The following is a 141,634-nucleotide window of genomic DNA, read 5'->3' on the forward strand; positions in this document are numbered from 1 at the left end:
TCACCAGACAAAAACCTCCAGTGCACAGCACTCTGGAAACATTTCGGGGCTTTCGCGTGTTTATTTCAGCACGTAAAGCGCACCGGTCAAACACGTCGGCCGGGCGCGCGGCGCCTCCGCCCTCTTGTGGCCTTGCGGCGTCAGAGCAAGAGGCTCCTTCTCGCTGCCCTTCCGCTGTGTTGCAGGGCCCCGAGAGGGAACCCGGAGCGCGCACTTTGTGGGGGGCGGGGGACCGCGTTCGCGCTCTGCCCCCGGTCTCTTGCGCGAGTACTAAATCTCACGGACAGGGGGGCCTCGTCATTGATTGTTACAGGTGAGACGGGGATTAGGAGGAGACCCCGACTGATGGGAAAAGGGGAGCACTAACACCAGAGGGACACCCCCGGCGTCTCTTTTTGAGAGACGCCCTGGGGTTTCCTAATGGCCAAGGAGGGTCGGGACCTCGGTTTGACGCCTCCCCCGAAGGACGGCGCCTGTTTGTGCAGCAGAGTGTCGCCATCAGGAGGCTGGGGCGTAAGAGAGCCACACAGCCCGCAGGGTGAGCGCTCCCTACTGGTCCCAGTCACACCTCTTGCAGGAGCAGCAGCAACCGGAGCTTTTCCGGGGTGGAATCTCCCATCCGGGTGCCGGCCAGGCTCACACCTGCTGGGCTGCCCCGGGGGTGAGCCCAGTCGAGAGTCGCAGGGCCAGATCTAGTCACCGGGGAGAAACGATACAAGTGAAGGATTGCTCGGCTCTCGGCACTTGAAAAGACCGACAAATGTCTCGTTCCCGCCGGAGCTGAATGTACCCGCATGTGTGGTGTCGTCTTCTTCCCCCGCCCCGCTGTGTTTGCTGTATTGTCTCTGAAGCCGGCCCCCCCGAGACGAGACGGGCTGTTCCTGTGCCCCAATTAACACTTTACAGGTGCCATTCCCCGGCATTGTGGCCATTGTCGGTGCTCACACGCGATAAGATAAGGCGGAGGAGAGCGGGGCATGCCCAGCGGCAGACATTCAAGGAGGGGGCAGTGCGAGGTGAGGTGAGGTGCGACACGCCGGAGCCCCGACGCAGCTAATGCGGAGCACTTGTTGGACTGGCATCGAAAGGACGTGTGCGCACGGAGCGAGCCTTCCCTGCGGCGGAGCGCGGGAACTTTCTCCCCCCCTCCCGCTGCAGGAGTTGTGTGCACTGCAGCGGTGCCGAGAGAAAAGCACAGAAGGCAGCAGGCTCTGGAGAGCAGGTAAGAGACGGAGCCTTGTGGGCAGGCGAGCAGGCCCGTTTTTTGGAAATTGCTGAAAAGGTTTGTTCGGTGTGTGGCAGGCGCACGTCGCGAGCTTGCGTGGCGATCTGCCGGTCTGGAGTTATGCAAATGAGGCCGAATTGCATCCCGGGACATGCTGCGAATGCGCAACGGCGACTGCAGATGTGTAGGAAACGGCGCGCTCGTTTTCTCGTTTTGCCCACACTTTTGAGTGTTAGTGTGGCGTGTGAGTGTGTGAAAGAGTGGGCCCAGCTGGAGGCGGTGGCGTGCGGGGCGAGGAGGTGGCCTAGGCTGCGCGATTTGTGCTGTGGGTGCGGGCCGCTTGCAGGGGCATGTTTAACTCATACTTACCTGGCAGGGGAAATACCTTGATCAAGAAGGAGGTTCACCCAGGGCGAGGCTCGGCCATTGCACTCCGGCTGTGTTGACCCCTGCGAATTCCCCAAATGTGGGAATCTCGACTGCATAATTTCTAGAAGTGGGGGACTGCGTTCGCGCTCTCCCCTGATGTGCTTGGTCCAAAATCAGATACGGGAGGGTTAGGACACCACGAGCTGCGTGGCTGCGGAAGGATCCCGGTTCGACAGGAGTGGACGCCGCTGCTGGTTCTCGCTGGCTTTTAGTTAGGGGTCCGGAGAAGCATCTCAAGCTAGTTCCACTACTCCTTCCGGACGTTCATTCCCTTTTCAAAGTCAGTCGTTTTGCTGTAGTCTGCGTTCTTTAGGCTGATTATCGAGGTTAGCCTTTATTTGGTCATGGGGGGCCTCGGTACTGTATGCTGAGTCTAAAGACAGTTTCACCCGTTTTCTGATTGCTCGGTTCTGTACCAGTGCAGACATGTCAAACAGTGAATGGCTGTACCTCTATTGTATCCGTGCTCAATGAATGAAATCGGTAACAAATGAATATATGTCTAGTTATACGAAAAACGAGTGGTTTATCGACTCATCTTCATTTGCAGATTTAGAGGCAGCTTCGATATTCGTTTTACAGACGGGTTTTTTTTTTTGAATATGGGTCACACACATGCCACAGCAACAAAACATCTCTAGAGATGAGGCTATAGATCACCTTTCCATCCTGCAGGTTTTCCTCCCAAAGCCTACGGCACCAACGGCGACCCCTGCTGGCCGGGAGAGCAACCTGGTCGGGAGAGCAACCTGAGCACACCTGGTATTCCCAGGCGGTCTCCCATCCAAGTACTAACCAGGCCCGACTCTGCTTAGCTTCCAAGATCAGACGAGATCGGGCATGTTCAGAGTGGTGTGGCCGTAAGCGAAAGCCCTGGCGCCTGACTCGCTACTTGAAGCTGTGTGTGGCGGGGGCTCCGTGCCCCCCGAGCGGGACTGAAGGATCGTTCGTGTGCAACTCTTTGGAAAGGAGCTGCTTTCCAAATCGCATTGCGTGCCTGGATGTTGGCGAATGCGCTCCCTTGTGTTGGCTCGTCCCGCACTGGAGGAGGACAAAGAATCTGCACGGAGGAGCACCAGGCAAGTCTTCAGTGCACAGCACTCTGGAAACATTTCGGGGCTGTCGCGTGTTTATTTCAGCACGTAAAGCGCACCGGTCCAACACTTCGGCCGGGCGCGCGGCGCCTCCGCCCTCTTGCTGCCCCTGCAGCTGCTTCACTTTTCCCTTTAGTTGCCATCGATTTTTTTGTAGTGCTATACATATACGATTGAGGTATCTTAGAGTTCTCCTTCGAAGACCCAGCACTCTCTTTTCTTTTCCCAGTGTTACTCATATCGGACTTTTTAAACCTAAAAAAAAATGGTTTTTTTTTTCTTTCAATTATAACTGAAGTTTAAACAACTAGTGTTAAGTCCTTATTTTTCTGTAGTCAAAAAAAGCAAAAATTAACATTCAGGTCATGAAAAACTCAAAAAAACTCCCCAACCACTAAACTTTACCTCCCACCTGAGCGCCATCTTGAACGCCCCTACCACCAGAGAATGCTCACGATTTCGGAAGCTGTCTCCGGGACGTGCTGATTCCACACATCCTGAATAAATCATGATATTGTTAGTTGCTGTAGCTAGACGTTCAAATGAGTTTCATGGCCAGATGGACTGTTTCCTCCAGCGGTATAATATTGCAGTGAGACAGCACGATGCCTGCAAGACTATGTCACGCTAAACGCCACAGATTGTGTTTGTCCGTTCGTGTCAGTCGTCCCGCAGCCACGGGAAGTGGGACACAAACATGCTGCAATGCTTTCAAGACGTTAGGATTTGTTTGTGCAACATCCAAGAGGAGTACTTGTGGCTTGAATGTGAACTGTACGTGCCCGCCCCCTTTCCTCTGTAGTGCATGAGTTCCTCCCGGCATGCCCTTCGTCATTGTTCTGTCATCTTGTATTTAAAGGGTTGTATTTCTGCTGCTGAAAATAAGCAACGGTTTTCTCACAACGCCCTTTGTTCCCAACGGAGCCCTTGTCTGTCATGAAATTCTTCAAAACCTCAAGCTAGAAGAAGAAGAAGACGACAAATATGAAGCGTTATAGCAACGACATGCCATGACACGATCGATAACGATTTCCATAGGATCCCCGCGGTTGCCTGGCAACCGTCAGCTTTGCGCAGTGGCAGTATCGTAGCCTGTGAGGGTTAGCCGAGGCGTGATTATTGCTAGTTGAAAACTTTTCCCAATACCCCGCTTCCGCCGGTTTGCAATACAATCGGCGAAAGCAATTTTTGACAGTCTCGTCAGAGACTGAGCAAGGTGTTTAAAGACAGATTTGGTCACGGTGATATCATGGTAGAAAGAAACGAACTTGTTACGTGTCAACAGAAACGCTCTTTCAGCTTTATGCAGAGAACAGCGTCTGTCGAGATTACTTTTGTGTCAGCGCGAAACGCCGTGTGCTTGTCAGTATGATTTCATATTGCTCGTAGCGGCGCCTGGCTTTTGTCTGTCAAACGTTAGGTTGCGCTTCTTCATGCTGCATCGTCGGCATGAGTGGAGCATTTTAAACGTCTGTACTTACTGCGCCCCATAAGAAATCGTTTGTCCCCATTCAAAAGAGATTGTGCGATGTCCTGCAGCGTTCGCAAAGCAAACCTTTGACAGTTTGAAAAGAGGAATTTATTCTGCTTCCTGTGCGTGCAGTAGTTACAAAGTTGAACGTCTTTACACGATCTGCTGCAGTTTTCAGTGGGTGGGCTTTGTCAAATGGCTTGGAAAAACGCACTGTGTTTCTGCTCGGGAAACATCATGAGCAGTGTCCTGCATGTTTTCTGTGTATAGCTGTCTTTTAACGCATACAGAATTCATTCGAAATCATTGATTTCTCCAATTAACAAGGGTCTCTTTTTGAACCTGCCAGAAGCATTCTTACAATGTAACAGATTTACTCCGGGGAAGGGCAGCATGACATTGAGAGTAGCTAAAGCTTTCAGCACCTTTATCTGACTGCATGTATGCAGACTCTGCTCAGAATCCCCTGTAAGATTCTCCTTCAATTCCGTTTTGCAGTGCTTTAGCTCTTTCAAAAGGCTTCGCTTTGCTAGTCACAATCCAAGGCTCATGACAGCATTTGAAAACATTCGTAACTGCGTTGGCCGGGAATCGAACCTGGGTTAACTGCTTTGAAGGCAGCTATGCGCAACACTGGCTCGCTCCAGAATAAATCTCACGTCGAGGGCATATTTTTTTCCATTTTACCGTGAGTCGGGCTCAGCTGCACAGAGGAGAGAGCAGAGCAATGAGGTCACGGGGACAGGGGAGTCACACGCTGGCGGTTTGAATACGCGGAAGATCACTGAGGGATCCACAGTATATGGACCCTCCGTGCGCCATCAGTCCGCACTCCGGACTCTGAATCCTGCCATCCGAGTTAAGATCTCGGCGGAACCTGAGGCGCAGTTCCTTCTTAAAACGTAATCTGGTGAGCATTTCTAGAATCGTACTTGTATAGATGCAGCCTTTAATGTGTTGCTAGGTTAAAATTGATGACTTCTTGTATTTCAGTAGGCAACTGCCCTCTTGATTTCGGATTTAATTTCTTTATTACAGGGGCGCTTTTATGAAGACAGAGTCATGTTCAGGTACTTTGCTTGATGGAGGAAGCTCATTTCGGACTCTGTGATCTGCTGACCTGGAAAGGTCTGCTATACTACTACAAGAGAGAAGTAGAGTCTGGAAGAAGGGACAATTTTATGATGCTTTGGAAGATAATGTTTTTTTTTTCTTATACTGAAAATGAAAGGTAGTTGTTTCTATATGGACTCAGTCTTTGGAATTTGTATATATATATTTCAGTGATCCCTCAGCCATTCCTTCTGTATTGTAATTCAATTTCTCTTTTAAAATTCCTTCCCCACTTCTAGGACCTGCAGTTGCTGAACTCCACAATGGCTTCTATTGGAAAGTCTGTGACTGAGACCAAGTGTTCACTTTTTTATGAAACCATTATTTATTTAGGAGCAATGAGCAATTCTTATATAAATGCAATAAAATCATTATGCTCAAACTATGAGAGAGAAAATTAAGGATAATTTAAGAAATCAGTCTTAGCTTGTTTCTATACACAGATGGTATTATTTATTTTCAAAGGAAACCCGCGAGGATTCCCCTGGTGTGCAAGATGTGCCTGAATACTCTTGATCAGCTTCCTGCTCACTTGAAGAGGGCGTGTATGAAGCACGCCACGGCAGAAAACATCAGGATGGCCTCTCAACAGGCGAGGGAGGACATGATGAATCACCTGAAGAACGGGGTCATCGTGGATTACCACAGAATAGAGATCGTGTCTGGTGAGGCAAACAGGATAGTGGTTGTAAGACTGCTAGAGTCCTTGGGCCTTTTTGTACATGGGAAGCCTGAAGACACATTGGCAAGGTGAGATATTTTTAATCTGTAAGGCTTCTGTAGTTTCTTTTTGAAATCATTGTTACAACATATTATGTAAAAGCATGTTGAAAAGAATCTACCTGCATTCCAGCGGCCCTGAGCAAGAGGCCGCAGTCCAGGAGGAAGAGATGCCAGAGGCTGCTCTAGAAACTGAAACTGAAGCGGATAAGGAAGGGGAAGATGTGAGCTCTGAAGAACTCTATCAGCAGTAAGACTTTTTATTTTTCAGATGTATCTATTTTTTACTAAAATTCTAATTTGTCTTATAGGTATAAAATGTTTAAACCGGTGTTTTATATCCTTACAGGCCCTGAGTAGTTAAAAAGTATCAGCAGGCCGGAAGAGAGTGGCCCAAGCTGGACTCTATAGAAAGCACTCCCTGGATGCTCCTCTCCTGATTGGATTCAAACAGTACCTTACCAAGGATCTGGGAGTGGCAAATTATTCTCAGGAGGTATTTATTTTTTAAAGGCATTTAAAATTAAGCAATGGTATCTTCATTGTAAATGTTTTTATTTCTTAGCTTAAAATTCACCCATGTGAAATGATGTCAGCCATAAACATCATGACTCTATATTTCCTACCTGAATCTATTCTACTTAAATTATTACATTATACACAATTTGAGTTCATTTTAAAAAGTAAAAGGTAATGAAAGGAATGCATTTTCATAAGAAAGATAATACCGATATGCATGTGATAATCTTCCTTATATCATGTAGTGCATCATTTGGACACTTTGTGGGCTTCAAATACAAAGAAAATCATGTTCTATGGTACAAGATAAATACAAAACTTAAGCTTTTATTTTAATTAGATTTCTTTATAAAGCATAAGCAATCATTTATTACATCGCTTCTTGAATTAAATCTTTTGACAAGAGGTAAGACTTCTGTTACATTTAAACCCATGTTTAGCTGTGTTTTTTAGATTTAACTGAACCAATTTCTGTGTGTGATAATGTCCTTGAATTCTGACAACATCACACTAAATTACATGATATAAAACAGCTAATGTTTCTAGAGATAAAGTTTCTGAGATGCTTCTAATTACTTTTTATTACCAGGGACAGTTTAATTCACCTTGTACAGTACTGTAAGACCAAGATGCTTTTTTTAAAAGTTATTTAACATTTTATAGAACTTTGTCTACTATGGCAACATGATGTGCTTGGTGAAACTTGGAAAAATACTGCTTGGCCACTTATCTTAAGGTAAAGATAGGATAAAAGTTTATCTTTTGCACCTACCTGACCCCCAGGGAAGGCCAATGCTTTCTAAGTTGATGGTTCCCTACAGTAGACTGTACTTTAATTTCAAAGGTAATGTATATTGACCCAAATCAGTTTTGGAATCCAATCTACTGACGAGATGGAGCACATCCTTTTTTCAGGATTTTAGCATCATACGTTTGGTATATTTAGTCCCTAATGCTGAAAGAAATGATCATAGAACATTTGGACACTTTGTGGGCTTGAAATACAAAGCAAATCATGTTCTATGGTACAAGATAAATACAAAACTTAAGCTTTTATTTTAATTAGATTTGTTTATAAAGCATAAGCAATCATTTATTACATTAATATATGTGAAAATAACATTTTAGCATCATACGTTTAGTATATTTAGTCCCTAATGCTGAAAGAAATGATCATAGAACATGACATCTAACCTTACCTGCGGTGTTTTTAATCCCTATTGCTCAATGCACAGTGAAAGCATTCCATACATGTGTCTGACAATGAGGAATGGGCCCCTGAGACAGTCATTTGCCTGTTTCACAAATGATCGTATTTTACTAGAGGTTCTGTTTGGGATTCAGATGTGCATTCGGACAGCAATCCCTTTCAAGAAATGATACGTTCTGGATGAGGTCAAAGGTGCTGGAACACTGTATCTAGGATGTGTTTGCAGAGACTGTGTGTCTCCTGCTTCAACGCAGTGATAAACAGATGTGCTCCTTTAATTTATTGGTACATGCCCAGGGCAGTAAGCAGTCTGAGGATTTATTTCCAGATGGCATAGAGCAGTGAAGCAGTGAAGTAGTGCAAAACACTGGATCATTATATTATTAGAATCTATTCTACTTAAATTATTACATTATACTCAATTTGAGTTCATTTTAAAAAGTAAAAGGTAATGAAAGGAATGCATTTTCATAAGAAAGATAATACCGATATGCATGTGATAATCTTCCTTATATCATGTAGTGCGTCATTTGGACACTTTGTGGGCTTGAAATACAAAGAAAATCATGTTCTATGGTACAAGATAAATACAAAACTTAAGCTTTTATTTTAATTAGATTTGTTTATAAAGCATAAGCAATCATTTATTACATTAATATATGTGAAAATAACATTTTAGCATCATATGTTTAGTATATTTAGTCCCTAATGCCGAAAGAAATGATCATTTGTTTAACATGCACGGGTCTGTCTCAAAGGATGCAGTACTCCTGAAGGGCCTCAAACCCTACATTTCGGATGCCTAGCTGTATCCCTCACATGTGGCACCTCAGAATGACTTCTAACCTTACCTGTGGTGTATTCAGTCCCTATTGCTCAATGCACGGTGTACATACTGCATACATGTGTCTTGAGAATGAGGAATGGGCCCCTGAGACAGTCATTTGCCTGTTTCATAAACAGGGACCTGGACCTAGACCTGGCCCGTACAGGGCTCAAACCCGCGACCTTGGCGTTATTAGCACCACGCTCTAACCAACTGAGCTAACCGGCCTCATGACAGTGCTCCTCTCTGTGCTGCAAAAAATCAAACTCAGGGAATTTCTTTTGTCCTCCTTTGAATAGAAAGCCGTGTAATCAGTGTACGGGCTTTCTCGTGCAGTTTCATGGTTCTTGTAACCCAAATCCTACACTGGCCTGAAGTGCCCCCCCATTTCACAGCATTTTTCAGCTGATTTAAAATGTACCTAAAGGAGAAGCATTATTGAAGACCATCAATTACCAAGAGCTTTTGTCAAAGGTTTTGGTGGTCATTTTGAATGACCACAGAGCGCTGTGACCTCGGTTTTATCCAAAAAGACAGCGCCCTTTTACAACACAGCATCTCCGTCACTATACTGGGGCATTGGGACCCGCACAGACCTCAGGGTGAGCGCCCCCCCGCCGGCACCATTAACACCGCTTCCAGCTGGAAGCTTTGTTTTTCCCTGTAGCTCACCCTCATCCGGATTCTGACCTGGCTCACACCTGCTTAGCTTCAGTGGGTTTTCAGTTGCGAGTTGCAAAAGTTGGGATGCAAGTGATGGAGCCGTTCGCTGCAAAAGCCACTGGCCAGGAATCGAAACCAAGCCTCCTGCGTGGCAGGCGAGAGTTCTAACAATGAACCACCAATGCTCAATGCCTGTACCTTCAAAAAAGACGCTTTTTTGGTGCTGTGTGCAAAAAGCGTCGACATCTACTTCCAGCTGCAAAATGCCATCCGCGGACGCTGTGAATTTATTTATTTAGACACCGCTCAGAATCCCCTGTAAGATTCTCCTTCAATTCCGTTTTGCAGTGCTTTAGCTCTTTCAAAAGGCTTCGCTTTGCTAGTCACAATCCAAGGCTTGTGACAGCATTTGAAAACACTTGCCACTGCGTTGGCCAGGAATCAAATCCGGGTCAACTGCTTGGAAGGTTGCTATGCTCACCACTATACCACCAACACATGCCCGGGGGAGCCCTCCAGGACACCACCAGAGAATGCTCACGATTTCAGAAGCTGTCTCCGGGACGTGCTGATTCCACACATCCTGAATAAATCATGTTATTGTTAGTTGCTGTAGCTAGACGTTCAAATGAGTTTCATGGCCAGATGGACTGTTTCCTCAAGTGGTATAGTATTGCAGTAAGACAGCACGATGCCTGCAAGACTATGTCACGCTAAACGCCACAGATTGTGTTTGTCCGTTCGTGTCAGTCGTCCTGCAGCCACGGGAAGTGGGACACAAACATGCTGCAATGCTTTCAAGACATTAGGATTTGTTTGTGCAACATCCGAGAAGAGTACTTGTGGCTTGAATGTGACTGAGCAAGGTGTTTAAAGACAGAGACTGAAAACTGTTAAAGGATGAGTCAAAGTAACGTCTAATCGGATTAGTTTCCTTAGAGCTGGTTCAGAGTTTGCTCAAGAGTTTACCTTTCACAGATGCGCAAAGAAGAATGTTGGGGGTGCACGCTTCAAGGCGCCTTACAGCTGTAGGGAGTGATTTCAGACGATTCGTGGCGTGTGCTCATTCCCATATACCGTACGCCCCGGGGTGCAGTGCTAGGATGACGTACAATACCGCTTGGGCACGTAACGGCGTTATATGCAAGTGCGGGACGTGAGGGTTTTGCGTTTGTTCGTTTTGTTTTGCTCTGCTTTGCTTTGTTTTGCTTTCCATCGCGTTGGTAAGAGCGTAAATAAAAAGGCGATTCCTGTGTCGACCACTAATGTAAGAGCTATTTCAAGTGCGCCGTGGTGCGGCTTTTCAAATGCTTAACAGGATGATTTTGCATGCACGCGTGCTTTCATGCAGTCGTGTGTGCAACCATGTCTGCTTACGTGCAAACGGGCGTGGTTTCATGTATGCAAAAAACTTTCCTGGGCTCTTCTGAAGCACATAAAATTATTTGGAGATATACATTTGTCTTATTTTCCTCTTAGGCTCTAGAATTGATAACTTTTTTTTCATTTTTGGCATTTTTCATCATTTTCCAGAAAGTGGTTGCAAGCCCAATATCATGCGAAGAAACTTCAGGATTCGGGGATCAGTCAATGGATTTTCTTCAAAGTTGGATTTTTGCACTCTGTGGACCAAGAGATGTTGTTCTATAATGTTTTTTTTTTTTTTCAAATTTAAAAATATCATTTTTTCATGGAGCTTTGAATGGGATGGATTCACCCTCCTTTAGCCAGGACAGAGCTCCAGGAGCCTGGGTAGGATTCTAGCTTTCTCCCCTTGCAGGCACCTGGCACAGAAGACAATATTTTTTTCCTTAAAATCTTTTTTTTTGTGTTCCTTGTTGTTCCAAACTTAATTTTAATCACTTTTAATTAGAGATTTTATTAAAAATAGTGCAATAAATGACTAATTTCACAAAAATTAATGTAATATAAAACGGATGTTTTCAACTTTATTGTAGTGTTTTAGAAACTAATATGTCTTCAAAAATGGTTGTTTTTCACTCCTATGAATGAAAACTGTTGTTATATGATGTTTTTTTTTTCAAATTTTAAATGATCATTTTTTCATGGAGCTTTGAAGGGGATGGATTCACCCTCCTTTAGCCAGGACAGAGCTCCAGGAGCCTGGGTAGGATTCTAGCTTTCTCCCCTTGCAGGCACCTGGCACAGAAGACATCATTTTTTTCCTTAAAATCTTTTTTTTTGTGTTCCTTGTTGCTCCAAACTTAATTCTATTCACTTTTAATTAGAGATTATATTAAAAATAGTGCAATAAATGACTAATTTCACTAAAAATACTAAAAGTAATATAAAACTGATGTTTTTAACTTTATTGTAGTGTTTTAGAAACTAAAATGTCTTCAAAAATGGTTATTTTTCACTCCTAGGAATGAAAGCTGATGAATGAATGAATGAATGATGATGAATGCATCGCTTGCGTCAGGCGTCGTACATGATCAATTTAAGGTAGTGGTTCTTAGACCGCTCCTTAAGAAGTCAAATTTGGATCCACAAGTTCTTAACAACTACAGGCCTGTCTCAAAGGTCCCATTTCAATCTAAAAGTCTTGAAAGAATAGTTGTTGCCCAACATCAAATGGATTCAAATAATATACTTGAGAAATTTCAGTCTGGTTTCTGAAACTGCATTAACAAGAGTCGTAAATTATATTCTCTTAGCTACTGATGCGGGGAATGCAACAGTGCTAGGTTGCAACAGTGCTAGGAATGCAAACTTTAGGTTGCGCTTCTTCATGCTGCATCATTGGCATGAGTGGAGCTTTTTAAACGTCTGTACTTACTGCGCCCCATAAGAAATCGTTTGTCCCTGTTCAAAAGAGATTGTGCGATGTCCTGCAGCGTTCGCAAAGCAAACCTTTGACAGTTTGAATAGAGGAATTTATTCTGCTTCCTGTGCGTGCAGTAGTTACAAACTTGAACGTCTTTACACGATCTCCTGCAGTTTTCAGTGGGCAGGCTTGGTCAGATGGCTTGGAAAAACGCACTGTGTTTCGGCTCGGGAAACATCATGAGCAGTGTCCTGCATGTTTTCTGTGTATAGCTGTCTTTTAACGCATACAGAATTCATTCGAAATCATTGATTTCTCCAATTAACAAGGATCCCTTAAATGATGAGTCAAAGTAACATCTAATCGGATTAGTTTCCTTAGAGCTGGTTCAGAGTTTGCTCAAGAGTTTACCTTTCACAGATGAGCAAAGAAGAATGTTGGGGGTGCACGCTTCAAGGCACCTTACAGCTGTAGGGAGTGATTCGAGACGATTCGTGGCGTGTGCTCGTTCCCATATACCATACGCACCGGCGTGCAGTGCTAGGATGACGTACAATACCGCTTGGGCACGTAACGGCGTTATATGCAAGTGCGGGACGTGAGGGTTTTCGTTTGTTCGTTTTGTTTTGCTCTGCTTTGCTTTGTTTTGCTTTCCATCGCGTTGGTAAGAGCGTAAATAAAAAGGCGATTCCTGCGTCTACCACTAATGTAAGAGCTATTTCAAGTGCGACGTGGTGCGGCTTTTCAAATGCTTGTGGGCATTTCTCTGTTGTTGATTCTTTTTTTGTGTGTAACAAAGTGGCATTTTCATGTCCGGACGGGGAGACTTTATCATTCCGACATGAAGCCACCCTTAAGTCCTCTGAGGCGTGTCTGTCTGCAAGGCTTGTATTTTGGAAATGTTTTTTTGAAACGGAGAACGACTTTGAAATAGGCTTCCGCCGGCGCCTCGCGATCCAGGTAAGATTGTAGCAAGAACGCAGCGGCTGTGGGGCTTGCTGTAGTCGTGGCCGAGTGGTTAAGGCGATGGACTAGAAATCCATTGGGGTCTCCCCGCGCAGGTTCGAATCCTGCCGACTACGTTGTCCGCCTCCAGTTGGTGTGTTCCGGCGCAAGCAAAGAAGCGCGCCTCTTTGTTGTTCCTGGTGGTTTTAAAACGCCCAATCGCTTGTACCCGCTGCCTTGAAATAAATTCTTCAGCATCCGCGAATGGCATTTTGCAGCTGGAAGCATATGTCGACGCTTTTTGCACAGAGCACCAAAAAAGCGTCTTTTTTGAAGGCCCAGACACTGAGCATTGGTGTTTCAGTGGTAGAATTCTTGCCTGCCACGCGGGAGGCTTGGGTTTGATTCCCGGCCAATGCAGTGGCTTTTGCAGCGAGCGGCTCCATCACTTGCATCCCCTTGCAACTCGCAACTGAAAACCCACTGAAGCTAAGCAGGTGTGAGCCAGGTCAGTACCCGGATGAGGGTAAGCTACAGGGAAAAACAAAGCTTCCAGCTGGAAGCGGTGTTAATGGTGCCGGCGGGGGGGCGCTCACCCTGAGGTCTGTGCGGGTCCCAATGTCCCAGCATAGTGACGGAGACGCTGTGTTGTAAAAGGGCGCTGTCTTTCGGATGAGATGTAAAACCGAGGTCATAGTGCTCTGTGGTCATTAAAAATGACCACCAAAAGCTCTTGGTAATTGATGGTCTTCAATAATGCTTCTCCTTTAGGTACATTTTAAATCAGCTGAAAAATGCTGTGAAATGGGGGGACACTTCAGGCCAGTGTAGGATTTGGGTTACAAGAACCATGAAACTGCACGAGAAAGCCCGTACACTGAATTACACGGCTTTCTATTCAAAGGAGGGCAAAAGAAATTCCCTGAGTTCGATTTTTTGCAGCACAGAGAGGACCACCGTTGTGAGGCCAGTTAGCTCAGTTGGTTAGAGCGTGGTGCTAATAACGCCAAGGTCATGGGTTCAATCCCCGTACGGGCTATGTTCTTTTCTCCTCTCTTACCAAAGCTGTTAGGTTCCTTTCTGTGGTGAGATGGGTTGTCATGCAATGCTGCCACATAGTGCCGACAGACAAGAGTGTTGCGGGAGAAGAGAAAAGTGTTTGAAGATTTAAGAGTGTCTTAGGTGGAGTCAAAATCAAGTGTCACAAATGCAAGTGGGAGGATTTCCAATGTTTAATATGGTAAAAATAAGCAGAAGTTATCTGCCGGTCATGGCACAGTCTGCCATGCTTTTGTCAGATACTGTAAAGTGGTGTCGAACTGGAGCCTCACCATTTGCATATGTGAGGCTCCAGTTATACATCGAGTGTCACATTAAATGACAAAAATGAAGAGAGTTAAAGCAGCTGGAGAGGTTTTCTTACAACTTTTGAGCTGACACAGTTTTGGAAAATGTTTCCTTCACGCTGCACTGTACAACATAGGCAGCCAAGAGTCTCCAAAACAAAACAGAATTGACAGATAGGAGAAAATTCCCACTCGTCCTGAAGTTCCCAAAATCCAGCACTGAGCGTAAACAAAGTGTCGAAGTAGCGTGGGAATGCTAACCCTAACCCTAGCTGGAGTTTGAGCAATCCAGCACTGAGCGTAAAAAGATGAGTCAAAGTAACGTCTAATCGGATTAGTTTCCTTAGAGCTGGTTCAGAGTTTGCTCAAGAGTTTACCCAGTGGGCATTGATTCGTCGAATATACGTATATTCACGGCGAAAATACGGCTATACGTATATATACGTCGCCTCGACGTATAATCAACGTCGAATTGCAACCGTAAAATCGACGACATTAATAAACGCATATATAACGTCGAAAACACATCTAACACAGTGCCTGAGGCTTTTTACTGTATGTATCGTGTGTGCCGCAACTAGGAGTATACGGCACTCTGCACAGTGTACGAAGTAAATTATTTTCGCAGTAATTAATTTACACGTGTATAATAAATATAGTAAATATAATAAATTAATTACTGCGAAAATAATTTTCTTCGTAAATCCTGCAATCCAGATGATTGGGGTATTGGTGCATGGCTACAGTCTGTGCTAGGAACATGGAGAGGGTCTCTGGTTCAATACATATTTGTGGGTCTGGTATTATTCGTTATGATCATATCGTTAATATCCTGTTTGAAAAACATGTGGACTAAAGCTGCTGCTTCTGTGCTAATTGTACGCCCTGAAGGGATCATGAAGGTCAAAAAATGATTTCATGGGAAAGGTTCTCTTATCTAGTGGCAGAACCTGATGGGTAGAACAATATAGCTTTAAGGGGGGTTACCCTTGGGAGTGATTCCCCTAGATGCAAATGATTATTGTGGTTTGTTTGTTCATAATAAGATGTTTTGCAGGAACGGAACAAAGAGAAATTTTACAACTTCAGCTAGAATTGTTCTACAAAACGTCACAGCTGAGGCAGGGGAACAATGTGTAGATTTTTCTAAGAGTTATTACCCAGTTGTTGACCAATCTGTTGACCAATGTTGACCAAAAAAGCCTAGGATTATGCTGGGCTCCAGCCCACAGGGATTTACCTGTGCTGTAAGAACTAATGAGTGAATAAGGAGACTGGATTCTGGTGAAAGACTTCAGGAAAAAGAAATGGTGTTCACTCAGGTGGAGGGGGCTGTACCAGGTGCTGCTGACCACTGCCACTGCTGTGAAGGTCACAGAAATGGTGCCCTGGATTCATGCTTCCCACTGTAAAAAGGTCACAAACGAACTGAACAAAGCGCAGGAGTGATGTCTCCACAAGGACAGATGGGGATAACCTGCTTGGGACTGATGTGCACAGCCTTTTTCCTTTTTATGTAGAAGCCTGTCACCACCCCAAAAGAGGAAGAATCTAAACACGAAGCCTCTTTGTATACAAACTGGCTGAATGAAACTGATAATGAGGGGGATATGAGTAATTTGTGGTATAAATTTATAAATCATACTGTAAAGTTAAAGAAATTTAATGCATCTTGTTATATATGTGCTTTAATGCCTCATTCTACAGCCTCACCCATGCGACTTTTTATGAAATGTACTCTTTTATTAATATCATGTTAGAAGGCTTAGACGCTATCAAACAAGAATTAAGGGGAGTTAGATTAATGGCACTTCAGAACAGGTTCGTGCTGGACCTTCAAAATGCAGCATCTGGAGGAGTCTATGCTTTAGTAGGAGACTCCTGTTGTACATATATTCCAGCTAATGACTATGATTACGGAAATCTTACACTCGCTATTCAGCATTTAAAAGAACTAAAAGACAAGGTGAATAAAGAGAGAGGCATAAAAGATACACCGGCTTTTCTCTCCTGGTTAGAATCACTGTTTGGGCCAGGGGGAATGTTTTTCTTTTAAGTTACTAACACCGATTATAGGGGCTGTGATACTTGTCTTCCTGTTTTTATGTTGCTGTATGACATGTATTATTCCAATGCTTCGAAATATGGAAATATGGTACCTAGGGGGATAAACTGTTCATCCTTCCAGTCTGGAGAATTGGCAGCTGTCTGACGTCAGTAAGTGATCCTTAAAAAATTAATAGTTCCATGACAGTGTGCATCACCAGAAAATCAATTTCAATGCATTAAAACTCTTGTTATCCTTCTGATCATTGAAGTGTCATTGCCCCAGCACTGTATACTCTTACTTTTGACGCCTGTCTGAAGTTGGATCCATTTCTAAGAATGGTGACTCACATATCCTCATGCTCAACTTTGGCTCAACCACACAAACTATGAAGTTAATCATCTGCTTTTGCTCCAAGATTTATGTTACTAGGCTCTCTCCTGGGGATCCTCGTGTTCAAACTTTGCCCTTATTGTGGATGATCCATGACAGAATTCAGGGAATTCAGAATTCTGATACCTCAGCTCAGATTCTGACTGGGCAGACTGTCATTGCCTGGTGTGAATGTGTGCATATCTGTTTTTGTGCATGTTCTGTGGCCTGTTGTACAGTACATCACAAATGAAAGGGAAATGGAAAACTAAAATAAGACTCAAGTGTTTTATCTTTCATTAACAGTGTTTCATTAGTATCTGTGCTAGATCCTGTCATCCACTGCTTACCACGACAGGCTCTAGCACAGGATAGCAGCTAATACATTTAACAATCTCACTGCACAATGTTGTATATTCAAGGGCTGATCTTCTGTACTTTTTCTTTCACTTTTCATTTCCTAGAAACTCAGTCCTGCCAGGAATAATCTGAGAACAAAATCAATCTGAGTGAAAATCTAAGCAGAGGAAGATTGTTTTACAGAGTTAACAAGGTCTAATTCAAGGTCATCAGCACTAACAACATTCTCTCTGGAGACAGGCGATAAGAAAATTGAAAGTGTGTATTGTTACATAACAGCAGAGACTATGAGTTATGCTATCATGAGAGTGGTGATGGATTTTTTTCATTGCTTAGTTTTGCAGGTTCTGTACATTTGAACATTCAAAGTGACTAAAGTAAAGGAGTTTTCCCTTTTTACCACATAATTCCCAAAGATCAACACTAATAGAAAGCCTAATTCCAGCCAAGATTCAATTACTGTCTCTCAGGCATCCCAGCAGTGGATTTCATGACTTCAGACAGCCATCTTTATCAGTGGAGAACTCAATGCTCTGAGGTTTACTGGCAGAGTCTCACACTGGGTAATATGTTGGTAAATAATGTCCTATGGAATTCTACTATTGATAAATTCTACTATGGAACTGCGATGTGTCCTGAAAAAATCTTCTATGATAGTGGTACAGTCCATCACACCCCACCTACAGCCTTTAAAAGAGAAAAAAATATTCTGATATTATGGTGGAAAAAGAGCCCTGGAATCTTTGTAGAAGGACCAAAGACGGAAAGAACGGGCAGTGTAACCATGGCGAAGAGAAGGGAAATATTGGAGAGAGCTTTTTTCATACACTTTTTATCATTGTTTTTCCAGCCCAACAATGATCAACAAATATGGGCAGGCGTCCTGTGCCAAATCCAATCTACCTTTCTTCCAAGCATACAGGAATGTCAGTGAATTAAATATTGACATATGAAAATACCCAAAAATATGCAATCACACATATGCAGTTTGAGCAAACATAAGACAATACCCAAGTACCACAAACTACCAGGCATCATTAGCAGTTCAGGTGGGGAGCTGTGTCAGCATGCGTAGGCTGCAAAGGAACAAGTAATAGGTCTATTCCATGCTTAAAAGAGAAGAAAGAAAACACAACATTTCAGCCGTGGAGCCCTCACACCTGAAGAAGGCTCCACGGCCGAAACGTTGTGTTTTCTTTCTTCTCTTTTCATCTAGTGTCATTAGCCAGTTCCTGTCAAAATAAAATAGAAATGGATAACATTCTAGAGAGAGTTTGAAATACCAAGGTACAATTTAAACCATATTTCTTCCACTACAACCACAATATTTTGGAGAGATCGCTGAGCCTAACTGTTCTGGCATGCCCGTTAGCCTCCGTCCTGCTTCAGCAATGAATGCAACGGGGCACATTCTGAGGGAGATGCGGTCAATCAGGTTGCAGGAAAACCACGCTATGCTTTTTTTTGAGATCCTGAAAAGGACAGAGGGGCCATGTATATGTGTGCAGCTGGATATGTAATTGCAGGTGGCGTAGCAAATTCTGCTGAAGCCCCACTGCCTGGTGTGGACGGTAGCTGTGCATGTTGCAGCAGAATTGTGCATGTGAGATCAAGGGGGCATGTCATGTGTTTGAGCACTTCACTCCCTTCCGGAAGCACGTGATTCCCTGAGTCCAAAAAATTTGTAAGTTCTTTGGATGACCTGTGGACCGATCTTTCACGATGAAGAATTCCTTAAGAAGAATAGATCTCGGCCCACCATCCCAATGCCTCCATCTCAAAACAGCAACCTCCCACTGCCCTTAGTCTGCAAGGCAGTCCTTTCAAGTGCGATGATGACGCCGGGACCTTCGTTGCCTATTGTACGAGCTGAACTTTTGTGCTCATCAATTCAACGCTCTTTCCATCAACTCATCTTGTCTTTTGACGCTTCGTGTTTTGTGCTCCTTTGACTATCGGCATATCGGGTGACTGCAAACACTGAAGTTCTTGCTTACGGAGTGTGGAATAGTGTTTTCAAGTGATCGCTGTTCTGTCATGTTGACGCCGAGTGAATCTTTCTTTGGCAACATGGGCAGGCTGACAGCAGCGCGAGCGAAAGTAATGGCAAATTTCTTGACTTATTTCTGAATGTGAATGTTCTTTAGAAAAGGGATGCGGCGTTGCTTCTCCCCCGTGTAAAGGTCACGCATTCCAGACGTGGTTATGAGCGAACAGTTGCCGCAAGTGTTTGAAAAGAGCAAGAGAGGAAGCAGCCCTGCCCCGTGTGAGGATCAAACTCAGGACCTTCAGATGATGAGACTGACGCGCTACCAACTACGCCAACGAGGCCAGCTGCAGTACACAGCCGGAAAGTTTGCCTCATGGATTTCAGTCGCCCGTTCCCTAATCTTTAGACGCCCTCTGCTGGATGTTGCATTTGCCTTTTGATCTCACCGATACTTTTTTGGTCTGTTTCTGTTGCGAGTCTGTTTTTCAGATCTCACCTAGCACAAGTCTCTCTGGCTGAAGTGGCCTCTCTGCTTCAGCATCGTGCCCTCACTCAGCCATTAAAAACGTCACTCGGACTTCTGACATGCTGACATGAAATGTCAAGAGAGAGTGGCGGAGACGCTTAAGGCAGAGAGAAGATGAAGAGGGGGCGTGGCTGCGAAATGATTGACAGCTGCATGACGCTCTCCATGCAAGGCGTGACCACAGGCTAAAGGACACCTTTCGGCACATCAAGCTCTAAGCACACACCTGGAGGACGTGGGAAATGATCCCGCTACCTCTCGCATGCAAAGCGAGCGCTGTACCATGCAAGCTAACCCCCCTCGCTGGGGCTCATGCCTCGGTGTCGCCTAGTGCCGCTTGTTCCCCTCTTACCGGGTGCAGTTCACTGCCCTTCGTCTGCAAGGCAGTCGTGTAATTGCGGCTTTCTTGACTTATTGATGAAGGTCTGACTGGACGAGCGAATGACGCCTCTCCCCCGTCCTCAAGCTCGCTGACAGAATAAAATGGAAAGTGCTGCCGTGGCTCATTGGTTTAGGGGTATGATTCTCACTTAGGGTGTGGGAGGTCCTGGGTTCAACTTGCGAATGAGCCCTTGTGTGTTCTTTTTGTCCTCGTCCACAAGACTGGGAACTGATATCCACATCACCTTGCAGCATCTGCTTATGGCAAACGATGGAATGTGACTAATGACTGAACGAGCCTGGTGAATACTCATCACGTGGCACAATGAGAGCGTGCAGTCAGCTGTCCAAGGCAGCAACCTCATTGCTCGTTCAAAAGAACACGTACTGAAAACTCATCACCACTATGTCGTAAATGAGCACCGCGATCGCTTGTTGTCATGCGTCCTTACTTGGGAAATGCAGAAGCAAAAACTGCCCTCTCTCAGTCACCGAAACGTGTGCGGCTCGCCTTGCACTCTCTGCGCCTCGCATATTTATGGAGCTGTCTGCTCTTCTTTCTGTTGAAGTACGCAAGTTACGTGGCGTACTGCAGACTATGATGTGCTCAATGACAGCTTTCAAGATTTGAAAACTATGAGCTTGATGGCTCAAGTCGAACGAATGTGGTTGTTACGCAATTGATGATCAAACGCACGTATTCTAACGATTCGTGAGAGTATGTTCTAAAGGTCCCTGGCTCGATCCCGGGTTTCGGCATTTTGTTTCATCGCGCCCTTTGTTCCTATCTCCAGCGCCCTCTGCCTAAAGTGACGCGTCCCTTTCTCAGCCCGAAACGCAAGCGAGACACCAGCAGCAGTCCCTACAGGTTTCCGTAGTGTAGCGGCTATCACGTTCGCCTAACACGCGAAAGGTCCCCGGTTCGAGACTGGGTGCAAACAGCCTCTTCTTGCACGCTCCTGCACTTCACAGAGGTCTTGAACCACCAGTCATTTGTTCCCAATGTATTTCCGGTGCCTTCATGCACTCTTGTACCAAACGCACGTTTTTTCTGTACCTGGAGCCGATCATTTGCAATTGGGCTATCCCTACAGACCAAGACGAGCTCTGTCGGCTCAAAAGCAGCGCAACACCTGCGAGAACAACAGAAAGATTAGTACCCAGCGGGGGCCTCTTAGTGAGCCCAAGATCTAATCAAGAATCGACTCCAGAAACAGGGCTTGGCGCATTGTTCCATACTCCGACCACTCTTGGTGTAAACAGGTCCCTCCTGGTCTCTGCATGAAATGCACTTTCCTGCGTTTGCTTTGGTGTAACTGGCTTCCCATGCATGGGCGAATGTGAAGAAGATCCTTAGTAAGTCATTGAAGAAACCCGAGAAGAGGTCGGAGTGGCCTCTGTCGTTCATCAACGATCCAGTCAGGCAGTACTCCTCTGTAAAGCGCTGTTCGTTCACATCGATTGGCTTTTTTTTGCCTTCATTCATGCAAGTAGTAAAAGCAGACGCCCCTATTCTGCCGTGACCCGGATTTGAACCAGGGTTGTTGTGGCCACAACGCAAAGTACTGACCACTATACGATCACGGCGAGTTACCGATACACACGTGGCAGGGCGGAAAAGGCTGTGCTCTCTTCGTGTGACATGATTCGGGAAAGTCCTGACGTTGCATTTCAACTGAGCCCCAGTATACATCGACCCTTCGGCACTCTGAGTGACAACTCTCTTGCGTGTTTTCTCATATTTATGTAGTTTGCTTGCATGATGCCCGGAACAGCAGGGTTGTGCACTCCCATATGGTCTAGCGGTTAGGATTCCTGGTTTTCACCCAGGCGGCCCGGGTTCGACTCCCGGTATGGGAACGTGTCAATTTTGCCTCCTGCTTTCCAAAAGATCAGCACTGTGTACGAAGGAGCCACATTAAAACTACTCAACGTGCAAAACGTGCGAGAAGAGGGGGCGCTTGTTTCCAGCCGAAACTTCTCGCGTGTGAGACGAGCTGACCATCGCTGCAGGAGGTGGGAGGGTCACTCTGGTAGACAGGGCTGACCTTCGGCAATAGGATTTATACTCTCCAAGATGATATTTGCACTTTCTGGAGAGGCGATTTTCTCCACTTCAGTAGCCCGATTTCGTCGATTGCGTGGAGAGGGCTGTAGAATGTGGCGCCGTCTTTCCTGCTCCGTCCATGACAGGCGTGCTGGTCTCTGGAGAGAGAGCACGGTCCATCAGCGCACCCCAATAAAGGCACTGGAAGCAGCTGAATCGCATTGGCGAAGCTCAGCGCTGGGCCGCTGGGCACATCTGACCACAGTTTCCGTAGTGTAGTGGTTATCACGTTCGCCTCACACGCGAAAGGTCCCCGGATCGAAACCGGGCGGAAACAGACCAGACTTCTTCTGTCGCCACGCACAAAAGGGGATTGGGGATTCACCTAGCGCTGTGATCGAACAGACCCACTCACCTCTTAGTGTGGCGGGATCTGCACAGTGCATGTCGCAGCGCATCCTGCTTTCACTTCAATGCGCGTCCTGATGTACCCCGGTCTCCCGCGTGACAGGTGGGGACAGGTGACAGGTCCACGTGACAGGTCCTATACTAACGAGGAAGACATCACTCTCTCCGACCCCCGGCATCGTGTCCCGACCCACCGTGCTGGAAGCCGACTCGTGCTGTGATTCCTTTACGGAGCAGAAATGACAACCGAGGAGCCGAGAGATCATTTCAGCATTTCGCGTCTGAACGGAAAACACAAACGACCAACTCGGAATGATTTGCCTTTGACGCTTATCAAAGCGTTCTTTGTGCATCGAACAGACCCACTCACCTCTTAGTGTGGCGGGATCTGCACAGTGCATGTCGCAGCGCTCCCTGCTTTCACTTCAATGTGTTTCCTGATGTCGAGTCTTGTGCCGTGCGGAGGCTCTGAAAGCGAGAGCAATGAAAAGGTGCACGACGCTGTGTTAGAAAACAGAGAAGTGAAAGGCAGTCCTTTCTCTAAGGAGGTAAAAGAAAAGCTACTCCCCGTCGGGGAATCGAACCCCGGTCTCCCGCGTGACAGGCGGGGATACTTGCCACTATACTAACGAGGAAGACATCACACGCTCCGACCCCCGGCATCGTGTCCCGACCCAGCGTGCTGGAAGGCGACGCGTGCTGTGATTCCTTTACGGAGCAGAAATGACAACCGAGGAGCCGAGAGATCATTTCAGCATTTCGCGTCTGAACGGAAAACACAAACGACCAACTCGGAATGACTTGCCTTTGACGCTTATATACCTCTTAGTGTGGCGGGATCTGCACAGTGCATGTCGCAGCGCTCCCTGCTTTCACTTCAATGTGCTTCCTGATGTCGAGTCGTGTGCCGTGCGGAGGCTCTGAAAGCGAGAGCAATGAAAAGGTGCACGACACTGTGAAATAAACATTAATAAACGCATATATAACGTCGAAAACACATCTAACACTAGGAGTATACAGCACTCTGCACAGTGTACGAAGTAAATTATTTTCGCAGTAATTAATTATATTTACTATATTTATTATACACGTGTAAATTAATTACTGCGAAAATAATTTACTTCGTACACTGTGCAGAGTGCCGTATACTCCTAGTGTTAGATGTGTTTTCGACGTTATATATGCATTTATTAATGTCGTCGATTTTACGGTTGCAATTCGACGTTGATTATACGTCGAGGCGACGTATATATACGTATAGCCGTATTTTCGCCGTGAATATACGTATATTCGACGAATCAATGCCCACAGCTTGGCATACAAGGGTTTTGCGGAGGGGTCTTGCCACCTGCCTGAAAAAAAAACAGTAAAATGTTTGAGTGCCTATAGAGTTTCTATTTTTATTTTCTTGAGAAAAGTTGATACCATTTCCTGGAAACCCCGTCCCCCATCAGTGCGCGGTGCCCGGGGAAAAATCTGTAGGGGGGCGTCTGAAATTCTGAGCGGGGGTGATATTTCGGTTGAAACGGAGCTGTACGGTGCAGCTACCCAAATGAAATCTCGCAGCTATGCCATTAATTAGTGCTTTATGATAGAAGATATCGACTAGCAATCTGGTATTTGCGATGAAGTTCAGTTTCACATTTTTCGTCACTCTCACTGGAGAGTATTGCCTGGAGCGAAAAGTACCATAAGCGTTCATTTTTGCAGCTACATGGACGTTCTGAATCGTTAAGAAAAAATGTTGTAAAACCAACAGAAAGCACAGACTGCTATAACTAGTCCTAGTTATATAACGATTTTAAGTATAATGATAAACTACTGCAAGGAATCGGTCCACCTGAGCAAACAGGATCGTAATGTTGACACTCAATAACGACACTGATATGTGCAGTTCCTGGACGGATAGCCCTCCTGCCCATCAAACAGACTGAGTGACTGTTCCTGTCATTTAGTGTTGTCTGACCATTGACAAAGTACAACTATTTTTTTAGGGCGCAAATTAAGTTAGGTAAATCTTTTTGCCCAAAACTGAAGGGGCAACATTCCCCCCTCCCCCCGTGATGCCAGGCCTGTCCCCATCCTATTCCATAATGTCATTATATATAATACCATACAACAGTGACCGATCCTTACTAACTACATGCGTTAAAATTGCACATCAGCTCATAGCAGGGGGCACATAGCCGCGATGTATTATCAATGTTATATTTCAACCATAATATCGACAACATTAATAAACGCATACGTTGAGAAAATATCGAACCCAGCATATTTTCCGGTTATATACCACAATGCATTGCTAGTATTCGTTGGTCACAATTTTGGACACATTTTTCAAACGTAGAAGTATATCCGCAAATATCTCAGCAATCCTCTTTTGACGAGTAAGTATGAACAATAATAATACTATCTGAATACATACAGATCTTTCTTAATATTATTTTGATTAAAATAGTACGTGAATAAGCAAAAAATGGCACATAAAATAGTGTGAATGGGGAAGATGACACAAAATCGTTTTGCCGTTTCTCTATTCTTATTCTATGTTGTACTTTCAAACTTTGGGTACTCTTTAATTAGGACAGACTTTATTGCTCAACTGCTATGATGCAAGCCAAATTTCATACATTTATTTCAGTTTTGAGCTTAGTAAACCGTTCACTTTTTAGATTATACTAAAGAAGATATTAATCATCATTTATTTGGGAAGTAATATTATATCATTTTCTCCTAGCTGCGGTGCTGAAGTCCCACCCTACATCAACAGAAAAAGAAATAAAGGAGCATGCAATGTGTTACTTGAAGAATGCATATGAAAGACAGGGGGCCAGGAGATCTGGACACTGAAAATAATAGGTTTTTGGTTCTAACTGTTAGGACAATTAGACAGGGTTTGCAAATAGTGGAAAAAAATCATCTTAACTTCCATTGTAATATTTTTTTTTCTTGGAAATATAGAAGTTGTACATTTTAAAATGTATATTTGAATCAAAATGTGGTTTTGAGTTAGTGTGTTAATGTAATTAGTTTTGTGTTTGTCATTACTATACTGTATATTGCCATGTTACCAGAATTTGTAGCTGAAGTTTAAGACTAGTTGTGTTTTTTTATGATTATTGCCCATATGTTGATTGTTGATTGATTGTATACAATGTATAATTTGAAATACATATGTTTCAGGTGTGAATGTGTATTTTCAGAATACATTTCTAAATCTAATCATTGGCTTGGTTTACTTGTTTCTACACCTATAAAATCTATCTTTGATGTATAATAGACCTCTACCCATATACGTATAATAGACCTCTGAAGTTATACGTATAATAGACCTCTAACCATATACGTATAATAGACCTCTAAAGTTATACGTATAATAGACCTCTAACCATATACGTATAATAGACCTCTAAAGTTATCCGGAACTCCAACCATATATGTATAATAGTCCTCTAAATTTATCCGTATAATAGAACTCCAACCATTTATGTATAATGAACGTCTAAACATAGACGTATAATTGACGTATAACTTTAGACGTATATTAGAATTTCATTCTAGACGAATTGTAGACCACATTTAGACGTATAAGGTATGCGTTTAATAGACTTATATTATACGTCTTTTGCCCACTGGGTGGGCTCCAGATGCACATGGAAGCAATCAAGTGTTTCATCCGAGCTGTTTCAAAGACTGCCCAAGAGCTTTCCTTTCACAGAGGCGCAACGATTAATGATGGGGGTGCACCCTTCAATGCGCCTTACGACTCTAGGGAGTGATTGAGACGATTCGTAGCGTGTGCTCATTTCTCTCTATTCCCCGTGTTGCAGTGGTAGGATGACGTAAATTACTGCTTCGACACGTAACGGCATTATAATCACGTGCAGGAGCTGAGGGCTTTAGTTTTGTTTCGTTTTCCATGACGTTCGTAAGCGCGCAAATCAAAGGCAAGTCCTGCGTCTAACACGAACGTAAATGCTTTTGAAAGTGCAGTGTGGTGCAGCTTGTAAAATCCTTGTCCACATTTGTGGTTTGTTGATGTTTGTTCTGTCTGCCAAAGTTGCATTTTGACATCCGGACGGGGGGACTTTATCATTTGAACGTGAAGCCAGCCTTAAACCCTCTGAGGTGTGTCTGTCTGCCGGCACGTATCTTGTGAAAGGTATTTTTTTTTAACGGAGAGCAACTTTAAAAAGGTATCCGCAGCCACCTCGCAGTCCGTGTTTGATTATAGGAGGAATGCGGCGGCGGCGAGCTCGCATTTGTCGTGCTCGAGTGTTTAAGGCGATGGGATCGAAATGCGTTGGGGACTCCCCGCGCAGGTTCGAAACCTGCCGACTCCGGCGTCTGCCGCATGTCGCCTTGTGCCTGCGCGGCAGAGGCGAAGTGCCGCTTCTCCTTTCCTGGTACTATAACAACGCGAAATCGCTTGGACCTGCTGCCATGGACATCAATTCTTCAGATAACCACACACTTTGCCTTCGCACCTCTGGTGCTCTGCTTATGCCTTTGAAAACCTAATGAATAAAGCTGAAAGAACCGACACGATATGTAGGTGCTGGTAAAGCACGCAGTAAAGAACTGTTAACAGCAAGGGTTTCAGTGGGTTAACTGAGGAGAAGGCGTGATCGCTAATTGTTGACTTTTTATTTGGTGTTAGAAACACTCTTACTGTGCATGACGTGCAACAAATGTAGCCACAGAAATTGCATCACGCTTTCATGTATGCTATTGCAAACACCAACGTTGCCTAGATAGAAAACCGAAATAGCCGTGGGTTTGCTTGCTGGTCTGAAGGATCTCTCTTCGAATCTCTATCATTTGTCAATGGAAGTAAAAGGCGCTGCAATCTGATACGTTCAGAATCAAACCCGCAGCTGTTGTTCGACTTTATTTCTTGACTAATTACAACTGAGTGTCGCATGAGCAGTTACATAAACTTGTCTGGTATATTTGAACACAAATGCCGTTCTTCAATTAAAACTAACAGTACATTGTCAGGGACATTCAGTTCTATACAAACAAGAGACAGACAAGAGAATATTTCTACCGTTCATGTGGACTACGTGTTGACTTACTGATCGGAATAATTGAAAGGTTCGGGCTCATAGCCGATGCAGTGCGTGCTAATTAGAACAGCAACGCTGAGCTCTCAGCACCGTACTGAGCCCAGGTGTTTTTCTAAAGCTGTCAGGTGCAGTTCATTTACATGAAGGAAATCTCTTACTGGGTACGATTACAATGCAGTAAGTAGCACAGACTACTTAGGGAGCAGCCCGATGTGTTTAAAAATGACCCGAGCCAGGTAAGAGTCAAACCTACAATCTCCTGATTCGTAATCAGACGCCTTATCCATTGCGCCACTGGACCTGGTGTAACACTGCAGGACTGTAACCCAGTGAGCTCAGCCCTGCAACTAGTAAAATATTACCCCCGGTCCATTCTTTTCCAAAAGTGAGAAACACCTGTTTTCTACATGTTGTCTGTTTTAAAACCATATCTCTTTAAACCAAACCAAAGAGTTTGTCTTTTGCACTGCTATTCTGATTCATTTCGATTTCAAAGAAAAAAAAAACATTACCTTCCAAAGCATCATAAAATTGTCCCTTCTTCCAGACTCTACTTCTCTCTTGTAGTAGTACAGCAGACCTTTCCAGGTGAGCAGATCACAGAGTCCGAAATGAGCTTCCTCAATCAAGCAAAGTACCTGAACATGACTCTGTCATCATAAAAGCGCCCCTGTAATAAAGAAATTAAATCCGAAATCAAGAGGGCAGTTGCCTACTGAAATACAAGAAGTCATCAATTTTAACCTAGCAACACATTAAAGGCTGCATCTATACAAGTACGATTCTAGAAATGCTCACCAGATTACGTTTTAAGAAGGAACTGTGCCTCAGGTTCCGCCGAGATCTTAACTCGGATGGCAGGATTCAGAGTCCGGAGTGCGGACTGATGGCGCACGGAGGGTCCATATACTGTGGATCCCTCAGTGATCTTCCGCGTATTCAAACCACCAGCGTGTGACTCCCCTGTCCCCGTGACCTCATTGCTCTGCTCTCTCCTCTGTGCAGCCGAGCCCGACTCACGGTAAAGTGAAAAAAAATATGCCCTCAACGTGAGATTTAGTCTGGAGCGAGGATAGATGTTACCTTTTTATCATTGAACAGGATGTATGTGATGTGGCGACTAGGTTCAATTTTGTATCCTCTTTAAAAGATTAAGGACTGGGGTGAGCGTGATTTACCAGCTAAGAACCCGACGTGCGCACCGTTTAAGCTGCATAGACTCGGTCGTTTAACTCTTCTCCATTAGTAGGGTTAAGGTTAAAGAAAAAAACATTGCTGACTTCTTTTTTTTTTGCCAGCCGCTAGCGCTGATTAGCAAGGTTTGTATTTCATGTTTTGCAAGTTGCATCCATTTTAAGAAAAACAAGTCGCGTTAAAGACAGGAAATGAATACTTGCATTTAATTAAGTCTAGCCGTAGGCGGTTGTCCATAATGACCAGTACTGTTCAAGAAGACAGAACAAAGAAGGCACCGCTGGGATTCGAACCCAGGATCTCCTGTTTACTAGACAGGCGCTTTAACCAACTAAGCCACAGTGCCCCGGGAGTGTTGTCCTTTTGCAGCCACTTGGACACACCTTTAGAAAAACATTTTGTTAGGCATTCTGCCTCAGCCTAAACACCTATAGCTTGCAAAGCGCATGCTATTAGACAGGCACCTCTGCAAGACCTTAAGAGTCTCTTAAACTAGTGATAGTAAGGTGTTCCCAATGGGTGATGTTCGGCTTTCAAATCATCTCTCCGTGGAAGCACCGAGATGCAGCTGTTTAAGGCTTAGAAGCAGCTGACTGTTTCACTACCTAGCTGATCACTGTCAGTCAGGGAGCTTAGAGGTGAAAAGCCTGTCTGAGAGACAATTCGCCGTCGATCAGTTCAATATGTTCCGTACCAGCTCGGCGCACCCGAGATCATCTTGGTAGCCGTGTAGCTCAGATGAGTGAGAGCTTGTGTGTATTTACCACCGTGATTGGATGCCGGCCCTTCTCAGGTCACAGTAAACCTTCTGCTCAAAAAAAGTGAGGTAAAACCTCACTCTGCACAGTAAAACCTAAAAAAGTGAGGTTTTATTTAATCTCTGACCAAGGGAAACGTTTCATTTTTTCAAAGAAATGTTTGTTAAAAAATAAAGTCATAGTTCCATGGGATTCAATCATAGACCGTGTGACATGGAAGTCAGGAACCTAACCCACTAAAGCACTACAGAAACATTATCGACAGACAATGTACAGCGTGTACTATTCTTGTGTTGCGGTACATGAATATAATTATATCGTTATTAATTTCTAATTTATAACTTTATTAACTTTATAAATTAACTTTATAAATTTATTAACGTTATTAATTAATTTCACGACGCACAGACAGAGCGTGGGGAGCCGCCGCCTGCAAACACAGCTCCAGGCAGGACTCCGCTCTGCAGGAGCCGCAGAGCAGAGGAGATGGGGGCAGCTTAGCTCCTGTGCAGAGACCTGAGCTGCTGTTGCTGTCGCTGTCTTTTCTGCACTCGGGGTAGGAGTGAATGTTGAGTTGCCCTTAGAAATGAAGCAGAGCACTTCAACGGCACGGGTGTGTGTGTGTGCGCCCTGGTGATTCTGGGAGACAGATCGAACCTGGGCTAAAAGAGAGGAGGCTTAGCCCTCTTCCATTTACTAGTTCAAAGTTGTACAACCCATTTGTATCTGCTAGGCGGCGCAGTCGTCGTGCACAAAGAACGCTTTGAAAAGCGTCAAAGGCAAGTCATTCTGAGTTGGTTGTTTGTGTTTTCCGTTCAGACGCGAAATGCTGAAATGATCTCTCGGCTCCTCGGTTGTCATTTCTGCTCCGTAAAGGAATCACAGCACGCGTCGGCTTCCAGCACGGTGGGTCGGGACACGATGCCGGGGGGTCGGAGAGAGCGATGTCTTCCTCATTAGTATAGGACCTGTCACCTGTCCCCACCTGTCACGCGGGAGACAGGGGTACATCAGGACGCGCATTGAAGTGAAAGCAGGATGCGCTGCGACATGCACTGTGCAGATCCCGCCACACTAAGAGGTGAGTGGGTCTGTTCGATAACAGCGCTAGGCGAATCCCCAATCCCCTTTTGTGCGTGGCGACAAAAGAAGTCTGAAGTCCGTTTCCACCCGGGGACCTTTCGCGTGTGAGGCGAACGTGATAACCACTACACTACGGAAACAGTGGTCAGATGTGCCCAGCGGCCCAGTGCTGAGCTTCGCCAATGCGATTCAGCGGCTTCCAGTGCCTTTATTGGTGTGCGCTGATGGACCGTGCTCTCTCTCCAGAGTCCAGCACGCCTGTCATGGACGGAGCAGGAAAGGCGGCGCCACATTCTACAGCCCTCTCCACGCAATCGACGAAATCGGGCTACTGAAGTGGAGAAAATCGCCTCTCCAGAAAGTGCAAATATCATCTTGGAGAGTATAAATCCTATTGCCAAAGGTCAGCCCTGTCTACCAGAGTAACCCTCCCACCTCCTGCAGCGATGGTCAGCTCGTCTCACACGCGAGAAGTTTCGGCTGGAAACAAGCGCCCCCTCTTCTCGCACGTTTTGCACGTTCGAGTAGTTTTAATGCGGCTCCTTCGTACACGGTGCTGATCTTTTGGAAAGCAGGAGGCAAAATTAACACGTTCTCATACCGGGAGTCGAACCCGGGCCGCCTGGGTGAAAGCCAGGAATCCTAACCGCTAGACCATATGGGAGCACGCAACCCTGCTGTTCCGGGCATCATGCAAGCAAACCACAGAAATATTAGAAAACACGCAAGAGAGTTGTCACTCAGAGTGTCGAAGGGTCGATGTATACTGGGGCTCAGTTGAAATGCAACGTCAGGACTTTTCCGAATTATGTCACACGAAGAGAGCACAGCCTTTTCCGCCCTGCCACGTGTGTATCGGTAACTCGCCGTGATCGTATAGTGGTCAGTACTTTGCGTTGTGGCCGCAACAACCCCAGTTCGAATCCGGGTCACGGCAGAATAGGGGCGTCTGCTTTTACTACTTGCACGAATGAAGGCAAAAAAAAGCCAATCGATGTGAACGAACGGCGCTTTACAGAGGAGTACTGCCTGACTGGATCGTTGATGAACGACAGAGGCCACTCTGACCTCTTCTCGGGTTTCTTCAATTACTTACTAAGGATCTTCTTCACATTCGCCCATGCAGGGGAAGCCAGTTACACCAAAGCAAACGTAGGAAAGTGCAATTCAAGCAGAGACCAGGAGGGACTTGTTTACACCGAGAGTGGTCGGAGAATGGAACAATGCGCCCAGCCCTGTTGGTGGAGCCGATTCTTGATGAGATCTTGGGCTCACTAAGAAGCCCCCGCTGGATGCTAATCTTTCTGCTGTTCTTGCAGGTCCTGCGCTGCTTTTGAGCCGACAAGGCTCGTCCTGGTCTGTCGGCACAACCCACTTGCAAATGATCGGCTCCGTGTACAGACGGAACGTGCGTTTGGTACAAGACTGCATGAAGGCACCGGAAATACATTGGGAACAAATGACCGGTCGCTCAATACCTCTGTGAAGTACAGGAGCATGCAGAACGAGGCTGTTTCCGCCCGGTCTCGAACCGGGGACCTTTCGCGTGTTAGGCGAACGTGATAGCCGCTACACTACGGAAACCTGCAGGGACAGTTGCTGGTGTCTCGCTTGCGTTTCCGGCTGAGAAAGGGAAGCGTCACTTTAGGCAGGGGGCGCTGGAGAGAGGAACAAAGGGCGCGATGAAACAAAATACCGAAACCCTGGATTTTTAGATCTTCAGTCTAACGCTCTCCCAACTGAGCTATTTCGGCGGTGGACAGAGCGCACAGCCACCTGCTCCAGCCTTCCTGTGTTGCGGCATGAGCGCACCAAGAGGAGCGGGAGAGTGTTGCAGGAACGTCACTCAGAAGGAAAGCCACCCAGCTGCGCCCTCTGAGCTCTGTCCAGCGCATCTTCCTCGCATGGACTCCTGCCTGCGACGGGCAGGAAACAATTAGCAAGAACAGAACAACACCCCATGGGTGTCTCATGACCACACCTTAGGTTGTGACACGTGCAGGTGTGAGGGGTTGCCGGGCTACTTTGGAGCAGAGCTTGGGCGGAGGGGGGGCGGGAAAGCAGACAAAGAGGTGACACCTCAAGGTCTGCACGATCACAGCTCTCCGCCGCCCCAGGCTTCCGCTCGATAAGCTGCTGGACACACCCGCCCCTCCTCACACAGACCGTGGAAAAGCCCCCGAGTGGGAGGGCTCTCTCTTCCTCCCAGGAGCTCTTGGACACGACGCACAGACAGGGTGCGGGGAGCTGCCGCCTGCAAACACGGCTCCAGGCAGGACTCCGCTCCGCAGGAGCCGCAGAGCAGAGCAGAGGAGATGGGGGCAGCTTAGCTCCTGTGCAGAGACCTGAGCTGCTGCTGCTGCAGACGCTGTCTTTTCTGCACTCGGGGTAGGAGTGAATGTTGAGTTGCCCTTAGAAATGAAGCAGAGCACTTCAACGGCACAGGTGTGTGTGTGTGCGTGCGCCCTGGTGATTCTGGGAGACAGATCGAACCTGGGCTAAAAGAGAGGAGGCTTAGCCCTCTTCCATTTGCTACTTCAAAGTTGTACAACCCATTTGTATCTGCTAGGCGGCGCAGTCGTCGTGCACAAAGAACGCTTTGAAAAGCGTCCAAAGCAAGTCATTCCGAGTTGGTCGTTTGTGTTTTCCACTAATGTAAGAGCTATTTCAAGTGCGACGTGGTGCGGCTTTTCAAATGCTTGTGGGCATTTCTCTGTTGTTGATTCTTTTTTTGTCTGTAACAAAGTGGCATTTTCATGTCCGGACGGGGAGACTTTATCATTCCGACATGAAGCCACCCTTAAGTCCTCTGAGGCGTGTCTGTCTGCAAGGCTTGTATTTTGGAAATGTTTTTTTGAAACGGAAAACGACTTTGAAATAGGCTTCCGCCGGCGTCTCGCGATCCAGGTAAGATTGTAGCAAGAACGCAGCGGCTGTGGGGCTTGCTGTAGTCGTGGCCGAGTGGTTAAGGCGATGGCCTAGAAATCCATTGGGGTCTCCCCGCGCAGGTTCGAATCCTGCCGACTACGTTATCTGCCTCCAGTCGGTGTGTTTCGGCGCAAGCAAAGAAGTGCGCCTCTTTGCTGTTCCTGGTGGTTTTAAAACGCCCAATCGCTTGTACCCGCTGCCTTGGAAATAAGTTCTTCAGCATCCGCGAATGGCATTTTGCAGCTGGAAGCAGATGTCGATGCACTTTGCACAGAGCACCAAAAAAGCGTCTTTTTTGAAGGCCCAGGCACTGAGCATTGGTGGTTCAGTGGTAGCATTCTCGCCTGCCATGCGGGAGGCTCGGGTTCGATTCCCGGCCAATGCAGTGGCTTTTGCAGCGAGCGGCTCCATCACTTGCATCCCCTTGCAACTCGCAACTGAAAACCCACTGAAGCTAAGCAGGTGTGAGCCAGGTCAGTACCCGAATAAGGGTGAGCTACAGGGAAAAACAAAGCTTCCAGCTGGAAGCGGTGTTAATGGTGCCGGCGGGGGGGCGCTCACCCTGAGGTCTGTGCGGGTCCCAATGCCCCAGTATAGTGACGGAGTTGCTGTGTTGTAAAAGGGCGCTGTCTTTTGGATGAGATGTAAAACCGAGGTCACAGCGTTCTGTGGTCATTCAAAATGACCACCAAAACCTTTGACAAAAGCTCTTGGTAATTGATGGTCTTCAATAATGCTTCTCCTTTAGGTACATTTTAAATCAGCTGAAAAATGCTGTGAAATGGGGGGGCACTTCAGGCCAGTGTAGGATTTGGGTTACAAGAACCATGAAACTGCACGAGAAAGCCCGTACACTGAATTACACGGCTTTCTATTCAAAGGAGGACAAAAGAAATTCCCTGAGTTTGATTTTTTGCAGCACAGAGAGGAGCACTGTCGTGAGGCTGGTTAGCTCAGTTGGTTAGAGTGTGGTGCTAATAACGCCAAGGTCGCGGGTTCGAGCCCCGTACGGGCCAGGTCCTTTTCTCCTCTCTTACCAAAGCTGTTAGGTTCCTTTCCGTGGTGAGAGGGGTTGTCATGCAACGCTGCCACATAGTGCCGACAGACAAGAGTGTTGCGTGAGAAGAGAAAAGTGTTTGAAGATTTAAGAGTGTCTTAGGTGGAGCCAAAATCAAGTGTCACAAATGCAAGTGGTTGGATTTCCAATGTTTAATATGGTAAATCCTTAAGTTTCTTGGCGGTATCCTTTACAGTCCTCTGTTCGGTCGACAAGGGACTGAAGGGGGCAGCTTTCCTCACACATACAGTGCAATGTACTGTAGTGTTCCCCTTCATTGAATTCGCAGTTCTGCATCAGACCTCTAACTCGTTTCCTTAGCTTGGATTTAAGCCACGAAGCAGGCTTCTACTGTATAAGGAATCACAAACTATTTGAGAGGCCACCATCCCAGGGGGAACTGACAAAGTCTATCCCTAAACACCTAGCGCGGTCTCTCGAGAGACTGTCAAAAATCGCTTTCTCCGTTTGCGTTGCAAGTAAGTGAAAACGCGGTCTCAACCCAGAGCCACTTGGCAGCAGCGACACGTAAATACCGTTACTGTTACTGCTCGATACCGACGTTAGCCTACTATACCATGTTCAGCCACCGCTAGAAAATGCACGGCTCTAGAACCGGAGCAAACGACAGGAGGGCCAACGCCGAACGGGCACACGTGTCAGACATGGAGCGCGACGAGAATGGGATTCGAACCCATGCGTGCAGAGCACAATGGATTAGCAGTCCATCGCCTTAACCACTCGGCCACCTCGTCGAGGGATCTGCGCTGTCCGGACATGGGTTGGCGCGCTCCAGATGATCTTTTTCTTTTTTTTCCCCCGTACTCGAGGGTCATTTTCCTGTTCCACATGCGATTTCAACATTTTCCTTGGGAGATGTCAAGCCAGCAAGCCACTGCTGTGGTTCAGTGGCCAGTGTGGAGTTCAGTGGCCCTGTTGTACACAGAAAGCACATTGAGCTCCTTGGACATGAAAAGTTCCAGATAAAAGCCATTTGTCACCCTTTCTCTTGGTGTTGATGTTGCTATTATATGTAAAGGTGGCAACTTGCTCAGCGAGCAGGCGGAGCACACACCGAATGCAGATGTGTCTGAGTGGTGTGTCCAAGTGGCTGTCAAAGGACAGCTCTCCTGGGGCGCCGTGGCTTAGTTGCTTAAGGTGCCTGTCTAGTACACAGGAGACCCTGGCTCCGAATCCCAGCGGTGCCTTTTTTGTTCTGTCTTCTCGAACAGAACTGGTCATTATGGACAACCGCCTACGGCTAGACTTAATTAAATGCAAGCATTCATTTCCTGTCTTGAACAACTTGTTTTTCTTATAATGGATGCAACTTGCAAAACATGAAATACAAACCTTGCTAATCAGCACTCGTGGCTGGCAAAAAAAAAAAGAAGTCAGCAATGTTTTTTTCTTTAACCTTAACCCTTCTAATGGAGAAGAGTTAAACGACCGAGTCTATGCAGCTTAAACGGTGCGCACGTCGGGTTCTTAGCTGAAAGGGTGGTAAATCACGCTCACCCCAGTCCTTAATCTTTTAAAGAGGATACAAAATTGAACCTAGTCGCCACATCACATACATCCTGTTCAACGATAAAAAGGTAACGTCTATCCTCACTCCAGAGTCAATCTCACGTTGAGGGCATATTTTTTTCCACTTTACCATGAGTCGGGCTCGGCTGCACAGAGGCGAGAGCAGAGCAATGAGGTCACGGGGACAGGGGAGTCACACGCTGGCTGTTTGAACACGCGGAAGATCACTGAGGGATCCACAGTATGTGGACCCTCCGTGCGCCATCAGTCCGCACTCCGGACTCTGAATCCTGCCATCCGAGTTAAGATCTCGGCGGAACCTGAGGCGCAGTTCCTTCTTAAAACGTAATCTGGTGAGCATTTCTAGAATCGTACTTGTATAGATGCAGCCTTTAATGTGTTGCTAGGTTAAAATTGATGACTTCTTGAACTTCAGTAGGCAACTGCCCTCTTGATTTCGGATTTAATTTCTTTATTACAGGGGCACTTTTATGAAGACAGAGTCATGTTCAGGTACTTTGCTTGATGGAGGAAGCTCATTTCGGACTCTGTGACCTGCTCACCTGGAAAGGTCTGCTGTACTACTACAAGAGAGAAGTAGAGTCTGGAAGAAGGGACAATTTTATGATGCTTTGGAAGATAATGTTTTTTTTTTCTTTGAAATCGAAATGAATCAGAATATCAGTGCAAAAGACAGACTCTTGGTTTGGTTTAAAGAGATATGGTTTTAAAACAGACAAAATGTAGAAAACAGGTGTTTCTCACTTTTGGAAAAGAATGGACCGGGGATAATATTTTACTAGTTGCAGTGCTGATCTCACTGGGTTACAGTCCTGCAGTGTCACACCGGGGCCAGTGGCGCAATGGATAACGCGTCTGACTACGGATCAGGAGATTGCAGGTTCGACTCCTGCCTGGCTCGGGTCGTTTTTAAACGCATCGGGCTACTCCCTAATTAGTCTGTGCTACTTACTGCATTGTAATCGTACCCAGTAAGAGATTTCCTTCATGTAAATGAACTGCACCTGACAGCTTTAGAAAAACACCTGGCCTCAGTACGGTGCTGAGAGCTCAGCGTTGCTGTTCTAATTAGCACGCACTGCATCGGCTATGAGCCTGAACTTTTCAATTATTCCGATCAGTAAGTCAACACGTAGTCCACATGAACGGTAGAAATATTCTCTTGTCTGTCTCTTGTTTGTATAGAACTGAATGTCCCTGACAATGTACTGTTAGTTTTAATTGAAGAACGGCATTTGTGTTCAAATATACCAGACAAGTTTATGTAACTGCTCATGCGACACTCAGATGTAATTAGTCAAGAAATAAAGTCGAACAACAGCTGCGGGTTTGATTCTGAATGTATGAGATTGCAGTGCCTTTTACTTCCATTGACAAATGATAGAGATTCGAAGAGAGATCCTTCAGACCAGCAAGCAAACCCACGGCTATTTCGGTTTTCTATCTAGGCAACGTTGGTGTCTGCAATAGCATACGTTGGTGCCGTAGGCTTTGGGAGGAAAACCTGCAGGATGGAAAGGTGATCTATAGCCTCATCTCTAGAGATGTTTTGTTGCTGTGGCATGTGTGTGACCCATATTAAAAAAAAAATATCGAAGCTGCCTCTAAATCTGCAAATGAAGATGAGTCGATATACCACTTGTTTTTCGTATAACTAGACATATATTCATTTGTTACTGATTTCATTCATTGAGCACGGGTACAATAGAGGTACAGCAATTCACTGTTTGACATGTCTGGTACAGAACCTACAGAACCTAGCAATTAAAAAAAGGGGTGAAACTGTCTTTAGACTCAGCATACAGTACCGAGGCCACCCATGACCAAATAAAGGCTAACCTCGATAATCAGCCTAAAGAACGCAGACTACAGCAAAACGACTGACTTTGAAAAGGGAATGAACGTCCGGAAGGAGTAGTGGAACTAGCTTGAGATGCTTCTCCGGACCCCTAACTAAAAGCCACCGAGAACCAGCAGCGGCGTCGACTCCTTTCGAACCGGGATCCTTCCGCAGCCACGCAGTTCGTGGTGTCCTAACCCTCCCGTATCTGATTTTGGACCATGCACATCAGGGGAGAGCACGAACGCAGTCCCCCACTACCAGAAATTATGCAGTCGAGATTCCCACATTTGGGGAATTCGCAGGGGTCAGCACAGCCGGAGTGCAACGGCCGAGCCTCGCCCTGGGTGAACCGATTCGATTTCGATTTTTAAGAACTTTATTTTCTTTTCACAAAAAAATACAGGACATCACAAATCAGAAAGCTTTACATTAATATACATACTTAAAACAGTATATATGATCACATCTCATTACATTTTGACACGGTAACAGTTACATAGCAACAATTTTCTTTTTTTCTGGTGCAAATCACATTCTTTACTTAAACATGATAATGTTTTTCACAGTTTCTTGAGATATTGACCTATGCTCTCTATTTCCCACAGATTTTCTGCTTCCTCCCTCCCTTCTCTCCACAGATCTCTGAGGTAATAGTTCTCTCGGGTGATGAACAGGGCCAGGCTACCTGCTGCCTTGACTGGGACCTCGATGCCTTTGAACAGCCCCATGTTCCTCACTCTCCACAGGGCGTCTTTCCCACTGTTCACCACGGCCCAGATCCTGTCAAACACGTCGGGAGGAAGTTTGACAGGAGAGATGCCGTATATGACGAAAGCAGCGGTCAGGGTAAATTGGGGCAAGAGAGCCTGCAACCAATCTTCAAACTGTGCCCAGAAGGCCTTAGCAAAAAAACAGGACCACAGGAGATGGGTCACAGTCTCCTCCTCGCCGCAGCCCACCCTAACGCAGCGAGGGCTGGGGGTGAGGCCCCTACGGTACAAGAAAGTTCGTACCGGTAAGCACTGGTGGAAGACACTCCAGGCTAAATCTCTGTTAATGTTGCACAGAAATTTAGAGGATGTGTGTCTCCACACCTTCCTTGTTTGGGCTGATGTTAAAATGCTCACAGGGGTCTGCCTATTGTTCTGGGGTGCAACGAAATCTTCCAGTTTTTGGACGCTGACATCTCGGAGGGGAATATGGCCAATTGGGTGAGATCTTAGAAAACTTTTAACTGTCCCATAAATTGCAGGGCATGTGTCAGAGAGTGGGACGTCCAGCTTGGGTCTGACACCCCACACTCTGAACTCCTCCCTACCTACCCAGAGCCTGGAAAAATAAGTCCAGGTACGCGCTGCAGGTGCTGTTGCAAAGCCTCTCAGCACAGAGGCCAGGAAAATGCACAGCAGCTTCGTAGCAATATCTGGGACAGACTTCCCCCCTGAGGGTAGCGGCCTGTACATTATTTCCCTTCTGAGTCTTTCCTGCTTCCCACCCCATAGAAATTGAAACATCAATCTCCTCAGCACCGCTGCAACACGGTGTGGGATTGGGAAGGTAGAAGCCAGAAAATTCAAGACAGGCAAGAGCTCGGCTTTGATGACCAGCACCTTCCCTGTCATGGTGAGGTCTCGGTCCTTCCATTGCATCAGTTTTTTGTTTAAGATTGGCAATTTGTTCTGCCAATTTACTGTTCCCATCTCTTCTCCAAAATACACCCCCAGGACCTTAATTCTCTTCTCTTGCAGCCTGAGATCATGTCCTTCTTTTGGCTCCCTCCAGTTCTGATAAAAAATCTCACTCTTAGATTTGTTAATTTTTGCGGATGAAGCCAAAGAGAAACGATCACAGCACTGCAGAGCTCTGCTAATTGAGGCATTGTCAGAGAGGAGCAGGGTGACGTCATCCATGTATAGAGATGTCTTTACCTCTCCTCCCCCACTTCCAGGCACTGGTATCCGATTAATGGCCTGATCCTGGCGCAAGGCACAGGCTAAGGGCTCCATAGCCAAAACGAATAACAAGGGGGATAATGGGCAGGCCTGCCTCACCTCTGAACAGACTTCAAAGGGGCGTGATCTATTGCCATTAACCATTACTCTGCTGTTGCTACCTGTGTACAGCAGGTTAATCCACTTTCTCATGATGGGGCCAAAATTCATGTGCTCAAGTACCGATGTTAAGTACTGCCGGTTTAGGCGGTCAAAGGCCTTTTCTAGGTCTACACCTAAAATGCACAGAGGGAGGGAGCGATCCTCTGAGTACAGACAAACATCCCTCAACAAGGCCAGGTTGTCGCTCATCAGGCGTCCTGCTATCCCACAAGTCTGTTCTTTCCCTACCAGTGAGGCCACTACATTTTGTAGGCGCAGGATCTTAGTGTCCACGCCTAAGAGGCTGAGGGGTCTCCAGTTCTTTATGTCATTCTTTGCTCCTTTCTTAAACAAGAGAGAGATAGTGCCTTCTCTTAAGGAGTCAGGCAGCAATTCTGTCTTATAGCTTTCCTCGAATAGGAGCAGTAGCGGATCCTGAAGCAGATCCCAAAAGGTGCAATAAAATTCTTTAGGGAGCCCGTCAGCACCCGGAGTTTTCCCCTTCTGTAAGCTCTCCATAGCCTGTCTCAGCTCTTCTACTGTCAAATCCCTCTCAAGTACTTCCCTATCTTCTTCACTCAAAACGTTTTCTAGCTTTGAGGTAAAAAAATGAATTTCTTCATCCTTTACCTCTGTAGAGCTGTACAGTCTTGAGTAGAAGGCCTCGGTGCAGGAGAGGATAGCACTCGGCTCTGTTCTCTCTCGTCCCTCCTCATCAACTACACTTTCCATGACAGACTTGGAGCCTACCACTTTCCTGAAAAAGAAGCGAGTACACTTCTCATTTTCTTCCAAGAACTGCACTCTGCTTCTTAACAGCACTCCTCGACTACTTTCTTCGGCTATGCTCCGGATGTCCTTTTTTAAAAGGGTGATATCCTCGAGCACATCGAAGCCACTGTGCAGCATCGTGTAGAGACGCTGCAGCTGCCTCTGTTTCCTGGCTAGCACTCCTCTCCGTCTGGCAGCAGCCTTCCTTCCCTCAGCCATGAAAAAGGCCTTTGTCCTCACCTTCACCTCCTCCCACCACTCTCCTACTGACCCGTACAGACACTGCAAGGACAGCCACTGTGATAGTTTCTCCTTGTAGCGGGATACAACCCCCTCGTTCTCTAGCAGCTTTGTGTTGAGTTTCCAGAGGCCTGGGCCAAAGACAGTCCCGCCCTGGAGTTCCACTCTACACCCTAAAGCCTGATGATCTGAGAAGAAGACAGGCTGAAGAGTGACCCCAACAACTTTCACTCTCTCTGAGACAAAGCAATAGTCAATTCTGGAGCTGCTATTCCTCCCTGACCATGTATATCCTGCTGTTGTGGGATATATACATCTATATGTGTCTGAGAGTTTAAAGTCTTGAACTAAGTTTTGCAGGGCCAGTGAGCTGGAATCCAATTTTATCGGAGAGCTAGACTGCCTGTCTGTGTGCTCTAAGATACAATTAAAATCCCCTCCCACTATCACGTCTGTGCTACTTAACAATAGGGGAGAGAGTGCCTTGAGTAGCTCCACCCTTCCTCCCACATCAGTAGGACAATACACATTGATTAGCCGCAGGTTAACGGTCCCCCATTCCACATCCACACACAGCAACCTGCCATCTATGACCCTCTGAATACTTTTCAATTTGAAAGCCCATCCTTTGAAAAGAATGGCCACGCCAGAGGCTCTGTTGTTATTGTCCCCTGACCAAACAGAAGGCCCTTTATCCCACCTATCTTCAAAGCTTTTATACCTCTCTTGATAGGCTAAAGCACACTCCTGCAACATCAACACATCTCCCTCTCTCTGCTGGAGGTAATCAAAGACAGACTGGCATTTCACTCTGTCATTGATACCTCTGGTGTTAAGAGAAATTATGTTTAGAGCCATATTACATAAGAAAGTGGAACCAGTCTTTACAAAACACATTTCTCTTCGGTCTCACCTGTTACCTTCTTCTTTTTCTTTTTCTTCTTACCAATTTCCTGCCAGCCATCCTCTGAATGAGCCTTCATCAGGGTGGCAGCAGTAAAAGCGTTCACGGAGTCCATTTCAAGGAAGGGGGTAGAGGGAGGGGTGGAGGGGTTCCAGCTGTCCCCATCGCCATGCTCTCCTTCCTCCTCGCTCGGGGAGAAAACAGAGTCATTTTTGCACTCCGGCTGTGCTGACCCCTGTGAATTCCCCAAATGTGGGAATCTCGACTGCATAATTTCTGGTAGTGGGGGACTGGGTTCGCGCTCTCCCCTGATGTGCTTGGTCCAAAATCAGATACGGGAGGGTTAGGACACCACGAGCTGCGTGGCTGCGGAAGGATCCCGGTTCGACAGGAGTGGACGCCGCTGCTGGTTCTCGCTGGCTTTTAGTTAGGGGTCCGGAGAAGCATCTCAAGCTAGTTCCACTACTCCTTCCGGACGTTCATTCCCTTTTCAAAGTCAGTCGTTTTGCTGTAGTCTGCGTTCTTTAGGCTGATTATCGAGGTTAGCCTTTATTTGGTCATGGGGGGCCTCGGTACTGTATGCTGAGTCTAAAGACAGTTTCACCCGTTTTCTGATTGCTGGGTTCTGTACCAGTGCAGACATGTCAAACAGTGAATGGCTGTACCTCTATTGTATCCATGCTCAATGAATGAAATTGGTAACAAATGAATATATGTCTAGTTATACGAAAAACGAGTGGTTTATCGACTCATCTTCATTTGCAGATTTAGAGGCAGCTTCGATATTCGTTTTACAGACGGGTTTTTTTTTTTGAATATGGGTCACACACATGCCACAGCAACAAAACATCTCTAGAGATGAGGCTATAGATCACCTTTCCATCCTGCAGGTTTTCCTCCCAAAGCCTACGGCACCAACGGCGACCCCTGCTGGCCGGGAGAGCAAAAGCTTACAGCACCTGGTATTCCCAGGCAGTCTCCCATCCAAGTACTAACCAGGCCCGACGCTGCTTAGCTTCCGAGATCAGACGAGATCGGGCATGTTCAGGGTGGTGTGGCCGTAAGCGAAACCCCTGGCGCCTGACTCGCTACTTGAAGCTGTGTGTGGCGGGGGTTCCGTGCCCCCCGAGCGGGACTGAAGGATCGTTCGTGTGCAACTCTTTGGAAAGGAGCTGCTTTCCAAATCGCATTGCGTGCCTGGATGTTGGCGAATGCGCTCCCTTGTGTTGGCTCGTCCTGCACTGGAGGAGGACAAACAATCTGCACGGAGGAGCACCAGGCAAGTCTTCAGTGCACAGCACTCTGGAAACATTTCGGGGCTGTCGCGTGTTTATTTCAGCACGTAAAGCGCACCGGTCCAACACGTCGGCCGGGCGCACGGCGCCTCCGCCCTCTTGCTGCCCCTGCAGCTGCTTCACTTTTCCCTTTAGTTGCCATCGATTTTTTTGTAGTGCTATACATATACGATTGAGGTATCTTAGAGTTCTCCTTCGAAGACCCAGCACTCTCTTTTCTTTTCCCAGTGTTACTCATATCGGACTTTTTAAACCTAAAAAAAAATCGTTTTTTTTTCTTTCAATTATAACTGAAGTTTAAACAACTAGTGTTAAGTCCTTATTTTTCTGTAGTCAAAAAAAGCAAAAATTAACATTCAGGTCATGAAAAACTCAAAAAAACTCCCCAACCACTAAACTTTACCTCCCACCTGAGCGCCATCTTGAACGCCCCTACCACCAGAGAATGCTCACGATTTCGGAAGCTGTCTCCGGGACGTGCTGATTCCACACATCCTGAATAAATCATGATATTGTTAGTTGTTGTAGCTAGACGTTCAAATGAGTTTCATGGCCAGATGGACTGTTTCCTCCAGCGGTATAATATTGCAGTGAGACAGCACGATGCCTGCAAGACTATGTCACGCTAAACGCCACAGATTGTGTTTGTCCGTTCGTGTCAGTCGTCCCGCAGCCACGGGAAGTGGGACACAAACATGCTGCAATGCTTTCAGGACGTTAGGATTTGTTTGTGCAACATCCGAGAAGAGTTCTTGTGGCTTGAATGTGAACTGTACGTGCCCGCCCCCTTTCCTCTGTAGTGCATGAGTTCCTCCCGGCATGCCCTTCGTCATTGTTCTGTCATCTTGTATTTAAAGGGTTGTATTTCTGCTGCTGAAAATAAGCAACGGTTTTCTCACAACGCCCTTTGTTCCCAACGGAGCCCTTGTCTGTCATGAAATTCTTCAAAATCTCAAGCTAGAAGAAGAAGAAGACGACAAATATGAAGCGTTATAGCAACGACATGCCATGAGACGATCGATAACGATTTCCATAGGATCCCCGCGGTTGCCTGGCAACCGTCAGCTTTGCGCAGTGGCAGTATCGTAGCCTGTGAGGTTTAGCCGAGGCGCGATTATTGCTAGTTAAAAACTTTTCCCAATACCCCGCTTCCGCCGGTTTGCAATACAATCGGCGAAAGCAATTTTTGACAGTCTCGTCAGAGACTGAGCAAGGTGTTTAAAGACAGATTTGGTCACGGTGATATCATGGTAGAAAGAAACGAGCTTGTTACGTGTCAACAGAAACGCTCTTTAGCTCTTTCAGCTTTATGCAGAGAACAGCGTCTGTCGAGATTACTTTTGAGTCAGCGCGAAACGCCGTGTGCTGTCAGTATGATTTCATATTGCTCGTAGCGGCGTCTGGCTTTTGTCTGTCAAACGTTAGGTTGCGCTTCTTCATGCTGCATCGTCGGCATGAGTGGAGCATTTTAAACGTCTGTACTTACTGCGCCCCATAAGAAATCGTTTGTCCCCATTCAAAAGAGATTGTGCGATGTCTTGCAGCGTTCGCAAAGCAAACCTTTGACAGTTTGAAAAGAGGAATTTATTCTGCTTCCTGTGCGTGCAGTAGTTACAAAGTTGAACGTCTTTACACGATCTGCTGCAGTTTTCAGTGGGTGGGCTTTGTCAAATGGCTTGGAAAAACGCACTGTGTTTCGGCTCGGGAAACATCATGAGCAGTGTCCTGCATGTTTTCTGTGTATAGCTGTCTTTTAACGCATACAGAATTCATTCGAAATCATTGATTTCTCCAATTAACAAGGGTCCCTTTTTGAACCTGCCAGAAGCATTCTTTCAATGTAACAGATTTACTCCGGGGAAGGGCAGCATGACATTGAGAGTAGCTCAAGCTTTCAGCACCTTTATCTGACTGCATGTATGCAGACACTGCTCAGAATCCCCTGTAAGATTCTCCTTCAATTCCGTTTTGCAGTGCTTTAGCTCTTTCAAAAGGCTTCGCTTTGCTAGTCACAATCCAAGGCTCATGACAGCATTTGAAAACATTCGCAACTGCGTTGGCCGGGAATTGAACCTGGGTTAACTGCTTTGAAGGCAGCTATGCGCAACACTGGCTCGCTCCAGAATAAATCTCACGTCGAGGGCATATTTTTTTCCATTTTACCGTGAGTCGGGCTCAGCTGCACAGAGGAGAGAGCAGAGCAAAGAGGTCACGGGGACAGGGGAGTCACACGCTAACGGTTTGAATACGCGGAAGATCACTGAGGGATCCACAGTATATGGACCCTCCGTGCGCCATCAGTCCGCACTCCGGACTCTGAATCCTGCCATCCGAGTTAAGATCTCGGCGGAACCTGAGGCGCAGTTCCTTCTTAAAACGTAATCTGGTGAGCATTTCTAGAATCGTACTTGTATAGATGCAGCCTTTAATGTGTTGCTAGGTTAAAATTGATGACTTCTTGTATTTCAGTAGGCAACTGCCCTCTTGATTTCGGATTTAATTTCTTTATTACAGGGGCACTTTTATGAAGACAGAGTCATGTTCAGGTACTTTGCTTGATGGAGGAAGCTCATTTCGGACTCTGTGATCTGCTCACCTGGAAAGGTCTGCTATACTACTACAAGAGAGAAGTAGAGTCTGGAAGAAGGGACAATTTTATGATGCTTTGGAAGATAATGTTTTTTTTTTCTTATACTGAAAATGAAAGGTAGTTGTTTCTATATGGACTCAGTCTTTGGAATTTGTATATATATATTTCAGTGATCCCTCAGCCATTCCTTCTGTATTGTAATTCAATTTCTCTTTTAAAATTCCTTCCCCACTTCTAGGACCTGCAGTTGCTGAACTCCACAATGGCTTCTATTGGAAAGTCTGTGACTGAGACCAAGTGTTCACTTTTTTATGAAACCATTATTTATTTAGGAGCAATGAGCAATTCTTATATAAATGCAATAAAATCATTATGCTCAAACTATGAGAGAGAAAATTAAGGATAATTTAAGAAATCAGTCTTAGCTTGTTTCTATACACAGATGGTATTATTTATTTTCAAAGGAAACCCGCGAGGATTCCCCTGGTGTGCAAGATGTGCCTGAATACTCTTGATCAGCTTCCTGCTCACTTGAAGAGGGTGTGTATGAAGCACGCCACGGCAGAAAACATCAGGATGGCCTCTCAACAGGCGAGGGAGGACATGATGAATCACCTGAAGAACGGGGTCATCGTGGATTACCACAGAATAGAGATCGTGTCTGGTGAGGCAAACAGGATAGTGGTTGTAAGACTGCTAGAGTCCTTGGGCCTTTTTGTACATGGGAAGCCTGAAGACACATTGGCAAGGTGAGATATTTTTAATCTGTAAGGCTTCTGTAGTTTCTTTTTGAAATCATTGTTACAACATATTATGTAAAAGCATGTTGAAAAGAATCTACCTGCATTCCAGCGGCCCTGAGCAAGAGGCCGCAGTCCAGGAGGAAGAGATGCCAGAGGCTGCTCTAGAAACTGAAACAGAAGCGGATAAGGAAGGGGAAGATGTGAGCTCTGAAGAACTCTATCAGCAGTAAGACTTTTTATTTTTCAGATGTATCTATTTTTTACTAAAATTCTAATTTGTCTTATAGGTATAAAATGTTTAAACCGGTGTTTTATATCCTTACAGGCCCTGAGTAGTTAAAAAGTATCAGCAGGCCGGAAGAGAGTGGCCCAAGCTGGACTCTATAGAAAGCACTCCCTGGATGCTCCTCTCCTGATTGGATTCAAACAGTACCTTACCAAGGATCTGGGAGTGGCAAATTATTCTCAGGAGGTATTTATTTTTTAAAGGCATTTAAAATTAAGCAATGGTATCTTCATTGTAAATGTTTTTATTTCTTAGCTTAAAATTCACCCATGTGAAATGATGTCAGCCATAAACATCATGACTCTATATTTCCTACCTGAATCTATTCTACTTAAATTATTACATTATACACAATTTGAGTTCATTTTAAAAAGTAAAAGGTAATGAAAGGAATGCATTTTCATAAGAAAGATAATACCGATATGCATGTGATAATCTTCCTTATATCATGTAGTGCATCATTTGGACACTTTGTGGGCTTCAAATACAAAGAAAATCATGTTCTATGGTACAAGATAAATACAAAACTTAAGCTTTTATTTTAATTAGATTTCTTTATAAAGCATAAGCAATCATTTATTACATCGCTTCTTGAATTAAATCTTTTGACAAGAGGTAAGACTTCTGTTACATTTAAACCCATGTTTAGCTGTGTTTTTTAGATTTAACTGAACCAATTTCTGTGTGTGATAATGTCCTTGAATTCTGACAACATCACACTAAATTACATGATATAAAACAGCTAATGTTTCTAGAGATAAAGTTTCTGAGATGCTTCTAATTACTTTTTCTTACCAGGGACAGTTTAATTCACCTTGTACAGTACTGTAAGACCAAGATACTTTTTTTAAAAGTTATTTAACATTTTATAGAACTTTGTCTACTATGGCAACATGATGTGCTTGGTGAAACTTGGAAAAATACTGCTTGGCCACTTATCTTAAGATAAAGATAGGATAAAGGTTTATCTTTTGCACCTACCTGACCCCCAGGGAAGGCCAATGCTTTCTAAGTTGATGGTTCCCTACAGTAGACTGTACTTTAATTTCAAAGGTAATGTATATTGACCCAAATCAGTTTTGGAATCCAATCTACTGACGAGATGGAGCACATCCTTTTTTCAGGATTTTAGCATCATACGTTTGGTATATTTAGTCCCTAATGCTGAAAGAAATGATCATAGAACATTTGGACACTTTGTGGGCTTGAAATACAAAGCAAATCATGTTCTATGGTACAAGATAAATACAAAACTTAAGCTTTTATTTTAATTAGATTTGTTTATAAAGCATAAGCAATCATTTATTACATTAATATATGTAAAAATAACATTTTAGCATCATACGTTTAGTATATTTAGTCCCTAATGCTGAAAGAAATGAGCATAGAACATGACATCTAACCTTACCTGCGGTGTTTTTAATCCCTATTGCTCAATGCACGGTGAAAGCATTCCATACATGTGTCTGACAATGAGGAATGGGCCCCTGAGACAGTCATTTGCCTGTTTCACAAATGATCGTATTTTACTAGAGATTCTGTTTGGGATTCAGATGTGCATTCGGACAGCAATCCCTTTCAAGAAATGATATGTTCTGGATGAGGTCAAAGGTGCTGGAACACTGTATCTAGGATGTGTTTGCAGAGACTGTGTGTCTCCTGCTTCAACGCAGTGATAAACAGATGTGCTCCTTTAATTTATTGGTACATGCCCAGGGCAGTAAGCAGTCTGAGGATTTATTTCCAGATGGCATAGAGCAGTGAAGCAGTGAAGTAGTGCAAAACACTGGATCATTATATTATTAGAATCTATTCTACTTAAATTATTACATTATACTCAATTTGAGTTCATTTTAAAAAGTAAAAGGTAATGAAAGGAATGCATTTTCATAAGAAAGATAATACCGATATGCATGTGATAATCTTCCTTATATCATGTAGTGCGTCATTTGGACACTTTGTGGGCTTGAAATACAAAGAAAATCATGTTCTATGGTACAAGATAAATACAAAACTTAAGCTTTTATTTTAATTAGATTTGTTTCTAAAGCATAAGCAATCATTTATTACATTAATATATGTGAAAATAACATTTTAGCATCATATGTTTAGTATATTTAGTCCCTAATGCCGAAAGAAATGATCATTTGTTTAACATGCACGGGTCTGTCTCAAAGGATGCAGTACTCCTGAAGGGTCTCAAACCCTACATTTCGGATGCCTAGCTGTATCCCTCACATGTGGCACCTCAGAATGACTTCTAACCTTACCTGTGGTGTATTCAGTCCCTATTGCTCAATGCACGGTGTACATACTGCATACATGTGTCTTGAGAATGAGGAATGGGCCCCTGAGACAGTCATTTGCCTGTTTCACAAACAGGGACCTGGATCTAGACCTGGCCCGTACAGGGCTCAAACCCGCGACCTTGGCGTTATTAGCACCACGCTCTAACCAACTGAGCTAACCAGCCTCACGACAGTGCTCCTCTCTGTGCTGCAAAAAATCAAACTCAGGGAATTTCTTTTGTCCTCCTTTGAATAGAAAGCCGTGTAATCAGTGTACGGGCTTTCTCGTGCAGTTTCATGGTTCTTGTAACCCAAATCCTACACTGGCCTGAAGTGCCCCCCCATTTCACAGCATTTTTCAGCTGATTTAAAATGTACCTAAAGGAGAAGCATTATTGAAGACCATCAATTACCAAGAGCTTTTGTCAAAGGTTTTGGTGGTCATTTTGAATGACCACAGAGCGCTGTGACCTCGGTTTTACATCTCATCCAAAAGACAGCGCCCTTTTACAACACAGCATCTCCGTCACTATACTGGGGCATTGGGACCCGCACAGACCTCAGGGTGAGCGCCCCCCCGCCGGCACCATTAACACCGCTTCCAGCTGGAAGCTTTGTTTTTCCCTGTAGCTCATCCTCATCCAGGTACTGACCTGGCTCACACCTGCTTAGCTTCAGTGGGTTTTCAGTTGCGAGTTGCAAGGGGATGCAAGTGATGGAGCCGCTCGCTGCAAAAGCCACTGCATTGGCCGGGAATCGAACCCGAGCCTCCCGCGTAGCAGGCGAGAATTCTACCACTGAACCACCAATGCTCAGTGCCTGGGCCTTCAAAAAAGATGCTTTTTTGGTGCTCTGTGCAAAACGCGTCGACATCTGCTTCCAGCTGCAAAATGCCATTTGCGGACGCTGAAGAACTTATTTCTAAGGCAGCGGGTACAAGCGATTGGGCGTTTTAAAACCACCAGGAACAGCAAAGAGGCGCGCTTCTTTGCTTGTGCCGAAACACACCAACTGAAAGCGGACAACGTAGTCGGCAGGATTGGAACCTGTGCGGGGAAACCCCAATGGATTTCTAGTCCATTGCCTTAACCACTCAGCCACGACTACAGCAAGCCCCACTGCCGCTGCGTTCTTGCTACAATCTTACCTGGATCGCGAGGCGCCGGCGGAAGCCTATTTCAAAGTCGTTCTCCGTTTCAAAAAAACATTTCCAAAATACAAGCCTTGCAGACAGACACGCCTCAGAGGACTTAAGGGTGGCTTCATGTCGGAATGATAAAGTCTCCCCGTCCGGACATGAAAATGCCACTTTGTTACACACAAAAAAAGAATCAACAACAGAGAAATGCCCACAAGCATTTGAAAAGCCGCACCACGTCGCACTTGAAATAGCTCTTACATTAGTGGTAGACGCAGGAATCGCCTTTTTATTTACGCACTTACCAACGCGATGGAAAGCAAAACAAAGCAAAGCAGAGCAAAACAAAACGAACAAACGAAAACCTTGGGTATAACGCCGTTACGTGCCCAAGCGGTATTGTACATCATCTTAGCACTGCACCCCGGGGCGTACGGTATATGGGAACGAGCACACGCCACGAATCGTCTCGAATCACTCCCTACAGCTGTAAGGCGCCTTGAAGCGTGCACCCCCAACATTCTTCTTTGCGCATGTGTGAAAGGTAAACTGTTGAACAGACTCTGAACCAGCTCTAAGGAAACTAATCCGATTAGACGTTACTTTGACTCATCTTTTTACGCTCAGTGCTGGATTGCTCAAACTCCAGCTAGGGTTAGGGTTAGCATTCCCACGCTACTTAGACACTTTGTTTACGCTCAGTGCTGGATTTTGGGAACTTCAGGATGAGTGGGAATTTTCTCCTATCTGTCAATTCTGTTTTGTTTTGGAGACTCTTGGCTGCCTATGTTGTACAGTGCAGCGTGAAGGAAACATTTTCCAAAACTGTGTCAGCTCAAAAGTTGTAAGAAAACCTCTCCAGCTGCTTTAACTCTCTTCATTTTTGTCATTTAATGTGACACTCGATGTATAACTGGAGCCTCACATATGCAAATGGTGAGGCTCCAGTTCGACACCCAGTTCGACACCACTTTACAGTATATGACAAAAGCATGGCAGACTGTGCCGGACCGGCAGATAACTTCCGCTTATTTTTACCATATTAAACATTGGAAATCCTCCCACTTGTATTTGTGACACTTGATTTTGGCTCCACCTAAGACACTCTTAAATCTTCAAACACTTTTCTCTTCTCCCGCAACACTCTTGTCTGTCGGCACTATGTGGCAGCGTTGCATGACAACCCCTCTCACCACGGAAAGGAACCTAACAGCTTTGGTAAGAGAGGAGAAAAGGACCTGGCCAGTATGGGGCTCGAACCCATGACCTTGGCGTTATTAGCACCACGCTCGAACCAACTGAGCTAACCGGCCTCACAACAGTGCTCCTCTCTGTGCTGCAAAAAATCGAACTCAGGGAATTTCTTTTGTCCTCCTTTGAATAGAAAGCCGTGTAATTCAGTGTTTGGGCTTTCTCGTGCAGTTTCATGGTTCTTGTAACCCAAATCCTACACTGGCCTGAAGTGCCCCCCCATTTCACAGCATTTTTCAGCTGATTTAAAATGTACCTAAAGGAGAAGCATTATTGAAGACCATCAATTACCAAGAGCTTTTGTCAAAGGTTTTGGTGGTCATTTTGAATGACCACAGAGCGCTGTGACCTCGGTTTTACATCTCATCCAAAAGACAGCGCCCTTTTACAACACAGCATCTCCGTCACTATACTGGGGCATTGGGACCCGCACAGACCTCAGGGTGAGCGCCCCACCGCCGGCACCATTAACACCGCTTCCAGCTGGAAGCTTTGTTTTTCCCTGTAGCTCACCCTCATCCGGGTACTGACCTGGCTCACACCTGCTTAGCTTCAGTGGGTTTTTTGAGTTGCGAGTTGCAAGGGGATGCAAGTGACGGAGCCGCTCGCTGAAAAAGCCACTGCATTGGCCGGGAATCGAACCCAAGCCTCCCGTGTGGCAGGCGAGAATTCTACCACTGAACCACCAATGCTCAGTGCCTGGGCCTTCAAAAAAGACGCTTTTTTGGTGCTCTGTGCAAAACGCGTCGACATCTGCTTCCAGCTGCAAAATGCCATTTGCGGACGCTGAAGAACTTATTTCCAAGGCAGCGGGTACAAGCGATTGGGCGTTTTAAAACCACCAGGAACAGCAAAGAGGCGCGCTTCTTTGCTTGCGCCGAAACACACCGACTGGAGGCGGATAACGTAGTCGGCAGGATTCGAACCTGCGCGGGGAGACCCCAATGGATTTCTAGTCCATCGCCTTAACCACTCGGCCACGACTACAGCAAGCCCCACTGCCGCTGCATTCTTGCTACAATCTTACCTGGATCGCGAGGCGCCGGCGGAAGCCTATTTCAAAGTCGTTCTCCGTTTCAAACAAACATTTCCAAAATACAAGCCTTGCAGACAGACACGCCTCAGAGGACTTAAGGGTGGCTTCATGTCGGAATGATAAAGTCTCCCCGTCCGGACATGAAAATGCCACTTTGTTACACACAAAAAAAGAATCAACAACAGAGAAATGCCCACAAGCATTTGAAAAGCCGCACCACGTCGCACTTGAAATAGCTCTTACATTAGTGGTAGACGCAGGAATCGCCTTTTTATTTACGCTCTTACCAACGCGATGGAAAGCAAAACAAAGCAAAGCAGAGCAAAACAAAACGAACAAACGAAAACCTTGCGTATAACGCCGTTACGTGCCCAAGCGGTATTGTACATCATCCTAGCACTGCACCCCGGGGCATACGGTATATGGGAACGAGCACACGCCACGAATCGTCTCAAATCACTCCCTACAGCTGTAAGGCGCCTTGAAGCGTGCACCCCCAACATTCTTCTTTGCGCATGTGTGAAAGGTAAACTCTTGAGCAGACTCTGAACCAGCTCTAAGGAAACTAATCCGATTAGACGTTACTTTGACTCATCTTTTTACGCTCAGTGCTGGATTGCTCAAACTCCAGCTAGGGTTAGGGTTAGCATTCCCACGCTACTTAGACACTTTGTTTACGCTCAGTGCTGGATTTTGGGAACTTCAGGATGAGTGGGAATTTTCTCCTATCTGTCAATTCTGTTTTGTTTTGGAGACTCTTGGCTGCCTATGTTGTACAGTGCAGCGTGAAGGAAACATTTTCCAAAACTGTGTCAGCTCAAAAGTTGTAAGAAAACCTCTCCAGCTGCTTTAACTCTCTTCATTTTTGTCATTTAATGTGACACTCGATGTATAACTGGAGCCTCACATATGCAAATGGTGAGGCTCCAGTTCGACACCCAGTTCGACACCACTTTACAGTATATGACAAAAGCATGGCAGACTGTGCCGGACCGGCAGATAACTTCCGCTTATTTTTACCATATTAAACATTGGAAATCCTCCCACTTGTATTTGTGACACTTGATTTTGGCTCCACCTAAGACACTCTTAAATCTTCAAACACTTTTCTCTTCTCCCGCAACACTCTTGTCTGTCGGCACTATGTGGCAGCGTTGCATGACAACCCCTCTCACCACGGAAAGGAACCTAACAGCTTTGGTAAGAGAGGAGAAAAGGACCTGGCCAGTACGGGGCTCGAACCCGTGACCTTGGCGTTATTAGCACCACGCTCGAACCAACTGAGCTAACCGGCCTCACAACAGTGCTCCTCTCTGTGCTGCAAAAAATCGAACTCAGGGAATTTCTTTTGTCCTCCTTTGAATAGAAAGCCGTGTAATTCAGTGTACGGGCTTTCTCGTGCAGTTTCATGGTTCTTGTAACCCAAATCCTACACTGGCCTGAAGTGCCCCCCCATTTCACAGCATTTTTCAGCTGATTTAAAATGTACCTAAAGGAGAAGCATTATTGAAGACCATCAATTACCAAGAGCTTTTGTCAAAGGTTTTGGTGGTCATTTTGAATGACCACAGAGCGCTGTGACCTCGGTTTTACATCTCATCCAAAAGACAGCGCCCTTTTACAACACAGCATCTCCGTCACTATACTGGGGCATTGGGACCCGCACAGACCTCAGGGTGAGCGCCCCACCGCCGGCACCATTAACACCGCTTCCAGCTGGAAGCTTTGTTTTTCCCTGTAGCTCACCCTCATCCGGGTACTGACCTGGCTCACACCTGCTTAGCTTCAGTGGGTTTTTTGAGTTGCGAGTTGCAAGGGGATGCAAGTGATGGAGCCGCTCGCTGCAAAAGCCACTGAATTGGCCGGGAATCGAACCCGAGCCTCCCGCGTGGCAGGCGAGAATTCTACCACTGAACCACCAATGCTCAGTGCCAGGGCCTTCAAAAAAGACGCTTTTTTGGTGCTCTGTGCAAAACGCGTCGACATCTGCTTCCAGCTGCAAAATGCCATTCGCGGACGCTGAAGAACTTATTTCCAAGGCAGCGGGTACAAGCGATTGGGCGTTTTAAAACCACCAGGAACAGCAAAGAGGCGCGCTTCTTTGCTTGCGCCGAAACACACCGACTGGAGGCGGATAACGTAGTCGGCAGGATTCGAACCTGCGCGGGGAGACCCCAATGGATTTCTAGTCCATCGCCTTAACCACTCGGCCACGACTACAACAAGCCCCACTGCCGCTGCGTTCTTGCTACAATCTTACCTGGATCGCGAGGCGCCGGCGGAAGCCTATTTCAAAGTCGTTCTCCGTTTCAAAAAAACATTTCCAAAATACAAGCCTTGCAGACAGACACGCCTCAGAGGACTTAAGGGTGGCTTCATGTCGGAATGATAAAGTCTCCCCGTCCGGACATGAAAATGCCACTTTGTTACACACAAAAAAAGAATCAACAACAGAGAAATGCCCACAAGCATTTGAAAAGCCGCACCACGTCGCACTTGAAATAGCTCAAACATTAGTGGTAGACGCAGGAATCGCCTTTTTATTTACGCTCTTACCAACGCGATGGAAAGCAAAACAAAGCAAAGCAGAGCAAAACAAAACGAACAAACGAAAACCCTCACGTCCCGCACTTGCGTATAACGCCGTTACTTGCCCAAGCGGTATTATACGTCATCCTAGCACTGCACCCCGGGGTGTACAGTATATGGGAACGAGCACACGCCACGAATCGTCTCGAATCACTCCCCACAGCTGTAAGGCGCCTTGAAGCGTGCACCCCCAACATTCTTCTTTGCGCGTCTGTGAAAGGTAAACTCTTGAGCAAACTCTAAACCAGCTCTAAGGAAACTAATCCGATTAGACGTTACTTTGACTCATCCTTTAAGGGACCTTTGTTAATTGGAGAAATCAATGATTTCGAATGAATTCTGTATGCGTTAAAAGACAGCTATACACAGAAAACATGCAGGACACTGCTCATGATGTTTCCCGAGCCGAAACACAGTGCGTTTTTCCAAGCCATCTGACAAAGCCCGCCCACTGAAAACTGCAGCAGATCGTGTAAAGACGTTCAACTTTGTAACTACTGCACGCACAGGAAGCAGAATAAATTCCTCTTTTCAAACTGTCAAAGGTTTGCTTTGCGAACGCTGCAGGACATCGCACAATCTCTTTTGAACGGGGACAAACGATTTCTTATGAGGCGCACTAAGTACAGACGTTTAAAAAGCTCCACTCATGCCGACCATGCAGCATGAAGAAGCGCAACCTAACGTTTGCATTCCTAGCACTGTTGCAACCTAGCACTGTTGCATTCCACGCATCAGTAGCTAAGAGAATATCATTTAAGGCTCTTGTTAATGCTGTTTCAGAAACCAGACTGAAATTTCTCAAGTATATTATTTGAATCCAGATACGATTGACGTTGGGCAACAACTATTCTCTCAAAACTTTTAGATTGAAATGGGACCTTTGAGACAGGCCTGTAGTTGTTAAGAACTTGTGGATCCAAATTTGACTTCTTAAGGAGCGGTCTAACAACCGCTACCTTAAATTGATCAGGTACAACGCCTGACGCAAGCGATGCATTCATCATACTAATTATAGGTCCTGCCAGTCCTTCGAGGGAATCTTTGACTAGCTGAGTGGGTATGGGATCTAGCGAACAGGTGGTTGACTTTGTCTTACGTCTGTGTCCATGAGTCCACCATAAGAAGAAATCTGAACAGAAATCTGAGTGGTGATCATGCGAGGTCACCACGGAGGAAACCACTGCTCTCCCCCCAAAAAAAACCACCACTGCCCCTCTCAAGTTTGCTAAAGACCACATGGATGTTCCACAGCAACTCCTGGAACAATGTTCTGTGGACAGACGTGACAAAAGTTGAACTTGTTGGTAAATGTGCACAGCGTTATGTTTGGAGATAACAAAACACTGCATACCAACTCCAAAACCTCATCCCACCTGGGAAGCATGGCGGAGGCTGTACGGCTTGCAATCATCGAGGGACCGATGAATTCCAAGATGTATCAGGAAATTCTACAGCAGAATGTCAGGGTGTCTGCCTGTGATCTAAAACTCGAAAGACGCTGGGTCATGCAGCATGACAAAAACAAAGGAGTACATCAACAACAGAGTGGCTGAAACAGAAGAAATTCCATATTTTGGGATGGCCAAGTAAGAGTCCTGACCCCAATCCCATTGAAGTGCTGTGGCGTGATCTGAAGCAGGCCGTTCAGCGCAAGACATCCCAAAAATATACATGAACTGAAACAGTTTTGCATAGAGGAATAGGCCAAAATACTTCCTAACCGCTGCTCAGGTCTGACCAGCCGCTACAGAAAGTGGGGATTGAGGTTTTTGTCATAAAGGAGGTTCCACTAGCTCCTTAATATAAGGGTTCACATACTTTTTCCATCAATGACCTTGATTGTTTAAACCATTTGGTCAATAAAGAAACAGCAATGTCAAATGTTGGGCGTGTGTTGTTTGTGAAATCAGACTCTCTTTATTAATTATTATGACTTAGATAAAGATAAGATCACATGTTAGGAGCCATTCATGCAGAAATCCACATCATTCCGAAGGGCTGTTTACAAAAGTTTTTCTCCCAACTGTATGTGAGAGAAAAGCAGAGACGCTCACTGAGTAAGGTGGGGTTGTAGCTTTGCAAATCACAAGGACATTTGTACGCTCAAAATGGGACAGGAGCACCCCAGATGGGACTCAAACCCACAATCGCTGTTTTAGGAGGCCAGTGTCTTAGCCATTAGGCCACTGGGGCACACTGGGGAGGGTCAATCACGCTGATGAGAGACAGTTTTTTTTTCCTTTGCTTTTTCAAAGGGATCCCCAAAATTAGGGAAGTTAGGCAGCAGAAGGTTTACTGTGACCTGAGAAGGACCGGCATCCAATCACGGTGGTACACACACACACGCTCTCACTCATCTGAGCTACACGGCTACCAAGATGATCTCAGGTGCGCCGAGCTGGTACGGAACATATTGAACTGATCGACGACGAATTGTCTCTCAGACAGGCTTTTCACCTCTGAGCTCCCTGACTGACAGTGATCAGCTAGGTAGTGAAACAGTCAGCTGCTTCTAAGCCTTAAACAGCTGCATCTCGGCGCTTCCACGGAGAGATGATTTGAAAGCCGAACATCGCCTATTGGGAACACCTTTCTATCACTAGTTTAAGAGACTCTTAAGGTCTTGCAGAGGTGCCTGTCTAATAGCATGTGCTTTGCAAGCTATAGGTGTTTAGGCTGAGGCAGAATGCCTGTTAACAAAATGTTTTTCTAAAGGGGCCTCGCACTCTTTTCCAAGCAATGGTCACCATCCCCACCGAGTGTCACAATGTAGTCATGTCCTAGGACATCACCTGTTAGTCTCCATTTGTCTGCCACCAACACTTTAGGTTACGGAGTCACAACCGCACCCCGGAGACCAGAGGAGCCATTGGCGTTCTGGCGGCGCAGATTGGGCTGAAGGTGGGACGCTTGAATCTCGCTGTTGGAGGCCGTCTGAAACTGACCCAAGCCTTTCCCTTGAATTAAATGTAAATAAGAAATGAACCCCAGATGCACATGGAATCAATCACGTGTTTCCTTTGAGCCGTTTCAGAGACTGCTCCAGAGTTTACCTTGCACAGATGCGCAAAGATTAATGATGGGGGTGCACGCTTCCAGGCGTCTTACAACTGTAGGGACTGTTTAGAGACAATTCGTAGATTGTTCTCATTTCCCTCTATTCCCCGTGTTGCAGTGGTAGGATGACGTAAATTCCTGCTTCGACACGTAACGGCATTATAATCAAGTGCAGGAGCTGAGGGCTTTAGTTTTGTTTCGTTTTCCATGGCGTTCGTAAGCGCGCAAATCAAAGGCAATTCCTGCGTCTAACACGAATGTAAATGCTTTGGAAAGTGCAGTGTGGTGCAGCTTGTAAAATCCTTTTCCACATTTGTGGTTTGTTGATGTTTTTTCTGTCTGCCAAAGTTGCATTTTGACATCCGGACTGGGGGACTTCATCATTTGAACGTGAAGCCAGCCTTAAACCCTCTGAGGCATGTCTGTCTGCCGGCACGAATCTTGTGAAAGGTATTTTTTTTTTTAACGGAGAGCGACTTTAAAAAGGTTTCCGCAGCGACTTCGCACTCCGTGTTAGATTATAGGAGGAATGCGGCGGCAGCGAGCTCGCTTTTGTCATGGCCGAGTGGTTAAGGCGATGGACTCGAAATGCGTTGGGGCTTCCCCGCGCAGGTTCGGAACTTGCCGACTCCGGCGTCTGCCGCACGTCGCCTTGTGCCTGCGCGGCAAAGGCGAAGTGCCGCTTCTCCTTTCCCGGTACTATAAAAATGCTAAATCGCTTGGACCCGCTGCCATGGAAAGCAGTTCTTCAGATTACCACACATTCTGCGTTCGCACCTCTGGTGCTCTACTTATGCCTTTGAAAACCTAATGAATAAAGCTGAAAGAACCGACACGATATGTAGGTGCTCGTAAAGCACGCATTAAAGATCTGTTAACAGCAAGGGTTTCAGTGGGTTAACTGAGGAGAAGGCGTGATCGCTAATTGTTGACTTTTTATTTGGTGTTAGAAACACTCTTACTGTGCATGATGTGCAACAAATGTAGCCACAGAAATTGCATCACGCTTTCATGTATGCTATTGCAAACACCAACGTTGCCTAGATAGAAAACCGAAATAGCCGTGGGTTTGCTTGTTGGTCTGAAGGATCTCTCTTCGAATCTCTATCATTTGTCAATGGAAGTAAAAGGCGCTGCAATCTCATACGTTCAGAATCAAACCCGCAGCTGTTGTTCGACTTTATTTCTTGACTAATTACAACTGAGTGTCGCATGAGCAGTTACGTAAACTTGTCTGGTATATTTGAACACAAATGCCGTTCTTCAATTAAAACTAACAGTACATTGTCAGGGACATTCAGTTCTATACAAACAAGAGACAGACAAGAGAATATTTCTACCTTTCATGTGGACTACGTGTTGACTTACTGATCGGAATAATTGAAAAGTTCGGGTTCATAGCCGATGCAGTGCGTGCTAATTAGAACAACAGCAACGCTGAGCTCTCAGCACCGTACTGAGCCCAGGTGTTTTTCTAAAGCTGTCAGGTGCAGTTCATTTACATGAAGGAAATCTCTTACTGGGTACGATTACAATACAGTAAGTAGCACAGGCTACTTAGGGAGTAGCCTGATGCGTTTAAAAACGACCCGAGCCAGGCAGAAGTCGAACCTACAATCTCCTGATCCGTAGTCAGACGTGTTATCCATTGCACCACTGACCCTGGTGCAACACTACAGGACTGCAACCCGGTGAGCTCAGCACTGCAACTAGTAAAATACCCCCGGTCCATTCTTTTCCAAAAGTGAGAAACACCTGTTTTCTACATTTTGTCTGTTTTAAAACCATATCTCTTTAAACCAAACCAAGAGTTTGTCTTTTGCTCTGATATTCTGATTCATTTCGATTTCAAAGAAAAAAAAAACTACCTTCCAAAGCATCATAAAATTGTCCCTTCTTCCAGACTCTACTTCTCTCTTGTAGTAGTACAGCAGACCTTTCCAGGTGAGCAGATCACAGAGTCCGAAATGAGCTTCCTCCATCAAGCAAAGTACCTGAACATGACTCTGTCATCATAAAAGCGCCCCTGTAATAAAGAAATTCAATCTGAAATCAAGAGGGCAGTTGCCTACTGAAATACAAGAAGTCATCAATTTTAACCTAGCAACACATTAAAGGCTGCATCTATACAAGTACGATTCTAGAAATGCTCACCAGATTACGTTTTAAGAAGGAACTGCGCTTCAGGTTCTGCCGAGATCTTAACTCGGATGGCAGGATTCAGAGTCCGGAGTGCGGACTGATTGCGCACGGAGGGTCCATATACTGTGGATCCCTCAGTGATCTTCCGCGTATTCAAACCGCCAGCGTGTGACTCCCCTGTCCCCGTGACCTCATTGCTCTGCTCTCTCCTCTGTGCAGCCGAGCCCGATTCACGGTAAAGTGAAAAAAAAATATGCCCTCAACGTGAGATTTACTCTGGAGCGAGGATAGATGTTACCTTTTTATCATTGAACAGGATGTATGTGATGTGGCGACTAGGTTCAATTTTGTATCCTCTTTAAAAGATTAAGGACTGGGGTGAGCGTGATTTACCACCCTTTCAGCTAAGAACCCGAAGTGCGCACCGTTTAAGCTGCATAGACTCGGTCGTTTAACTCTTCTCCATTAGCAGGGTTAAGGTTAAAGAAAAAAAACATTGCTGACTTCTTTTTTTTTTGCCAGCTGCTAGCGCTGATTAGCAAGGTTTGTATTTCATGTTTTGCAAGTTGCATCCATTTTAAGAAAAACAAGTCGTGTTAAAGACAGGAAATGAATACTTGCATTTAATTAAGTCTAGCCATAGGCAGTTATCCACTGGGATTCAGACCCAGGGTCTCCTGTTTACTAGACAGGCACTTTAACCAACTAAGCCACAGCGCCCCGGGAGTGCTGTCCTTTTGCAGCCACTTGGACACACCACTCAGACACATCTGCATTCGGTGTGTGCTCCGCCTGCTCGCTGAGCAAGTTGCCACCTTTACATACAATAGCAACATCGACACCAAGAGAAAGGATGACAAATGGCTTTTATCTGGAACTTTTCATGTCCAAGGAGCTCAATGTGCTTTCTGTGTACAACAGGGCCACTGAACTCCACGCTGGCCACTGAACCACAGCAGTGGCTTGCTGGCTTGACATCTCCCAAGGAAAATGTTGAAATCGCATGTGGAACAGGAAAATGACCCTCGAGTACGAGGGAAAAAAAAGAAAAAGATCATCTGGAGCGCGCCAACCCAGTTGGGACAGCCCAGTTTTGTTGATGAGGTGGCCGAGTGGTTAAGGCGATGGATTGCTAGTCCATTGTGCTTTGCACGCATGGGTTCAAATCCCATCCTTGTTGGTTTCCATGTCTGTTTCCATTCTGTTTTTGATCCCTATTGCTCAATGCACAGTGAAAGCATTGCATACATGTGTCTGACAATGAGAAATGGGCCCCTGAGACAGTCATTTGCCTGTTTCACAAATGATCGTATTTTACTAGAGATTCTGTTTGGGATTCAGATGTGCATTCGGACAGCAATCCCTTTCAAGAAATGATACGTTCTGGATGAGGTCAAAGGTGCATCATTTGGACACTTTGTGGGCTTGAAATACAAAGAAAATCATGTTCTATGGTACAAGATAAATACAAAACTTAAGCTTTTATTATAATTAGATTTGTTTATAAAGCATAAGCAATCATTTATTACATTAATATATGTAAAAATAACATTTTAGCATCATACGTTTAGTATATTTAGTCCCTAATGCTGAAAGAAATGATCATAGAACATGACTTCTAACCTTACCTGCTGTGTTTTTGATCCCTATTGCTCAATGCACAGTGAAAGCATTGCATACATGTGTCTGACAATGAGAAATGGGCCCCTGAGACAGTCATTTGCCTGTTTCACAAATGATCGTATTTTACTAGAGATTCTGTTTGGGATTCAGATGTGCATTCGGACAGCAATCCCTTTCAAGAAATGATACGTTCTGGATGAGGTCAAAGGTGCTGGAACACTGTATTTAGGATGTGTTTGCAGTTATTCTGTGTTTCTAGCTTCAACCCAGTGATATATATATATATGCTCACTGATTTTTTGGTACATGCCCAGGGCAATAATCATTATGAGGATTTATTTCCATATGTGCTAGAGGTAGTGTTGTGAAATTCTTCAACACACTGGATCGCAGGTTTAAACCTGCACTCTTACTCCTTAAATACCAACAAATGCAGATATGTGGCAATCATATTGTAGCGGACACTCATTTGCCTGTTTCACAAATGATCATATTTTACTAGAGATTCTGTTTGGGATACGGATGTGCATTCTGACAACAATCTCTTTCAAAAAATGATTTTACCTTATCGCAGCTTTGCCCCTCTTGCCTCTTTGGAAAATATCTCCATCTTGTGGTCGTTGTTGGTAATGTTTAGACAATATCTCCATCTTGTGGTCGTTGTTGGTAATGTCTAGACAATATCTCCATCATGTGGTCGTTGTTGGTAATGTCTTCTTATGCCCTTTTTTATTTCAATTCTTTATTAGTTGATTCTAGAATCTCTACAATAGAGCTGAAAATATCAGTTTTGTAGCAGACAATATGACATTAGTTATAGTCCAAATAAGACTTTATTACCCTGTTTGTAACATAACAAATTAAAATTGATTAAAACTAAGTTTGGAACACCAGGGAACATAAAAAATGATTTTTAGGAAAACCATGAGGTTCTCTGTGTCCGATGCCTGCAAGGGGAGAAAGCTAGAATCCTTTGCTTTTTCAAAATTTGAAAATAAACATCATATAACAACAGCTTTCATTCCTAGGAGTGAAAAATAACCATTTTTGAAGACATATTAGTTTCTAAAACACTACAATAAAGTTAAAAACATCCGTTTTATATTACTTTTAGTATTTTTAGTGAAATTAGTCATTTATTGCACTATTTTTAATATAATCTCTAATTAAAAGTGAATAGAATTAAGTTTGGAGCAACAAGGAACACAAAAAAAAAAGATTTTAAGGAAAAAAATGATGTCTTCTGTGCCAGGTGCCTGCAAGGGGAGAAAGCTAGAATCCTACCCAGGCTCCTGGAGTTCTGTCCTGGCTAAAGGAGGGTGAATCCATCCCCTTCAAAGCTCCATGAAAAAATGATCATTTAAAATTTGAAAAAAAAAACATCATATAACAACAGTTTTCATTCATAGGAGTGAAAAACAACCATTTTTGAAGACATATTAGTTTCTAAAACACTACAATAAAGTTGAAAACATCCGTTTTATATTACATTAATTTTTGTGAAATTAGTCATTTATTGCACTATTTTTAATAAAATCTCTAATTAAAAGTGATTAAAATTAAGTTTGGAACAACAAGGAACACACAAAAAAAAGATTTTAAGGAAAAAAATATTGTCTTCTGTGCCACGTGCCTGCAAGGGGAGAAAGCTAGAATCCTACCCAGGCTCCTGGAGCTCTGTCCTGGCTAAAGGAGGGTGAATCCATCCCATTCAAAGCTCCATGAAAAAATGATATTTTTAAATTTGAAAAAAAAAAAACATTATAGAACAACATCTCTTGGTCCACAGAGTGCAAAAATCCAACTTTGAAGAAAATCCATTGACTGATCCCCGAATCCTGAAGTTTCTTCGCATGATATCGGGCTTGCAACCACTTTCTGGAAAATTTTCAGCTCCATTGTAGAGATACTAGAATCAACTAATAGAGAATTAAAATAAAAAAGGGCATAAGAAGACATTACCAACAACGACCACAAGATGGAGATATTGTCTAGACATTACCAACAACGACCACAAGATGGAGATATTTTCCAAAGAGGCAAGAAGGGCAAAGCTGCGATAAGGTAAAATCATTTTTTGAAAGAGATTGTTGTCAGAATGCACATCCGTATCCCAAACAGAATCTCTAGTAAAATATGATCATTTGTGAAACAGGCAAATGAGTGTCCGCTACAATATGATTGCTACATATCTGCATTTGTTGGTATTTAAGGAGTAAGAGTGCAGGGGGTTTAAACCTGCGATCCAGTGTGTTGAAGAATTTCACAACACTACCTCTAGCACATATGGAAATAAATCCTCATAATGATTATTGCCCTGGGCATGTACCAAAAAATCAGTGAGCATATACATATATCGCTGTGTTGAAGCTAGAGACACAGAATAAGTGCAAACACATCCTAAATACAGTGTTCCTGCACCTTGACCTCATCCAGAATGTATCGTTTTTTGAAAGCGATTGCTGTCAGAATGCACAACTGAATCCCAAACAGAATCTCTAGTCAAATATGATCATTTGTGAAACAGGCAAATGAGTCTCTCAGGTGCCCATTGCTCATTTTCAGACACATTTATGCAATACTTTCACCATGCGTTGAGCAATAGGGATTAAAGATACCAGAGGTAAGGTTTAAAAGTGATTCTGAGGTGCAACACATCAGCGAAACAGCTAGGCATCTGAAATGCGGGGTTTGAGAGCCCTTCAGGGAACACCGTACCCTAAAGGTACCAGAAGTCCACTAGTATAAGCATTAAGTCACTGTCAGCCCTGTTGCAATGTAATTGCTACATATCTTCATTTCTTTGGTTTTTAAGGAGTAAGAGTGCAGGGGGTCTAAATCTGCGATCCAGTGTGTTGAAGTATTTCACAACACTACCTGTAGCCCGTCTGGAAATAAATCCTCATTCTGATTATTGACCTGGGCATGTACCAATAAATCACTGAGTATATATATATATCACTGTGTTGAAGCTAGAGACCTGTATGTAATAATATGATGCTAAAATGTTATTTTCACATGTAAGAAAACCGGCTCAGGGACGCCAAATATGTAATGTTGCCATAGCAAAATTAAATGTAGGGGGTCTCTGAAGGCACCAGTTCTGTAGGGTTTGGGCATTTACTGAGACAATTATTAATTGTAGCAGTAAATCACAAAGTTGATTCTTTTGATAGCTTTAGAATCCAACCATGTGACATAACTCAAACAACGCGCACACACAGGTACTAATACACGAGGATACATTTATTAATACATAAAATATGCATGTAAACCTAACAGATCTTATCAAGAGGGTTATCAGAATACAAAAGATATATATTCAGTCAGTTACGAAGTGTTACACATATCAAGAGGACATACGTTCAGTATATCATTCATTAAGACCGTTTCGTTAATGAACTTGGTTATAACTTCTACATTAGATACTCAAACAAGTACATAACTCTTAGGAATTAAATTGATATCAACTGGTTGGGATAACAATTGAATTCTCGAGCTGTAATGCATTGAAGTTGAATACTCATCCAATCTTTGGGGATTCAGATCTTCCTGCGGGCACAAAGAAACAGTTGCAGGCTGTTGCTGTCCAATCCGCGCTCTCTGGCTCCGTGCCAGGCTGTGCTGTGCGGCTTGCGACGCTGCACTGCTGATGCTCACTGTGGGCTTTAACTAGCAAAGTTTGTGCACAGGAGAAAAGATGACTGTGGGTCCCAGCAAGTCAGGAAGAGGACCGGTTCGTTTCTGATGAAGAGCTAGTTCTGAATAGTGATTCAGCTGTCCACAGTTCCGACCTGTTCACAAGGCCTGCTGCTGGTGCTAACCTCGGGTGGATCCTCTGGTTATTCTCTGGCAACCTCCGCTCTAGACTCTTAGAACAAAGGAAAGTTCTGGCACTCGTACACACTGGCCGTTCCGTGGTTGTCCGGGCTGAGTCTCAGGATGGTCAGGAGGCGCGCTGCGAGAATGTCCTGCCCTTGGGAGCCTTCTGCTCCTGGGCCGTCCTGCCCTGGAATTCTCCTTTGAATTCCCTTTAGAATTGTCCACAGAATCCTCTGAATCCTCCCTTCTGAATCTTACTGAATCTCACAGGCTCTCTGTGTTGCCTGTTTTTACCTGGAGGAACTTCAGCTCATTGATTGGCTGAAAGTTCCATGGGCATCAGAGTCCCACGTGGGTTACTCGGCCCTACCAGTCCCTGATTGATTGATCAAGGTGAGATATGAGTCACTTAGTCCTGACACTTAGTAATGCAGTCCAGATGTCCAACTGGCACTCCCTAGACAGATAGGCGCCAATGGATGACCATTGATCATGATAGCCAGGCTTAGCTAAGTGCATCCCCCTTTGGGAGCTGTCCTAGGACCTTAAATCACCCTGCAGAACAGTTTCTCTGTGGCTGCACCACAGAGATGAACAGAGAAATGGGGCCTCATTTGGGAAGGCTCAGAACACTTAATTCTGCCTTATTAATAAGCCTCGCCGCTACATATCCCCCCTTTTTGAAGGTCATGAGGTCCTGAGGCGTTGTTGCCTTCAAAACAAAACAGAGTTAAGTGATGTCCCTTGCCATTAGAACATTAATCTTAAATGTCCACATTACTCCTCGAGAATTCATACCGGAACCAGCGTTGGATACAAACAGGATGAATAACATCTGGAGTATGTATAAACACGGTAGGAGACATTATCTAAGTCTAGGAATTACACATCAGGAAGTTCACTGTCAATATCTGATACCTCTGTAGTACATATTTGGGGAGAAATCACTTCCTTTCTTTTGACATGCTACCTTTGACTCATTCATGCTACCCAGATTACATTTTGATGCAAGAGTACAGCATTCAGAGTACACTGTCAGTCATGATCCAGCTTCCCAGCAGCAGTGTTACAATAACAACAGTTCCTGTTCCCAGCCCCGCGATAAACCACAACACCTGTGTTGGGTATCTGCTTGGGTGGTTTGGAGGTTTGTTCCATTAAAGCAAACTAACTACCTGTACCTCTTCAGGGCTTACTGTTTCTTGGATTTCTATCCAATTCAATAGTGTGGCACCTGAAGGCATCCATGACCTCAAGTTTGGTCTTATGTTGTCTGGTTCCAGACCGTACAGTGTTAAGTTACCATGCTGTACTATGGCCTCCTCGGGAACTTGCAGGAAAACTGTTTGATTAGGTAGCTGCATTGTGGTAGCTGTATCATGCCTGTCACAAGTCATAGTGTCAGTTAAATGTGGTGTGCTGACCAGCCATTTACTTCCTACCTGCTCTTCATGGGGTTCATTAACCTCCCTCTGCTCGTTAGTAGCTTTACACCCTTCATTGGTGAATCGTTTAGACACAGCCAATGGATAGCTTTGGTGGCCATACCCATCTCAAGATTTGGAACCAAATTCAATCTTGGATTGCCTTCTGGGTGAGCTATGAGCGATGGGGTTAATGTCACATACTCCTCTACTGAGAAGAGTGGAATCAAGTGGGTTGGGAATCGTGCCGTGGTTAGACTAGCTACAGTGGCACTAAGCTCCCTTAATAGGTCTTGTGTCAACATTCTGGCCTGTTGCACACAAGCATAAACCCACTGTATAACACCAACAATCATGTCCACTGGTTGGGGAATAAGGTTTAACCCTGTTGCATAGGAAATTGCCTGTAGGGTTTTCCCTAAGCTTTCCAACTTTTGCTGCTGTCGATACAGTCTGTCACTACCCTCCGGCATCTCTGACCCCTGCCTTCTTGGGGCAGTCAGGGTGAGAGTGCCAGTAGCACACAAACCTACCAGAAAAAAGCAAACGTGCAACAGTGGCGGCAGCAATCAGTCCTCCCAAAAGTCTTTTCGGGTGGCTGATCCCAGTCATCTCCTTCTGAGTGACTGTCGCCTTTCTAAGCTGGCGCAGCGTGTACATGGTGTCTTTCTCAGTATGCCCTGTGGCATCTTGGGCACCAACATCCTGGAAATATGGGGAGATCTGACGCAGCTGCTGATGCTGCTCCTCCTTTTCCAGGGCATCTGCTTTTTCGATTTGTTCATGCCTGTGCTCTAGGAACCCTGCAGGGGGTGGTGCAGCGGTAGAGCATGCCTGACCCTCGGCTGAGTGGTCATCTGGAGCACCTGAGTGATCTGGGATTGTTACCCCATTCTCACTGTTCAGGTCCACCCTGCACACTTCCTGATTGAGGAATCCCTCTATCGGCATGTTTACAATCGTTCGCTGGGCGTGGGTGTAGGACACCTGCTCGCTCCCCCCTTCCCTTGCTAGGGGTTCAGGGAGCTGCCCCAGCACTGGGATAGCTAGTTCACTGTCTTTGAACTTACTATCACTCACCAGGCCCATGTCAGTGCAGGCGGGGATTCTGACACCCCTCTTTGCGATGTCCTGCACTGGCAGGCGGGTGACTTGACCATCCAGCTCCAGTCTGGCTGAACCACTGTTGGTCAGACTCAGACTGACAGACTGAGCTGGTGGCTGTAAGAAAACCGGCTCGGCTTTCATTCCCTGTCCCTTCTGGGGGACTGGGTGTGTTGGCAACCCTGCCGTTGAGGCAGGAACAATCAGGTCAGTCTCACTCACTACCTGGTAGTTGTGAGAAATAATGTTACCTGACTGCAGGTTCCCTGGGTCACAGCAGAGGGAATCGGCATCTGGGATCAGGTGTGTCCACAGCGCAGTAGTCTCAGCGTCCAGCTGGACCTCCTGTCTAACCTGTGAATGTTGCACCAGGGGCACCTGGCGGTGGCCCTGTGACAGCTGCTCAAGCAGATCCTTACTAATAGAGGACCTCTCAGGGCTAAGGGTGAGGGCTACATCACCAACCTGCTCTCCTGCCATCTGGATCCCTTCCACCACTGCAGGGTGGTGTTCCTGACCCCTCTTGGGTGCCAGGGTGCACAGGGAAAGCTCCTTTTCATCGCCAGGTGGGGAGATCTGCTCCTCTTTAGGGATGTAAAAGGTGTGTGCTTTACCTGGTGGATCAGGCGGCTGCTTGGAGCACCGCTCCTGTGGCATGGAGGCTGTTGGGACCTTGGCCGGGACACGACTTCCCTGTACAGTGCCTTGCGAAAGTATTCGGCCCCCTTGAACTTTTCAACCTTTTGCCACATTTCAGGCTTCAAACATAAAGATATAAATTTTTTATTTTATGTGAAGAATCACCAACAAGTGGGACACAATTGTGAAGTGGAACGAAATCTATTGGATTTTTGAAACTTTTTTAACTAATAAAAAAATGAAAAGTGGGGCGTGCAAAATTATTCGGCCCCCTTGCGTTAATACTTTGTAGAGCCACCTTTTGCTGCGATTACAGCTGCAAGTCGCTTGGGGTATGTCTCTATCAGTTTTGCACATCGAGAGACTGAAATTCTTGCCCATTCTTCCTTGCAAAACAGCTCGAGCTCAGTGAGGTTGGATGGAGAGCGTTTGTGAACAGCAGTTTTCAGCTCTTTCCACAGATTCTCGATTGGATTCAGGTCTGGACTTTGACTTGGCCATTCAAACACCTGGATACGTTTATTTGTGAACCATTCCTTTGTAGATTTTGCTGTATGTTTGGGATCATTGTCTTGTTGGAAGATAAATCTCCGTCCCAGTTTCAGGTCTTTTACAGACTCCAACAGGTTTTCATCCAGAATGGTCCTGTATTTGGCTGCATCCATCTTCCCCTCAATTTTAACCATCTTCCCTGTCCCTGCTGAAGAAAAGCAGGCCCAAACCATGATGCTGCCACCACCATGTTTGACAGTGGGGATGGTGTGTTGAGGGTGATGAGCTGTGTTGCTTTTACGCCAAACATATCGTTTTGCATTGTGGGCAAAAAGTTCGATTTTGGTTTCATCTGACCAGAGCACCTTCTTCCACATGTTTGGGGTGTCTCCCAGGTGGCTTGTGGCAAACTTTAGACGAGACTTTTTATGGATATCTTTGAGAAATGGCTTTCTTCTTGCCACTCTTCCATAAAGGCCAGATTTGTGCAGTGTAAGACTGATTGTTGTCCTATGGACAGACTCTCCCACCTCAGCTGTAGTTCTCTGCAGTTCATCCAGAGTGATCATGGGCCTCTTGGCTGCATCTCTGATCAGTCTTCTCCTTGTCTGAGCTGAAAGTTTAGAGGGACGGCCAGGTCTTGGTAGATTTGCAGTGGTCTGATACTCCTTCCATTTCAAGATGATCGCTTGCACAGTGCTCCTTGGGATGTTTGAAGCTTGGGAAATCTTTTTGTATCCAAATCCGGCTTTAAACTTCTCCACAACAGTATTACGGACCTGCCTGGTGTGTTCCTTGGTCTTCATGATGCTCTCTGCGCTTTCAACAGAACCTTGAGACTATCACAGAGCAGGTGCATTTATACAGAGACTTGATTACACACAGGTGGATTCTATTTATCACCATCAGTCATTTAGGACAACATTGGATCATTCAGAGATCCTCGCTGAACTTCTGGAGTGAGTTTGCTGCACTGAAAGTAAAGGGGCCGAATAATTTTGCACGCCCCACTTTTCATTTTTTTATTAGTTAAAAAAGTTTCAAAAATCCAATAGATTTTGTTCCACTTCACAATTGTGTCCCACTTGTTGGTGATTCTTCACATAAAATAAAAAATTTATATCTTTATGTTTGAAGCCTGAAATGTGGCAAAAGGTTGAAAAGTTCAAGGGGGCCGAATACCTTCGCAAGGCACTGTATATCCGGGGAACAAGGAAATATTTTTATTTCTTGTCCAGAGGGAACAGAAGGAATCTCCACATAGGCTTCTGTGTTCGGTGGGCACTGTGTGAGCACAGTCTGCCTCTTGGCCCCCCTTTCCTTCTGTACAGAAGGCTTAGGAGCCTTGACCTGTTTCCACACTTTGCCTTTCTGGTGATCCACCAAAGGTTCCTCTCTGAGTCGCATGCCCTTTTCTTTTTCAACCCGTTTGAGCTTGCCGTGTGACATCAAACACCTTTCAACCTCAGTGTCAATCAGTGTCTCACTGTGTAAGACATCTCCCATGGCAGCCTTGAGGTAAAAGCTTCTTGCTTTTCCTCTGTGTTTTACTGCCTGCTCTGTGACTTCAGGGGTGGAGTCAGCACTCACTTGGGAGTGGCTGAATTCATCCAGGCAGGAACCCTTCTGCTCAATCAGATAGACTGAGGGAGGGAGAGGGGGCGGGTCTCCGCCTCCTCATGGAGAGTATCAGCTCATTCACGCTTCCGGCAGCCTTGGGGAGCGGTTGTCCCTGTCCTAATAAAGCTTGTTCAAGCCTGGCCAGGCGGGTGGCTACTGAATCCTTTTGTTCAGCTTTATCTAGCCCTTTCCCTCCCCCGGTGTTCTCATGGCACTTAGGACGCTGGGTGTGGTCCTGTGTGCATGCTTTGGAACGGGGCTTAGCCAGCTCAGGAGCCTGTGCTCCTTCGAGCAGGGGGGAATTAACCCTGCTGGCTCTGACGGCAAACACAGTCACTTTAACAGCTTTTTGCTCAGAGCGACTTTGGACATCATACTCCCAGGCTTTCTGCACGAATCTCTTAATATCAGTCATTTTCATGGTCTGTGCATCTGTATGCATTAAGATCATCTTTCTGACTGACGGGTGGAGATTCGCAATGAATAAACCCTTGAAATGTGTGTTCTCTTCGCAACCCTCATCATTTCGCCCTGCAAAATAAGTTCGTCTAAGTCTCTCGTAATATTCGCGAGGGGACTCTGCTCTCTTGTGCTTAATGTTAAGAGCGGCGGCTATCGCAGCAGTCGGGTCAATAAACGCACTGTTTTCTTCGATAAGTGCTTGACAAAGCTGCTCAAAATCATTACAGACTTCTTTCATCTGCCTAGCCATCCACTCATGTACAGCTCTGCTGGTAGTTTTCCTGACCAGAAACACTTTCTCCTGTTCTGTGGCGTTTGGCAGATACTGCAGGGTATACCTGAGGTCCTGAATATAACTCTCGATATTATTCTTTGACACTGCGGGGTCAAATCTCTCTATGTCCTTCGCTAGCTCTCTCAGAGAATGGAGATTTATCCTTCTAGCTTCTCCGCTGACGGAGATATGGAAGAGATCGTGGTCAGACCTGTCGCTGCTAGAGAGAGTGCTTAATAGCGACTCGAATTCAGACCTTTTAGCAACCATCGTTAAACTTAAAGAGTATTACTTTTAAGTACGAAATCACAGTTTTACCACAGAAAACCACAAGATCAAGTATGCAATCAACCCGGTAGATCGCAAAAGATCACAAAACAATCAAGCACTGCTTAAAGAGCAAGGGGAACTTTTTTTTCTTTCGGCTTTCAGCACACCGTATTGTTGTGTATGAAACCCGCGGCGTTTTATATTGAATTATTCCGCTTGGTTGACTCATTTCAGTCTTGCCACGCCCACCCAGGGACGCCAAATAATGTAAGAAAACCGGTTCAGGGACGCCAAATATGTAATGTTGCCATAGCAAAATTAAATGTAGGGGGTCTCTGAAGGCACCAGTTCTGTAGGGTTTGGGCATTTACTGAGACAATTATTAATTGTAGCAGTAAATCACAAAGTTGATTCTTTTGATAGCTTTAGAATCCAACCATGTGACATAACTCAAACAACGCGCACACACAGGTACTAATACACGAGGATACATTTATTAATACATAAAATATGCATGTAAACCTAACAGATCTTATCAAGAGGGTTATCAGAATACAAAAGATATATATTCAGTCAGTTACGAAGTGTTACACATATCAAGAGGACATACGTTCAGTATATCATTCATTAAGACCGTTTCGTTAATGAACTTGGTTATAACTTCTACATTAGATACTCAAACAAGTACATAACTCTTAGGAATTAAATTGATATCAACTGGTTGGGATAACAATTGAATTCTCGAGCTGTAATGCATTGAAGTTGAATACTCATCCAATCTTTGGGGATTCAGATCTTCCTGCGGGTACAAAGAAACAGTTGCAGGCTGTTGCTGTCCAATCCGCGCTCTCTGGCTCCGTGCCAGGCTGTGCTGTGCGGCTTGCGACGCTGCACTGCTGATGCTCACTGTGGGCTTTAACTAGCAAAGTTTGTGCACAGGAGAAAAGATGACTGTGGGTCCCAGCAAGTCAGGAAGAGGACCGGTTCGTTTCTGATGAAGAGCTAGTTCTGAATAGTGATTCAGCTGTCCACAGTTCCGACCTGTTCACAAGGCCTGCTGCTGGTGCTAACCTCGGGTGGATCCTCTGGTTATTCTCTGGCAACCTCCGCTCTAGACTCTTAGAACAAAGGAAAGTTCTGGCACTCGTACACACTGGCCGTTCCGTGGTTGTCCGGGCTGAGTCTCAGGATGGTCAGGAGGCGCGCTGCGAGAATGTCCTGCCCTTGGGAGCCTTCTGCTCCTGGGCCGTCCTGCCCTGGAATTCTCCTTTGAATTCCCTTTAGAATTGTCCACAGAATCCTCTGAATCCTCCCTTCTGAATCTTACTGAATCTCACAGGCTCTCTGTGTTGCCTGTTTTTACCTGGAGGAACTTCAGCTCATTGATTGGCTGAAAGTTCCATGGGCATCAGAGTCCCACGTGGGTTACTCGGCCCTACCAGTCCCTGATTGATTGATCAAGGTGAGATATGAGTCACTTAGTCCTGACACTTAGTAATGCAGTCCAGATGTCCAACTGGCACTCCCTAGACAGATAGGCGCCAATGGATGACCATTGATCATGAAAGCCAGGCTTAGCTAAGTGCATCCCCCTTTGGGAGCTGTCCTAGGACCTTAAATCACCCTGCAGAACAGTTTCTCTGTGGCTGCACCACAGAGATGAACAGAGAAATGGGGCCTCATTTGGGAAGGCTCAGAACACTTAATTCTGCCTTATTAATAAGCCTCGCCGCTACACACATATATTAATGTAATAAATGATTGCTTATGCTTTATAAATAAATCTAATTAAAATAAAAGCTTAAGTTTTGTATTTATCTTGTACCATAGAACATGATTTTCTTTGTATTTCAAGCCCACAAAGTGTCCAAATGTTCTATGATCATTTCTTTCATCATTAGGGACTAAATATACCAAACGTATGATGCTAAAATCCTGAAAAAAGGATAGGCTCCATTTCGTCAGTAGATTGGAGTCCAAAACTGATTTGGGTCAATATACATTACCTTTGAAGATAAGGTACAGTCTACTGTAGGGAACCATCAACTTAGAAAGCATTGGCCTTCCCTGGGGGTCAGGTAGGTGCAAAAGATAAACCTTTATCCTATCTTTATCTTAAGATAAGTGTCCAAGCAGTATTTTTCCAAGTTTCACCAAGCTCATCATGTTGCCATAGTAGACAAAGTTCTATAAAATGTTAAATAACTTTAGAAAAAAGCATCTTGGTCTTTCAGTACTGTACAAGGTGAATTAAACTGTCCCTGGTAATAAAAAGTAATTAGAAGCATCCCAGAAACATCCCAGCATCCCAGAAACATTCTAGAAACATTCTATCTCTAGAAACATTAGCTGTTTTATATCATGTAATTTAGTGTGATGTTGTCAGAATTCAAGGACATTATCACACACAGAAATTGGTTCAGTTAAATCTAAAAAACACAGCTAAACATGGGTTTAAATGTAAAATAGAAGTCTTACCTCTTGTCAAAAGATTTAATTCAAGAAGCGATGTAATAAATGATTGCTTATGCTTTATAAACAAATCTAATTAAAATAAAAGATTAAGTTTTGTATTTATCTTGTACCATATAACATGGTTTTCTTTGTATTTCAATCCCACAAAGTGTCCAAATGACGCACTACATGATATAAGGAAGATTATCACATGCATATCGGTATTATCTTTCTTATGAAAATGCATTCCTTTCATTACATTTTACTTTTTAAAATGAACTCAAATTGTGTATAATGTAATAATGTAAGTAGAATAGATTCTAATAATATAATGATCCAGTGTGTTGCACTACTTCACTGCTTCACCGCTCTATGCCGTCTGGAAATAAATCCTCAGACTGCTCACTGCCCTGGGCTTGTACCAATAAATTACAGGAGCACATCTATATATCACTGCGTTGAAGCAGGAGACACACAATCACTTCAAACACATCCTAAATACAGTGTTCCAGCACCTTTGACCTCATCCAGAGCGTATCATTTCTTGAAAGGGATTCCTGTCCGAATGCACATCTGAATCCCAAACAGAATCTCTAGTAAAATACGATCATTTGTGAAACAGGCAAATGACTGTCTCAGGGGCCCATTCCTCATTGTCAGACACATGTATGCAATGCTTTCACCGTGCATTGAGCAATAGGGATTAAAAACACCGCAGGTAAAGTTAGATGTCATGTTCTATGATCATTTCTTTCAGCATTAGGGACTAAATATACTAAACGTATGATGCTAAAATGTTATTTTCACATATATTAATGTAATAAATGATTGCTTATGCTTTATAAACAAATCTAATTAAAATAAAAGCTTAAGTTTTGTATTTATCTTGTACCATAGAACATGATTTTCTTTGTATTTCAAGCCCACAAAGTGTCCAAATGTTCTATGATCATTTCTTTCCAGCATTAGGGACTAAATATACCAAACGTATGATGCTAAAATCCTGAAAAAAGGATGTGCTCCATCTCGTCAGTAGACTGGATTCCAAAACTGATTTGGGTCAATATACATTACCTTTGAAATTAAAGTACAGTCTACTGTAGGGAACCATCAACTTAGAAAGCATTGGCCTTCCCTGGGGGTCAGGTAGGTGCAAAAGATAAACCTTTATCCTATCTTTATCTTAAGATAAGTGGCCAAGCAGTATTTTTCCAAGTTTCACCAAGCTCATCATGTTGCCATAGTAGACAAAGTTCTATAAAATGTTAAATAACTTTAAAAAAAAGCATCTTGGTCTTACAGTACTGTACAAGGTGAATTAAACTGTCCCTGGTAATAAAAAGTAATTAGAAGCATCTCAGAAACTTTATCTCTAGAAACATTAGTTGTTTTATATCATGTAATTTAGTGTGATGTTGTCAGAATTCAAGGACATTATCACACACAGAAATTGGTTCAGTTAAATCTAAAAAACACAGCTAAACATGGGTTTAAATGTAACAGAAGTCTTACCTCTTGTCAAAAGATTTAATTCAAGAAGCGATGTAATAAATGATTGCTTATGCTTTATAAAGAAATCGAATTAAAATAAAAGCTTAAGTTTTGTATTTATCTTGTACCATAGAACATGATTTTCTTTGTATTTCAAGCCCACAAAGTGTCCAAATGTTCTATGATCATTTCTTTCATCATTAGGGACTAAATATACCAAACGTATGATGCTAAAATCCTGAAAAAAGGATAGGCTCCATTTCGTCAGTAGATTGGAGTCCAAAACTGATTTGGGTCAATATACATTACCTTTGAAGATAAGGTACAGTCTACTGTAGGGAACCATCAACTTAGAAAGCATTGGCCTTCCCTGGGGGTCAGGTAGGTGCAAAAGATAAACCTTTATCCTATCTTTATCTTAAGATAAGTGTCCAAGCAGTATTTTTCCAAGTTTCACCAAGCTCATCATGTTGCCATAGTAGACAAAGTTCTATAAAATGTTAAATAACTTTAGAAAAAAGCATCTTGGTCTTTCAGTACTGTACAAGGTGAATTAAACTGTCCCTGGTAATAAAAAGTAATTAGAAGCATCCCAGAAACATCCCAGCATCCCAGAAACATTCTAGAAACATTCTATCTCTAGAAACATTAGCTGTTTTATATCATGTAATTTAGTGTGATGTTGTCAGAATTCAAGGACATTATCACACACAGAAATTGGTTCAGTTAAATCTAAAAAACACAGCTAAACATGGGTTTAAATGTAAAATAGAAGTCTTACCTCTTGTCAAAAGATTTAATTCAAGAAGCGATGTAATAAATGATTGCTTATGCTTTATAAACAAATCTAATTAAAATAAAAGCTTAAGTTTTGTATTTATCTTGTACCATATAACATGGTTTTCTTTGTATTTCAATCCCACAAAGTGTCCAAATGACACACTACATGATATAAGGAAGATTATCACATGCATATCGGTATTATCTTTCTTATGAAAATGCATTCCTTTCATTACATTTTACTTTTTAAAATGAACTCAAATTGTGTATAATGTAATAATGTAAGTAGAATAGATTCTAACAATATAATGATCCAGTGTGTTGCACTACTTCACTGCTTCACTGCTCTATGCCGTCTGGAAATAAATCCTCAGACTGCTCACTGCCCTGGGCTTGTACCAATAAATTACAGGAGCACGTCTATATATCACTGCGTTGAAGCAGAAGACACACAATCACTGCAAACACATCCTAAATACAGTGTTCCAACACCTTTGACCTCATCCAGAACGTATCATTTATTGAAAGGGATTGCTGTCAGAATGCACATCTGAATCCCAAACAGAATCTCTAGTAAAATACGATCATTTGTGAAACAGGCAAATGACTGTCTCAGGGGCCCATTCCTCATTGTCAGACATATGTATGCAATGCTTTCACCGTGCATTGAGCAATAGGGATTAAAAACACCGCAGGTAAGGTTAGATGTCATGTTCTATGATCATTTCTTTCAGCATTAGGAACTAAATATACTAAATGTATGATACTAAAATGTTATTTTCACATATATTAATGTAATAAATGATTGCTTATGCTTTATAAATAAATCTAATTAAAATAAAAGCTTAAGTTTTGTATTTATCTTGTACCATAGAACAAGATTTTCTTTGTATTTCAAGCCCACAAAGTGTCCTTTGATCTCTTATCTGTGGTAATCCACAATGACCCCGTTCTTCAGGTGATTCATCATGTCCTCCCTCGTCTGTTGAGAGGCCATCCCGATCTCTTCTGCCGTGGCATGCTTCATACACGCTCTCTTGAAGTGAGCAGGAAGCTGATCAAAAGTATTCAGGCACATCTTGCACACCAGGGGAATCCTCGCGGGTTTCCTTTGAAAATAAATAATACCATCTGTGTATAGAAACAAGCTAAGACTGATTTCTTAAATTATCCTTAAAATTCTCTCTCATAGTTTGAGCATAATGATTTTATTGCATTTATATAAGAATTGCTCATTGCTCCAAAATAAATAATGGTTTCATAAAAAAGAGAACACTTACTTGGTCTCAGTCACAGACTTTCCAATAGAAGCCATTGTGGAGTTCAGCAACTGCAGGTCCTAGAAGTGGGGAAGGAATTTTAAAAGAGAAATTGAATTACAATACAGAAGGAATGGCTGAGGGTTCACTGAAATATATAAATATACAAATTCCAAAGACTGAGTCCATATAGAAACAACTACTTTTCATTTTCAGTATAAGAAAAAAAAAACATTATCTTCCAAAGCATCATAAAATTGTCCCTTCTTCCAGACTCTACTTCTCTCTTGTAGTAGTACAGCAGACCTTTCCAGGTGAGCAGATCACAGAGTCCGAAATAAGCTTCCTCCATCAAACAAAGTACCTGAACATGACTCTGTCTTCATAAAAGCGCCCCTGTAATAAAGAGATTAAATCCAAAATCAAGAGGGCAGTTGCCTACTGAAATACAAGAAGTCATCAATTTTAACCTAGCAACACATTAAAGGCTGCATCTATACAAGTGCGATTCTAGAAATGCTCACCAGATTACGTTTTAAGAAGGAACTGCACCTCAGGTTCCGCTGAGATCTTAACTCGGATGGCAGGATTCAGAGTCCGGAGTGCGGACTGATGGCGAACGGAGGGTCCACATACTGTGGATCCCTCAGTGATCTTCCGCGTATTCAAACCGCCAGCGTGTGACTCCCCTGTCCCTGTGACCTCATTGGTCTGCTCTCTCCTCTGTGCAGCCGAGCCCGACTCACGGTAAAGTGAAAAAAAAGATGCCCTCAACGTGAGATTTACTCTGGAGCGAGGATAGATGTTACCTTTTTATCATTGAACAGGATGTATGTGATGTGGCGACTAGGTTCAATTTTGTATCCTCTTTAAAAGATTAAGGACTGGGGTGAGTGTGATTTACCACCCTTTCAGCTAAGAACCCGACTTGCGCATCGTTTAAGCTGCATTGACTCGGTCATTTAACTCTTCTCCATTAGCAGGGTTAAGGTTAAAGAAAAAAACATTGCTGACTTCTTTTTTTTTTTGCCAGCCGCTAGCGCTGATTAGCAAGGCTTGTATTTCATGTTTTGCAAGTTGCATCCATTTTAAGAAAAACAAGTCGCGTTAAAGACAGGAAATGAATACTTGCATTTAATTAAGTCTAGCCGTAGGCGGTTGTCTGTAATGACCAGTTCTGTTCGAGAAGACACAACAAAGAAGGCACCGCTGGGATTCGAACCCAGGATATTCTGTTTACTAGGCAGGCGCTTTAACCAACTAAGCCACGGCGCCCCAGGAGTGCTGTTCTTTTGCAGCCACTTGGACACACCACTCAGACACATCTGCATTCGGTGTGTGCTCCGCCTGCTTGCTGAGCAAGTTGCCACCTTTACATACAATAGCAACATCGACACCAAGAGAAAGGATGACAAATGGCTCTTATCTGGAACTTTTCATGTCCAAGGAGCTCAATATGCTTTCTGTGTACAACAGGGCCACTGAACTCCACACTGGCCACTGAACCACAGCAGTGGCTTGCTGGCTTGACATCTCCCAAGGAAAATGTTGAAATCACATGTGGAACAGGAAAATGACCCTCGAGTACGAGGGAAAAAAAAGAAAAAGATCATCTGGAGCGCGCCAACCCATGTCCGGACAGCCCAGTTTCGTCGACAAGGTGGCTGAGTGGTTAAGGTGATGGACTGCTAATTCATTGTGCTCTGCAGTCATGGGTTCAAATCTCATTCTCGTCGCTCTCCATGTCTGACACATGTGCCTGTTTGACGTCGGCCCTCCTGTTGCTTGCTCCGGTGCTAGAGCCGTACATTTTCTAGCGGTGGCTGAACATGGTATAGTAGGCCAACGTCGGTATCGAGCAGTGACAGTAACAGTACTTACTGCGCCCCATAAGAAATCGTTTGTCCCTGTTCAAAAGAGATTGTGCGATGTCCTGCGGCGTTCGTAAAGCAAACCTTTGACAGTTTGAAAAGAGGAATTTATTCTGCTTCCTGTGCGTGCAGTAGTTACAAAGTTGAACGTCTTTACACGATCTGCTGCAGTTTTCAGTGGGCGGGCTTTGTCAGATGGCTTGAAAAAACGCACTGTGTTTCGGCTGAACTCCACACGCATGAGCAGTGTCCTGCATGTTTTCTGTGTATAGCTGTCTTTTAACGCATACAGAATTCATTTGAAATCATTGATTTCTCCAATTAACAAGGGTCCCTTTTTGAACCTGCGAGAAGCATTCTTTCAATGTAACAGATTTACTCCAGGGAAAGCCAGCATGACATTGAGAGTAGCTCAAGCTTTCAGCACCCATATTGGACTGCGTGTATGCAGACACCACTCAGAATCCCCTGTAAGATTCTCCCTCAATTCCGTTTTTCAGTGCTTTAGCTCTTTCAAAAGGCTTCGCTTTGCTAGTCACAATCCAAGGCTCATGATAGCATTTGAAAACATTTACCACTGCGTTGGCCGGGAATCGAACCCGGGTCAACTGCTTGGAAGGCAGCTATGCTCACCACTATACCACCAACGCATGCCCACAGGAAGTCTGCAGGACACCACCAGAGAATGCTTTTTTTAAAAAAAATTTTATTAAACATAGAATTTACAAATACAAATACAACAAGAGGATCAGAGTCATGTACAAGAGAAAAAAAATGCAGCAGAAAAAAGCATTTAACTACCAGAGGTAATTAAGTAATTATGTGATCAAATTGTATATTTTACATGTATCATATTTTCCTTGCTTTAATATTTCTCAATTATTTATAAACTTTAGTTTCAACATGCATGCGTTTCCTGTAAAAAATAAAACTCAGCACACAGTTTTTCTTTTAACAACATTTCGAGTACCTCTGGCATTCATGAAAAAGACATACACAAAAGCAAATAACTAACTCTAAGACTGTCTAAACTATTGAGTTTTTCAAAGAACCAGAACTATAACAGTCCTTAACACTTAACTACACCATTCCAAACTAACACTAAAGAAACACTAGTATATACTGGTATAACAAATAAAACCAAACATAATCATTAACTGAGCAGTCACTGGGAGCAAATCTCCTTCCCGTCCACAAAGGCCCTCGCTCCCACAAAGTAGGCTCTCCTCCCCTCTCTTCTGGCAGCTTCAACCTGGGGCCACAGCTGGTTCCTGGTACTCCTGTCCGCAGCAGACAGGTCCTCTGCAAACCTCAGTTTGTTCCCATTCAAATACTCATTCCCCCTCGCCGCTTGCCACAGCATGTCCCTCGCCGTCCTCTTGGTGAACTGTATTATAATCGATCTGGGGAGCACTTGCCCAGACATGTTCGCTCTCCCGAGCTTGTGAACAAAGTCAATGGCCGATATTACGTCCTCCTGGTCCGGCAGGGTCCTTTTACAGATACCCTTCACTGTTGCAACAAGGTCCTTATCACGTTCCTCTTTAACTCCAAATAATTTTAAATTCCATCATCGACGGTATCTATCTACATCGTTCACTTTCAATTCAAGTTCTTTAATATGCTTTTCTTGTTTGGTATTTACTTGTTTAAGAACTTTTACTTCACTCTTTAAGTCTTCAACCTCTTTAAACACACAGTCCATGGACTTTTTAAGACTTTCGATTGCGACTGTATTAGATCAAGTCATTTCCTTCAGCTCACCCATGCTCTGTGCCATCATGTTGAAGATGTTGGTCTGGAGCTCCTCCAGCGTCAGGTTGCCCCTTCCTCTCTTGGCTGCCGGGGTTTTCACAGGTGTGCTGGGCAGGGACTCCGGCTCTTCCTCTGGCAGCTGAGTCTCACTTGGGCTGCGAGCGCTCGCGTACGAGCGCATCTCCAGCACTCTTTCCACGTCCCCTCCAGCTGCTTCACTTTTCCCTTTAGTTGCCATCAATTTTCTTGTAGTGCTATACATATACGATTGAGGTATCTTAGAGTTCTCCTTCGAAGACCCAGCACTCTCTTTTCTTTTCCCAGTGTTACTCATATCGAAATTCTTAAACCTAAAAAAAATAGTTTTTTTTTCTTTCAATTATAACTGAAGTTTAAACAAGTAGTGTTAAGTCCTTATTTTTCTGTAGTCAAAAAAAGCAAAAATTAACATTCAGGTCATGAAAAACTCAAAAAAAATCCTCAACCACTAAACTTTACCTCCCACCTGAGCGCCATCTTGAACGCCCCTACCACCAGAGAATGCTCAAGATTTCGGAAGCTGTCTCCGGGACGTGCTGATTCCACACATCCTGAATAAATCATGATATTGTTAGTTGCTGTAGCTAGACGTTCAAATGAGTTTCATGGCCAGATGGACTGTTTCCTCCAGCGGTATAGTATTGCAGTGAGACAGCACGATGCCTGCAAGACTATGTCACGCTAAACGCCACAGATTGTGTTTGTCCGTTCGTGTCAGTCATCCTGCAGCCACGGGAAGTGGGACACAAACATGCCTCAATGCTTTCAAGACGTTAGGATTTGTTTGTGCAACATCCGAGAAGAGTACTTGTGGCTTGAATGTGAACTGTACGTGCCCACCCCCTTTCCTCTGTAGTGCATGAGTTCCTCCCGGCATGCCCTTCGTCATTGTTCTGTCATCTTGTATTTAAAGGGTTGTATTTCTGCTGCTGAAAAGAATCAACGGGTTTCTTTGTTCCCAACGGAGCCCTTGTCTGTCATGAAATTCTTCAAAACCTCAAGCTAGAAGAAGACGACAAATATGAAGCGTTACAGCAACGACATGCCATGAGACGATTGATAACGATTTCCATAGGATCCCCGCGGTTGCCTGGCAACCGTCAGCTTTGCGCAGTGGCAGTATCGTAGCCTGTGAGGTTTAGCCGAGGCGGGATTATTGCTAGTTGAAAACTTTTCCCAATACCCCGCTTCCGCCGGTTTGCAATACAATCAGCGAAAGCTATTTTTGACAGTCTCGTTAGAGACTGAGCAAGGTGTTTAAAGACAGATTTGGTCATGGTGACATCATGGTAGAAAGAAGCGAGCTTGTTCCCAGTGGGCATTGATTCGTCGAATATACGTATATTTACGGCGAAATTACGGCTATACGTATATATACGTCGCCTCGACGTATAATCAACGTCGAATTGCAACCGTAAAATTGACGACATTAACAAACGCATATATAACGTCGAAAACACATCTAACACAGTGCATGAGGCTTTTTACTGTATGTATCGTGTGTGCCGCAACTAGGAGTATACGGCACTCTGCACAGTGTACGAAGTAAATTATTTTCGCAGCAATTAATTTACATGTGTATAATAAATATAGTAAATATAATAAATTAATTACTGCGAAAATAATTTACTTCGTACACTGTGCAGAGTGCCGTATACTCCTAGTTGCGGCACACACGATACATACAGTAAAAAGCCTCAGGCACTGTGTTAGATGTGTTTTCGACGTTATATATGCGTTTATTCATGTCGTCGATTTTACGGTTGCAATTCGACGTTGATTATACGTCGAGGCGACGTATATATACGTATAGCCGTAATTTCGCCGTAAATATACGTATATTCGACGAATCAATGCCCACAGCTTAGCATACAAGGGTTTTGCTGAGGGGTCTTGCCACCTGCCTGAAAAAAAACAGTAAAATGTTTGAGTGCCTATAGAGTTTCTATTTTTATTTTCTTGACAAAAGTTGATACCATTTCCTGGACACCCCGTCCCCCATCAGTGTGCGGTGCCCGAGGAAAAATCTGTAGGGGGGCGTCTGAAATTCTGAGGGGGGAGTGATATTTCGGTTGAAACGGAGCTGTTCGGTGCAGCTACCCAAATGAAATCTCGCAGCTATGCCATTGATTAGTGCTTCATGATAGAAGATAACGACTAGCAATCTGGTATTTGCGATGAAGTTCAGTTTCACATTTTTCGTCACTCTCACGGTTTGTATTGCCTGGAGCAAAAAGTACCATAAGCGTTCATTTTTGCAGCTACATGGACGTTCTGAATCGTTAAGAAAAAAATGTTGTAAAACCAACAGAAAGCACAGACTGCTATAACTAGTCCTAGTTATATAACAATTTTAAGTATTAAATCGTTACTGCAAGGAACTACTGCAAGGAATCGGTCCACCTGAGCAAACAGGATCGTAATGTTGACACTCAATAATATGTGCAGTTCCTGGACGGATAGCCCTCCTGCCCATCAAACAGACTGAGTGACTGTTCGTGTCATTTAGTGTTGTCTGACCATTGACAAAGTACAACTATTTTTTTAGGGCGCAAATTAAGTTAGGTAAAACTTTTTGCCCAAAACTGAAGGGGCGACATTCCCCCCTCCCCCCGTGATGCCAGGCCTGTCCCCATCCTATTCCATAATGTAATTATATATAATACCATACAACAGTGACCGATCCTTACTAACTGCATGCGTTAAAATTGCACATCAGCTCATAGCAGGGGGCACATAGCCGCGATGTATTATCAATGTTAAATTTCAACCATAATATCGACAACATTAATAAACGCATACGTTGAGAAAATATCGAACCCAGCATATTTTCCGGTTATATACCACAATGCATTGCTAGTATTCGTTGGTCACCATTTTGGACACGTTTTTCAAACGTAGAAGTATATCCGCAAATATCTCAGCAATCCTCTTTTGACGAGTAAGTATGAACAATAATAATACTATCTGAATACATACAGATCTTTCTTAATATTATTTTGATTAAAATAGTATGTGAATAAGCAAAAAAATGGCACATAAAATAGTGTGAATGGGGAAGATGACACAAAATCGTTTTGCCATTTCTCTTATTCTTATTCTATGTTGTACTTTCAAACTTTGGGTACTCTTTAATTAGGATAGACTTTATTGCTCAACTGCTATGATGCAAGCCAAATTTTATACATTGATTTCAGCTTTGAGCTTAGTAAACCGTTCATTTTTTAGATTATACTAAAGAAGATATTAATCATCATTTATTTGGGAAGTAATATTATATAATTTTCTCCTAGCTGCGGTGCTGAAGTCCCACCCTACATCAACAGAAAAAGAAATAAAGGAGCACACAATGTGTTACTTGAAGAATGCATATGCAAGGCAGGGGGCCAGGAGATCTGGACTCTGAAAATAATAGGTTTTTGGTTCTAACAGGACAATTAGACAGGGTTTGCAAATAGTGGACAAAAATCGTCTTAACTTCCATTGTAATATTTTTTTTTCTTGGAAATATAGAAGTTGTACATTTTAAAATGTATATTTGAATCAAAATGTGGTTTTGAGTTAGTGTGTTAATGTAATTAGTTTTGTGTTTGTCATTACTATACTGTATATTGCCATGTTACCAGAATTTGTAGGTGAAGTTTAAGACTAGTTGTGTTTTTTATGATTATTGCCCATATGTTGATTGTTGATTGATTGTATACAATGTATAATTTGAAATACATATGTTTCAGGTGTGAATGTGTATTTTCAGAATAAATTTCTAAACCTAATCATTGGCTTGGTTTACTTGTTTCTACACCTATAAAATCTATCTTTGATGTATAATAGACCTCTACCCATATACGTATAATAGACCTCTAAAATTATCCGTATAAAAGACCTCTAACCATATACGTATAATAGACCTCTAAAGTTATGCGTATAATAGACCTCTAACCATATACGTATAATAGACCTCTAAAGTTATCCGTATAATAGACCTCTAACCATATACGTATAATAGACCTCTAAACTTATACGTATAATAGACCTCTAACCATATACGTATAATAGACCTCTAAAGTTATACGTATAATAGACCTCTAACCATATACGTATAATAGTCCTCTAAAGTTATCCGTATAATAGACCTCTAAAGTTATCCGGAACTCCAACCATATATGTATAATAGTCCTCTAAATTTATCCGTATAATAGAACTCCAACCATTTATGTATAATGAACGTCTAAACATAGACGTATAACTTTAGACGTACATTAGAATTTCATTCTAGACGAATTGTAGACCACATTTAGACGTCTAAGGTATGCGTTTAATAGACGTATATTATACGTCTTTTGCCCACTGGGTTACGTCTCAACAGAAACGCTCTTTAGCTCTTTCAGCGTTATGCAGAGAACAGCGTCTGTCGAGATCACTTTTGAGTCAGCGCGAAACGTCGTGTGCTGTCAGTTTGATTTCATATTGCTCGTAGCGGCGCCCGGCTTTTGTCTGTCAAACGTTAGGTTGCGCTTCTTCATGCTGCATCGTCGGCATGAGTGGAGCTTTATAAACGTCTGTACTTACTGCGCCCCATAAGAAATCGTTTGTCCCCGTTCAAAAGAGATTGTGCGATGTCCTGCAGCAAACCTTTGACAGTTTGAAAAGAGGAATTGATTCTGCTTCCTGTGCGTGCAGTAGTTACAAAGTTGAACGCCTTTACACGATCTGCTGCAGTTTTCAGTGGGCGGGCTTTGTCAAATGGCTTGGAAAAACGCACTGTGTTTCGGCTCGGGAAACATCATGAGCAGTGTCCTGCATGTTTTCTGTGTATAGCTGTCTTTTAACGCATACAGAATTCATTCGAAATCATTGATTTCTCCAATTAACAAGGGTCCCTTAAAGGATGAGTCAAAGTAACGTCTAATCGGATTAGTTTCCTTAGAGCTGGTTCAGAGTTTGCGCAAGAGTTTACCTTTCACAGATGCGCAAAGAAGAACGTTGGGGGTGCACGCTTCAAGGCGCCTTACAGCTGTAGGGAGTGATTCGAGGCGATTCATGGCGTGTGCTTGTTCCCTTATACCGTACGCCCCGGGGTGCAGTGCTACGATGACGTACAATACCGCTTGGGCACGTAACGGCGTTATATGCGAGTGCGGGACGTGAGGGTTTTCGTTTGTTCGTTTTGTTTTGCTCTGCTTTGCTTTGTTTTGCTTTCCATCGCGTTGGTAAGAGCGTAAATAAAAAGGCGATTCCTGCATCTACCACTAATGTAAGAGCTATTTCAAGTGCGACGTGGTGCGGCTTTCAAATGCTTGTGGGCATTTCTCTGTTGTTGATTCTTTTTTTGTGTGTAACAAAGTGGCATTTTCATGTCCGGACGGGGAGACTTTATCATTCCGACATGAAGCCACCCTTAAGTCCTCTGAGGCGTGTCTGTCTGCAAGGCTTGTATTGTGGAAATGTTTTTTTGAAACGGAGAACGACTTTGAAATAGGCTTCCGCCGGCGCCTCGCGATCCAGGTAAGATTGTAGCAAGAACGCAGCGGCAGCGGGGCTTGCTGTAGTCGTGGCCGAGTGGTTAAGGCGATGGACTAGAAATCCGTTGGGGTCTCCCCGCGCAAGCTCGAATCCTGCCGACTACGTTGTCCGCCTCCAGTTGGTGTGTTCCGGCGCAAGCAAAGAAGCGCGCCTCTTTGCTGTTTCTGGTGGTTTTAAAACACCCAATCGCTTGTACCCGCTGCCTTGGAAATAAATTCTTCAGCGTCCGTGAATGGCATTTTGCAGCTGGAAGCAGATGTCGACGCGTTTTGCACAGAGCACCAAAAAAGCGTCTTTTTTGAAGTCCCAGGCACTAAGCATTGGTGGTTCAGTGGTAGAATTCTCGCCTGCCATGCGGGAGGCTCGGGTTCGATTCCCGGCCAATGCAGTGGCTTTTGCAGCAAGCGGCTCCATCACTTGCATCCCCTTGCAACTCGCAACTCAAAAAACCCACTGAAGCTAAGCAGGTGTGAGCCAGGTCAGTACCCGGATGAGGGTGAGCTACAGGAAAAAACAAAGCTTTCAGCTGGAAGCGGTGTTAATGGTGCCGGCGGGGGGGGGCGCTCACCCTGAGGTCTGTGCGGGTCCCAATGCCCCAGTATAGTGACGGAGATGCTGTGTTGTAAGAGGGCGCTGTCTTTTGGATGAGATGTAAAACCGAGATCACAGCGCTCTGTGGTCATTAAAAATGACCACCAAAACCTTTGACAAAAGCTTTTGGTAATTGATGGTCTTCAATAATGCTTCTCCTTTAGGTACATTTTAAATCAGCTGAAAAATGCTGTGAAATGGGGGGGCAATTCAGGCCAGTGTAGGATTTGGGTTACAAGAACCATGAAAATGCACGAGAAAGCCCGTACACTGAATTACACGGCTTTCTATTCAAAGGAGGGCAAAAGAAATTCCCTGAGATCGATTTTTTGCAGCACAGAGAGGATTACTGTCGTGAGGCCGGTTAGCTCAGCTGGTTAGAGCGTGGTGCTAATAACGCCAAGGTCACGGGTTCGAGCCCCGTACGGGCCAGGTCCTTTTCTCCTCTCTTACCAAAGCTGTTAGGTTCCTTTCCGTGGTGAGATGGGTTGTCATGCAACGCTGCCACATAGTGCCGACAGACAAGAGTGTTGCGGGAGAAGAGAAAAGTGTTTGAAGATTTAAGAGTGTCTTAGGTGGAGCCAAAATCAAGTGTCACAAATGCAAGTGGTTGGATTTCCAATGTTTAATATGGTAAAAATAAGCAGAAGTTATCTGCCGGTCATGGCACAATCTGCCATGCTTTTGTCAGATACTGTAAAGTGGTGTCGAACTGGAGCCTCACCATTTGCATATGTGAGGCTCCAGTTATACATCGAGTGTCACATTAAATGACAAAAATGAAGAGAGTTAAAGCAGCTAGAGAGGTTTTCTTACAAATTTTGAGTTGACACAGTTTTGGAAAATGTTTCCTTCACGCTGCACTGTACAACATAGGCAGCCAAGAGTCTCCAAAACAAAACAGAATTGACAGATAGGAGAAAATTCCCACTCGTCCTGAAGTTCCCAAAATCCAGCAGGTGGATTTTGGGAATGGCATACAGACCCCTGGCACAAGTGGTCTGTGCCAGGGGTCTGTATGCCGTTAACCATGCCGCTTAACCCAGTAGCACCACCACAGTCTTAAAGGAAACCGGTGTAACAACATGTCCGGGTAACTTTTTCCATTCACCCGCAGCCCTTTGTGTAAGGATGTGCCACATATGTGGCGTTTTTATCATAGTTATCATAGTTTTCTGATTTTGACCATTTAGATTTAATTGATTGTTGTGTTGAAAAGTCTTTTATTTTTATCACAGTGTAGTTTTCTGATTTTGAGATATGGAGCATTGGCGTTATTCACACAGCAGCTGTATCGACGAGCGGTGAAAAAAGTGTGGTGGAAACGTCGGACCCTAAGGTGGTGACTGCATCGGAGACGGCTGTTAAGACGCTGATCAAAACCAAACGTGTCAAGCCTTCGGAGAGAAATAATAACACGCCTAAAGACTTGGTGTTTGGTGATGTGGGAGACTCAGTGCGGTATATTGCACAGTTAGTATCAAAGGTGGGCACTAATGAGGTGGATAAAAAGCGGGGTTTAGAGAATCTAAGAGCCGCTTTAGCAAGTGTACATTCAGTGTTTCCAAAACTGATCCAGGTTTACGCCGCTAGACTCTTAGACGTTTTTTTCTAAAGAAGATGCTGATCTAACCTCTGGATTTCGTTACCTGATAATGCTATTTCATGGTGCACTGGCGAAGACCCACCGGGATAAATGACTAAACATGTGCATGGTGCAGTCCAGAGAATATTGGATGAACTTTCTCCAAACATCGGGGCGAATGATTTTGTACAGCTGCGTTTGACTGCGGGTGGTTTTAACAAACCCTTGTTCTCACGCAGGAGACAACCCGGAGAATTAAATGCTGCTGATTTTTTAAGCCACATCTCAGACCTCTTACAGAGCCACACAGAAATTCTCACCGATGACAGCCTCCGATTAGTGGTGACGATAGTTAGGAATATGCAGGGGGGTGCCCGTCGAAGATTTAAATCCGTTCTGGGTAATTGCTCAGAAAAAAGCGCACCTTATCGACTTACATTACACGGGCGGTAATCTGTGTTTCACTGGGAGTGTGTACGGTTTGTTGAATGAAGGTTGTACCAATGGGGAAATGTTACAGGGCGCTAAACGAATGCACAAAGAGTTGGGTTTTTCAGAGAATCAGAAAATTAGTTTGTCAGACATTACTGCTTTTGAAAAACATTTAAAGGTGGTCATTAAAATTTTGTACCATGACCAGGGTGATTGGAAATATTTTACAACGGGGCCCACACCACCTAATTCTAAAATACTTTTTGTTCTACTGCATGAAGAGCATTTTTATGGGGTTTTAAATTTTAAAGCTTTTGTGGGGGCGGCATATTTTTGCACTAACTACCATGCGGCGTATAGCCACAAGAACGCACACGCCTGTGTTAAAACTTGTAAAACCTGTTTAGATCCCCAGTGTTGCGAAATTGATGCAGAAATTCAGAATTGTCCGGCCTGTAAGGTCTTTTGTCGTAGCTCTCAATGTTTGGCGAGACACTTTCGGAATGCAGCGACGGGTGTTAGTAAGTGTGAGCGCAGGGTCTTTTGTGAGAAATGTGAGGTTTATAACCTCTCTAGTCACAAATGTAAAGAGAAACTGTGCTCGCATTGTAACAACGTGATCGACACCCCTGACACACATTTGTGCTACATACTGCCTTTGGACAACCCCAAAATTTCAAACAAGTACATTTTTTTCGACTTTGAATGCATGCAAGAAACGGGGACACACATACCAAATTACATCCATGCCCTTCATATTAACAATAAACGAAGCTGGGAATTTTATGGTGAAACTTGTCTAAAGGATTTTGTGTGTAAATTTATCGATAGACGTTTCAAAAACCATACATTCATATCGCACAATGGCAAGGGATATGACAATTACCTAGTAATCAGACAGTTGTAAGATGAAAAGATGGACGTTGAACTAATTAATCAGGGTGGTAAGATAATGTGTATGACCGTAAAAGCTCTGAACATCAGATTTATCGATTCTTTAAACTTTCTACCTATGAAATTAAGCAAACTGTCGGCCGCCATGGGGTTCCCCGGGGGTAAGGGTCATTTTCCACACTTGATGAACACTTCAGAAAACCAAAATTATGTCAGCCCGATGCCGCCGCCAGAACTTTACGGCGTTAACTACATGCTGCAGAGGGAGAAAGCCGAGTTTTTGGTTTGGTATGAAGAATGCAAGGGAAGTGTGTTTAACTTACAGAGAGAGTTGAAACGTTACTGCCAGTTGGATGTGGCAATTCTAAGAGAAGGCTGTGTCAGGTTTTGGGACAAGGTCATGAATATGACCAGACAGACACGCGTGACTGAGTCAGGGGCCGCCTGCGTTGTGTGCATCGACCCCTTTCAGTTTGTGACCATCGCTAGTGTCTGCATGGCCATGTTCAGACTTATGTTTTTACAGGAAGAGACGATAGCGTTGCTACCCCATGACAATTACCACCACCAGCAAAAACGATTTTCTACACCCAGCATTCAGTGGCTTATGTACATCGAACACACAGAGCCCGTTAAAATCCAACACGTGTTAACCACGGCCGGTGAGTTCAAGGTTGGACAAAGCTGAAAGCTCAAAGCTGAAATAAATGTATAAAATTTGGCTTGCATCATAGCAGTTGAGCAATAAAGTCTGTCCTAATTAAAGAGTACCTAAAGTTTGAAAGTACAACATAGAATAAGAATAGAGAAATGGCAAAACGATTTTGTGCCATCTTCCCCATTCACACTATTTTTATGTACCATTTTTTGCTTATTCACGTACTATTTTAATCAAAATAATATTAAGAAAGATCTGTGTGTATTCAGATAGTATTATTATTGTTCATACTTACTCGTCAAAAGAGGATTGCTGAGATATTTGCGGATATACTTCTACGTTTGAAAAACGTGTCCAAAATGGTGACCAACGAATACTAGCAATGCATTGTGGTATATAACCGGAAAATATGCTGGGTTCGATATTTTCTCAACGTATGCGTTTATTAATGTTGTCGATATTATGGTTGAAATTTAACATTGATAATACATCGCGGCTATGTGCCCCCTGCTATGTGCTGATGTGCAATTTTAACGCATGCAGTTAGTAAGGATCGTACTGTTGTATGGTATTATATATAATGACATTATGGAATAGGATAAACGAAGTAATACTAAGACATGTTCTTATGGATTTGTCTTACCTTGAGATATGTAATTGGATTTCAGGATTAACTTCCTCATTCAATGTAGTGGTGATTCTTTGCCTGGTCAGTACCTGGGTGGGAGACCTCCAGCGAACAATTAAGCTTGCTGCTGGAAGTGGTGTTAAGAGACTCTTAGGATCTTCCAGAGGTCTCTATCCAATAGCACTAGTTGCCTTAGAGCTGGCTCAAACATTGCTCAAGAGTCTACCTTTCACAGATGCGCAAAGATGAATGATGGGGGTGCACGCTTCAAGGAGCCTTCCAACTGTAGGGACCGATTAGAGACGATCCGTAGCATGTGTTCGTTTCCATATACGCCCCGTGTCTCAACGGTAGGACAGAGTCAAATACTGCCTCGACACGTAACAGCGTTATATTAAACCGCAGGACTTGAGGGCTGTTTTGTTTGAATGTTCAAGGCATTGGTAAGAGCGTAGGTCAAGGGCCATTGGTGCATCTCCTGTAACTGGAGCAAAAATGCTATTCAAAGTGCAGTGACTAAAATCGTCGTCCACATGTCTCCGTTGTTGATTGCTTTCTGTCTAAGAACGTTCTGTTTTCATGTCCGAACGGGGAGACTTTATCATTCCAACTTGAAGCCACCCTTAAGTCCTCTGAGGTGTGTGTGTGTGTGCTTGCACGTATGGCGTAAAAGGTTTCTTAAACGGAGAGCGAACTTGAAAAAAGTTGCCTCCGCTGCCGCCGCCGCCTCGCACTCCCTGTTCGATTGTAGCAAGAAGGCAGCGGCCACGGCGCTCGCTGTAGTCGTGGCCGAGTGGTTAAGGTGACGGACTTGAAATCTGTTGGGGTCTCCCCGCGCAGGTTCAAATCCTGCCGACTACAGCGTCCTTTGCATTTGGTTGCGTGCGTGCGTGTAAAAGGACCAGCGCCGTTTCGTTTTCGCTGGGACCTTTAACACTCTAAATCGCCTGGACCCGCAGCCTGTGAAATCGATTCTTCAGCACCCACGAAGGACGCTTTGCCGCTGGACACAGATACCGATGCTTTTCTGCAACGAGCTTTCCAGCTGAATTTTCTCGGCAGCTCCGTACTGAACCTGTTCTCCATTGCAACATAGCGGAGGCTCGTCACGTCTATAGCAAGGCTGTGTAGGACCGCATACGCCACAGTGACTTGTACACAGACCACATGAAAGGCAAGCAAAATACACTTTTAAAATTCCAAAGACTCACAAGGTCAGAGGAACAGCGATGACCTGAACAGATCTGTTACAGAAGTCTAGGTTGACCTTTTTAGAGCTGTAATTGCATTTTTGTTTAATAGAAGATCAAATCTACTCGCATGTACCAGCACCTTACAGTTTATTGATGTTAATTCTGTTTAAGTAATAAGATTGCTAACGATGTTGGACTTTAGCCGGTGTTTTTTAGAACAAATTGCTTACACTTCTGTAAGGAATACGCAGTACGTGCCTTTGTCAGTCATTGCTCACCATACCTGTAACTTTCTTATCTAACTCACTTCCTCAAATAGTGAAGGTCCACAAACATAAATGAAAAAAAACCCTTGTTGTAGATGAGGTGCACAAAAAAGCAGCCCCTGATAGTGTATAACACATTTGTACTATTGCAGAGACACATGTAACATATATATATACTGTATATATTTATATATGAAACAGAAATAGAAACAGAAACAGGAATCGCGTACTCACCTGGAGAATCTCTGTAGGAATATCTAGCATTTATCAATGGAAATAAAAGCTGCTTTAATACAGTGCATGTTCAAACTCAAACCCTCAGCTGCTGTTCTTGTTTGTTTTGGGACAAATTGCAACTGAGCATCGCATGAGCCGTTACGTACCCTTATCTGTTAGGGAATTTCAAGGGAGGAGTTAGGTCAGAATGGGTAGGCTGCAAAACAACAAGTAAAGATTTATTCCAAGATGAAACGTTGTGGCGGTTTTCTTATCTTTTTAGCATGGACTAAACTTTTACGTGTTCCTTATATGCTATATATGTATATATTAGCACCAATGTCGTTCTTAAAAACTAACATGAAATTGTCAGGGACATTCAGCTATATACAAAGACGAGACAGACAAAGTAATAATTCTGTATTAACGTGCCCTACATATTGACGCAATGATCGAACTAACTGACATGTTCTGATTCAGATCCCCTGCAGTTCATGCCAATTAGAACAATAGCAATGCTGAGTCCTCCCCACCCTACCGAGCACAAATTCAGCTGCTCTGCATGTTTTTTCATTGCAATTGAGCTCGGAGCTGGAGATGATCTCCATACAGTTCTGTGTTCACTAGCCCGCACTTGCGTGCTAATTTACGGGTTGTGGCAAATGCTTTTCTATAGTTCATATACATGACGGCAACCTGTTACCGAGGAACCTGAGAGGTTTAAAAGCCTCACGAGCCAGGCAGGACTCGAACCTACAATCTTCTGATCCGAAGTCAGACGCGTTATCCATTACGCCACTGGCCCATAGAACATGCGCTTGCACTCCACCACAGAGAGCTCTACACTGCTACTAGTAGTACACTTCCCCATCTAAATTTTCACAGCAAGAAACTTGTGTTTCCTACTATTTTTATCAGGTTTAAAATATCATCTCCTTAAAACAGAAAAAGTGTTGATGTGTCGTGCTGAAATTCCGATTGATTTTGAATTCAAAGAAAAAAGGTTTTCTTCCAAAACACCATGAAATTGTCACATCTTGCAGACAATAGGTGTATTCCATGTTGAAAAGAGAAGAAAGAAAACCATGGAGCCTTTTACAGGTGTGAGAAGACCTCACAGTCGAAACGCTGTTTCCGTTCTTCTCTTTTCAGCATGCAATAAACCCATTGCTTGTTCCTTTGCAGCCGAGGCATGCTGACGTAGCTACCCAGCTGAACATCTTGCAGACTCTACCGTACTTCTCTCCTGTAGAAGTAAAGCAGGGCTTGCTGGGTGAGCTTTTGCTCCGGTAAATTAGGTCACGTGTCATGTTAAATCACTTCTTCTAAACACAACATTTGCTGGTGCTAGCTTTCCCCATTAAAAAAAAGAGACATTTCCCTTACAGTACATGACATATCGTTTTTATTCTATCAATAAGTATAGAAATTAAACAAAAGAAAAAATGGTGTTGCCAAAGAATGCACAGCTTGGACATGAAAAGTGCCCGATAAATGCCATTTCTCATCATTTCTCTTGGCGTCAGTTCTGCTATTAAATGGGACGGAGGCAACGGGCTCAGAGAGCATGTTAAGTGCACACCGAACGCAGATGTGTCCAAGTGTCTGTAAAAGTGCGGTGCTCCCTAGTGGCTTAAAGTGCCCGCCTAGTAAGCAGGCGATCGTGGGTCTGAATACCAGTGGTGCCTCTCTCCGTGTCTTGTTGTGCCGAATGTCTCATTTCAGACAAACATGTACAGCTTGGTTCAGTTTAATGCAAGAATTCATTTCCTTTCTGGAATAACTTGTTTTTGAAGAAATCCATACAGCTTGTGAAAGATGAAATCCATTTCTTGGTTGTCAGTGGAAAAAGATTGCCGGCTGCAAGAAGCGCAAGTGATTGTTTTCTTTGACCATAAACCTGCAAATGTAGGGAGCACAAGCGGCCGTCAGTCTCTGTGGCGCAATCGGTTAGCGCGTTCGGCTGTTAACCGAAAGGTTGGTGGTTCAAGCCCACCCAGAGACGCATGTCTCAGTTTTTCCAATGTAAACATCATCACCGCTAAAGAAGATGGCGCAGAAGGCTCCACAGTCGAAACGTTGTGCTTCTTTTCTTCTCTTTTCAGCATGGAGTAAACCTTTGTTTGATCCTTTGCAGCCTAAGCATGCTGACGCAGCTACCTTTCTCTTAACGCGCCTCAATCATTATTCACCAAAACGATCAGCAGAATAAGTCACTTTGTGGTGATGTCACTCCTCTGCTTCACAAATGTCCTTAGTGACGGGCCATTTCTTTCTGCCATTTTTCCGGAGCGGTTATGGATTGCTCCATCATTTCCCTCTTACTTTCCATCACTAGATTGAAAAAAAAAACAGAAACAGGCTGACAGGACGACAATCAAATTGCAAAAACTCATCAAAGCACTCGATAAAGTATTTGAATCCACAAGTAGCTACAGATGTAGCCATTCAAAATGGGTGAGGTATTTCACGGCATACCGCGACACGCCCACCGGGGTATCACGCGGTATCACGTGTGTCACGTGACTAGCTATCCGGCGTCGCCTTGTAAAACCGCCAGGGGGAGCTTAACCTCTCATGTACAGCATTCGAGCCTTTAATTTTGAACTGTGTATCACAGCATGTTAATCATCAGTCATTCAAATGTTGGTATATTTTATGAAAGCAAGATTGCTCAGTTGGACAAAAGTACACAACCTACCTTTATCAGAAATATTTATGCATCAAAGCCTTTACTGAAGATATTACTAATAGTATTAATAATGGATGACTTTGGACAAGCTGTATACTCAAAGTATAATTTCTTTAGCACATTTGTACAAGCACTTGGAATCTGTCCAAGCCATACTTTGTCAGGCATTTTGTTTTACTTCAACGGGGCATAAAAACTTCCTTGCTTTTAACAGGGCGTTTCATAATTTCTACTACGAGAATGATTTAAAATGCGACACCTATCATTCAACTAGAGCTTAAAATATCACAAGGAAAAATACACACCGGTATTCCATTTCTCCCTAAACATTGTAAGCTTCGAAGTCTTTAACTAACGTGATACCGGATACGTCAACAAGCATACTTTTAGAATTTGATTAAAAGGGAATATAATATGGAATCGCGTATCTCAAGAATTTAATAACGGTATGATTATATCCGTGTACTGCGGCAGAACTGTGTAGGGCTGTTTCGCCTGCCTGATCATGCGAGCTGTCTTGTAGCCTCCTGGTCTGGGTGCGTGACTACCAACTGGCAGGTTGTGTGTTCAAATCCAGCTGCTGCTGGACCTTCCAGTTTTATTTATTTATTTTTTAATCGCGTAACATAAACATATTACCGTATGCAAACTGTACTGTATACAATATGTATATGTATATTTAATGTCTTAACTGTGCCCGTTTAAGTATTGAATATTCATATCTAATTTTACCACTGAAGGGAAATCTTAACATAAACATACAGTATATGGCTGGTCTCGGTACTTTAAAGAAAAAAATACACACCAGTATTCCATTTCTCCCTAAACATTGTAAGCTTCGAATGAAACCACTAAATAAAGACATAAATATAGAAATCTTAAGATTTGTTTTATTTAATGTTGGTAGCAGGATGAACTGTCAGAGTGTATATTTTGTCGCAAAGTTGCTACAAGATGTTAACAGTGAAAAAGGTATTTAGAAATGAGTTATTTCAAGATGAAAAAGAAAACATACACGAAACATGGTTTCATTACGACCAGAATCGGTCTTGAGATATTTTTAACTTGATTTACAGTATTTGAGAGGTATGTCTTAACACCGATACTACAGTGCTTAAGTACTGCTCACGTATATGTTTCTAGGTTTATATTATGCATTTCATACGGTCAAATTACTTTTGAGCAACTAATAAGAAGCGCGAAACGGTATGCGTTTTAGTTTCGTTTTGTGCTGGAACCCGTGGATTGATTAGAGATATCAAGTACATACAAGTCATTTTTTAAATGTTGTAGTTCGTCTTGAAAAAATGTTATGAGTACATCATCTATCAACAATTACACAGGTTCTGTTTCCATATTGCGGATTTTGGTTAGGTACAGTATTATCAAATCCAGTGGCGCTGTGTGTTACTTTACTGAGTCCCAATCTGTGATTGAAACCTGTAAAACCGGTTTAATTCGTCACAGCCAGCACTCTTCAGGTGTGAGGGTCTTCTGCTCAGAATGAAACGCTAAAATGTTTGTGTATATTCTAATGGTAGTGGGGGCAGGGTGTGTGGGAACAGGTTTGTTCTTCACACCTGAAACATTTTCTCTGAAAGGATTTTCTTCGAAGTTTAACCGATCTTGTTACAGCATGTTACAGTTTACTATTATTAACCATATTAATTTTAAGTGCTTAATGTAAAATCTTGTAAAAATATATTTTCATTGTTCAAATATACATTAATATACATTAAGTCTGACTATCATATAATAAGTTAAATACAAAACTAAAGAAAAAATAGGGTTAAATATAATTCAAAATATTTTGCTAACAATGTTAACTGTTTATGAATAATAAAATGTATTAACTAAGGAGTAGGATGGCACAGTTGTTAGTATGTTTTTTGTTTTGTTTCTTTTTCATAAATACAACAGTAGTACCTGATGTCTCAGTGGCTTTCAAAATTAAATTATGCATGCAAACCTGTGAACTAGAAAGATAACTAAGATTTTAATACTAATTAAATGACCGCGGGCACTTCCCACCCCCTCTACATTCTCAGAGTAGAACAGACTAACCTTCTAATGAAAGACGGTCCACCCCCCACGGACAGGAAAAGTGCCCACAGGCACTTAAACTTAATATGGTCAGTAACGGTAAACAGTAACATGGTAAGAAGGAGCACGTACAAACGTTTTCGAAATAACCACATGTAAGACTCTGATCCTAAAAATGTTTAGGGAGAAAGTGGAATACTGGTGTGCTTCCAGAAGAATCAGTATGGCTCAGAGATTAAATAAAACTTCACAGACATTAACGAAGAGCATAACGCGTGTACTGTATACACTGCAAGTACTGTACAACCCAACTCTCTGCAGGAGTGCTGGCTGTGACGAATTGAACCGGTTTCACGGGTATTTTCAAAGTAAGAGGCGAGATTTCCAGCGAAAGACACCCCCTCAAAAACCCAGTAAATACAGTACTTACTAGTTAAAGGCTAGGCTCCCGACTACGGCGAAAGGAACCCTTCTTTCATTAGAAGACAATGAACATATTTTAGCCCTGAATGAATTAATAGCAAACATGGTTTACATAAAAGACATTTTTCCAAGAAAGTTTAGCCTTTGTCACTAATGAAACCACTAAATAAAGACATAAATAGAAAAATCTTAAGATTTTTAAAATACATGACTTTGCTAAAATTTATTTGAAAATAAAAACAATTACAACCGCCAGGGGAAAGAGAGAACAGGGGAGGGATGTTGGTTTTGCATAAGGGGCGGGGCTATGGAAAGTAGGTATGTTTGGGAATGTGTAGTTACATGTTCTGGCTGTTTGTGAATTATCGTTGTTGAGTATGGAGTGTTGAGGTATTGATTTTGTGTAATGTTTTATGTTGAAAATTGAGGTGGATTTTGTTTATGATAAACAGGATAAACTGGGATGGGAGGAAGGTTTGGTTTTGCATAAGGGGCGGGATTATGATAATTGGAGGACTTTGCGAGTGTAAAATGGTTTGATTATTTGATTTTGTATTGTGGTTGTTATCTATGTTTTTGGTTGGTATTATGTTTATATGGTTGTTTTTGTTGGTTGGTTGTTATTATGGTTATTAATAATACGATCTATAGTTGAAATCTGAGCCTAAATAAAAAGAAAAAGCAAGTGATTAGGTTTATGAGCAATCTAATTACTTATTCGTTTAAAAAGCTATATAAAATAAAGTTTATTATTAATTTGCTGGACAGAGCGGTGAACATTATTATGCATAAGACAAAGATAACGATCCTGATCAGTTTAGAAATCTGTGTACGCTGTAAGGTTTTTACTTCTTAAACTTTTAAAATACACGTTTTGAATAGAAAGAAATCCTCTTCCTGGTATAGCACACCAGCACGTCTTTTTTCTCCAATCAGAGGGGTCAGCCAATCACCATTCTGCGTTGGGTAGCAACGGGTGACTGTTCTCAGGCGGAAGATGTAAACAGCTTAATGTTCGTGTTAAATATTTTTTTTTAATTCAATTAAACGGGCACAGTTAAGACATTAAATATACATATACATACTGTATACAGTACAGTTTGCATACGGTAATATGTTTATGTTACGCGATTAAAAAATAAATAAATAAAAATGAAAAGTCCAGCAGCAGCTGGATTCGAACACACAACCTGCCAGTTGGTAGTCACGCACCTAGACCAGTAGGCTACAAGACAGCTCGCATGATCAGGCAGGCGAAACAGCCCTACATAGCTCTGCCGCAGTACACGGATATAATCATACCGTTATTAAATTCTTTAGATACGCGATTCCATATTATATTCCCTTTTAATCAAATTCTAAAAGTATGCTTGTTGACTCCGGTATCACGTTAGTTAAAGACTTCGAAGCTTACAATGTTTAGGGAGAAATGGAATACTGGTGTGTATTTTTTTCTTTAAAGTACCAAGACCAGCTATATACTGTATGTTTACGTTCCAAAATTAATATCGTTTATGGCCTTCACACGCGTTACAGTATGCTCCTATTCTTTTTATGCTCAGCTACTAAGATTTCCCTTCAGTGGTAAAATTCAATATCTACAACGGGCACAGTAAAGACGTTTACAGTAAGTCTTTCTACGACAGACCAACGGACCACGAGTGCCCCTGTCGGTCAACCAATCACGCACCGCGGTATCGCGTGTCATCTTACCTGCTGTACGTGTCTGTACCGCTTACTTTGAATGGCTGCATCTGTACGAGCAACTTTGTCCTGGCTTGCATGAAAGTCGGAAAATGTCAAAAAGAAAAAGATGGTGGCTTTTTCATATTCGTTCTTTTATTTTTAGTTCGTTGGCTCTTCTGTCCATTGTCCTCCTGCCTGGCTCTTGACCTGTGACTGTCTGAACGCACACAGTAAAATTTCATGTGGGGGATTTGTCCTGAGCCTCTGTGAAAGACCCACCCACCCCTATAAATAACTGCTCTAGAAACACATGAATGCAAAACTAAACCACAGCTTAAAGAGGAGCTTGTCATGACCGCCAGGCAGTTAAGACCAACTCATAAGCGATCTAATCAGCACCAGCAGTGGGTGATTATTAACAAACGCCGCCGCACGAGTTAACCCACCTGCACACACTCCACCGTGCGGTACGCAGTGCTATTTTTACCATCTTTACCTGCTTCCCGCTGCTCGGTATTGAGTCTACTCCTTGAGAGCTCTACCTGGCGTTTTTCCATTACCTCGTTTATTCTGGATATTGGACTCCCCTTCTGCCTTTTCGACTTTGGACCTCGCCTCTCACCTCGGACTGTTTGCCACCAGTGTTCTCCCTGGATTACGACTTACCTTACGCCTCTTGACCACGAAACAAAGCAAAGCAGAGCAAAACAAAACGAACAAACGAAAACCCTCACGTCCCGCACTTGCATATAACGCCGTTACGTGCCCAAGCGGTATTGTATGTCATCCTAGCACTGCACCCCGGGGCGTACGGTATATGGGAACGAGCACACGCCACGAATCGTCTCGAATCACTCCCTACAGCTGTAAGGCGCTTTGAAGCGTGCACCCCCAACATTCTTCTTTGCGCATCTGTGAAAGGTAAACTCTTGAGCAAACTCTGAACCAGCTCTAAGGAAACTAATCCGATTAGACGTTACTTTGACTCATCCTTTAAGGGACCCTTGTTAATTGGAGAAATCAATGATTTCGAATGAATTCTGTATGCGTTAAAAGACAGCTATACACAGAAAACATGCAGGACACTGCTCACGATGTTTCCCGAGCCGAAACACAGTGCGTTTTTCCAAGCCATTTGACAACGCCCGCCCACTGAAAACTGCAGCAGATCGTGTAAAGGCGTTCAACTTTGTAACTACTGCACGCACAGGAAGCAGAATAAATTCCTCTTTTCAAACTGTCAAAGGTTTGCTTTGCGAACGCTGCAGGACATCGCACAATCTCTTTTGAACGGGGACAAACGATTTCTTATGGGGCGCAGTAAGTACAGACGTTTAAAAAGCTCCACTCATGCCGACGATGCAGCATGAAGAAGCGCAACCTAACGTTTGACAGACAAAAGCCGGGCGCCGCTACGAGCAATATGAAATCAAACTGACAGCACACGGCGGTTCGCGCTGACTCAAAAGTGATCTCGACAGACGCTGTTCTCTGCATAACGCTGAAAGAGCTAAAGAGCGTTTCTGTTGAGACGTAACAAGCTCGTTTCTTTCTACCATGATGTCACCATGACCAAATCTGTCTTTAAACACCTTGCTCAGTCTCTGACGAGACTGTCAAACATTGCTTTCGCCGATTGTATTGCAAACCGGCGGAAGCAGGGTATTGGGAAACGTTTTCAACTAGCAATAATCGCGCCTCGGCTAAACCTCACAGGCTACGATACTGCCACTGCGCAAAGCTGACGGTTGCCAGGCAACCGCAGGGATCCTATGAAAATTGTTATCGATCGTCTCATGGCATGTCGTTGCTGTAACGCTTCATATTTGTCGTCTTCTTCTTCTAGCTTGAGGTTTTGAAGAATTTCATGACAGACAAGGGCTCCGTCGGGAACAAAGGCCGTTGTGAGAAAACAGTTGCTTATTTTCAGCACCAGAAATACAACCCTTTAAATACAAGATGACAGAACAATGACGAAGGGCATGCCGGGAGGAACTCATGCACTACAGTGGAAAGGGGGCGGGCACGTACAGTTCACATTCAAGCCACAAGTACTCTTCTCGGATGTTGCACAAACAAATCCTAACGTCTTGAAAGCATTGCAGCATGTTTGTGTCCCACTTCCCGTGACTGCAGGACGACTGACACGAACGGACAAACACAATCTGTGGCGTTTAGCGTGACATAGTCTTGCAGGCATCTTGCTGTCTCACTGCAATACTATACCGCTGGAGGAAACAGTCCATCTGGCCATGCAACTCATTTGAGCGTTGGTGGTATAGTGGTGAGCATAGCTGCCTTCCATGCAGTTGACCCAGGTTTGATTCCCAGCCAACGCAGTGGTGAATATTTTCAAATGCTGTCACAAGCCTTGGATTGTGACTAGCAAAGCGAAGCCTTCTGAAAGAGCTAAAGCACTGCAAAACGGAATTGAGGGAGAATCTTACAGGGGATTCTGAGCGGTGTCTGCATACACGCAGTCCGATACGAGTGCTGAAAGCTTGAGCTACTCTCAATGCTGCCTTTCCCTGGAGTAAATCTGTTACATTGAAACAGCCCCGGGAGTGCTGTCCTTTTGCAGCCACTTGGACACACCACTCAGACACATCTGCATTCGGTGTGTGCTCCGCCTGCTCGCTGAGCAAGTTGCCACCTTTACATACAATAGCAACATCGACACCAAGAGAAAGGATGACAAATGGCTTTTATCTGGAACTTTTCATGTCCAAGGAGCTCAATGTGCTTTCTGTGTACAACAGGGCCACTGAACTCCACACTGGCCACTGAACCACAGCAGTGGCTTGCTGGCTTGACATCTCCCAAGGAAAATGTTGAAATCGCATGTGGAACAGGAAAATGACCCTTGAGTACAAGGGAAAAAAAAGAAAAAGATCATCTGGAGTGTGCCAACCCAGTTGGGACAACCCAGTTTTGTTGACGAAGTGGCCGAGTGGTCAAGGCGATGGACTGCTAATCCATTGTGCTCTGCACGCATGGGTTTGAATCCCATCCTCGTCGGTTTCCATGTCTGACGTGTGACGTTGGCCCTCCTGTTGTTTGCTCCAGATCTAGAGCTGTACATTTTCTAGCGGTGGCTGAACATGGTATAGTAGGCTAACGTCGGTATCGAGCAGTGACAGTAACAGTATTTACGTGCCACTGCTGCCAAGTGGCTCTGGGTTGAGACCGCGTTTCCACTTACTTGCAACGCAAACGGAGAAAGCGATTTTTGACAGTCTCTTGAGAGACTGCGCTAGGTGCATAGGGATAGACTTTGTAAGTTCCCCCTGGGATGGTGGCCTCTCAAATAGTTTGTGATTCCTCTAGACATTTATACAGTAGAAGCCTGCTTCGTGGCTTAAATCCAAGCTAAGGAAACGAGTTAGATGTCTGATGCAGAACTGCGAATTCAATGAAGGGGAACACTACAGTACATTGCACTGTATGTGTGAGGAAAGCTGCCCCCTTCTGTCCCTTATCGACCGAACAGAGTACTGTAAAGGATACCGCCAAGAAACTTTAGGATGCTGGTTGGAATCCAGCTCCAAAGAAGCCCCTTTGGGTGTTATGTCATCAAAAAGTAAGAACAGCGAATCTCCCTTTGATCAAAAGCGCAACAGAACTGTTTTCCGTGGAGCAGCTTTCAGACCCGCAGACCTGTTTTATTTGTAGGGCAGGGCGCATTCCCAAATGCGAATCTCCTGTTTTAGAAATGCTTTGGGCGGCGTGAAGTGAAAATAAGAAATGGGCTCCAGATGCACATGGAAGCAATCAAGTGTTTCATCCGAGCTGTTTCAAAGACTGCTCAAGAGCTTTCCTTTCACAGAGGCGCAACGATTAATGATGGGGGTGCACCCTTCAATGCGCCTTCCCAGTGGGCATTGATTCGTCGAATATACGTATATTTACAGCGAAAATACGGCTATACGTATATATACGTCGCCTCGACGTATAATCAACGTCGAATTGCAACCATAAAATCGACGACATGAATAAACGCATATATAACATCGAAAACACATCTAACACAGTGCCTGAGGCTTTTTACTGTATGTATCGTGTGTGCCGCAACTAGGAGTATACGGCACTCTGCACAGTGTTCGAAGTAAATTATTTTCGCAGTAATAAATTTATTATATTTACTATATTTATTATACACGTGTAAATTTATTACTGCGAAAATAATTTACTTCGAACACTGTGCAGAGATTCTAGACAAATTGCAGACAACATTTAGACGTCTAAGGTATGCGTTTAATAGACGAATATTATACGTCTTTTGCCCACTGTGCTGCCCTCTTGATTTCGGATTTAATTTCTTTATTACAGGGGCGCTTTTATGATGACAGAGTCATGTTCAGGTACTTTGCTTGATGGAGGAAGCTCATTTCGGACTCTGTGATCTGCTCACCTGGAAAGGTCTGCTGTACTACTACAAGAGAGACGTAGAGTCTGGAGGAAGGGACAATTTTATGATGCTTTGGAAGATAATGTTTTTTTTTTCTTTGAAATCGAAATGAATCAGAATATCAGTGCAAAAGACAGACTCTTGGTTTGGTTTAAAGAGATATGGTTTTAAAACAGACAAAATGTAGAAAACAGGTGTTTCTCACTTTTGGAAAAGAATGGACTGGGGGTAATATTTTACTAGTTGCAGTGCTGATCTCACTGGGTTACAGTCCTGCAGTATCACACTGGATAACGTGTCTGACTACGGATCAGGAGATTGTAAGTTCGACTCCTGCCTGGCTCGGGTTGTTTTTAAACGCATCGGGCTACTCCCTAAGTAGTCTGTGCTACTTACTGCATTGTAAGAGTACCCAGTAAGAGATTCCCTTCATGTAAAGGAACTGCACCTGAAAGCTTTAGAAAAACACCTGGGCTCAGTACGGTGCTGAGAGCTCAGCTTTGCTGTTCTAATTAGCACGCACTGCATCGGCTATGAACCCGAACTTTTCAATTATTCCGATCAGTAAGTCAACACGTAGTCCACATGAACGGTAGAAATATTCTCTTGTCTGTCTCTTGTTTGTATAGAACTGAATGTCCCTGACAATGTACTGTTAGTTTTAATTGAAGAACGGCATTTGTGTTCAAATATACCATTTACGTAACTGCTCATGCGACACTGAGTTGTAATTAGTCAAGAAATAAAGTCGAACAACAGCTGCGGGTTTGATTCTGAACGTATGAGATTTCAGCGCCTTTTACTTCCATTGACAAATGACAGAGATTCGAAGAGAGATCCTTCAGACCAGCAAGCAAACCCACGGCTATTTCGGTTTTCTATCTAGGCAACGTTGGTGTCTGCAATAGCATACATGAAAGCGTGATGCAATTTCTGTGGCTACATTTGTTGCACGTCATGCACAGTAAGAGTGTTTCTAACACCAAATAAAAAGTCAACAATTAGCGATCACGCCTTCTCCTCAGTTAACCCACTGAAACCCTTGCTGTTAACAGTTCTTTACTGCGTGCTTTACGAGCACCTACATATTGTGTCGGTTCTTTCAGCTGTATTCATTAGGTTTTCAAAGGCATAAGTAGAGCACCAGAGGTGCGAACGCAAAATGTGTGGTTATCTGAAGAATGTATTTCCATGGCAGCAGGGCCAAGCGATTTAGCGTTCTTATAGTACCAGGAAAGGAGAAGCGGCACTTAGCCTCTGCCTCGCAGGCACAAGGTAACGTGCGGCAGACGCCGGAGTCGGCAGGTTTCGACCCTGCGCGGGGAAGCCCCAACGCATTTCGAGCCCATCGCCTTAACCACTCGAGCACGACAAAAGCGAGCCCGCCGCCGCCGCCGCATTCCTCCTATAATCAAACACGGACTGCGAGGTGGCTGCGGAAACCTTTTTAAAGTTGCTCTCCGTTAAAAAAAAAATACCTTTCACAAGATACGTGCCGGCAGACAGACACGCCTCAGAGGGTTTAAGGCTGGCTTCACGTTCAAATGATAAAGTCCCCCCGTCCGGATGTCAAAATGCAACGTTGTCAGACAGAACAAACATCAACAAACCACAAATGTGGACAAGGATTTTACAAGCTGCACCACACTGCACTTTCAAAAGCATTTACGTTCGTGTTAGACGCAGGACTTGCCTTTGATTTGCGCGCTTACGAACGCCATGGAAAACGAAACTAAACTAAAGCCCTCAGCTCCTGCACTTGATTATAATGCCGTTACGTGTCGAAGCAGTAATTTACGTCTTCCTACCACTGCAACACGGGGAATAGAGAGAAATGAGCACACGCTACGAATCGTCTCAATCACTCCCTAGAGTCGTAAGGCGCATTGAAGGGTGCACCCCCATCATTAATCGTTGCGCCTCTGTGAAAGGAAAGCTCTTGGGCAGTCTTTGAAACAGCTCGGATGAAACACTTGATTTCTTCCATGTGCATATGGAGCCCACCCAGTGGGCAAAAGACGTATAATATACGTCTATTAAACGCATACCTTAGACGTCTAAATGTGGTCTACAATTCGTCTAGAATGAAATTCTAATATACGTCTAAAGTTATACGTCAATTATACGTCTATGTTTAGACGTTCATTATACATAAATGGTTGGAGTTCTATTATACGGATAAATTTAGAGGACTATTATACATATATGGTTGGAGTTCCGGATAACTTTAGAGGTCTATTATACGTATATGGTTAGAGGTCTGTTATACGTATATGGTTAGAGGTCTATTATACGGATAACTTTAGAGGTCTATTATACGTATATGGTTAGAGGTCTATTATACGTATATGGGTAGAGGTCTATTATACATCAAAGATAGGTTTTATAGGTGTAGAAACAAGTAAACCAAGCCAATGATTAGATTTAGAAATGTATTCTGAAAATACACATTCACACCTGGAACATGTATTTCAAATTATACATTGTATACAATCAATCAACAATCAACATATGGGCAATAATCATAAAAAACACAACTAGTCTTGAACTTCAGCTACAAATTCTGGTAACATGGCAATATACAGTATAGTAATGACAAACACAAAACTAATTACATTAACACACTAACTCAAAACCACATTTTGATTCAAATATACATTTTAAAATGTACAACTTCTATATTTCCAAGAAAAAAAAATATTACAATGGAAGTTAAGATGATTTTTGTCCACTATTTGCAAACCCTGTCTAATTGTCCTAACAGTTAGAACCAAAAACCTATTATTTTCAGTGTCCAGATCTCCTGGCCCCCTGCCTTGCATATGCATTCTTCAAGTAACACATTGCATGCTCCTTTATTTCTTTTTCTGTTGATGTAGGGTGGGACTTCAGCACCGCAGCTAGGAGAAAATTATATAATATTACTTCCCAAATAAATGATGATTAATATCTTCTTTAGTATAATCTAAAAAATGAACGGTTTACTAAGCTCAAAACTGAAATAAATGTATAAAATTTAGCTTGCATCATAGCAGTTGAGCAATAAAGTCTGTCCTAATTAAAGAGTACCCAAAGTTTGAAAGTACAACATAGAATAAGAATAGAGAAACGGCAAAACGATTTTGTGTCATCTTCCCCATTCACACTATTTTATGTGCCATTTTTTGCTTATTCACGTACTATTTTAATCAAAATAATATTAAGAAAGATCTGTATGTATTCAGATAGTATTATTATTGTTCATACTTACTCGTCAAAAGAGGATTGCTGAGATATTTGCGGATATACTTCTACATTTGAAAAACGTGTCCAAAATGGTGACCAACGAATACTAGCAATGCATTGTGGTATATAAGCGGAAAATATGCTGGGTTCGATATTTTCTCAACGTATGCGTTTATTAATGTTGTCGATATTATGGTTGAAATATAACATTGAAAATACATCGCGGCTATGTGCCCCCTGCTATGAGCTGATGTGCAATTTTAACGCATGTAGTTAGTAAGGATCGGTCACTGTTGTATGGTATTATATATAATGACATTATGGAATAGGATGGGGACAGGCCTGGCATCACGGGGGGAGGGGGGAATGTCGCCCCTTCAGTTTTGGGCAAAAAGATTTACCTAACTTAATTTGCGCCCTAAAAAAATAGTTGTACTTTGTCAATGGTCAGACAACACTAAATGACACGAACAGTCACTCAGTCTGTTTGATGGGCAGGAGGGCTATCCGTCCAGGAACTGCACATATCAGTGTCGTTATTGAGTGTCAACATTACGATCCTGTTTGCTCAGGTGGACCGATTCCTTGCAGTAGTTTATCATTATACTTAAAATCGTTATATAACTAGGACTAGTTATAGCAGTCTGTGCTTTCTGTTGGTTTTACAACATTTTTTCTTAACGATTCAGAACGTCCATGTAGCTGCAAAAATGAACGCTTATGGTACTTTTCGCTCCAGGCAATACTCTCCAGTGAGAGTGACGAAAAATGTGAAACTGAACTTCATCGCAAATACCAGATTGCTAGTCGATATCTTCTATCATGAAGCACTAATCAATGGCATAGCTGCGAGATTTCATTTGGGTAGCTGCACCGTACAGCTCCGTTTCAACCGAAATATCACCCCCGCTCAGAATTTCAGACGCCCCCCTACAGATTTTTCCCCGGGCACCGCGCACTGATGGGAGACGGGGTTTCCAGGAAATGGTATCAACTTTTCTCAAGAAAATAAAAATAGAAACTCTATAGGCACTCAAACATTTTACTGTTTTTTTTTTCAGGCAGGTGGCAAGACCCCTCCGCAAAACCCTTGTATGCCAAGCTGTGGGCATTGATTCGTCGAATATACGTATATTCACGGCGAAAATAAGGTTATACGTATATATACGTCGCCTCGACGTATAATCAACGTCGAATTGCAACCGTAAAATCGACGACATTAATAAATGCATATATAACGTCGAAAACACATCTAACACTAGGAGTATACGGCACTCTGCACAGTGTACGAAGTAAATTATTTTCGCAGTAATTAATTTACACGTGTATAATAAATATAGTAAATATAATTAATTACTGCGAAAATAATTTACTTCGTACACTGTGCAGAGTGCTGTATACTCCTAGTGTTAGATGTGTTTTCGACGTTATATATGCGTTTATTAATGTTTATTTCACAGTGTCGTGCACCTTTTCATTGCTCTCGCTTTCAGAGCCTCCGCACGGCACACGACTCAACATCAGGAAGCACATTGAAGTGAAAGCAGGGAGCGCTGCGACATGCACTGTGCAGATCCCGCCACACTAAGAGGTGAGTGGGTCTGTTCGATGCACAAAGAACGCTTTGATAAGCGTCAAAGGCAAATCATTCCGAGTTGGTCGTTTGTGTTTTCCGTTCAGACGCGAAATGCTGAAATGATCTCTCGGCTCCTCGGTTGTCATTTCTGCTCCGTAAAGGAATCACAGCACGAGTCGGCTTCCAGCACGGTGGGTCGGGACACGATGCCGGGGGTCGGAGAGAGCGATGTCTTCCTCGTTAGTATAGGACCTGTCACGTGGACCTGTCACCTGTCCCCACCTGTCACGCGGGAGACCGGGGTACATCAGGACGCGCATTGAAGTGAAAGCAGGATGCGCTGCGACATGCACTGTGCAGATCCCGCCACACTAAGAGGTGAGTGGGTCTGTTCGATCACAGCACTAGGCGAATCCCCAATCCCCTTTTGTGCGTGGCGACAGAAGAAGTCTGGTCTGTTTCCTCCCGGTTTCAATCCGGGGATCTTTCGCGTGTGAGGCAAACGTGATAACCACTACACTACGGAAACTGTGGTCAGATGTGCCCAGCGGCCCAGCGCTGAGCTTCACCAATGCGATTCAGCTGCTTCCAGTGCCTTTATTGGGATGCGCTGATGGACCATGCTCTCTCTCCAGAGACCAGCACGCCTGTCATGGACGGAGCAGGAAAGACGGCGCCACATTCTACAGCCCTCTCCACGCAATCGACGAAATCGGGCTACTGAAGTGGAGAAAATCGCCTCTCCAGAAAGTGCAAATATCATCTTGGAGAGTATTGTAACGCAACGGGGGCTCAGGCGGGCGCCCTTGCCGCATCTGGTCGGCCCCATCCCGACTGGAGGCTCGAACCCGGGACTTCCGCGTCTCTCTGCAGCGACCTAGCCCCGTGAGCCAAAGAGAGATCTCACCACAGCCCAGTAGCTGTGGTCCTGCTATCACAGGGAAGGGCGGTGACGTCACCCGCTCTGGTACGCCGGCTCTTACACAGCGCCTGTCGGCCGTAAGCGTTACACTCTCCCCCGCTTAAATCGCCGTCCCCGGCGAAGGGCTATCCCGCCCCGCTTCTGACACCAATGTAACGCAACGGGGGCTCAGGCGGGCGCCCTTGCCGCATCTGGTCGGCCCCATCCCGACTGGAGGCTCGAACCCGGGACTTCCGCGTCTCTCTGCAGCGACCTAGCCCCGTGAGCCAATGAGAGATCTCACCACAGCCCAGTAGCTGTGGTCCTGCTATCACAGGGAAGGGCGGTGACGTCACCCGCTCTGGTACGCCGGCTCTTACACAGCGCCTGTCGGCCGTAAGCGTTACAGTATAAATCCTATTGCCGAAGGTCAGCCCTGTCTACCAGAGTGACCCTCCCACCTCCTGCAGCGATGGTCAGCTCGTCTCACACGCGTGAAGTTTCGGCTGGAAACAAGCGCCCCCTCTTCTCGCACGTTTTGCACGTTGAGTAGTTTTAATGCGGCTCCTTCGTACACAGTGCTGATCTTTTGGAAAGCAGGAGGCAAAATTGACACGTTCCCATACCGGGAGTCGAACCCGGGCCGCCTGGGTGAAAACCAGGAATCCTAACCGCTAGACCATATGGGAGTGCACAACCCTGCTGTTCCGGGCATCATGCAAGCAAACTACATAAATATGAGAAAACACGCAAGAGAGCTGTCACTCAGAGTGTCGAAGGGTCGATGTATACTGGGGCTCAGTTGAAATGCAACGTCAGGACTTTCCCGAATTATGTCACACGAAGAGAGCACAGCCTTTTCCGCCCTGCCACGTGTGTATCGGTAACTCGCCGTGATCGTATAGTGGTCAGTACTTTGTGTTGTGGCCGCAACAACCCCGGTTCGAATCCGGGTCACGGCAGAATAGGGGCGTCTGCTTTTACTACTTGCACGAATGAAGGCAAAAAAAAGCCAATTGATGTGAACGAACGGCGCTTTACAGAGGAGTACTGCCTGACTGGATCGTTGATGAACGACAGAGACCACTCCGACCTCTTCTCGGGTTTCTTCAATGACTTACTAAGGATCTTCTTCACATTCGCCCATGCAGGGGAAGCCAGTTACACCAAAGCAAACGCAGGAAAGTGCAATTCAAGCAGAGACCAGGAGGGACTTGTTTACACCGAGAGTGGTCGGAGAATGGAACAATGCGCCCAGCCCTGTTGCTGGAGCCGATTCTTGATGAGATCTTGGGCTCACTAAGAAGCCCCCGCTGGATGCTAATCTTTCTGTTGTTCTTGCAGGTCCTGCGCTGCTATTGAGCCGACAGAGCTCGTCCTGATCTGTCGGCACAGCCCAATTGCAAATGATCGGCTCCGCATACAGAAGGAACGTGCGTTTGGTACAAGAGTGCATGAAGGCACCGGAAATACATTGGGAACAAATGACCGGTCGCTCAATACCTCTGTGAAGTACAGGAGCGTGCAAAACGAGGCTGTTTCCACCCGGTCTCGAACCGGGGACCTTTCGCGTGTTAGGCGAATGTGATAGCCGCTACACCACGGAAACCCGCAGGGACTGCTGCTGGTGTCTCGCTTGCGTTTCGGGCTGAGAAAGGGACGCGTCACTTTAGGCAGGGGGCGCTGGAGAGAGGAACAAAGGGCGCGATGAAACAAAACACCGAAACCCGGGATCTTTAGATCTTCAGTCTAACGCTCTCCCAGCTGAGCTATTTCGGCGGTGCACAGAGCCCACAGCCACCTGCTCCAGCCTTCCTGTGTTGCGGCATGAGCGCACCAAGAGTAGCGGGAGAGTGTTGCAGGAACGTCACTCAGAAGGAAAGCCACCCAGGTGCGCCCTCTGAGCTCTGTCCAGCGCATCTTCCTCGCATGGACTCCTGCCTGCGACGGGCAGGAAACAATTAGCAAGAACAGAACAACACCCCATGGGTGTCTCATGACCACACCTTAGGTTGTGACACGTGCAGGTGTGAGGGGTTGCCGGGCTACTTTGGAGCAGAGCTTGGGCGGAGGGAAGGCGGGAAAGCAGACAAAGAGGTGACACCTCAAGGTCTGCACGATCACAGCTCTCCGCCGCCCCAGGCTTCCGCTCGATAAGCTGCTGGACACACCCGCCCCTCCTCACACAGACCGTGGAAAAGCCCCCGAGTCGGAAGCCTATTTCAAAGTCGTTCTCCGTTTCAAAAAAACATTTCCAAAATACAAGCCTTGCAGACAGACACGCCTCAGAGGACTTAAGGGTGGCTTCATGTCGGAATGATAAAGTCTCCCCGTCCGGACATGAAAATGCCACTTTGTTACACACAAAAAAAGAATCAACAACAGAGAAATGCCCACAAGCATTTGAAAAGCCGCACCATGTCGCACTTGAAATAGCTCTTACATTAGTGGTAGACGCAGGAATCGCCTTTTTATTTACGCTCTTACCAACGCGATGGAAAGCAAAACAAAGCAAAGCAGAGCAAAACAAAACGAACAAACGAAAACCTTGCGTATAACGCCGTTACGTGCCCAAGCGGTATTGTACATCATCTTAGCACTGCACCCCGGGGCGTACGGTATATGGGAACGAGCACACGCCACGAATCGTCTCGAATCACTCCCTACAGCTGTAAGGCGCCTTGAAGCGTGCACCCCCAACATTCTTCTTTGCGCATGTGTGAAAGGTAAACTGTTGAACAAACTCTGAACCAGCTCTAAGGAAACTAATCCGATTAGACGTTACTTTGACTCATCTTTTTACGCTCAGTGCTGGATTGCTCAAACTCCAGCTAGGGTTAGGGTTAGCATTCCCACGCTACTTAGACACTTTGTTTACGCTCAGTGCTGGATTTTGGGAACTTCAGGATGAGTGGGAATTTTCTCCTATCTGTCAATTCTGTTTTGTTTTGGAGACTCTTGGCTGCCTATGTTGTACAGTGCAGCGTGAAGGAAACATTTTCCAAAACTGTGTCAGCTCAAAAGTTGTAAGAAAACCTCTCCAGCTGCTTTAACTCTCTTCATTTTTGTCATTTAATGTGACACTCGATGTATAACTGGAGCCTCACATATGCAAATGGTGAGGCTCCAGTTCGACACCCAGTTCGACACCACTTTACAGTATATGACAAAAGCATGGCAGACTGTGCCGGACCGGCAGATAACTTCCGCTTATTTTTACCATATTAAACATTGGAAATCCTCCCACTTGTATTTGTGACACTTGATTTTGGCTCCACCTAAGACACTCTTAAATCTTCAAACACTTTTCTCTTCTCCCGCAACACTCTTGTCTGTCGGCACTATGTGGCAGCGTTGCATGACAACCCCTCTCACCACGGAAAGGAACCTAACAGCTTTGGTAAGAGAGGAGAAAAGGACCTGGCCAGTACGGGGCTCGAACCCGTGACCTTGGCGTTATTAGCACCACGCTCTAACCAACTGAGCTAACCAGCCTCACAACAGTGCTCCTCTCTGTGCTGCAAAAAATCGAACTCAGGGAATTTCTTTTGTCCTCCTTTGAATAGAAAGTCGTGTAATTCAGTGTACGGGCTTTCTCGTGCAGTTTCATGGTTCTTGTAACCCAAATCCTACACTGGCCTGAAGTGCCCCCCCATTTCACAGCATTTTTCAGCTGATTTAAAATGTACCTAAAGGAGAAGCATTATTGAAGACCATCAATTACCAAGAGCTTTTGTCAAAGGTTTTGGTGGTCATTTTGAATGACCACAGAGCGCTGTGACCTCGGTTTTACGTCTCATCCAAAAGACAGCGCCCTTTTACAACACAGCATCTCCGTCACTATACTGGGGCATTGGGACCCGCACAGACCTCAGGGTGAGCGCCCCACCGCTGGCACCATTAACACCGCTTCCAGCTGGAAGCTTTGTTTTCCCCTGTAGCTCACCCTCATCCGGGTACTGACCTGGCTCACACCTGCTTAGCTTCAGTGGGTTTTTTGAGTTGCGAGTTGCAAGGGGATGCAAGTGATGGAGCCGCTCGCTGCAGAAGCCACTGCATTGGCCGGGAATCGAACCCGAGCCTCCGGCGTGGCAGGCGAGAATTCTACCACTGAACCACCAATGCTCAGTGCTTGGGCTTTCAAAAAAGACGCTTTTTTGGTGCTCTGTGCAAAACGCGTCGACATCTGCTTCCAGCTGCAAAATGCCATTCGCGGACGCTGAAGAACTTATTTCCAAGGCAGCGGGTACAAGCGATTGGGCGTTTTAAAACCACCAGGAACAGCAAAGAGGCACGCTTCTTTGCTTGCGCCGAAACACACCGACTGGAGGCGGATAACGCAGTCGGCAAGATTCGAACCTGCGCGGGGAGACCCCAATGGATTTCTAGTCCATCGCCTTAACCACTCGGCCACGACTTCAGCAAGCCCCACTGCCGCTGCGTTCTTGCTACAATCTTACCTGGATCGCGAGGCGCCGGCGGAAGCCTATTTCAAAGTCGTTCTCCGTTTCAAAAAAACATTTCCAAAATATAAGCCTTGCAGACAGACACGCCTCAGAGGACTTAAGGGTGGCTTCATGTCGGAATGATAAAGTCTCCCCGTCCGGACATGAAAATGCCACTTTGTTACACACAAAAAAAGAATCAACAACAGAGAAATGCCCACAAGCATTTGAAAAGCCGCACCACGTCGCACTTGAAATAGCTCTTACATTAGTGGTAGACGCAGGAATCGCCTTTTTATTTACGCTCTTACCAACGCGATGGAAAGCAAAACAAAGCAAAGCAGAGCAAAACAAAACGAACAAACGAAAACCTTGCGTATAACGCCGTTACGTGCCCAAGCGGTATTGTACATCATCCTAGCACTGCACCCCGGGGCGTACGGTATATGGGAACGAGCACACGCCACGAATCGTCTCGAATCACTCCCTACAGCTGTAAGGCGCCTTGAAGCGTGCACCCCCAACATTCTTCTTTGCGCATGTGTGAAAGGTAAACTCTTGAGCAGACTCTGAACCAGCTCTAAGGAAACTAATCCGATTAGACGTTACTTTGACTCATCTTTTTACGCTCAGTGCTGGATTGCTCAAACTCCAGCTAGGGTTAGGGTTAGCATTCCCACGCTACTTAGACACTTTGTTTACGCTCAGTGCTGGATTTTGGGAACTTCAGGACGAGTGGGAATTTTCTCCTATCTGTCAATTCTGTTTTGTTTTGGAGACTCTTGGCTGCCTATGTTGTACAGTGCAGCGTGAAGGAAACATTTTCCAAAACTGTGTCAGCTCAAAAGTTGTAAGAAAACCTCTCCAGCTGCTTTAACTCTCTTCATTTTTGTCATTTAATGTGACACTCGACGTATAACTGGAGCCTCACATATGCAAATGGTGAGGCTCCAGTTCGACACCCAGTTCGACACCACTTTACAGTATATGACAAAAGCATGGCAGACTGTGACGGACCGGCAGATAACTTCCGCTTATTTTTACCATATTAAACATTGGAAATCCTCCCACTTGTATTTGTGACACTTGATTTTGGCTCCACCTAAGACACTCTTAAATCTTCAAACACTTTTCTCTTCTCCCGCAACACTCTTGTCTGTCGGCACTATGTGGCAGCGTTGCATGACAACCCCTCTCACCACGGAAAGGAACCTAACAGCTTTGGTAAGAGAGGAGAAAAGGACCTGGCCAGTACGGGGCTCGAACCCGTGACCTTGGCGTTATTAGTACCACGCTCGAACCAACTGAGCTAACCGGCCTCACAACAGCGCTCCTCTCTGTGCTGCAAAAAATCGAACTCAGGGAATTTCTTTTGTCCTCCTTTGAATAGAAAGCCGTGTAATTCAGTGTACGGGCTTTCTCGTGCAGTTTCATGGTTCTTGTAACCCAAATCCTACACTGGCCTGAAGTGCCCCCCCATTTCACAGCATTTTTCAGCTGATTTCAAATGTACCTAAAGGAGAAGCATTATTGAAGACCATCAATTACCAAGAGCTTTTGTCAAAGGTTTTGGTGGTCATTTTGAATGACCACAGAGCGCTGTGACCTCGGTTTTACATCTCATCCAAAAGACAGCGCCCTTTTACAACACAGCATCTCCGTCACTATACTGGGGCATTGGGACCCACACAGACCTCAGGGTGAGCGCCCCACCGCCGGCACCATTAACACCGCTTCCAGCTGGAAGCTTTGTTTTTCCCTGTAGCTCACCCTCATCCGGGTACTGACCTGGCTCACACCTGCTTAGCTTCAGTGGGTTTTTTGAGTTGCGAGTTGCAAGGGGATGCAAGTGATGGAGCCGCTCGCAGCAAAAGCCACTGCATTGGCCAGGAATCGAACCCGAGCCTCCCACGTGGCAGGCGAGAATTCTACCACTGAACCACCAATGTTCGGTGCCTGGGCCTTCAAAAAAGACGCTTTTTTGGTGCTCTGTGCAAAACGCGTCGACATCTGCTTCCAGCTGCAAAATGCCATTCGCGGACGCTGAAGAACTTATTTCCAAGGCAGCGGGTACAAGCGATTGGGCGTTTTAAAACCACCAGGAACAGCAAAGAGGCGCGCTTCTTTGCTTGCGCCGAAACACACCGACTGGAGGCGGATAACGTAGTCGGCAGGATTCGAACCTGCGCGGGGAGACCCCAATGGATTTCTAGTCCATCGCCTTAACCACTCGGCCACGACTACAGCAAGCCCCACTGCCGCTGCGTTCTTGCTACAATCTTACCTGGATCGCGAGGCGCCGGCGGAAGCCTATTTCAAAGTCGTTCTCCGTTTCAAACAAACATTTCCAAAATACAAGCCTTGCAGACAGACACGCCTCAGAGGACTTAAGGGTGGCTTCATGTCGGAATGATAAAGTCTCCCCGTCCGGACATGAAAATGCCACTTTGTTACACACAAAAAAAGAATCAACAACAGAGAAATGCCCACAAGCATTTGAAAAGCCGCACCACGTCGCACTTGAAATAGCTCTTACATTAGTGGTAGACACAGGAATCGCCTTTTTATTTACGCTCTTACCAACGCGATGGAAAGCAAAACAAAGCAAAGCAGAGCAAAACAAAACGAACAAACGAAAACCTTGCGTATAACGCCGTTACGTGCCCAAGCGGTATTGTACATCATCCTAGCACTGCACCCCGGGGCGTACGGTATATGGGAACGAGCACACGCCACGAATCGTCTCGAATCACTCCCTACAGCTGTAAGGCGCCTTGAAGCGTGCACCCCCAACATTCTTCTTTGCGCATGTGTGAAAGGTAAACTCTTGAGCAGACTCTGAACCAGCTCTAAGGAAACTAATCCGATTAGACGTTACTTTGACTCATCTTTTTACGCTCAGTGCTGGATTGCTCAAACTCCAGCTAGGGTTAGGGTTAGCATTCCCACGCTACTTAGACACTTTGTTTACGCTCAGTGCTGGATTTTGGGAACTTCAGGATGAGTGGGAATTTTCTCCTATCTGTCAATTCTGTTTTGTTTTGGAGACTCTTGGCTGCCTATGTTGTACAGTGCAGCGTGAAGGAAACATTTTCCAAAACTGTGTCAGCTCAAAAGTTGTAAGAAAACCTCTCCAGCTGCTTTAACTCTCTTCATTTTTGTCATTTAATGTGACACTCGATGTATAACTGGAGCCTCACATATGCAAATGGTGAGGCTCCAGTTCGACACCCAGTTCGACACCACTTTACAGTATATGACAAAAGCATGGCAGACTGTGCCGGACCGGCAGATAACTTCCGCTTATTTTTACCATATTAAACATTGGAAATCCTCCCACTTGTATTTGTGACACTTGATTTTGGCTCCACCTAAGACACTCTTAAATCTTCAAACACTTTTCTCTTCTCCCTCAACACTCTTGTCTGTCGGCACTATGTGGCAGCGTTGCATGACAACCCCTCTCACCACGGAAAGGAACCTAACAGCTTTGGTAAGAGAGGAGAAAAGGACCTGGCCAGTACGGGGCTCAAACCCGTGACCTTGGCGTTATTAGCACCACGCTCGTACCAACTGAGCTAACCGGCCTCACGACAGTGCTCCTCTCTGTGCTGCAAAAAATCGAACTCAGGGAATTTCTTTTGTCCTCCTTTGAATAGAAAGCCGTGTAATTCAGTGTACGGGCTTTCTCGTGCAGTTTCATGGTTCTTGTAACCCAAATCCTACACTGGCCTGAAGTGCCCCCCCATTTCACAGCATTTTTCAGCTGATTTAAAATGTACCTAAAGGAGAAGCATTATTGAAGACCATCAATTACCAAGAGCTTTTGTCAAAGGTTTTGGTGGTCATTTTGAATGACCACAGAGCGCTGTGACCTCGGTTTTACATCTCATCCAAAAGACAGCGCCCTTTTACAACACAGCATCTCCGTCACTATACTGGGGCATTGGGACCCGCACAGACCTCAGGGTGAGCGCCCCACTGCCGGCACCATTAACACCGCTTCCAGCTGGAAGCTTTGTTTTTCCCTGTAGCTCACCCTCATCCAGGTACTGACCTGGCTCACACCTGCTTAGCTTCAGTGGGTTTTTTGAAATGCGAGTTGCAAGGGGATGCAAGTGATGGAGCCGCTCGCTGCAAAAGCCACTACATTGGCCGGGAATCGAACCCGAGCCTCCCGCGTGGCAGACGAGAATTCTACCACTGAACCACCAATGCTCAGTGCCTGGGCCTTCAAAAAAGACGCTTTTTTGGTGCTCTGTGCAAAACGCGTCGACATCTGCTTCCAGCTGCAAAATGCCATTCGCGGACGCTGAAGAACTTATTTCCAAGGCAGCGGGTACAAGCGATTGGGCGTTTTAAAACCACCAGGAACAGCAAAGAGGCGCGCTTCTTTGCTTGCGCCGAAACACACCGACTGGAGGCGGATAACGTAGTCGGCAGGATTCGAACCTGCGCGGGGAGACCCCAATGGTTTTCTAGTCCATCGCCTTAACCACTCGGCCACGACTACAGCAAGCCCCACTGCCGCTGCGTTCTTGCTACAATCTTACCTGGATCGCAAGGCGCCGGCGGAAGCCTATTTCAAAGTCGTTCTCCGTTTCAAAAAAACATTTCCAAAATACAAGCCTTGCAGACAGACACGCCTCAGAGGACTTAAGGGTGGCTTCATGTCGGAATGATAAAGTCTCCCCGTCCGGACATGAAAATGCCACTTTGTTACACACAAAAAAAGAATCAACAACAGAGAAATGCCCACAAGCATTTGAAAAGCCGCACCACGTCGCACTTGAAATAGCTCTTACATTAGTGGTAGACGCAGGAATCGCCTTTTTATTTACGCTCTTACCAACGCGATGGAAAGCAAAACAAAGCAAAGCAGAGCAAAACAAAACGAACAAACGAAAACCCTCACGTCCCGCACTTGCGTATAACGCCGTTACTTGCCCAAGCGGTATTATACGTCATCCTAGCACTGCACCCCGGGGTGTACGGTATATGGGAACGAGCACACGCCACGAATCGTCTCGAATCACTCCCTACAGCTGTAAGGCGCCTTGAAGCGTGCACCCCCAACATTCTTCTTTGCGCGTCTGTGAAAGGTAAACTCTTGAGCAAACTCTAAACCAGCTCTAAGGAAACTAATCTGATTAGACGTTACTTTGACTCATCCTTTAAGGGACCTTTGTTAATTGGAGAAATCAATGATTTCGAATGAATTCTGTATGCGTTAAAAGACAGCTATACACAGAAAACATGCAGGACACTGCTCATGATGTTTCCCGAGCCGAAACACAGTGCGTTTTTCCAAGCCATCTGACAAAGCCCGCCCACTGAAAACTGCAGCAGATCGTGTAAAGACGTTCAACTTTGTAACTACTGCACGCACAGGAAGCAGAATAAATTCCTCTTTTCAAACTGTCAAAGGTTTGCTTTGCGAACGCTGCAGGACATCGCACAATCTCTTTTGAACGGGGACAAACGATTTCTTATGAGGCGCACTAAGTACAGACGTTTAAAAAGCTCCACTCATGCCGACCATGCAGCATGAAGAAGCGCAACCTAACGTTTGCATTCCTAGCACTGTTGCAACCTAGCACTGTTGCATTCCGCGCATCAGTAGCTAAAAGAATATCATTTAAGGCTCTTGTTAATGCTGTTTCAGAAACCAGACTGAAATTTCTCAAGTATATTATTTGAATCCAGATACGATTGACGTTGGGCAACAACTATTCTCTCAAAACTTTTAGATTGAAATGGGACCTTTGAGACAGGCCTGTAGTTGTTAAGAACTTGTGGATCCAAATTTGACTTCTTAAGGAGCGGTCTAACAACCGCTACCTTAAATTGATCAGGTACAACGCCTGACGCAAGCGATGCATTCATCATACTAATTATAGGTCCTGCCAGTCCTTCGAGGGAATCTTTGACTAGCTGAGTGGGTATGGGATCTAGCGAACAGGTGGTTGACTTTGTCTTACGTCTGTGTCCATGAGTCCACCATAAGAAGAAATCTGAACAGAAATCTGAGTGGTGATCATGCGAGGTCACCACGGAGGAAACCACTGCTCTCCCCCCCAAAAAAACCACCACTGCCCCTCTCAAGTTTGCTAAAGACCACATGGATGTTCCACAGCAACTCCTGGAACAATGTTCTGTGGACAGACGTGACAAAAGTTGAACTTGTTGGTAAATGTGCACAGCGTTATGTTTGGAGATAACAAAACACTGCATACCAACTCCAAAACCTCATCCCACCTGGGAAGCATGGCGGAGGCTGTACGGCTTGCAATCATCGAGGGACCGATGAATTCCAAGATGTATCAGGAAATTCTACAGCAGAATGTCAGGGTGTCTGCCTGTGATCTAAAACTCGAAAGACGCTGGGTCATGCAGCATGACAAAAACAAAGGAGTACATCAACAACAGAGTGGCTGAAACAGAAGAAATTCCATATTTTGGGATGGCCAAGTAAGAGTCCTGACCCCAATCCCATTGAAGTGCTGTGGCGTGATCTGAAGCAGGCCGTTCAGCGCAAGACATCCCAAAAATATACATGAACTGAAACAGTTTTGCATAGAGGAATAGGCCAAAATACTTCCTAACCGCTGCTCAGGTCTGACCAGCCGCTACAGAAAGTGGGGATTGAGGTTTTTGTCATAAAGGAGGTTCCACTAGCTCCTTAATATAAGGGTTCACATACTTTTTCCATCAATGACCTTGATTGTTTAAACCATTTGGTCAATAAAGAAACAGCAATGTCAAATGTTGGGCGTGTGTTGTTTGTGAAATCAGACTCTCTTTATTAATTATTATGACTTAGATAAAGATAAGATCACATGTTAGGAGCCATTCATGCAGAAATCCACATCATTCCAAAGGGCTGTTTACAAAAGTTTTTCTCCCAACTGTATGTGAGAGAAAAGCAGAGACGCTCACTGAGTAAGGTGGGGTTGTAGCTTTGCAAATCACAAGGACATTTGTACGCTCAAAATGGGACAGGAGCACCCCAGATGGGACTCAAACCCACAATCGCTGTTTTAGGAGGCCAGTGTCTTAGCCATTAGGCCACTGGGGCACACTGGGGAGGGTCAATCACGCTGATGAGAGCCAGTTTTTTTTTCCTTTGCTTTTTCAAAGGGATCCCCAAAATTAGGGAAGTTAGGCAGCAGAAGGTTTACTGTGACCTGAGAAGGACCGGCATCCAATCACGGTGGTACACACACACACGCTCTCACTCATCTGAGCTACACGGCTACCAAGATGATCTCAGGTGCGCCGAGCTGGTACGGAACATATTGAACTGATCGACGACGAATTGTCTCTCAGACAGGCTTTTCACCTCTGAGCTCCCTGACTGACAGTGATCAGCTAGGTAGTGAAACAGTCAGCTGCTTCTAAGCCTTAAACAGCTGCATCTCGGCGCTTCCACGGAGAGATGATTTGAAAGCCGAACATCGCCTATTGGGAACACCTTTCTATCACTAGTTTAAGAGACTCTTAAGGTCTTGCAGAGGTGCCTGTCTAATAGCATGTGCTTTGCAAGCTATAGGTGTTTAGGCTGAGGCAGAATGCCTGTTAACAAAATGTTTTTCTAAAGGGGCCTCGCACTCTTTTCCAAGCAATGGTCACCATCCCCACCGAGTGTCACAATGTAGTCATGTCCTAGGACATCACCTGTTAGTCTCCATTTGTCTGCCACCAACACTTTAGGTTACAGAGTCACAACCGCACCCCGGAGACCAGAGGAGCCATTGGCGTTCTGGCGGCGCAGATTGGGCTGAAGGTGGGACGCTTGAATCTCGCTGTTGGAGGCCGTCTGAAACTGACCCAAGCCTTTCCCTTGAATTAAATGTAAATAAGAAATGAACCCCAGATGCACATGGAATCAATCACGTGTTTCCTTTGAGCCGTTTCAGAGACTGCTCCAGAGTTTACCTTGCACAGATGCGCAAAGATTAATGATGGGGGTGCACGCTTCCAGGCGTCTTACAACTGTAGGGACTGTTTAGAGACAATTCGTAGATTGTTCTCATTTCCCTCTATTCCCCGTGTTGCAGTGGTAGGATGACGTAAATTCCTGCTTCGACACGTAACGGCATTATAATCAAGTGCAGGAGCTGAGGGCTTTAGTTTTGTTTCGTTTTCCATGGCGTTCGTAAGCGCGCAAATCAAAGGAAATTCCTGCGTCTAACACGAATGTAAATGCTTTGGAAAGTGCAGTGTGGTGCAGCTTGTAAAATCCTTTTCCACATTTGTGGTTTGTTGATGTTTTTTCTGTCTGCCAAAGTTGCATTTTGACATCCGGACTGGGGGACTTCATCATTTGAACGTGAAGCCAGCCTTAAACCCTCTGAGGCATGTCTGTCTGCCGGCACGAATCTTGTGAAAGGTATTTTTTTTTTAACGGAGAGCGACTTTAAAAAGGTTTCCGCAGCGACTTCGCACTCCGTGTTAGATTATAGGAGGAATGCGGCGGCAGCGAGCTCGCTTTTGTCATGGCCGAGTGGTTAAGGCGATGGACTCGAAATGCGTTGGGGCTTCCCCGCGCAGGTTCGGAACTTGCCGACTCCGGCGTCTGCCGCACGTCGCCTTGTGCCTGCGCGGCAAAGGCAACGTGCCGCTTCTCCTTTCCCGGTACTATGAAAATGCTAAATCGCTTGGACCCGCTGCCATGGAAAGCAGTTCTTCAGATTACCACACATTCTGCGTTCGCACCTCTGGTGCTCTACTTATGCCTTTGAAAACCTAATGAATAAAGCTGAAAGAACCGACACGATATGTAGGTGCTCGTAAAGCACGCATTAAAGAACTGTTAACAGCAAGGGTTTCAGTGGGTTAACTGAGGAGAAGGCGTGATCGCTAATTGTTGACTTTTTATTTGGTGTTAGAAACACTCTTACTGTGCATGATGTGCAACAAATGTAGCCACAGAAATTGCATCACGCTTTCATGTATGCTATTGCAGACACCAACGTTGCCTAGATAGAAAACCGAAATAGCCGTGGGTTTGCTTGTTGGTCTGAAGGATCTCTCTTCGAATCTCTATCATTTGTCAATGGAAGTAAAAGGCGCTGCAATCTCATACGTTCAGAATCAAACCCGCAGCTGTTGTTCGACTTTATTTCTTGACTAATTACAACTGAGTGTCGCATGAGCAGTTACGTAAACTTGTCTGGTATATTTGAACACAAATGCCGTTCTTCAATTAAAACTAACAGTACATTGTCAGGGACATTCAGTTCTATACAAACAAGAGACAGACAAGAGAATATTTCTACCTTTCATGTGGACTACGTGTTGACTTACTGATCGGAATAATTGAAAAGTTCGGGTTCATAGCCGATGCAGTGCGTGCTAATTAGAACAACAGCAACGCTGAGCTCTCAGCACCGTACTGAGCCCAGGTGTTTTTCTAAAGCTGTCAGGTGCAGTTCATTTACATGAAGGAAATCTCTTACTGGGTACGATTACAATACAGTAAGTAGCACAGGCTACTTAGGGAGTAGCCTGATGCGTTTAAAAACGACCCGAGCCAGGCAGAAGTCGAATCTACAATCTCCTGATCCGTAGTCAGACGTGTTATCCATTGCACCACTGACCCTGGTGCAACACTGCAGGACTGCAACCCGGTGAGCTCAGCACTGCAACTAGTAAAATACCCCCGGTCCATTCTTTTCCAAAAGTGAGAAACACCTGTTTTCTACATTTTGTCTGTTTTAAAACCATATCTCTTTAAACCAAACCAAGAGTTTGTCTTTTGCTCTGATATTCTGATTCATTTCGATTTCAAAGAAAAAAAAAACTACCTTCCAAAGCATCATAAAATTGTCCCTTCTTCCAGACTCTACTTCTCTCTTGTAGTAGTACAGCAGACCTTTCCAGGTGAGCAGATCACAGAGTCCGAAATGAGCTTCCTCCATCAAGCAAAGTACCTGAACATGACTCTGTCATCATAAAAGCGCCCCTGTAATAAAGAAATTCAATCTGAAATCAAGAGGGCAGTTGCCTACTGAAATACAAGAAGTCATCAATTTTAACCTAGCAACACATTAAAAGCTGCATCTATACAAGTACGATTCTAGAAATGCTCACCAGATTACGTTTTAAGAAGGAACTGCGCTTCAGGTTCTGCCGAGATCTTAACTCGGATGGCAGGATTCAGAGTCCGGAGTGCGGACTGATTGCGCACGGAGGGTCCATATACTGTGGATCCCTCAGTGATCTTCCGCGTGTTTAAACCGCCAGCGTGTGACTCCCCTGTCCCCGTGACCTCATTGCTCTGCTCTCTCCTCTGTGCAGCCGAGCCCGATTCACGGTAAAGTGAAAAAAAAATATGCCCTCAACGTGAGATTTACTCTGGAGCGAGGATAGATGTTACCTTTTTATCATTGAACAGGATGTATGTGATGTGGCGACTAGATTCAATTTTGTATCCTCTTTAAAAGATTAAGGACTGGGGTGAGCGTGATTTACCACCCTTTCAGCTAAGAACCCGACGTGCGCACCGTTTAAGCTGCATAGACTCGGTCGTTTAACTCTTCTCCATTAGCAGGGTTAAGGTTAAAGAAAAAAAACATTGCTGACTTCTTTTTTTTTTGCCAGCTGCTAGCAAGGTTTGTATTTCATGTTTTGCAAGTTGCATCCATTTTAAGAAAAACAAGTCGTGTTAAAGACAGGAAATGAATACTTGCATTTAATTAAGTCTAGCCATAGGCGGTTATCCACTGGGATTCAGACCCAGGGTCTCCTGTTTACTAGGCAGGCGCTTTAACCAACTAAGCCACAGCGCCCCGGGAGTGCTGTCCTTTTGCAGCCACTTGGACACACCACTCAGACACATCTGCATTCGGTGTGTGCTCCGCCTGCTCGCTGAGCAAGTTGCCACCTTTACATACAATAGCAACATCGACACCAAGAGAAAGGATGACAAATGGCTTTTATCTGGAACTTTTCATGTCCAAGGAGCTCAATGTGCTTTCTGTGTACAACAGGGCCACTGAACTCCACGCTGGCCACTGAACCACAGCAGTGGCTTGCTGGCTTGACATCTCCCAAGGAAAATGTTGAAATCGCATGTGGAACAGGAAAATGACCCTCGAGTACGAGGGAAAAAAAAGAAAAAGATCATCTGGAGCGCGCCAACCCAGTTGGGACAGCCCAGTTTTGTTGACGAGGTGGCCGAGTGGTTAAGGCGATGGATTGCTAGTCCATTGTGCTTTGCACGCATGGGTTCAAATCCCATCCTTGTTGGTTTCCATGTCTGTTTCCATTCTGTTTTTGATCCCTATTGCTCAATGCACAGTGAAAGCATTGCATACATGTGTCTGACAATGAGAAATGGGCCCCTGAGACAGTCATTTGCCTGTTTCACAAATGATCGTATTTTACTAGAGATTCTGTTTGGGATTCAGATGTGCATTCGGACAGCAATCCCTTTCAAGAAATGATACGTTCTGGATGAGGTCAAAGGTGCATCATTTGGACACTTTGTGGGCTTGAAATACAAAGAAAATCATGTTCTATGGTACAAGATAAATACAAAACTTAAGCTTTTATTATAATTAGATTTGTTTATAAAGCATAAGCAATCATTTATTACATTAATATATGTAAAAATAACATTTTAGCATCATACGTTTAGTATATTTAGTCCCTAATGCTGAAAGAAATGATCATAGAACATGACTTCTAACCTTACCTGCTGTGTTTTTGATCCCTATTGCTCAATGCACAGTGAAAGCATTGCATACATGTGTCTGACAATGAGAAATGGGCCCCTGAGACAGTCATTTGCCTGTTTCACAAATGATCGTATTTTACTAGAGATTCTGTTTGGGATTCAGATGTGCATTCGGACAGCAATCCCTTTCAAGAAATGATACGTTCTGGATGAGGTCAAAGGTGCTGGAACACTGTATTTAGGATGTGTTTGCAGTTATTCTGTGTTTCTAGCTTCAACCCAGTGATATATATATATATGCTCACTGATTTTTTGGTACATGCCCAGGGCAATAATCATTATGAGGATTTATTTCCATATGTGCTAGAGGTAGTGTTGTGAAATTCTTCAACACACTGGATCGCAGGTTTAAACCTGCACTCTTACTCCTTAAATACCAACAAATGCAGATATGTAGCAATCATATTGTAGCGGACACTCATTTGCCTGTTTCACAAATGATCATATTTTACTAGAGATTCTGTTTGGGATACGGATGTGCATTCTGACAACAATCTCTTTCAAAAAATGATTTTACCTTATCGCAGCTTTGCCCCTCTTGCCTCTTTGGAAAATATCTCCATCTTGTGGTCGTTGTTGGTAATGTTTAGACAATATCTCCATCTTGTGGTCGTTGTTGGTAATGTCTAGACAATATCTCCATCATGTGGTCGTTGTTAGTAATGTCTTCTTATGCCCTTTTTTATTTCAATTCTTTATTAGTTGATTCTAGAATCTCTACAATAGAGCTGAAAATATCAGTTTTGTAGCAGACAATATGACATTAGTTATAGTCCAATTAAGACTTTATTACCCTGTTTGTAACATAACAAATTAAAATTGATTAAAACTAAGTTTGGAACACCAGGGAACATAAAAAATGATTTTTAGGAAAACCATGAGGTTCTCTGTGTCCGATGCCTGCAAGGGGAGAAAGCTAGAATCCTTTGCTTTTTCAAAATTTGAAAATAAACATCATATAACAACAGCTTTCATTCCTAGGAGTGAAAAATAACCATTTTTGAAGACATATTAGTTTCTAAAACACTACAATAAAGTTAAAAACATCCGTTTTATATTACTTTTAGTATTTTTAGTGAAATTAGTCATTTATTGCACTATTTTTAATATAATCTCTAATTAAAAGTGAATAGAATTAAGTTTGGAGCAACAAGGAACACAAAAAAAAAAAGATTTTAAGGAAAAAAATGATGTCTTCTGTGCCAGGTGCCTACAAGGGGAGAAAGCTAGAATCCTACCCAGGCTCCTGGAGTTCTGTCCTGGCTAAAGGAGGGTGAATCCATCCCCTTCAAAGCTCCATGAAAAAATGATCATTTAAAATTTGAAAAAAAAAACATCACATAACAACAGTTTTCATTCATAGGAGTGAAAAACAACCATTTTTGAAGACATATTAGTTTCTAAAACACTACAATAAAGTTGAAAACATCCGTTTTATATTACATTACTTTTTGTGAAATTAGTCATTGATTGCACTATTTTTAATAAAATCTCTAATTAAAAGTGATTAAAATTAAGTTTGGAACAACAAGGAACACACAAAAAAAAGATTTTAAGGAAAAAAAATATTGTCTTCTGTGCCAGGTGCCTGCAAGGGGAGAAAGCTAGAATCCTACCCAGGCTCCTGGAGCTCTGTCCTGGCTAAAGGAGGGTGAATCCATCCCATTCAAAGCTCCATGAAAAAATGATATTTTTAAATTTGAAAAAAAAACATTATAGAACAACATCTCTTGGTCCACAGAGTGCAAAAATCCAACTTTGAAGAAAATCCATTGACTGATCCCCGAATCCTGAAGTTTCTTCGCATGATATCGGGCTTGCAACCACTTTCTGGAAAATTTTCAGCTCCATTGTAGAGATACTAGAATCAACTAATAGAGAATTAAAATAAAAAAGGGCATAAGAAGACATTACCAACAACGACCACAAGATGGAGATGTTGTCTAGACATTACCAACAACGACCACAAGATGGAGATATTGTCTAGACATTACCAACAACGACCACAAGATGGAGATATTTTCCAAAGAGGCAAGAAGGGCAAAGCTGCGATAAGGTAAAATCATTTTTTGAAAGAGATTGTTGTCAGAATGCACATCCGTATCCCAAACAGAATCTCTAGTAAAATATGATCATTTGTGAAACAGGCAAATGAGTGTCCGCTACAATATGATTGCTACATATCTGCATTTGTTGGTATTTAAGGAGTAAGAGTGCAGGGGGTTTAAACCTGCGATCCAGTGTGTTGAAGAATTTCACAACACTACCTCTAGCACATATGGAAATAAATCCTCATAATGATTATTGCCCTGGGCATGTACCAAAAAATCAGTGAGCATATACATATATCGCTGTGTTGAAGCTAGAGACACAGAATAAGTGCAAACACATCCTAAATACAGTGTTCCTGCACCTTGACCTCATCCAGAATGTATCGTTTTTTGAAAGCGATTGCTGTCAGAATGCACAACTGAATCCCAAACAGAATCTCTAGTCAAATATGATCATTTGTGAAACAGGCAAATGAGTCTCTCAGGTGCCCATTGCTCATTTTCAGACAAATTTATGCAATACTTTCACCATGCGTTGAGCAATAGGGATTAAAAATACCAGAGGTAAGGTTTAAAAGTGATTCTGAGGTGCAACACATCAGCGATACAGCTAGGCATCTGAAATGCGGGGTTTGAGAGCCCTTCAGGGAACACCGTACCCTAAAGGTACCAGAAGTCCACTAGTATAAGCATTAAGTCACTGTCACCCCTGTTACAGTGTGATTGCTACATATCTTCATTTCCTTGGTTTTTAAGGAGTAAGAGTGCAGGGGGTCTAAATCTGCGATCCAGTGTGTTGAAGTATTTCACAACACTACCTGTAGCCCGTCTGGAAATAAATCCTCATTCTGATTATTGACCTGGGCATGTACCAATAAATCACTGAGTATATATATATATCACTGTGTTGAAGCTAGAGACCTGTATGTAATAATATGATGCTAAAATGTTATTTTCACATGTAAGAAAACCGGCTCAGGGACGCCAAATATGTAATGTTGCCATAGCAAAATTAAATGTAGGGGGTCTCTGAAGGCACCAGTTCTGTAGGGTTTGGGCATTTACTGAGACAATTATTAATTGTAGCAGTAAATCACAAAGTTGATTCTTTTGATGGCTTTAGAATCCAACCATGTGACATAACTCAAACAACGCGCACACACAGGTACTAATACACGAGGATACATTTATTAATACATAAAATATGCATGTAAACCTAACAGATCTTATCAAGAGGGTTATCAGAATACAAAAGATATATATTCAGTCAGTTACGAAGTGTTACACATATCAAGAGGACATACGTTCAGTATATCATTCATTAAGACCGTTTCGTTAATGAACTTGGTTATAACTTCTACATTAGATACTCAAACAAGTACATAACTCTTAGGAATTAAATTGATATCAACTGGTTGGGATAACAATTGAATTCTCGAGCTGTAATGCATTGAAGTTGAATACTCATCCAATCTTTGGGGATTCAGATCTTCCTGCGGGCACAAAGAAACAGTTGCAGGCTGTTGCTGTCCAATCCGCGCTCTCTGGCTCCGTGCCAGGCTGTGCTGTGCGGCTTGCGACGCTGCACTGCTGATGCTCACTGTTGGCTTTAACTAGCAAAGTTTGTGCACAGGAGAAAAGATGACTGTGGGTCCCAGCAAGTCAGGAAGAGGACCGGTTCGTTTCTGATGAAGAGCTAGTTCTGAATAGTGATTCAGCTGTCCACAGTTCCGACCTGTTCACAAGGCCTGCTGCTGGTGCTAACCTCGGGTGGATCCTCTGGTTATTCTCTGGCAACCTCCGCTCTAGACTCTTAGAACAAAGGAAAGTTCTGGCACTCGGACACACTGGCCGTTCCGTGGTTGTCCGGGCTGAGTCTCAGGATGGTCAGGAGGCGCGCTGCGAGAATGTCCTGCCCTTGGGAGCCTTCTGCTCCTGGGCCGTCCTGCCCTGGAATTCTCCTTTGAATTCCCTTTAGAATTGTCCACAGAACCCTCTGAATCCTCCCTTCTGAATCTTACTGAATCTCACAGGCTCTCTGTGTTGCCTGTTTTTACCTGGAGGAACTTCAGCTCATTGATTGGCTGAAAGTTCCATGGGCATCAGAGTCCCACGTGGGTTACTCGGCCCTACAAGTCCCTGATTGATTGATCAAGGTGAGATATGAGTCACTTAGTCCTGACACTTAGTAATGCAGTCCAGATGTCCAACTGGCACTCCCTAGACAGATAGGCGCCAATGGATGACCATTGATCATGATAGAAAGGCTTAGCTAAGTGCATCCCCCTTTGGGAGCTGTCCTAGGACCTTAAATCACCCTGCATGAATAGTCTCTCTGTGGCTGCACCACAGAGATGAACAGAGAAATGGGGCCTCATTTGGAAAGGCTCAGAACACTTAATTCTGCCTTATTAATAAGCCTCGCCGCTACACACATATATTAATGTAATAAATGATTGCTTATGCTTTATAAATAAATCTAATTAAAATAAAAGCTTAAGTTTTGTATTTATCTTGTACCATAGAACATGATTTTCTTTGTATTTCAAGCCCACAAAGTGTCCAAATGTTCTATGATCATTTCTTTCATCATTAGGGACTAAATATACCAAACGTATGATGCTAAAATCCTGAAAAAAGGATAGGCTCCATTTCGTCAGTAGATTGGAGTCCAAAACTGATTTGGGTCAATATACATTACCTTTGAAGATAAGGTACAGTCTACTGTAGGGAACCATCAACTTAGAAAGCATTGGCCTTCCCTGGGGGTCAGGTAGGTGCAAAAGATAAACCTTTATCCTATCTTTATCTTAAGATAAGTGTCCAAGCAGTATTTTTCCAAGTTTCACCAAGCTCATCATGTTGCCATAGTAGACAAAGTTCTATAAAATGTTAAATAACTTTAGAAAAAAGCATCTTGGTCTTTCAGTACTGTACAAGGTGAATTAAACTGTCCCTGGTAATAAAAAGTAATTAGAAGCATCCCAGAAACTTTATCTCTAGAAACATTAGCTGTTTTATATCATGTAATTTAGTGTGATGTTGTCAGAATTCAAGGACATTATCACACACAGAAATTGGTTCAGTTAAATCTAAAAAACACAGCTAAACATGGGTTTAAATGTAAAATAGAAGTCTTACCTCTTGTCAAAAGATTTAATTCAAGAAGCGATGTAATAAATGATTGCTTATGCTTTATAAACAAATCTAATTAAAATAAAAGCTTAAGTTTTGTATTTATCTTGTACCATATAACATGGTTTTCTTTGTATTTCAATCCCACAAAGTGTCCAAATGACGCACTACATGATATAAGGAAGATTATCACATGCATATCGGTATTATCTTTCTTACGAAAATGCATTCCTTTCATTACCTTTTACTTTTTAAAATGAACTCAAATTGTGTATAATGTAATAATTTAAGTAGAATAGATTCTAACAATATAATGATCCAGTGTGTTGCACTACTTCACTGCTTCACTGCTCTATGCCGTCTGGAAATAAATCCTCAGACTGCTCACTGCCCTGGGCTTGTACCAATAAATTACAGGAGCACGTCTATATATCACTGCGTTGAAGCAGAAGACACACAATCACTGCAAACACATCCTAAATACAGTGTTCCAACACCTTTGACCTCATCCAGAACGTATCATTTATTGAAAGGGATTGCTGTCAGAATGCACATCTGAATCCCAAACAGAATCTCTAGTAAAATACGATCATTTGTGAAACAGGCAAATGACTGTCTCAGGGGCCCATTCCTCATTGTCAGACATATGTATGCAATGCTTTCACCGTGCATTGAGCAATAGGGATTAAAAACACCGCAGGTAAGGTTAGATGTCATGTTCTATGATCATTTCTTTCAGCATTAGGAACTAAATATACTAAACGTATGATACTAAAATGTTATTTTCACATATATTAATGTAATAAATGATTGCTTATGCTTTATAAATAAATCTAATTAAAATAAAAGCTTAAGTTTTGTATTTATCTTGTACCATAGAACAAGATTTTCTTTGTATTTCAAGCCCACAAAGTGTCCTTTGATCTCTATTCTGTGGTAATCCACAATGACCCCGTTCTTCAGGTGATTCATCATGTCCTCCCTCGTCTGTTGAGAGGCCATCCCGATCTCTTCTGCCGTGGCATGCTTCATACACGCTCTCTTGAAGTGAGCAGGAAGCTGATCAAAAGTATTCAGGCACATCTTGCACACCAGGGGAATCCTCGCGGGTTTCCTTTGAAAATAAATAATACCATCTGTGTATAGAAACAAGCTAAGACTGATTTCTTAAATTATCCTTAAAATTCTCTCTCATAGTTTGAGCATAATGATTTTATTGCATTTATATAAGAATTGCTCATTGCTCCAAAATAAATAATGGTTTCATAAAAAAGTGAACACTTACTTGGTCTCAGTCACAGACTTTCCAATAGAAGCCATTGTGGAGTTCAGCAACTGCAGGTCCTAGAAGTGGGGAAGGAATTTTAAAAGAGAAATTGAATTACAATGCAGAAGGAATGGCTGAGGGTTCACTGAAATATATAAATATACAAATTCCAAAGACTGAGTCCATATAGAAACAACTACTTTTCATTTTCAGTATAAGAAAAAAAAACATTATCTTCCAAAGCATCATAAAATTGTCCCTTCTTCCAGACTCTACTTCTCTCTTGTAGTAGTACAGCAGACCTTTCCAGGTGAGCAGATCACAGAGTCCGAAATAAGCTTCCTCCATCAAACAAAGTACCTGAACATGACTCTGTCTTCATAAAAGCGCCCCTGTAATAAAGAGATTAAATCCAAAATCAAGAGGGCAGTTGCCTACTGAAATACAAGAAGTCATCAATTTTAACCTAGCAACACATTAAAGGCTGCATCTATACAAGTGCGATTCTAGAAATGCTCACCAGATTACGTTTTAAGAAGGAACTGCACCTCAGGTTCCGCTGAGATCTTAACTCGGATGGCAGGATTCAGAGTCCGGAGTGCGGACTGATGGCGAACGGAGGGTCCACATACTGTGGATCCCTCAGTGATCTTCCGCGTATTCAAACCGCCAGCGTGTGACTCCCCTGTCCCTGTGACCTCATTGGTCTGCTCTCTCCTCTGTGCAGCCGAGCCCGACTCACGGTAAAGTGAAAAAAAAGATGCCCTCAACGTGAGATTTACTCTGGAGCGAGGATAGATGTTACCTTTTTATCATTGAATAGGATGTATGTGATGTGGCGACTAGGTTCAATTTTGTATCCTCTTTAAAAGATTAAGGACTGGGGTGAGCGTGATTTACCACCCTTTCAGCTAAGAACCCGACTTGCGCACCGTTTAAGCTGCATAGACTCGGTCGTTTAACTCTTCTCCATTAGCAGGGTTAAGGTTAAAGAAAAAAAAAATTGCTGACTTCTTTTTTTTTGCCAGCTGCTAGCGCTGATTAGCAAGGTTTGTATTTCATGTTTTGCAAGTTGCATCCATTTTAAGAAAAACAAGTCGTGTTAAAGACAGGAAATGAATACTTGCATTTAATTAAGTCTAGCCGTAGGCGGTTGTCCATAATGACCAGTTCTGTTCGAGAAGACAGAACAAAAAAAGGCACTGCTGGGATTCAGACCCAGGGGCTCCTGTTTACTAGACAGCCGCTTTAACCAACTAAGCCACAGTGCCCCGGGAGTGCTGTCCTTTTGCAGCCACTTGGACACACCACTCAGACACATCTGCATTCGGTGTGTGCTCCGCCTGCTCGCTGAGCAAGTTGCCACCTTTACATACAATAGCAACATCGACACCAAGAGAAAGGATGACAAATGGCTTTTATCTGGAACTTTTCATGTCCAAGGAGCTCAATGTGCTTTCTGTGTACAACAGGGCCACTGAACTCCACGCTGGCCACTGAACCACAGCAGTGGGTTGCTGGCTTCACATCTCCCAAGGAAAATGTTGAAATCGCATGTGGAACAGGAAAATGACCCTCGAGTACGAGGGAAAAAAAAGAAAAAGATCATCTGGAGCGCGCCAACCCAGTTGGGACAGCCCAGTTTTGTTAACAAGGTGGCCGAGTGGTTAAGGCGATGGATTGCTAATCCATTGTGCTTTGCACGCATGGGTTCAAATCCCATCCTCGTTGGTTTCCATGTCTGTTTCCATTCTGTTTTTGATCCCTATTGCTCAATGCACAGTGAAAGCATTGCATACATGTGTCTGACAATGAGAAATGGGCCCCTGAGACAGTCATTTGCCTGTTTCACAAATGATCGTATTTTACTAGAGATTCTGTTTGGGATTCAGATGTGCATTCGGACAGCAATCCCTTTCAAGAAATGATACGTTCTGGATGAGGTCAAAGGTGCATCATTTGGACACTTTGTGGGCTTGAAATACAAAGAAAATCATGTTCTATGGTACAAGATAAATACAAAACTTAAGCTTTTATTATAATTAGATTTGTTTATAAAGCATAAGCAATCATTTATTACATTAATATATGTAAAAATAACATTTTAGCATCATACATTTAGTATATTTAGTCCCTAATGCTGAAAGAAATGATCATAGAACATGACTTCTAACTCTACCTGCGGTGTTTTTGATCCCTATTGCTCAATGCACAGTGAAAGCATTGCATACATGTGTCTGACAATGAGAAATGGGCCCCTGAGACAGTCATTTGCCTGTTTCACAAATGATCGTATTTTACTAGAGATTCTGTTTGGGATTCAGATGTGCATTCGGACAGCAATCCCTTTCAAGAAATGATACGTTCTGGATGAGGTCAAAGGTGCTGGAACACTGTATTTAGGATGTGTTTGCAGTTATTCTGTGTTTCTAGCTTCAACCCAGTGATATATATATATATGCTCACTGATTTTTTGGTACATGCCCAGGGCAATAATCATTATGAGGATTTATTTCCATATGTGCTAGAGGTAGTGTTGTGAAATTCTTCAACACACTGGATCGCAGGTTTAAACCTGCACTCTTACTCCTTAAATACCAACAAATGCAGATATGTAGCAATCATATTAATAATAATAATAATAATTGCTTACACTTATATAGCGCTTTTCTGGACACTCCACTCAAAGCGCTTTATATTGTAGCGGACACTCATTTGCCTGTTTCACAAATGATCGTATTTTACTAGAGATTCTGTTTGGGATACGGATGTGCATTCTGACAACAATCTCTTTCAAAAAATGATTTTACCTTATCGCAGCTTTGCCCCTCTTGCCTCTTTGGAAAATATCTCCATCTTGTGGTCGTTGCTGGTAATGTCTAGACAATATCTCCATCTTGTGGTCGTTGTTGGTAATGTCTAGACAATATCTCCATCATGTGGTCGTTGTTGGTAATGTCTTCTTATGCCCTTTTTTTATTTCAATTCTTTATTAGTTGATTCTAGAATCTCTACAATAGAGCTGAAAATATCAGTTTTGTAGCAGACAATATGACATTAGTTATAGTCCAATTAAGACTTTATTACCCTGTTCGTAACATAACAAATTAAAATTGATTAAAACTAAGTTTGGAACACCAGAGAACATAAAAAATGATTTTTAGGAAAACCATGAGGTTCTCTGTGTCCGATGCCTGCAAGGGGAGAAAGCTAGAATCCTTTGCTTTTTCAAAAGTTGAAAATAAACATCATATAACAACAGCTTTCATTCCTAGGAGTGAAAAATAACCATTTTTGAAGACATATTAGTTTCTAAAACACTACAATAAAGTTAAAAACATCCGTTTTATATTACTTTTAGCATTTTTAGTGAAATTAGTCATTTATTGCACTATTTTTAATATAATCTCTAATTAAAAGTGAATAGAATTAAGTTTGGAGCAACAAGGAACACAAAAAAAAAAGATTTTAAGGAAAAAAATGATGTCTTCTGTGCCAGGTGCCTGCAAGGGGAGAAAGCTAGAATCCTACCCAGGCTCCTGGAGCTCTGTCCTGGCTAAAGGAGGGTGAATCCATCCCCTTCAAAGCTCCATGAAAAAATGATCATTTAAATTTTGAAAAAAAAAACATCATATAACAACAGTTTTCATTCATAGGAGTGAAAAACAACAATTTTTGAAGACATATTAGTTTCTAAAACACTACAATAAAGTTGAAAACATCCGTTTTATATTACATTAATTTTTGTGAAATAAGTCATTTATTGCACTATTTTTAATAAAATCTCTAATTAAATGTGATTAAAATTAAGTTTGGAACAACAAGGAACACAAAAAAAAAGATTTTAAGGAAAAAAATATTGTCTTCTGTGCCAGGTGCCTGCAAGGGGAGAAAGCTAGAATCCTACCCAGGCTCCTGGAGCTCTGTCCTGGCTAAAGGAGGGTGAATCCATTCCATTCAAAGCTCCATGAAAAAATGATATTTTTAAATTTGAAAAAAAAAAACATTGTAGAACAACATCTCTTGGTCCACAGAGTGCAAAAATCCAACTTTGAAGAAAATCCATTGACTGATCCACGAATCCTGAAGTTTCTTCGCATGATATCGGGCTTGAAACCACTTTCTGGAAAATGATGAAAAATGCCAAAAATGAAAAAAAAGTTATCAATTCTAGAGCCTAAGGGGAAAATAAGACAAATGTATATCTCCAAATAATTTTATGTGCTTCAGAAGAGCCCAGGAAAGTTTTTTGCATACATGAAACCACGCCCGTTTGCACGTAAGCAGACATGGTTGCACACACGACTGCATGAAAGCACGCGTGCATGCAAAATCATCCTGTTAAGCATTTGAAAAGCCGCACCACGGCGCACTTGAAATAGCTCTTACATTAGAGGTCGACGCAGGAATCGCCTTTTTATTTACGCTCTTACCAACGCGATGGAAAGCAAAACAAAGCAAAGCAGAGCAAAACAAAATGAACAAACGCAAAACCCTCACGTCCCGCACTTGCATATAACGCCGTTACGTGCCCAAGCGGTATTGTACGTCATCCTAGCACTGCACCCCGGGGCGTACGGTATATGGGAATGAGCACACGCCACGAATCGTCTCAAATCACTCCCTACAACTGTAAGGTGCCTTGAAGCGTGCACCCCCAACATTCTTCTTTGCGCATCTGTGAAAGGTAAACTCTTGAGCAAACTCTGAACCAGCTCTAAGGAAACTAATCCGATTAGACGTTACTTTGACTCATCCTTTAACAGTTTTCAGTCTCTGTCTTTAAACACCTTGCTCAGTCACATTCAAGCCACAAGTACTCTTCTCGGATGTTGCACAAACAAATCCTAATGTCTTGAAAGCATTGCAGCATGTTTGTGTCCCACTTCCCGTGGCTGCAGGACGACTGACACGAACGGACAAACACAATCTGTGGCGTTTAGCGTGACATAGTCTTGCAGGCATCGTGCTGTCTTACTGCAATACTATACCACTTGAGGAAACAGTCCATCTGGCCATGAAACTCATTTGAACGTCTAGCTACAGCAACTAACAATAACATGATTTATTCAGGATGTGTGGAATCAGCACGTCCCGGAGACAGCTTCTGAAATCGTGAGCATTCTCTGGTGGTGTCCTGGAGGGCTCCCCCGGGCATGTGTTGGTGGTATAGTGGTGAGCATAGCTACCTTCCAAGCAGGTGACCCGGGTTCGATTCCCGGCCAACGCAGTGGCAAGTGTTTTCAAATGCTGTCACAAGCCTTTGGTAAGCAAAGCGAAGCCTTTTGAAAGAGCTAAAGCACTGCAAAATGGAATTGAAGGAGAATCTTACAGGGGATTCTGAGCAGTGTCTAAATAAATAAATTCACAGCGTCTGCGGATGGCATTTTGCAGCTGGAAGTAGATGTCGACGCTTTTTTCACACAGCACCAAAAAAGCGTCTTTTTTGAAGGTACAGGCATTGAGCATTGGTGGTTCATTGTTAGAACTCTCGCCTGCCACGCAGGAGGCTTGGTTTCGATTCCTGGCCAATGCAGTGGCTTTTGCAGCGAAGAGCTCCATCACTTGCATCCCAACTTTTGCAACTCGCAACTGAAAACCCACTGAAGCTAAGCAGGTGTGAGCCAGGTCAGTACCTGGATGAGGGTGAGCTACAGGGAAAAACAAAGCTTCCAGCTGGAAGCGGTGTTAATGGGGCCAGCGGGGAGGCGCTCACCCTGAGGTCTGTGCGGGTCCCAATCTCCCAATATAGTGACGGAGAAGCTGTGTTGTAAAGGGGCGCTGTCTTTTGGATGAGATGTAAAACCGAGGTCATAGTGCTCTGTGGTCATTAGAAATGACCACCAAAACCTTTGACAAAAGCTCTTGGTAATTGATGGTCTTCAATAATGTTTCTCCTTTAGGTACATTTAAAATCAGCTGAATAATGCTGTGAAATCATGAAACTGCATGAGAAAGCCCGTACACTGAATTACACGGCTTTCTATTCAAAGGAGGACAAAAGAAATTCCCTGAGTTCGATTTTTTGCAGCACAGAGAGGGGCACTCTCATGAGGCCGGTTAGCTCAGTTGGTTAGAGCGTGGTGCTAATAACGCCAAGGTCGCGGGTTCGAGCCCCGTATGGGCCATGTCCTTTTCTCCTCTCTTACCAAAGCTGTTAGGTTCCTTTCCGTGGTGAGAGGGGTTGTCATGCAACACTGCCACATAGTGCCGACAGACAAGAGTGTTGCGGGAGAAGAGAAAAGTGTTTGAAGATTTAAGAGTGTCTTAGGTGGAGCCAAAATCAAGTGTCACAAATGCAAGTGGGAAGATTTCCAATGTTTAATATGGTCAAAATAAGCGGAAGTTACCAGCTGGTCCGGCACAGTCTGCCATGCTTTTGTCATATACTGTAAAGTGGTGTCGAACTGGAGCCTCACCATTTGCATATGTGAGGCTCCAGTTATACATCGATTGTCACATTAAATGACAAAAATGAAGAGAGGTAAAGCAGCTGGAGAGGTTTTCTTACAACTTCTGAGCTGACACAGTTTTGGAAAATGTTTCCTTCACGCTGCACTGTACAATATAGGCAGCCAAGAGTCTCCAAAACAAAACAGAATTGACAGATAGGAGAAAATTCCCACTCCTCCTGAAGTTCCCAAAATCCAGCACTGAGCGTAAACAAAGTGTCTAAGTAGTGTGGGAATGTTAAACCTAACCCTAGCTGGAGTTTGAGCAATCCAGCACTGAGAGTAAAAAGATGAGTCAAAGTAACGTCTAATCAGATTAGTTTCCTTAGAGCTGGTTCAGAGTTTGCTCAAGAGTTTACCTTTCACAGATGCGCAAAGAAGAATGTTGGGGGTGCAGGCTTCAAGGCGCCTTACAGCTGTAGGGAGTGATTCGAGACGATTCGTGGCGTGTGCTCGTTCCCATATACCTTACGCCCCGGGGTGCAGTGCTAGGATGACGTACAATACCTCTTGGGCACGTAACGGCGTTATATGCAAGTGCGGGACGTGGGGGTTTTCGTTTGTTCGTTTTGTTTTGCTCTGCTTTGCTTTGTTTTGCTTTCCATCGCGTTGGTAAGAGCGTAAATAAAAAGGCGATTCCTGCATCTATCACTAATGTAAGAGCTATTTCAAGTGCGGCGTGGTGCGGCTTTTCAAATGCTCAACAGGATGACTTCGCTTGCACGTGTGCTTTCATGCAGTCGTGTGTGCAACCATGTCTGCTTATGTGCAAACGGGCGTGGTTTCATGTATGCAAAAAACTTTCCTGGGCTCTTCTGAAGCACATAAAATTATTTGGAGATATACATTTGTCTTGTTTTCCTCTTAGGCTCTAGAATTGATAACTTTTTTTTAGGATTCTAGCTTTCTCCCCTTGCAGGCATCGGGCACAGAGGACCTCATGGTTTTCCTGAAAATCTTTTTTTTTTTGTGTTCCTTGTTGTTCCAAACTTAATTTTAATCACTTTTAATTAGATATTTTATTAAAAATAGTGCAAAAAATGACTAATTTCACTAAAAATAATGTAATATAAAACTGATGTTTTTAACTTTATTGTAGTGTTTTAGAAACTACTATGTCTTCAAAAATGGTTATTTTTCACTCCTAGGAATGAAAGCTGTTGTTATATGATGTTTATTTTCAAATTTTGAAAAAATCAAAGGATTCTAGCTTTCTCCCCTTGCAGGCATCGGACACAGAGAACCTCATGGTTTTCCTAAAAATCATTTGTTATGTTCCCTGGTGTTCCAAACTTAGTTTTAATCAATTTTAATTTGTTATTATGTTAAAAACAGGGTAATAAGTTTCTAATTGGACTATAAATAATGTCATATTGTCTGCTATAAAACTGATGTTTTCATCTCCATTGTAGAGATTCTAGAATCAACTAATAGAGAATTAAAATAAAAAAGGGCATAAGAAGACATTACCAACAACGACCACAAGATGGAGATGTTGTCTAGACATTACCAACAACGACCACAAGATGGAGATATTGTCCAAAGAGGCAAGAAGGGCAAAGCCGCGATAAGGAGATTGCTGTCAGAATGCACATCCGGATCCCAAACAGAATCTCTAGTAAATTATGATCATTTGTGAAACAGGCAAATGAGTGTCTGCTACAATATGATTGCTACATATCTGCATTTGTTGGTTTTTAAGGAGTAAGAGTGCAGGCGGTTTAAACCTGCGATCCAGTGTGTTGAAGTATTTCACAACACTACCCCTAGCACATCTGGAAATAAATCCTCATAATGATTATTGCCCTGGGCATGTACCAAAAAATCACTGAG

At 43.9% G+C, this 141,634-nt stretch overlaps 40 non-coding genes and 2 pseudogenes across 40 annotated transcripts; 18 read left to right on the plus strand and 24 right to left on the minus strand.

The window, feature by feature from the left end:
- The first annotated feature begins 1,586 nt into the window (after positions 1 to 1,586).
- LOC148633074 (U1 spliceosomal RNA) lies at positions 1,587 to 1,750 on the plus strand. Its single transcript, XR_015934026.1, has one exon. It is a non-coding gene; the product is annotated as a U1 spliceosomal RNA (small nuclear RNA).
- Positions 1,751 to 2,401: 651 nt separating this feature from the next.
- On the minus strand, positions 2,402 to 2,520 carry LOC148633075 (5S ribosomal RNA; annotated as a pseudogene).
- A 1,293-nt stretch (positions 2,521 to 3,813) lies between these two features.
- LOC148633076 (U4 spliceosomal RNA) lies at positions 3,814 to 3,955 on the plus strand. Its single transcript, XR_015934039.1, has one exon. It is a non-coding gene; the product is annotated as a U4 spliceosomal RNA (small nuclear RNA).
- A 9,103-nt stretch (positions 3,956 to 13,058) lies between these two features.
- Positions 13,059 to 13,140, plus strand: trnas-aga (transfer RNA serine (anticodon AGA)). Its single transcript has one exon. It is a non-coding gene; the product is annotated as a tRNA-Ser (tRNA).
- Positions 13,141 to 19,386: 6,246 nt separating this feature from the next.
- On the minus strand, positions 19,387 to 19,459 carry trnam-cau (transfer RNA methionine (anticodon CAU)). Its single transcript has one exon. It is a non-coding gene; the product is annotated as a tRNA-Met (tRNA).
- A 2,354-nt stretch (positions 19,460 to 21,813) lies between these two features.
- Positions 21,814 to 21,885, plus strand: trnae-uuc (transfer RNA glutamic acid (anticodon UUC)). The gene has a single exon. It is a non-coding gene; the product is annotated as a tRNA-Glu (tRNA).
- A 451-nt stretch (positions 21,886 to 22,336) lies between these two features.
- trnav-cac (transfer RNA valine (anticodon CAC)) lies at positions 22,337 to 22,409 on the plus strand. Its single transcript has one exon. It is a non-coding gene; the product is annotated as a tRNA-Val (tRNA).
- Positions 22,410 to 23,043: 634 nt separating this feature from the next.
- On the minus strand, positions 23,044 to 23,115 carry trnad-guc (transfer RNA aspartic acid (anticodon GUC)). Its single transcript has one exon. It is a non-coding gene; the product is annotated as a tRNA-Asp (tRNA).
- A 5,900-nt stretch (positions 23,116 to 29,015) lies between these two features.
- Positions 29,016 to 29,089, minus strand: trnat-agu (transfer RNA threonine (anticodon AGU)). Its single transcript has one exon. It is a non-coding gene; the product is annotated as a tRNA-Thr (tRNA).
- A 2,087-nt stretch (positions 29,090 to 31,176) lies between these two features.
- trnae-uuc (transfer RNA glutamic acid (anticodon UUC)) lies at positions 31,177 to 31,248 on the minus strand. Its single transcript has one exon. It is a non-coding gene; the product is annotated as a tRNA-Glu (tRNA).
- An 847-nt stretch (positions 31,249 to 32,095) lies between these two features.
- On the minus strand, positions 32,096 to 32,168 carry trnav-aac (transfer RNA valine (anticodon AAC)). The gene has a single exon. It is a non-coding gene; the product is annotated as a tRNA-Val (tRNA).
- A 1,363-nt stretch (positions 32,169 to 33,531) lies between these two features.
- trnas-aga (transfer RNA serine (anticodon AGA)) lies at positions 33,532 to 33,613 on the plus strand. Its single transcript has one exon. It is a non-coding gene; the product is annotated as a tRNA-Ser (tRNA).
- An 841-nt stretch (positions 33,614 to 34,454) lies between these two features.
- On the plus strand, positions 34,455 to 34,528 carry trnai-aau (transfer RNA isoleucine (anticodon AAU)). Its single transcript has one exon. It is a non-coding gene; the product is annotated as a tRNA-Ile (tRNA).
- Positions 34,529 to 35,242: 714 nt separating this feature from the next.
- Positions 35,243 to 35,324, minus strand: trnas-gcu (transfer RNA serine (anticodon GCU)). Its single transcript has one exon. It is a non-coding gene; the product is annotated as a tRNA-Ser (tRNA).
- A 1,624-nt stretch (positions 35,325 to 36,948) lies between these two features.
- trnar-acg (transfer RNA arginine (anticodon ACG)) lies at positions 36,949 to 37,021 on the plus strand. The gene has a single exon. It is a non-coding gene; the product is annotated as a tRNA-Arg (tRNA).
- Positions 37,022 to 38,189: 1,168 nt separating this feature from the next.
- On the minus strand, positions 38,190 to 38,330 carry LOC148633089 (U1 spliceosomal RNA; annotated as a pseudogene).
- A 4,588-nt stretch (positions 38,331 to 42,918) lies between these two features.
- On the minus strand, positions 42,919 to 43,037 carry LOC148633090 (5S ribosomal RNA). The gene has a single exon (XR_015934058.1). It is a non-coding gene; the product is annotated as a 5S ribosomal RNA (ribosomal RNA).
- Positions 43,038 to 44,329: 1,292 nt separating this feature from the next.
- Positions 44,330 to 44,471, plus strand: LOC148633091 (U4 spliceosomal RNA). Its single transcript, XR_015934035.1, has one exon. It is a non-coding gene; the product is annotated as a U4 spliceosomal RNA (small nuclear RNA).
- A 5,443-nt stretch (positions 44,472 to 49,914) lies between these two features.
- On the minus strand, positions 49,915 to 49,985 carry trnas-gcu (transfer RNA serine (anticodon GCU)). Its single transcript has one exon. It is a non-coding gene; the product is annotated as a tRNA-Ser (tRNA).
- Positions 49,986 to 51,550: 1,565 nt separating this feature from the next.
- Positions 51,551 to 51,624, minus strand: trnai-aau (transfer RNA isoleucine (anticodon AAU)). The gene has a single exon. It is a non-coding gene; the product is annotated as a tRNA-Ile (tRNA).
- An 843-nt stretch (positions 51,625 to 52,467) lies between these two features.
- On the minus strand, positions 52,468 to 52,549 carry trnas-aga (transfer RNA serine (anticodon AGA)). Its single transcript has one exon. It is a non-coding gene; the product is annotated as a tRNA-Ser (tRNA).
- Positions 52,550 to 53,819: 1,270 nt separating this feature from the next.
- On the minus strand, positions 53,820 to 53,893 carry trnai-aau (transfer RNA isoleucine (anticodon AAU)). Its single transcript has one exon. It is a non-coding gene; the product is annotated as a tRNA-Ile (tRNA).
- An 843-nt stretch (positions 53,894 to 54,736) lies between these two features.
- trnas-aga (transfer RNA serine (anticodon AGA)) lies at positions 54,737 to 54,818 on the minus strand. The gene has a single exon. It is a non-coding gene; the product is annotated as a tRNA-Ser (tRNA).
- A 25,734-nt stretch (positions 54,819 to 80,552) lies between these two features.
- Positions 80,553 to 80,624, minus strand: trnag-ucc (transfer RNA glycine (anticodon UCC)). The gene has a single exon. It is a non-coding gene; the product is annotated as a tRNA-Gly (tRNA).
- Positions 80,625 to 82,870: 2,246 nt separating this feature from the next.
- LOC148633098 (U4 spliceosomal RNA) lies at positions 82,871 to 83,012 on the plus strand. The gene has a single exon (XR_015934049.1). It is a non-coding gene; the product is annotated as a U4 spliceosomal RNA (small nuclear RNA).
- A 4,596-nt stretch (positions 83,013 to 87,608) lies between these two features.
- Positions 87,609 to 87,679, plus strand: trnag-gcc (transfer RNA glycine (anticodon GCC)). Its single transcript has one exon. It is a non-coding gene; the product is annotated as a tRNA-Gly (tRNA).
- A 561-nt stretch (positions 87,680 to 88,240) lies between these two features.
- trnai-aau (transfer RNA isoleucine (anticodon AAU)) lies at positions 88,241 to 88,314 on the plus strand. Its single transcript has one exon. It is a non-coding gene; the product is annotated as a tRNA-Ile (tRNA).
- A 4,544-nt stretch (positions 88,315 to 92,858) lies between these two features.
- Positions 92,859 to 92,940, plus strand: trnas-uga (transfer RNA serine (anticodon UGA)). Its single transcript has one exon. It is a non-coding gene; the product is annotated as a tRNA-Ser (tRNA).
- Positions 92,941 to 94,486: 1,546 nt separating this feature from the next.
- On the minus strand, positions 94,487 to 94,559 carry trnar-ucg (transfer RNA arginine (anticodon UCG)). The gene has a single exon. It is a non-coding gene; the product is annotated as a tRNA-Arg (tRNA).
- Positions 94,560 to 95,685: 1,126 nt separating this feature from the next.
- On the plus strand, positions 95,686 to 95,759 carry trnan-guu (transfer RNA asparagine (anticodon GUU)). The gene has a single exon. It is a non-coding gene; the product is annotated as a tRNA-Asn (tRNA).
- Positions 95,760 to 102,199: 6,440 nt separating this feature from the next.
- Positions 102,200 to 102,341, minus strand: LOC148633104 (U4 spliceosomal RNA). Its single transcript, XR_015934046.1, has one exon. It is a non-coding gene; the product is annotated as a U4 spliceosomal RNA (small nuclear RNA).
- A 1,193-nt stretch (positions 102,342 to 103,534) lies between these two features.
- On the plus strand, positions 103,535 to 103,616 carry trnas-gcu (transfer RNA serine (anticodon GCU)). The gene has a single exon. It is a non-coding gene; the product is annotated as a tRNA-Ser (tRNA).
- A 7,709-nt stretch (positions 103,617 to 111,325) lies between these two features.
- On the minus strand, positions 111,326 to 111,397 carry trnae-uuc (transfer RNA glutamic acid (anticodon UUC)). Its single transcript has one exon. It is a non-coding gene; the product is annotated as a tRNA-Glu (tRNA).
- A 201-nt stretch (positions 111,398 to 111,598) lies between these two features.
- On the plus strand, positions 111,599 to 111,670 carry trnah-gug (transfer RNA histidin (anticodon GUG)). The gene has a single exon. It is a non-coding gene; the product is annotated as a tRNA-His (tRNA).
- A 574-nt stretch (positions 111,671 to 112,244) lies between these two features.
- On the minus strand, positions 112,245 to 112,317 carry trnav-aac (transfer RNA valine (anticodon AAC)). The gene has a single exon. It is a non-coding gene; the product is annotated as a tRNA-Val (tRNA).
- A 1,812-nt stretch (positions 112,318 to 114,129) lies between these two features.
- trnai-aau (transfer RNA isoleucine (anticodon AAU)) lies at positions 114,130 to 114,203 on the minus strand. The gene has a single exon. It is a non-coding gene; the product is annotated as a tRNA-Ile (tRNA).
- Positions 114,204 to 116,398: 2,195 nt separating this feature from the next.
- trnai-aau (transfer RNA isoleucine (anticodon AAU)) lies at positions 116,399 to 116,472 on the minus strand. Its single transcript has one exon. It is a non-coding gene; the product is annotated as a tRNA-Ile (tRNA).
- An 843-nt stretch (positions 116,473 to 117,315) lies between these two features.
- On the minus strand, positions 117,316 to 117,397 carry trnas-aga (transfer RNA serine (anticodon AGA)). Its single transcript has one exon. It is a non-coding gene; the product is annotated as a tRNA-Ser (tRNA).
- A 1,270-nt stretch (positions 117,398 to 118,667) lies between these two features.
- On the minus strand, positions 118,668 to 118,741 carry trnai-aau (transfer RNA isoleucine (anticodon AAU)). Its single transcript has one exon. It is a non-coding gene; the product is annotated as a tRNA-Ile (tRNA).
- Positions 118,742 to 119,584: 843 nt separating this feature from the next.
- Positions 119,585 to 119,666, minus strand: trnas-aga (transfer RNA serine (anticodon AGA)). Its single transcript has one exon. It is a non-coding gene; the product is annotated as a tRNA-Ser (tRNA).
- A 15,332-nt stretch (positions 119,667 to 134,998) lies between these two features.
- On the plus strand, positions 134,999 to 135,080 carry trnas-gcu (transfer RNA serine (anticodon GCU)). The gene has a single exon. It is a non-coding gene; the product is annotated as a tRNA-Ser (tRNA).
- A 4,323-nt stretch (positions 135,081 to 139,403) lies between these two features.
- On the plus strand, positions 139,404 to 139,477 carry trnai-aau (transfer RNA isoleucine (anticodon AAU)). The gene has a single exon. It is a non-coding gene; the product is annotated as a tRNA-Ile (tRNA).
- The last annotated feature ends 2,157 nt before the right edge of the window (positions 139,478 to 141,634 follow it).

Source organism: Lepisosteus platostomus, unplaced genomic scaffold (genome assembly GCF_059453375.1).
Source record: "Lepisosteus platostomus isolate fLepPlt1 unplaced genomic scaffold, fLepPlt1.hap1 Scaffold_48_H1, whole genome shotgun sequence".
Taxonomy (NCBI): Eukaryota; Metazoa; Chordata; class Actinopteri; order Semionotiformes; family Lepisosteidae; genus Lepisosteus; species Lepisosteus platostomus.